At 31.7% G+C, this 144179-nt stretch overlaps 13 protein-coding genes and 2 pseudogenes across 26 annotated transcripts; 8 read left to right on the plus strand and 7 right to left on the minus strand.

Annotated features, from left to right (window-relative positions):
* The first annotated feature begins 4665 nt into the window (after positions 1 to 4665).
* LOC110643691 (vestitone reductase-like) lies at positions 4666 to 8540 on the plus strand (annotated as a pseudogene).
* A 4586-nt stretch (positions 8541 to 13126) lies between these two features.
* LOC110643683 (beta-amyrin 28-monooxygenase) lies at positions 13127 to 15185 on the plus strand. The gene is made up of 3 exons (XM_021796142.2): positions 13127 to 14157; positions 14386 to 14573; positions 14696 to 15185. Exons 1-3 carry the CDS (start codon positions 13215 to 13217, stop codon positions 14996 to 14998), a joined length of 1434 nt encoding a protein of 477 aa, XP_021651834.2. The 5' UTR covers positions 13127 to 13214; the 3' UTR covers positions 14999 to 15185.
* Positions 15186 to 18555: 3370 nt separating this feature from the next.
* On the minus strand, positions 18556 to 21250 carry LOC110653130 (ras-related protein RGP1-like; annotated as a pseudogene).
* Positions 21251 to 22701: 1451 nt separating this feature from the next.
* Positions 22702 to 26224, minus strand: LOC110643693 (transcription factor bHLH130). 6 transcript variants are annotated; one of them, XM_058134981.1, is made up of 8 exons: positions 25892 to 26224; positions 25460 to 25559; positions 24684 to 25293; positions 23735 to 24039; positions 23475 to 23645; positions 23311 to 23376; positions 23137 to 23205; positions 22702 to 23033 (listed from the first exon to the last, which is right to left on the minus strand). In XM_058134981.1, exons 3-8 carry the CDS (start codon positions 25270 to 25272, stop codon positions 22962 to 22964), a joined length of 1272 nt encoding a protein of 423 aa, XP_057990964.1. In that variant the 5' UTR covers positions 25273 to 25293; positions 25460 to 25559; positions 25892 to 26224; the 3' UTR covers positions 22702 to 22961. The 6 variants fall into 6 exon arrangements, with proteins under 6 accessions (XP_057990964.1, XP_057990965.1, XP_057990963.1 ...); XM_058134982.1 differs by having other exon boundaries at positions 25460 to 25573; XM_058134980.1 differs by having other exon boundaries at positions 25393 to 25491; positions 25892 to 26223.
* Positions 26225 to 31273: 5049 nt separating this feature from the next.
* On the minus strand, positions 31274 to 37025 carry LOC110643685 (SURP and G-patch domain-containing protein 1-like protein). Of its 3 annotated transcripts, none has more exons than XM_021796146.2 (9): positions 36812 to 37025; positions 35421 to 35867; positions 34475 to 34601; positions 34219 to 34325; positions 33589 to 33723; positions 32745 to 32903; positions 32467 to 32649; positions 31612 to 31790; positions 31274 to 31466 (listed from the first exon to the last, which is right to left on the minus strand). In XM_021796146.2, exons 2-9 carry the CDS (start codon positions 35836 to 35838, stop codon positions 31440 to 31442), a joined length of 1335 nt encoding a protein of 444 aa, XP_021651838.1. In that variant the 5' UTR covers positions 35839 to 35867; positions 36812 to 37025; the 3' UTR covers positions 31274 to 31439. The 3 variants fall into 3 exon arrangements, with proteins under 3 accessions (XP_021651838.1, XP_021651836.1, XP_021651837.1); XM_021796144.2 differs by having other exon boundaries at positions 35421 to 35880; XM_021796145.2 differs by having other exon boundaries at positions 35421 to 35902.
* A 755-nt stretch (positions 37026 to 37780) lies between these two features.
* On the plus strand, positions 37781 to 40985 carry LOC110643682 (uncharacterized). Of its 7 annotated transcripts, none has more exons than XR_009143580.1 (5): positions 37781 to 38028; positions 38119 to 38219; positions 40125 to 40185; positions 40264 to 40317; positions 40525 to 40985. XR_009143580.1 is itself a non-coding variant. In XM_058135490.1 (5 exons), exons 1-5 carry the CDS (start codon positions 38031 to 38033, stop codon positions 40540 to 40542), a joined length of 444 nt encoding a protein of 147 aa, XP_057991473.1. In that variant the 5' UTR covers positions 37781 to 38030; the 3' UTR covers positions 40543 to 40985. The 7 variants fall into 7 exon arrangements, 5 of the variants coding, with proteins under 5 accessions (XP_057991473.1, XP_057991476.1, XP_057991475.1 ...); XM_058135490.1 differs by adding an exon at positions 39347 to 39468 and having other exon boundaries at positions 37781 to 38219; XM_058135493.1 differs by adding an exon at positions 39400 to 39468 and having other exon boundaries at positions 37781 to 38219.
* A 10858-nt stretch (positions 40986 to 51843) lies between these two features.
* On the plus strand, positions 51844 to 53278 carry LOC110643680 (DNA damage-repair/toleration protein DRT100-like). The gene has a single exon (XM_058135366.1). The coding sequence runs from the start codon at positions 51996 to 51998 to the stop codon at positions 53091 to 53093; it is 1098 nt and encodes a 365-aa protein (XP_057991349.1). The 5' UTR covers positions 51844 to 51995; the 3' UTR covers positions 53094 to 53278.
* Positions 53279 to 55313: 2035 nt separating this feature from the next.
* LOC110643681 (protein gamma response 1) lies at positions 55314 to 58295 on the minus strand. Its single transcript, XM_021796139.2, has 3 exons — positions 58082 to 58295; positions 56479 to 57732; positions 55314 to 56062 (listed from the first exon to the last, which is right to left on the minus strand). The coding sequence occupies exons 1-3, from the start codon at positions 58191 to 58193 to the stop codon at positions 55362 to 55364; spliced, it is 2067 nt and encodes a 688-aa protein (XP_021651831.2). The 5' UTR covers positions 58194 to 58295; the 3' UTR covers positions 55314 to 55361.
* Positions 58296 to 58930: 635 nt separating this feature from the next.
* LOC110643698 (60S ribosomal protein L31) lies at positions 58931 to 60777 on the minus strand. The gene is made up of 2 exons (XM_021796158.2): positions 60612 to 60777; positions 58931 to 59381 (listed from the first exon to the last, which is right to left on the minus strand). The coding sequence occupies exons 1-2, from the start codon at positions 60695 to 60697 to the stop codon at positions 59102 to 59104; spliced, it is 366 nt and encodes a 121-aa protein (XP_021651850.2). The 5' UTR covers positions 60698 to 60777; the 3' UTR covers positions 58931 to 59101.
* A 145-nt stretch (positions 60778 to 60922) lies between these two features.
* LOC110643702 (sm-like protein LSM7) lies at positions 60923 to 66569 on the plus strand. The gene is made up of 6 exons (XM_021796161.2): positions 60923 to 61065; positions 61165 to 61190; positions 61301 to 61382; positions 64794 to 64865; positions 65868 to 65920; positions 66188 to 66569. The coding sequence occupies exons 2-6, from the start codon at positions 61188 to 61190 to the stop codon at positions 66275 to 66277; spliced, it is 300 nt and encodes a 99-aa protein (XP_021651853.1). The 5' UTR covers positions 60923 to 61065; positions 61165 to 61187; the 3' UTR covers positions 66278 to 66569.
* A 5716-nt stretch (positions 66570 to 72285) lies between these two features.
* LOC131173146 (zinc finger A20 and AN1 domain-containing stress-associated protein 5-like) lies at positions 72286 to 73430 on the minus strand. Its single transcript, XM_058135028.1, has one exon. It carries the CDS (start codon positions 73233 to 73235, stop codon positions 72699 to 72701), a length of 537 nt encoding a protein of 178 aa, XP_057991011.1. The 5' UTR covers positions 73236 to 73430; the 3' UTR covers positions 72286 to 72698.
* A 4263-nt stretch (positions 73431 to 77693) lies between these two features.
* Positions 77694 to 81224, minus strand: LOC110643696 (zinc finger A20 and AN1 domain-containing stress-associated protein 8). The gene is made up of 3 exons (XM_021796157.2): positions 81076 to 81224; positions 80855 to 80949; positions 77694 to 78515 (listed from the first exon to the last, which is right to left on the minus strand). The coding sequence occupies exon 3, from the start codon at positions 78492 to 78494 to the stop codon at positions 77991 to 77993; it is 504 nt and encodes a 167-aa protein (XP_021651849.2). The 5' UTR covers positions 78495 to 78515; positions 80855 to 80949; positions 81076 to 81224; the 3' UTR covers positions 77694 to 77990.
* A 2958-nt stretch (positions 81225 to 84182) lies between these two features.
* Positions 84183 to 92626, plus strand: LOC110643686 (nucleolin 1). The gene is made up of 9 exons (XM_058133984.1): positions 84183 to 84568; positions 86426 to 86526; positions 86640 to 87003; positions 89379 to 90218; positions 90341 to 90398; positions 90641 to 90702; positions 90786 to 90892; positions 90971 to 91058; positions 91917 to 92626. The coding sequence occupies exons 1-9, from the start codon at positions 84434 to 84436 to the stop codon at positions 92205 to 92207; spliced, it is 2046 nt and encodes a 681-aa protein (XP_057989967.1). The 5' UTR covers positions 84183 to 84433; the 3' UTR covers positions 92208 to 92626.
* Positions 92627 to 106033: 13407 nt separating this feature from the next.
* Positions 106034 to 108499, plus strand: LOC131172506 (uncharacterized). Its single transcript, XM_058133397.1, has 3 exons — positions 106034 to 106893; positions 107014 to 107320; positions 107432 to 108499. The coding sequence occupies exons 1-3, from the start codon at positions 106034 to 106036 to the stop codon at positions 108497 to 108499; spliced, it is 2235 nt and encodes a 744-aa protein (XP_057989380.1).
* Positions 108500 to 123954: 15455 nt separating this feature from the next.
* On the plus strand, positions 123955 to 125147 carry LOC110643703 (uncharacterized). The gene is made up of 3 exons (XM_021796163.2): positions 123955 to 124408; positions 124578 to 124655; positions 124979 to 125147. Coding segments are annotated over exons 1-3 (462 nt in total). The 5' UTR covers positions 123955 to 124025; the 3' UTR covers positions 124980 to 125147.
* The last annotated feature ends 19032 nt before the right edge of the window (positions 125148 to 144179 follow it).

A 144179-nucleotide genomic window follows, 5' to 3' on the forward strand; every position in this document is an offset into this window, starting at 1 on the left:
AGAAAAAATAACATTTAGTCCTTTTTTACACAACTGACCAATAGAAATAAGATTGAGTGCCAAATTAGGGATATAATAGGTGTCAAGGAGATGAAGATTTGAGGTAGACACATGACCAGTATGTGTGATGTTCATTTTAGTACCATTTGCAGTATAGATTGGTGGTAAGGAAGATACAGGTTTTGCATAAGACAAGAATTTAAGATTGGTGGTCATATGATTACAACATGCAGAGTCAAAAAGCCAATAAGAATTACCCAGAGTAGCAGACATGGCAGCAGGAGAATTAGAAGAGATAACCTGTTTGAATAGTGCCTCAAGATCACTCATGGTGATGGCAGTAGAACCCTCAGTAGCAGTAACAGCAGTGACAGAGGAAGATCTAGGCTTTGAAACATTCTTGAATTTAAAATGCCCTCCTTTTGGTATTGAAGGGCGTGTGGGACAATGTTCAAGAATATGACCGTAACCATGACAATATTTGCATTCTATAGTAGGACAATATGCAAAAGCATGACCAATTTGATTACAATTCTTACAGAGTTGATTGCCAAATTTCTGATGTGAGGATCGAGTAGTTGCAACAGCAGTTTCAAATTGAGAAGTTTTATCCAAACTGAGATGAGTCTCTTCAAAAATAATCTCTTGAATAGCAGTATCCAATTATGGGAGTGGATTTCGATGTAGCAGGGACGCTCGAACGGCCTCATATTCTGATTGAAGAGCCATTAGAACTTGAATGAGAAGAAGATGATCATCACTGATTTTGGCCTGAGATATTTGATTCTAAATGGGTTAGACCTGGGCAAGACAATCATTCACAGATTGACCTGCTTCTTGTTTCAGATTATGAAGAGTAGTCCACAACTGATAATAGTGGGCAAGTCCAGTGGTCTGATATCGATTAGCTAAAAAATCACAGATTTATTTTGCAAAGTCATAATTAGCACATTGGATGTGGATGGATGAGACAGAGGTATTGCGAAACCAAGTGATGATCTGATGATTTTTACTATCCCAATCCTTAAGACGGTCAGCAAATTTTGCATCAGTTTCATCATTCTCTCTTGTCGGCGTAGTGATATCTCTGGTAACAATACGCCAAAGCTTGTGACCTATCAAAAAACTTTTCATTCCTTGAATCCAAAGATTATAGTTGGAACCAGTCAGAACTGTTGCAATAGGTTTTGAAATATCAGATTTCTCCATTGATAACAAGATGAGGAGAAAAAAAAATGGTATAATAATAGGAATGAAAGAATGAACCAGAACAGGTTGTAAAGAGAGAAGAGAGATCCTAGAAACTAAAAATAAAATCTTTACGGCTCTGATACCATGTTAGAAGAAAGAATACAAGTAATGAAGAAAATGATTATATATTTATCTGTGTCTTATTTACAGAGATATTACATCTATTTATACATGAGAATATTAGCTAATTTTGACAAGAATAATAATTGTTGTAATTATGCTACATAAATCTCCTATAATCATCCTAATTACTGTAATTATGCTAACAACATGCAATACAGAAATCTTAGATCAAGATCAAAGACTAAAAACCGAAAACATTTTTGGAATCAGATTCTATGATTAAACCATAAATATTGCGAAGGGATGGTAACAGAAACAATTGATCAGAACAAATCTAAAGAAGGCTATAAAATCTGCAGATCGAAAATGTCCCTGCTTGGCAAAAAAATCAGCAATCGTATTTGCTTCTCTCTAAACGTGAACAAAGACACGAAGGTAGCGTGTAATGGAATTGATTAAAGAACAGAATCTCCAACAACATTGATTTCGATTCGATAAGGATAGCAACAACATTGCCAAAAGTAGAGAGGTGATGAGCAAAGTAACTCCAAAGCTTTGCTAATAGCAACAAGTTAGAGTGAACTTATTTAAATGCATATATGCGTACCATATGTTTGTATGACACCTCATAATTGTCTATATTATTTTTTTATAAGCAACATTTTATTAATAAATAAAATCTAGGAAAAATTTAGCATGAACATCACCAATTAAACAAGTTAAAATGCTTCCGCTAAGTGAAAAACTATAAAAAGAAAAGTACAAAACACACTAATAAGATAGCACCAAAGTTACATTACAAAAGCTAGCAAAAAAAATTTCAGAAAATACACCCAAAAAATGCCAGAAGAACAATACCAAAGGTTTAGGCAGCCGCAAAACCAAGGCAAAAGCTATAGCTGCAACGAAATCTGCAGAAAATTTACACATAAAAGCCCCCAAAGCTGAAATAGGCCCACTACAAACCAAAAATTGTCTATATTATTTAAATGCCAATTCCCTAATTAATTATTTTGGATATTGGATTCGAGTTATCTTAATATTAAGCATTGACTTAACAATTAAAAACCAGAAATTGTTGTTCAAAATTCAAATAGGCTATATATATAATTAATTGAAGGAGTACGCTACGCATGTGTATACCTACCTTAGGGTTCTTATTTTTTAATGCATATAAACTCGCTTTCTTTTTGTTGTGACTTAAATGTGATTAAGGCCTTATTTGGCAATATTAACTATTCTAATAGATGTTAGCTATTTTAGTAACCGTTAGCTGTTTTACTAATCGTCAACTGTTAGTAGTTACCTATTTATATAACTGTTAAAATATAAATATTTGGTTAAAATAGTTATTAGATTAATTATTAAATGTAAAAATAATAATAAAATCTTCTTTAACGCTCCCTCAAATTCTAAAAGTTAGGAGGATTAACTTTTTATAAATTATTCTCTCAACCTCTAGAAGCTAGTATAAAAACTATGTCACTGAACAATATAAATAAGAGAATTAATGTTTTAACTCTGGTCAAAATGCTAAATGCTATCTTAAAAGTTGTTGTCGAACAGGATCTAAATATAAATAGCCCTCTGAATCATATAACGACATGAACTTCACATCAAGGATCAATATATTTGATACAATATAATATAATTAACTTTCATTAAAACTCAAATTTAAAATTTTACAGTCTTAAAGATAACTCTAATTTTACTAAATTCAAATTCATTGATTATATATACATTAAAATATTAGCTCAACAGCAAACATCGATTTAATTAATTTGCTTTCACTGAAAATGTTGATAGACTTCATGTTTAATAAATTAATTTTCTGCAATTGAGGAAGTTGAACCATATAACAAAAGTATCCCTAAGATTTTTTTTTTTTTTTTCCAGTTTCGTAACAAACAAATGATTTATTCAATTATTCTACCTCCTAATTAAACATACCTGATGCTTAAAATTGAATAGCTTAATCATTGAAAGGCTGACACCAAACATACTTATATGTGAACATGAAACATCAAATATTTTTTTTAAATAGGGGTTCGAGGAGTGGGATTTGAACACAAATTTATCATGTGAATAATATATATTTAGTTAGTAGACCAAGTCAGATTAGGCGAAATATCAAATATTTTAATTTTTTACTTCTCATGATTTATGATTTGAAAAATTGAAAATTCCTGTATGAAGCTAATTCATTAAGAATACTATTTACGATAACACTTATACAAAAAAAAAAATAAATTATTCATATATTTATACCTTGAATATAATTAAGTTTAAATAAAAAAATTTTAAATAAAAAATTTAAATTCTAAAAATATTTTATATATATATATAATAATTGGTTTCAATTGAAACTCGAACTCAAAATTTTACAGAAATAATTCTAGTATCACTCTCTTTGTGTTTGGTTGTTTTTCTTTTTTTAAAAAAAAAAATCTTAAATCTCTTGAATTATACTACATGCCAATTTATTTTGTATATGAAAATTGATAATTGCATAATTATGATTACACTCCTAGATAGATATTGGTGTAATTTCTCTTTTAACAATGCAAATTTAATATTGCATCAAGATTCATTTCTTTGCTGAAATCCTAATTTTTCTTTCATAGCTACTGTCAATCAAGATTCTACGCAGAATCCTTCTATATAGTGGCCTCATAAAAAAACTCAAAAAAATCTTACTTTAAAAAATCACATATTATCTCAAACAAAAATTCAAAGCTTTTTACATCTTAAAAAACTTTCCATTGCTTTAAAAAGTTTACTTCCAAACCAAACAAAAGGTAAAGGTCTATTTCCAGGAACATAACTAAACTTAAAATTTAAGAAATTAAAGTATAATTAAAACTATTACATTCAATTAAAAAATATGCATATAATTATAAGAATGATCTCATATCATTAATAAATTTTCACATATTTTTTTAAAATAATAATATATGCTTAATAATTGATAATAGAAAGGCAAATTGAAAACTTAAAAAAAATTCACTTATTCAATACCTCACTTATATTGGACACTATAATGTTAAAATAAATTCATTAATTTGGAAGGCTAGTCTTCAAAAATAATTAGCCACTTTCAATTTTTGTTATTTTTGTTTGATAATATATATATATATATATATATATATATATATATATATAATCTTGGAACGACGCCCATGAGAGTATAAAATGAAAGATTTGCTTTAGATTTCGTAAATATTTAAAGAAAAAAGTTGAAATGGATGGAATACGATGATAAATGGTATAAGTATGGGAGACTCGGCAAGCAAATTATTAAAAGGATCATAGAGAGCATTTGGTAAGCTTTATCTTCCTCGAGTGCTTGTGATGGAAGCAAATAAGGGTAAGGTATGTGTTACAGGAGGTACTGGATTCTTAGCTTCATGGTTGATCATGAGGCTTCTTCAACATGGATAATCCGTCCACACCACAATTAGACCAGACCCAGGTAAGGTTTATCTCTTACAGAGTTTTTTTTTTTTTTTTTTCATTTATATATAAAAATTTTTATGTTTTGATATTATGATCAGAACACAAGAGGGACGTTAGCTTCTTGACAAGCCTACCAGGAGCGTCCGAGAAACTCCAAATCTTCCAAGCTGATCTTAGTGTCCCAGAAAGTTTTGAAGCGGCTATTAAAGGGTGCATTGGTGTGTTTCATGTAGCTACTCCTGTTGATTATGAAAGGAAAGAACCTGAGGAAGTGATTACAAGAAGAACAATTGATGGAACACTGGGGATCTTAAAGGAATGCTTGAAGGCCAAGACAGTAAAGCGAGTTGTGTACACTTCCAGTGAATCAGCTGTTAAGTTCAACGACAAGATTGATGTTGTGGACACAATGGATGAGAGCTTTTGGAGTGATGTAGATTACATAAAGTCCATGAACAAATCTACTTTGGGTTCTTACTTGATCTCCAAGACATTGACGGAGAAGATGGCTCTTGAATTTGGAGAAGAGCATGGATTGGACATTGTGACAGTAATTCCTTTGTTTTAATATAAATATTATTTTAATAAATAATATTATAATAATTAATATTATATATTATAATATTTTTATTATAAAAAATTATTTTTTAATTTAAAATTAAATTAAATTTTAATTAAATAAAAAAATAAAATATTATTATAATAAAAAAAATTAAAAAAATTAAATGAAAATCTGGACGCTACTGTAAGTACCGTCCAGTTTCTTATTTAATTTTTAATTATTTTATTTTTATATTTTAAATAAAAATATAAATATTATTTTAATAAATAATAGTATAATAATTAAAATCATATATTATAATTTTTTATTATAAAAAATTATTTTTCAATTTAAAATTAAATTAAAAAAATATAAAAAATTTGTAATGTAATTTAATTTTAATTTTTAATTTAATTTAATGTTTAATTGAAAAATAATTTTAATTTTTTATTTAATTAAAAATATTATTTTAATAAATAAAATCATAATATTTAATATTATACGTTATAATATTTTTATTATTATAAAATATTATTTTTTAATTTAAAATTAAATTAAAATTTAATAAAATAAAAAATAAAAAATAAATAAATAAATAAATAAAAAATTTAAGAAAAATTAGACCAATTTTTTTTTTAATTTTTAATTATTTTATTTTATATTTTAAATAAAATATAAATATTATTTTAATAAATAAAATTATAATATTTAATAATATATATTATAATATTTTTATTATAAATATTATTTTTTAATTTAAAATTAAATTAAAATTTAATAAAATAAAAAATAAAAAAAATAAATAAAAGGTTTAAGAAAAATTGGACGCTATAGGTAGTATTCAATTTTTTTTAAAATTTTTAATTATTTTACTTTATATTTTAAATAAAATATAAATATTATTTTAATAAATAAAATTATAATATTTAATAATATATATTATTATATTTTTATTATAAATATTATTTTTAATTTAAAATTAAATTAAAATTTAATAAAATAAAAAATAAAAAAAATAAAATAATTAAAAATTTAAAGAAAAAATGGGACGCTACTTACAGTAGCGTCCGATTTTTCTTAAATTTTTTAATTATTTTTTTATTTTTTATTATTATAATAATATTTTATATTGTTTATTAAAAAATAATATTTTATAATAATAAAAATATTATAACGTATAATATTAAATATTATGATTTTATTTATTAAAATAATATTTTTAATTTTAAATTAATAAATAATTTTAATTTTAAATTAAATTTTAATATTTTATAATAATAAAAATATTATAACGTATAATATTAAATATTATAATTTTATTTATTAAAATAATATTTTTAATTAAATAAAAAATTAAAATTATTTTTTAATTAAAAATTAAATTAAATTAAAAATTAAAATTAAATTACATTACAAATTTTTTATATTTTTTTAATTTAATTTTAAATTGAAAAATAATTTTTTATAATAAAAAATTATAATATATGATTTTAATTATTATACTATTATTTATTAAAATAATATTTATATTTTTATTTAAAATATAAAAATAAAATAATTAAAAATTAAATAAGAAACTGGAAGCGTCCAGGTTTTCATTTAATTTTTTTATTTTTTTTTATTATAATAATATTTTTATATTTTTATATTTAATTAAAATTTAATTTAATTTTAAATTAAAAAATAATTTTTTATAATAAAAATATTATAATATATAATATTAATTTTTTATTAAAATAATATTTATATTTTATTTAAAATATTAAAAAAATTAAAACAAAGCTGGACGCTACTTAGCGTCCAGCTTTTTTTTTTTTTTTTTTTTTTTAATTTGCACAAAACGCTATCAATGATAGCGTTTTGAGCATTAAAACGCTACTGACACTAGCGTTTTTAGGACTCTTGACTTTTCTTATCCTGATCTCATAAATTTTTCATACCGCACTCATTTTTTATAATTTTTATTTTTAACTTACCTTTATACGGTAAAAAGCCCTAGATTACATAAAGTCCATGAACAAATCTACTTTGGGTTCTTACTTGATCTCCAAGACATTGACGGAGAAGATAGCTCTTGAATTTGGAGAAGAGCATGGATTGGACATTGTGACAGTAATTCCTTCTCTTATTGTCAGTCCCTTTATTTGTCCTAAGTTTCATGTCTCAGTGCGCAGACCAATGGCTATGATAAAGGGTAAATTCCAAAATTAAGGATTTAACATTTTACGTGGTCGAGAAAAATATTCTTTTAAATATGTTAATTAAAAAAATTAAAAATTAAATTAAATTTTTTCATACTTTTTTATTAATATTTACAATAATATTTTTCTAAAAAGTGTTCTTACCTCTCAACTTCAACACCAGGCAAAACCTAATTATGTTGAATTTTGTGAATGGTTAAAGAATGCCTTGAATTAAGAAAAAAAAATAGTACAAGATAAAAATTTTTTCCTGCTAAAAGTATAAAATTTGTTGCTATAAGTGTTTATGGTAGAAATATTTAAATTGTTATATGTTATTATTACAAAATTATGGCCATGTGTATTTTACAATAAAATTATAATTGCTATAAATTAAATAGTCATTGGCAGCAACAATAATTATTGCTAAAAATTTTCAATAACAATAATTATTGCCAAAAATTTTCAATGATAACAATAATTATTGTATTTTTTTAATGTACCATTAGCAATAATTATTTATATTATTGTTATTGTCGTATGTTAATTTTAGAGGCTGTAAAATTAACGTTACTGTCAAATTTTTACTGTTAATTCTATAGGTGAGAGGGAGTTATATGGTTTTATTCTCAAAATGGCAATGGTTCACACAGATGATGTGGCTAGAGCACACATATTTCTATTTGAAAATCCTGAAGCAAAAGGGAGGTACATTTGTTCTTCACACACCATAACCATTGAAGAGCTGTCTAAATTTCTTTCTGCCAAGTATCCTGAATTCCCAATACCAACAGTGGAGTGAGTAATATTTTTTTTTTTTTCTTCCCCATATTCTTCCTTCAATACTGAGTGAAATTTTATAATAAGAATGCTAATTTTGCTTTTTTCTTTTTTTTTTTTTAAACAGATCTCTTAAGGATATTGAAGGCTATAAACCCCCAGGATTGTCTTCAAAGAAACTGTTGGACTCTGGTTTTGAATTCAAGTATGGGCTAGATGAGATTTTTGATGGAGCTATCCAGTGCTGCAAAGAGAAGGGCTATATATAATTCATTTTACGAATACAGTAGCCTTTATATATTTGCTTTCTTCAATTTGATGTGTTTGATTTGAATGCTTATATAATAATGACAAGTGGTAGTGAACCGATGCAAGAGCTTGCCCTTGGAATCACATTGACATCTAATTAAGGGATGCAGACTGCAGAGGATGTTGCTTCCATCAATCCAATAAATCTGTGTCTAGAATCTACAAGTTATTGTATAATACAATGTTGCTTTAATCACAATTTCAAGATTTAAGGACAATTGCATGAGTTGTTCCAAGTGCAAACCAATTTTAAATGATGATTAGAGCTCAAACGACCAATAATTAACTCAATTTAGATTAAATTGTTAAAAGCAAAAAGTAGTTATGTTTAGGATAAAAATATTCACCGTTTGAAGAAAAAAAATTTAAATTCTTTTATTCAAAATATGGGAGTTAATAAAAATAAATAAATAAATTAATTGAATTAAATTATTATAAAATTCTAATTTTCAAATATGAGGTTAACGAAAATTAAAATCGAATGGAAAATATAAGTCTGCCTTCTCCTTATGAGAGTTAGGTTTCCACTTTATAGCTAGGGTTTCTTCTGTGAGAGAGCATTGTCCTCTATTGCGTTAGAGATTAGGTACGTGTTCTTGTTGTTTCGTTTGTTTCCTGTCATATATGTTTTCTTTGTTGTCTTTCTTCCGCATAATTGTGTTTTGTAGTTTTCGTTTGCTTCTTCTGCATGCTTCTCTATTGTTTCCATTTTCTGTATTTTGCTATTGTTTTTCCACTTCTGCAGGAGTTGTTTTTTTGGATTCTGGTGTTCGATTCAGTCTCCATTGATCCCTAGTTTCTGAAGCAACCATGGACCAGTGACGAATGGATATGAGAAAGCTTGGAGAAGGGGCTTCAAAACCTCCCAAAGGAGGAAACTGATAGTGTCGTTCTTAAAACGATATATGGGCTTAGGGCCAATGTGTTACTCCTGTGCCCTCACATGGGCTCTGCAATTTCCGTGGGCCTCATGTGCAGCTCAAATCTTTTTAATATTGCACTGCAACTCAAAATTTTATTTTCAAAAATCTTAAATAAAGGGGATTATTTTTTAACAATATAAATTTTTTATTAATCTCCTAAATATTTTAAGGTTAGCTTCATTTTTCTACAGCTCAATGCAATTGTTGGAGTAAAAATATTTATTTTTTATAATGTATATCAACTCTCCACATATATCATTTATTTACATTTTTAATTTTTTAGAATTTAATTTTATTTGATATTGAAAATTGTTATTTGATACTGTTATAATTGATATTAAGATATTTATCATCTTATTTTTTTTGTTAATTTTAGGTTTTAAAAAAAAAGTGAGGTTGATCTTAAACTCTTTTTATTTCATAGAAAATAATTTATATATGAAAAATATTTTTTATAAAAATTATTTTTTAAGAAAATATTTTCTATAAAATATTTTTTATTATTTAATTATAATATTAAATTAATGATATATGTTTTATATATATATATATATATATGTGAATTTATATTTTAATAAAATTGTTAAAAAAAGGATGTAACTTTTTAAAAAAATAACTTAATTTTCCTTTTGACTAGGAAAATATTTTTGTCAACATTTTTTTAGTGCCCAAAAGTTAGAAAATATGAAAAATATTTCTACAAAACAAATATAATCTTAGTTTATATTGTTTTACTTGGATGCTAAAAAAATTCAAATTTTGATAATAATTATATAGAAAATGAACTGAATTTAACTTAACTTTTAAGGTTAGCTCTATAGCAGGAGGTTTGCCTTAGTTTTATCTTTAGCATAAATTCTTTATCCTGAATTAATGTGAAACAGCACACTCTCTTATATATGAATATATGAAGCGTGAAATTTACAAGCAAATATTACAATCACATTTTAAAAAATATTTAAAAAGTTAAAGTGTAATCACATTATATAAAAATATAAACATTATAATTAATTATAAATTTACATACCTAAGATAAGTAAAATTTAGTTCAAATAAAAAAATCAAGCCAAACAATTTAATTCGGCTTTCTTGGTAAATCAATGAATTAGTTTGGTTTTTTTCATTTTAAGGAATTCAATCTATTTAATTTAATTTTTAAGACAAAATAATAGAATTAAACTGAATAATTTATTTTTAATTAATTATTATTGGATCTTAAATTCAAGTTAAAAGCTCAAACCAAAATGCCGAATAGATCGATTTGATTTTTTTTTTTTCTAATTCAATTTAATCTAATACAAATTTTAATATTTTAGACCGAACCAATCCTACCTATTCTTAACCCTATTCATCCCGTCCCAGCACCATATATTTTCTCCATCTTTTATATTTTTTAAGAAAAAAAAATTATATATATATATATATATATATATATATGCTAATTTGCTCATTCAAAAATTTATCTGTATATCTATTATTTATTTTATTTTTCTATGAAGAATTTCAAAGAATTAAAAATGCAGTAACTTTCCCCTTCCCATAAATCTCCTGTCTCGTTCAATGAAATTTCATGTCAAGATTTCTTCATGGAAATTCCAAACCTTCTGCTTCTCTCTCTCTCTCTCTCTCTCTCTCTCTCTCTCTCTCTCTATATATATATATATATATATATATATATATATATATATTGCTTGTGCAAGTTGCTTGAATACAATAAAGAGAAGTTCTTAAATAAATTTGGTGAATCACGTCATCTATAAATTAATTAATAGAATTCTTTCTTTCATGTTACTATTATAATTATAGATGATATATTTTAGAAAATTTTATATCATTATATATGAGATGATACAATCATTAATTATCTGACTCATTAGTTTATGAATAACATAATAAACTAATCGCATGCTAAACCTTACATATATATATATATATATATATGTACACCTGCTTTACCAGGTCTTAATCCAAATTGCAATTGATAGTACGCTACTCTAATTGTTTTAAGTTTACCCGAGAACTCAACTTCTACAAAATGATGGGTTGTTGTTGATGAATTCTTTATTTTTGAGTTGGTCTTTTATAGCTTACTGCAGCAATTGGGTTTATTTTAGTGCAATTCCTTTGATCATTTCTCCAAAGAGACCTTGATCACTTCCAAGACTTTAATTAACTTTTCTTTTCACACCAATTATTACCAGAATATATATATATATATATATATATATATATATATATATATAGTAATCTTATTATATGTTGAGGAGTTGAGCATTTGAGAGTTAGTGTATGGTAACCTAATCCATATTCAATGCTACAATTTAGTGGTGATATATATGTGATGAAATATGAAATCATGCATACTGGAAGATGAAGTTAATCTCAATTATGAACAATTCTTAGCATTAATTATATTATATTTTATGAATTTTGATTAGACATGATCATCCGCCTGGACCATTTTAAAGTTATTTTTTAATATATAAAATTATTTTTATACATAAATATACTTAACAATTTTTATAAGTTTTTGCCTGAATTGTACTTGAGCAAGGTCATTTTAGCCCACCCTGAACTCACCCCTCCCACTGGACATCTAATTTTGATGTGGGTTTTTTTTTTTAGTAAATAAAACATTATTTCAAATTATCATTATTATTATAAATTTTCTAAACTCTATACTCTTCTTAGAATTCATTCAAATTCTATTGATTTTGACAGAATTTAGCTGAAGTAATATATATATATATATATATATATATATATATATATATATATATATATATATATATAATTTTTGAGATGCAAAACATGTTGAGTACATATAAATTTGATGATATATATTTATTTTAAGGTTAATATTTGTGCTGATTGGTTGGCTAATTATACTGTTCACTTGCCTTTAGGAATGCACTTCTTCTCAGAATCACCAATCCTTGCAGGTGTCCTATGTAGTTTTGGACATTACCCCTGTAATTGAGAGAGAGAGAGAGAGAGAGAGAGAGAGAGAGAGAAAAAAAAAAGTGTTTGTAATCAAGGTGCTTGGAAAATATCCAATTCCAGGAATCAGCTCCATCTTCAACCCTTCACATTCAGAAGCTACCTTGGGGAGATTCCTTGGAGGAAAATTTTGAAGAGAATAATTTTTATTCACTACTTGTCATTTTGTATGAAAATATTTTTCTTTTATGTCAGTAATGTTAGTATCCCATCACATCAACGTTAGTTTGACCCTAATAACGTTTTATTTTTCTGCAATTCATATTATATATTAGCACTTGAATTTACAACTAGGAATTGGTCTGATCAAAAGAGCAAATCTCACACATAAAATGTCACAAGATGCATGAGTCCAGATGTGTAACCTATAAGCTAATGGCATAACGTGCAAGAATCATATGATATGGCTTGCACAGGCCATGTCACATCTCACACGTATGTACCAAAAAACCCATTTCTAGTTGAGTATGGAACAATTTCTTTTATATAAAATTAAATCGAATCCAAGTTAATCTTGACTTTGTCACGGGTCACCTATTTCTCACTACCAAACTCAAGATGAAAAATTATAAGCAAAACCCATAATTTGCTTTGACTCCATATAGCCTTAATTTTACCTCAATTCTTCCTTCTATAAAAAACCCACCATCTATTGCCTTTGCCTCAGAAAAATTGCTTCCCCTTGTGAAGCTTCTGACCAGAAGGCCAAAAATGGAGTTGTTCTTTCTTATTGCCTTAACCATTTTCATTATCATTGTTACTTTCCCAATTGTTGCTCTCTTGCACAGGCCAAGTTTCACTAACCTCCCACCAGGCAAGATGGGCTTGCCATACATAGGAGAGAGCCTGGAATTCCTTTCCACAGGAAGAAAAGGTCATCCTGAAAAGTTTATATCAGATAGAATGGCCAGATACTCTCCTCAACTTTTCAGGACTTCAATTCTCGGTGAACAAACCGCAGTCGTCTGTGGTGCTCAAGGCAATAAGTTCTTGTTCTCTAATGAGAACAAGCTTGTCACTGCTTGGTGGCCTAATTCAATATTGAAACTCTTCCCTTCCTCTGCTCATAGCTCTATCCAAGCAGAAGGTATGAGAATGAGAAAGATGTTACCTAACTTTCTCAAACCTGAGGCCTTGCAGAGATACATAAGTGTAATGGATTCGATGGCACAAAGACATTTTGAGGACTTCTGGGAAGGGAAGGAACAAGTGACTGTATATCCACTTGCAAAGTTTTATACTTTCACAGTTGCTTGTAAAGTGTTCCTGAGCATGGATGATTCAAAACATGTCACCAAGTTTGCTACTCCTTTCAATGATATGGCCTCAGGAATCATTTCCATTCCCATTGATTTGCCTGGAACATCTTTCCATCGCGGAATCAAAGCCTCAAAGATTATCAGGAACGAGATGTTGGCAATGATCAAGCAAAGGAGGAAGGATCTTGCTGAGAATAAAGCTTCTCCAATGCAAGATATACTTTTACATATGTTGGTAGCAACTGATGAAGATGGGCAGCGCTTGGGGGATGTTGGGATAGCTGATAAGATCATCTCTCTGCTCATTGGAGGCCATGACACAGCAAGTGCTACCATCACTTTCGTGGTCAAGTTTCTTTCTGAGCTCCCTGAGATCTACAACAATGTTCTGAAAGGTAACTGAAATTATCTCTCTCCCACTTCCATATTGCATACACATAGAAATAGAAATATTATTACCAATGAGCTTTTTAGCTCAAAAATACGGAAGTCGTCTCCAAGTTTGATAGGCCTCGAGTTGGATCCAAGCCAAATGAACCAATAAAGAAATAGAAATATTAATTCCTGAGGAAAATCTTGTGCTTAATACTTATATATATGTATGTATCTATCATGAATTACAGAGCAATTGGAGATTTTAAAATCAAAAGCACCAGGGGAGTTATTGAACTGGGAAGACATCCAGAAGATGAAATACTCATGGAATGTGGCCTGTGAGGTGATGAGATTAGCCCCACCTCTACAAGGTTCCTTCAGAGAAGCCTTACATGACGTCAACTATGCTGGCTTCTCCATTCCAAAGGGATGGAAAGTAAGCTCATCACAAGTTTTCAAGCAGTTCGTTTTTCTTTAAAAAAAAAAATAATTAACCTTTTCTCTTAATTATTTAACCCTTTCTCTTAATTTATTTTATTTTTTTCTCCGCTTTTGTAGTTATATTGGAGCACACATACAACACACAAGAATCCTCAATACTTTCCACAACCTGAAAAATTCGACCCTTCAAGATTTGAAGGATCAGGACCGGCACCTTACACATTTGTTCCATTTGGAGGAGGGCCAAGAATGTGCCCTGGAAAAGAGTACGCAAGATTGGAAATACTAGTTTTCATGCATAATATAGTGAGGAGGTTCAAGTGGGAGAAAGCGATTCCTGATGAAAAAATTGTTGTAGACCCCATGCCAATACCTGCTAAAGGGCTTCCAGTTCATCTCTATCCTCAAAAACACGAGTAATTTGTCCAAAAAGAATGGCTTCTGTCTTGTAACTCCTGCAAACAGCAATCCCTTCTGTATAAGCATGATCCTAATAATTCCTATTGGCTTGAAACTCTATTCATATGGTTAAATTTACTTGCATTTTCTCCTTCCCCTTTAATGAATTCCATTGTACAAGTGAATGAAAGTTAATATTTTCTAAGAACATCCCGAATGATTCTAGAAACTAAGTTATAACTTTACTCATCCAAAAAAAAAATTAAAAAGAAAAAACACTAAGTTATAACTGGCACCCTATAATTTTTTTTTTTCTAAATTAATATTTTACATTTTCGAGTGGATGTTTCTATATATTTCTTTAGCACTTCTATATTATATTTTTTCTTATTGATGTAAGATGGTAATAAATTAATAATGGCCAGCTTTTGTTCACGGATAGTCTTTTTGATTCGATTGAAGACAGACCATCCACGTCGAGATTAGATAATCTTTGAAAAAAAAAAAAACAACTCCCACTTCTATGCTATCTTATTACCATGTTGTTGGGAATTTGTTATTTCCTTTTGTCACAAAGTACATTTTTATTCTGGATTAAAGAGAAGAACTACGTAATGAAATATCTTTCATCATTTCAGAAAACTCCTCCCCTAAAAATTGTATCCTTAAGTCCATCAACTTACAACAATTTTTCCATAATCATTTCATATGACTGGCCATCAAATAAACCAAAAGCCGAACGAGGAAGAACCGAGAGAAATGGCACCTGGTTTTTTTTTTTTTTTTCAAAGAAAAGCAAATGGCACCTGGCTGACCGACTAAATCACCAACTGATTAAATAATACAAGCCAAAAAGGAAATATTACAACTAAGACAAGTTAATAATTTTAGTGGCTCACCAGATTTAAATTTAACTTGAGGATAATTAAGTAGAAGACAAGCTAACAAGAAAAAGGGCAAAATCTACACCAAAAATTTTGCAAAGAATGATATTAATTAAAGGTTTAAAATAGACTTATAAAAGACAAATAATCGTGAAGAAAAAGGTATGCATTCTGATAATCAGAACTCCATTATTCTCAAATAAGCTCTAAAACACGATCACCGACTTAGGCGTTGGAGTGGTTGCCAAAAGGCAACCATCCTCACCCATTCTTTCTTTTTGCAGGATCTACATATTTTGACGATTGCCGTCCCTGGAAGCCACAGCAGCAACACTATTGAAATTGATGCACATATAATGATTTCTCCATAATTGTTCGGTTACAATTATGAAAAATCATTATATATGCATCAATTTCATCAAATAAAAATTTTATTTCATGCAATTCAAATATAATATATATTTTTAATAATAATTTTAAGGTAAAAGACTTATTTTGACTCTTAAAATATAGATTAATATTCATACTTTTTAATAATTAGCTTTTTATTGAGTACTTACTATAATATTTTTTTCATCATTTTTGCCATCATTCTTTTTTGCTACTTAGGTAGTAGGTAGTAGTGTTAAATGAGTGATATAGATTACAAAATTGACCTTTTGAGATGTGAAAAAAAAAAAAAATTGACCTTTTGAGTGTGAAGGTGAGTAAGTGACTAAACTCACAAACATCCTCAAATGAAATTAGTCATAAAGAGGTGAGGTAGAATATGAAAAAAAGATATAAATTGGAAATAAGGCTTATTTGATATATTTTTGAATTTGAAGAGCTTATTGTCCATTAAAGGCTATTTGATTTGTTTTTAAAATTTGAAGGATTTATTTTATGTTTTTTAAAAATTTGAAGGGTTTATTTAGGTGCCGAAAAAGTTTAAGGGTATATGTGATTATGGACCAAAATTTAAGGGTAAAAATAAATTTTTTTACTAATTTTAATCATTTATCCCTAAAAACAAATGATTCTTGAGATGCTGAATTATATTAAAAATATGACAAAATATTTATTTTAACCCTTAAAGTATGGGTAAATAATCACATAAATTTTTAAACCTTTTCTAGATCCAACAAGCCACTCAAAATTTAAAGATAAATCAAATAAATTCTTTAACTTATAAAAAAAATTAAAAGAAACTAGATTATAATTTACCTCAAATATAAATCAAAATATTTATGAAAATATTTCTTTTAAAAATATTTTCTTTCCAGAAAGATTTTTTCCTTTATATAACATTTTTTTCCTTATAAATAATTTTTAGAGAAAATTCCTTCAGATTTTTTAAATACTAAAAAAAGGTTTTTGTTACATTTCAAATAGTTTTAAATATTTGACTGCTTTTTTTGAATCAGTGGCTAATGAAAAGATAAATAAAAACATTAAAGGGTTAATAAAATTAAATATTATAAATCAATTAATTTAATTTAAAAAATACAGAAAAACTCATTAATTTTATTAATCCTCAACTATTAAATAATAACTTACACTATAATAAAATTTTATTAAACCTCAATTATTAAATAACCCTTATTTTGAGTAAAGATAATAATATAACCGATCTTATGATCAATTCATTAATTCAATATTTAAAGACTAATTCATTAGATTTTAAAATATGTAAATAATATAGGGATTTTTTTTAAAAAAAAAAAATTGAAATAAAAATTACTCGATAACAACCTTATAATGAACCTTTAATGTACTCAATTAGAAAGTTAAATAAATTAGATGGACGACGTAGCTCTATGCTTCTATGCTTTTTGTGGAGAAAAAAATTCAACACAAAAACTCCATTTTTCGCCATTAAAAGTTTACTGGCAAAAATTATAATCGTCACTTCTTCGTCACAAATACTGCATCGCAAAAAATTTTACTAGCAAAATTTAATTTCACCAAAAAAAAAAAAGTTTTTTAATGAAATTTTATTCCCCACTAATTATTAAAATTTTTCTAATAAAATAATATAAATAAAAAATAATTTTTCTGCAATTATCTTTGCACCACAAAATAGTGTAATTTTATGAAAAAAAAAAACCATCTTCCATGACGGAATGAAATCGCCACAAATTTTTAACCTTTTGTGGAAAAATTTTCCCATAAAAATTTAAATTTTTTACTACAAAAATGGTTTGATGAACTTTCTTTTTACATGGATTAGCATTTAAAGTTAATATTAGACATTCCTATAAATTAATATAAAAAAGAAATTTCATTCACTAAAGCCATATTCTTATGAAAAAATAAATTTGCAATTTTAATAATATAAATTAAGATATATTTAATAAAATAAAATTACAAATAAAAATATTATTGTCGAAAGAATATTACATTTAAATTATTCTAAAAAATAATACATTTCAATTATTTTTTTAAAAAAAAAATTACAAGTTGTACTCTATAATAGCTTGATCTAAATCCTCATGCTCTGTGATAGATTCACATAAATAAATTGTCTTACTTCATGCATCATACTAAATAATTACCTTCACCAGAATTGGGTAGATGAGAAGAGTCAAATAATTACCTTCACAAGAGTTTACTGTGATATAATAAGAACCCTGATATAATAGCTCATACGAACAAAAATAAAAGCAACTCACTACACCACAAAGAAATTGGACAGTTACCAGATTTTAAAAGTGATCCTAAATTGAACAGTATAATCCATATCCCATTCAAAGTCATCTAGAAATAATCAAATATGATATCCTCTAATGTCAACACTTTCCTTGCCAAAATTCATATAAGGCTGTATGTTGTAAAATATAATGGCATATGTTCATGTATGTTGTAAAATATAAGAGAAACATTTCTGTTTCAGCTGCCAACCACAGCTAACTAATTATAATGTGATGTGCAAATTTTGGTTCACAACCATGTAATCTTGTGTATATCACAACATTTCAAGTTTGAACTACAAGCTCTATATGCAAGTGTGCCAGTACGTTCTTGAGAAAGTGTAGAAACTCGACACCTGATATACAGAATACAATGATCTATCGTCACATAAAGAACTGTAGTCATGTTAAGCATGAAAAAGCATGAACTTCTACTATAAATTACGAAACCATGTTGATTCTGAAGCTATAAAACAGCAGGTTACCTGAAATTATATAAACAGTAGAAAAGTGTGAGGTGCAGCATGGAAGGAAATTAATCCTATGATCGACAACAATCTGAACTCCTTGCTCCCAATTCTGGCTCTCTTCCAGGGACAACAATCTTGGTTCCCTTGAGAAGTGAAGCATTTCCTCCATATTCATGTTCATCATTTGCAACAAGGCTCTTCTTGCTGACAATTCGATAAATCTCTGTACGGACAGAAAAGAAAGCTGATTCAACATTAGTTGATTCAAGGGCTGATGTCTCCATAGAAAACAGGTTTTCCTTTTGGGCAAATTTTTTGGCATCCTTAGATGACACAGCTCGAAGGGTCCCCAGGTCAGACTTGTTACCTACAAGCATGATGACAATGTTACTATCAGCATGCTCCCGCAATTCCTCTAACCACTTGGCTATATGATCAAATGACTGACGCTTGGTTATGTCATAGACCAGCATTGCCCCACTGCGCCTCTGTAGTATGCACTTGTCACTGCCCGATAACTAAGATTACCACAACTATTTACACAATCAATAAATGCATCCATTATCAGGACTTAATTGTAGAAGCAGCCATGTAAGTATCCTGTTCAGCATAACAGAAGATTAATGCAGATATATCATATAAACACACGTCATGGGTAACAGAAATTAGAAGGTGACTTTTTCTCACTCACCCATGTATGTGCCTATCCAACTTTCTGAAGGAACAGAAATTCTGTCTAGTTCAACCTAATTAAACCATTTTCAACTAATCACAAATTCACAACATCGTTTTATTATCTTCACTCTCTTCAGTTTGTACTAGGTTACTGATCCTCAAGGGTTTCCTCACAGTTCTTCTATCAAATGTTAGCAACCACTTCAATTTTGTGATGTTTGCAGGTCCTCTTATGTGCTGATTACTAGAATCATAGATAATCTTCCGATCCATCACACAACATACTCACATAACTGAACTTATCATATTAAGCATTTGTCTCTTTCTATCCCAGTATTTTACTTCAGAAATATATGGTTTCAAACCAACAAATGACAAAATGGTAATGCAAAACATCCCAAAGATGCATGATACTTGCAGGGCAAAAAATATCAATGCCTTTTCCCATCTTCATTTCAACCATTACGGCACCTTATTTTCTACTCTGCCTAGTTCCAACCACAACTCATTAAATTCCGAGACAATTCTGTGGCATCAAAAAGAAAATTTTTCAGGTAGATTCACTCATCACCCATCCACCATTGCTTCACCTGTGAATTACATACATTAAGGAATTATGTCGATAATTTCTGCGCAGGCATTACAAAAGAAACAAGTATTCAAGAGACCAGCACCTGTTGTAATGCACTAGCATGTGGATACAAACTCCGCTGCTAATCACATACTTCCCTAATAGAAAATCACAGTGACAGAATCTTTCATTTATTTTTTATATCACGCATTTACTGGACAGCATAAAACTATCATTTAGAAGAGTAATATTTCAAGAGAATCATTCAAGCACATACAGGTAAAGAGTTAGCTTCTTCTTGTGTTCATTATGATGCATGCAAATAAACTAAATCACAGCTCAATATCCAAAAATTTTTGTTCTTTTTCTCTCTTTAATCAAAACTATTCACCTAAACTCCAAGTGGGAGAGAAAGAAAGAGTACCGTTCTTGACCTGCGGTGTCCCAACTCTGAGCTTTGATGGTTTTGTAATCAATAACGAATGTTTTAGTCTGGAACTCAACTCCGATCGTAGCTTTCGAATCCAAACTAAACTCGTTCCTTGAAAATCGAGCCAAGAGCTGTGATTTTCCGACCGCAGAGTCTCCGATCAGTACGATTTTAAACACGTAGTCTATCTTCTGATTGAAATTCACTTGCAAATTCGACATCCCACTTTCTCTTTCTCACTTATATCACTTTCGAGCTAATTTCTTTATATTTTTACATAAAATTCAGAGCTTCTTACAGTAGAGAGAGAAAGAGAAAGGGAAGAAATGTATATCTAATTTCTGGGAGTTGAAGCATGAGGGAAGAAAGATCAAAAGCTGTAACTAGGTGAGGTTTAAGCGAAGTCTGAGACTGGATTTGATGGGGAAATTGAAAGGAAAAGAGCACTGCACAAGAGGAAAAAAAATTGTGCTTTTGACAGAGGAAAAAATCTAACAGAAGCAGAGAGAGGAGTCAACGGGAAGATACTAAAATATTTGAATTTATAACTCGTTTTTTTCTGAGTATTTAAAAAAAATTATAAATCCATCAACTGTTAATAATTATATATTGTTATGAAATTTTTAGATGAATTTGATTTATCATACAATATCAATATATTTGTGAAATTTATTATTTATTTTATAATTATAACTGAATTTAATATTAATGGAGTTTTGATCAATAGTGTTTAATGTCAAAACTTTGATGAAAAATTGATGGAGAAAAGAAGGAAATATGCCCTCTAGTGTAGCTGGAACAAGAACAGGAATTGCATTTCTTCATGTTTTTACAGGATATCTCATTGGAATGGGGCAGGACAAGGTGGATATCGCTCCTCCCACCCCTACCTCACAAGATTTTGAGGTTGGAGTGGGCATTTTCCCTCGGGATGCGGAGCAAAACGAGTTTCTCCTTGAAATTTTTTTTTTATTTTAATTTATTAGTATATAATATAAATTTATTTATTAAAAAATAAAATATAATTAAAAATATAAATTTTATATATTATTTTAATAATATATTTATATATTTTATTAAAATTATAATATTTAAATATATAAATATATAAAAATAAATTATTTTTTAATAAAAAATAAAAATAATATATTACTAAGGCGAGTTACAGGATTTCAAAAATAAGGTCTCGCCGTCCCCAATTCACACAAATTGAAATCCCACTTCACACAAATTGAAATTGATGAGAGATCAGAGAAAATTAATTAGATTTGGGACGAGATGTGTCCAAAAACTTTTGCCATTCCTGATATCTTAACTCTAAAAATTGATAATTTATGAAAAAAAAAATCTTATATCCTAGGCCTACTTATATATTTAATTTTATATATATTAATTGTTTATACTTGGCAATAACTTTTTAAGGAAGCATTTTTATATTTGACCATAGTCAAAACACTGTCTTTCTTATCTCTTATCTATATTGTTCAATGATATAATATTTATAGTATATTTAGAGATTGAGAGAGTAATTAATGAAAAACTACTAAGTTTTAGAAGTTAACATTTTAATGATATCATTATTTTTATATTTAACAGCTAATCCAACAATTATTTTTACTAAACATTTCTGCTTTAAATCACTATATAAACAGCTAACCAATACCGCTAATATCTAATAGTTAACGGCCACTACAACAATTAATAGTACTAAAACAGTCAATAACTATTAAAATAATTAATATTATCGAACAAACTCTTAGACTCAATCTGATTTTAATAGAAAATTATTTTAATTCAACCATTATAGATATATCGATTATATTCTAACAATTTATTTGGTATGTTCCAGCGTGAATCTTATCTAAATTAATTATAAAAATGTATTTATTTTACATTCAATGAGTGCATCAAATAATATGACAATTTCATGAACACAGCTCATGCAAGATCCCAATTCTATATCTTCAAGTTTTATCCTCTTATCAGATTGTTGGATCAATTCACAACTAGAACATTTAAAGGTTACAAAACACAACTGACATTTACATCCAAGAAATTACAACATAAATATTTGCTAAGCAACCTATCTTCTTGAAGAATCCTACAGTACAGGAGGATCTGATTTAATTTTTTTTCAGAAAGAGATTCATCGATAAGACGAGTTAAAGTGAACAATGCAGCATCACAATCTCCTATTCTTCTACATTAAATTAACAATTAAGTAGCTAGTTACTCTTCTCAGTCTTTCCCATTTTCCTAGCTGCTATACGTACAGAAACAAATCAAGCAGAAGAATTTGAATACTGTTTCTGTTTACTAGAACACATGCACTTTGCTCTAGTATCTTTGAGGGTCTGCAAAAGAAAGAAGAAAGATAGGTAAGAGAAGGTAAATGTAGTTGAAACTTGAAAGATCATGTGACCCATTGATTCATGATTGGTATCTTTTATATATTACCTCGACCTGTTTTTGAAGTTCTTTAATGTACTCAACTGCTAAATCTAACTTATCAGCTGTGCTAGTTTGCTGCCAAGAAGAAAGATATTAAAAATACTTAGCAACTAATAATCACCAAGTTTGAGTCACAATTTGAGAATGAAAAATTAATCTAGACCATGAAGTTTGAATTACCTTGTCCATGTTTGGGAAAAGATCTTGCAGTTTTCTCATTCTTTCACTAATTCGTGTTCTTCTTACCTGCAACAGATACATATATCAAATGGTTAATTCATTGTTCTTGTAAATAAAAAGGAAGGATTATTATTGGATGAGTCAGTAGGTTAATTGGGATGTACCCTCTCTGCGATGCTTCGAGGGTGAGTAGCGCAGCCCCTTTTCGCTCGAATCTTGCAGGGAATAGAACCTTGAAATTGCAGAAACTTCTCTACGGTAGCCATCTCTGCAGCTGTCTTAGGCAAGCTCAGGTGGTGAGTCAAACCCGTCACGCGATTTCCAGAATTCTCACTCTGATAAAAGAATGATGATAGTATTAGCATTTCTACAAAGAATTTAGCAGAATGAAACAAAAAAGCTACATAATTTCCACAAATTCTACCTGATTGCCCATCATGTATAGGCCAGAAAACACATTCTCATCATTACTTCTAAACCGCTTAAAGTCATTCGATGAAGAATCATCCCATGTGTCATTTGCAAAATTCATGTACTGTCTCTTTCTAGTGTTCCCTTCAGGACTACTTGTACCAGGGTTTTCATCTCCAATTTCAGCAATCTGAGGCAACAGCCTCTGCCCTGAAGGGAAATTTAGATGATTGCTTAACCTACTATTTGATGGATTAGCTTCTCCATTCAAGCCATTGCAAGCTCGAAAACCACCCACATCTTCTGTTACAGTGAAGCCTGTTAACCATTTAGAATTATTCATCAATGAATTAATCTTTAAACAATGAACAATAAAGAATTAATTAGTCATAATGGTTAAACTAAATATTTCATGGGAACATAATTAGGATCTAATTAAAACTAAAAAAAGCTCAATTTCACAATCAGGATTAAGATTTTAAAAACTGAATGAACATAACTCAGCTGCATTGACTAATTTTATTCCATGATTCTGGACTATACTCTGTTTCTTTCTCTGACAATTCAAGTAATTCAATGGGAATAGAAGAAAAAGGAGAAATTCGAAAAGTCAACTTTCTTTGCATAAAGAAAAACCTTTAGCTCAGATGCCTCCAAGCCAATCCAGGAACAAGAAGTCAAAATGTTCCATTGCAAAAAAAGTGAAAGAAATGTAAAGAGCATTTTCCTTTATTCTCAATTTAACCTTTTTTTTTTTAATTTGACAAACCAAATGCCACCATATCTTCCAGTCAAGAATTCAAAGGAATCTTTAAAAAATATATAAATATAAAAAAAAATCCTTCTACATTTCCTCTATTTATTGTCAACTTTCTTGGAATATATATATATATATATATATATTATTACCTATTAAAATTTTTATGTGAATTCAAGTAAGAGCAAGAAACAAAGAACAATACCATTGTCAACGCCTAGGTTGTAGAAAAATCCAGCTGGAGAGCTGTTTTGCCTAACAAGATTGGATCCATTCACAGTACTCATCTTTGAAGCCTGCATAGATTTCTCCAGAGCCATTGAATTCATAACACCGAAAGTGCTATCCAGAGAATTGCTGACATCCACAGAATTTCCATTATTAGCCAAATTATTGACTGGTGAACTTTGATAAACCATTTGTGAATCATCCATTTCTTGCTTCATTGCTGGTCTTTCTCCATATTCTTTCAAATTCTGAGAATTGGAATCCCCTGAACCATTATATGTTGACATAAATCTTGCCAACATTGCATCCATCTCAGGGCTCGAAGGTCGGAAATACTGAGAATCTTCGACTTCAATGCCACCGCCGCCACCATTACCCCCATGGCCACTGGTGCCATTGACAAGGCTCTCAATAAATGAGCTTGGTGCTGACCGATAACGCATTAGGCCTGAATTATGCTGGTGTTGCTCTTGATGATAATTATGGTGATTCAAATCCATGAGTTCTTGATTCCTTCTCAATTCTCCATCTTGGTAGTTGAAACTAGGACTATACAAAAGACTCATGTCTTCTTGTTCTGAGGGTCCCTGAAAACCACCAAGAATACCATACATCATTCAATCTCCTTTTCTAATCTTTTCTTGCTAAGACCAAATTGCAGATAATTCAATGGGAAAAATATGTACCTGAACAGCTATTAGCAATTCCAAATGTAAATAATGCTTTGGTATGCTTGAGCACCAGACCTCTAACCTTTGCTTAATCTTCAAAGTTGCTTGCTTGTTCTTCAATAGAATAAAATGCCCAAGAATGATCAACTTTTCCTTCAAAGTAAATCCAACCCAAAAAAAGGCTGCAAAAAACCAACTAAATTGCTATATTTCAATGTAAACTAAAGTCAAATAGATCAAGCCTTAACAAAGAACAATTCATAGAACAAAAATTAGAATACAACTCTAAACCAATACCCAATACATGTAAATAAGAATGCACTTAAATTATTTGTTTTAATGTGCAAGAGAAGGAAAACAGCTTTGCTTGTGCTCAGAATCTTTGTTGATTTATGTCTATTAGCATTGGCAGCAGCTTAAAGACAAAAGAATCCACAAGAAAAGAAAAGGGCACAGGTACAAACAGAACAAGTCTCAACTCAAATTAACACCATCTGAGCTATCAATAAAGTACCTTAGCCTTCTTGGGTCTTAGCTTTTCTCACTCTTTTACCTCTGCAAAACACTGAAATCAAGAAAAAAAACCAGGAAGAAAGCAAGAAAGAAAGAGTCCGGGACCTGAACAATCTTGTTCTTGTCTCTCCACATATGTACATATATGTACAAGTATCGTCACATAAAAACACTCAAGATTGAACATAATTACAGAAGGATGCCATTGATGATGTGGTGATGCAAGGTGGTCCATGAAAATTAAGCTTGTAACTTGACCAAACTACCCTGGAAAGATTATAGGAATTTTCTATTATTTTAGGTTCTTGGTTTCAGGACATGGGGAGTGTCTGTTTGTGCCAACATGGTATTGTTTATGGGTTTGCTTTAGTTCCGAAAAGATAACAGATTTAATAAAGAACGCGAATGCGATGCTTTGCTTATGGGTCAAGCGACTGTCTCTAGTGTGACATTGAGAGTTACTGTTCATATAAAAGTGAAGGGGAAAATGGGAAAATTACAAGAACCTATCGTATCAGATGGTTCGGTTGATCTTTTGGATAAGGTACAGAGCCAAGGTGGTGGGTGGCTTGTTTAATTAGATGGCTGCATCACTTGTTTCTTGGAATACTCAAATGCGATATTTTTTTCCCCATTTTTAAGGGAAAAAAAAAAAGCTAATCTTATAATGAAATATCCACCTTAACCAATAAAAATTTAATCTAGTGATACGAAAGTTATTTTTAAAAATTATTAAATTTTAAATTTAAATCTGTAAAGAAATTATTTTTTAAAAATATATAATTAATAAAATATTTATTTTAATTAATAAATTTTAATTTAATAATATTAAAATTATTTTCAAAAATTTTTATTTTGAATTTTAATTAAATTAAATTATAAAAAAATATTGTCTTTTCTTGCGTTAATAAAATAGTGTAGAAAGGTAAAAATTACCTTTCATAAATTATTTTAAATTATTTACTATCTTCCAATAATTAAAATTTTATTTAAAAAAATAATATAAGATTAAATAATATATAAAAGATATACAAGTTTTAATTAGTGATATTAAAATCAGTTTTAGAATTAGTAATTAAAATTCAAAATATATAACAAAAATATATATGTTTTAAAATATTTATATTTAATATAAATAATTTAATTTTACTTAGACTATAAAATTTACTAAAATAAGAAACACTAAAAAATAATATATCCATTTTAGAAATAAAATAATAATTAACTCTAGGACACTTTTGCCCTCAAAAGATGTTGATTTTCTTAAGCTTTAATTTTTCAAAATTTTGTTTTATATGGCACATGAGATTAATCAAAATGAAAGGGCTAAGAGGGGCTTAGGAAACACTTGGTCACTTTCCTTTTCCTTTGAATGATAAACAATGACTTCATTAATGGCAACCAAACCATGGGATTAAAACAGTGTCTGGTATTGCACAGTAACCCCACATGTCCATATTTCATTATAATGATAACAACCTTTTAAATAAAAAACTAATCTTGATTAATTAACCACACACATATATAAATTATTATTTAAATTTTTTATTTTAAAAAAATAAATTAATTAATTTCATATTTAAAAAAATATTTAATTTCTCTATTCTAATAAAATTAATTAGTTAATTTTTATTAAAAAATGAAAAAAATTATCTTTTTTTTAATTATCTTTTTTAATTGAAAATAAATTTATTTTAATATAATTAATTGACCCAAACCAGGGACCAAAACAAGGTCCGGTTTTCAAAGATCCATACAGCTAATTATATTTCAAATCAAAACTCTTGAGCAAAAGATTCATAGAAGAAAGGAGAAGAAGACAAAATTAGGAAAGAAAATAATAAACCCTAATTATTTCAACCACACAGACATGTGTAGCTGTTCAATGAATCAAAACCATTGACCCGAAAGGTCATATGATAAGCATTCACACGTGGGTTTTTCTTTTTTATTTATTTTTTTTATTTTATTTCAACTTTTAATGATTATCGGCTCAGTGCAAGCTAATTGTTGGATTAAACTCTTGAATTAAATTAATACCACGTTAATCTCATGTTGCTTGTCTAATTATCAACACAATTTAAGACAAAATTACAAATAGACATCACTTTTTTTATTAAAGTATAAAAATAAATAAATAAATTACTATTTTTTTTAAACAAAAAATTCATAAAAATATTCTTTTTAACAGAAATTTAATTTTTTTTTTTATAATTACATTTTTTTTTTCTTAAAGAACAGACTGGTCAATAGCAAAAACTCAAACTGTGAAGAACTTGAAATTGAATGAGTCTTCTCCAACCACCAGAACCGGCGTTATGAATATTGTTTATTAGTTGACTTTTCTGGTTTTCGCCTTTTCTATTTTAGTGGCTTTGTTGCCATTCATGAAATGTCGACCTTTACTCATGAGAAGAAGAAAGTCATGAAATATAGATATTTATTTGTCACCCAATTAGTTTTATTTCCGACATTTTGCAGGTGAAAATCATAAATTTGATGTGAAGTTTATATATATATTTTTCATAAAAATCCTTAATTTTTAAAATTTCATATTTTTACATATTTTATTACTTTATTATTTGGTTGATGTTATAGAAGGACTGACAATTAGATTGAAAAAACAATTAATTCATTTATTTTATAAAAAAATAATTTATATTTGTAAAGTATTTTTATGAAAATTATTTTTTTAAATATTTTTTATAATTTTTTTATTATTTAATTATAATATTAAATTAATAATAAATATTTATATTATGTATGTATAAATATTTTTTATATTTTAATGAAATTATTAAAATTTAAAAAAATAATATTTTTAATAGTAAATGAATATTCGTTAACCCATTTTCTCGAACTATTCATATGATGGCTTTTGGAGCTTATGTTGAATTTATGTAACAGGCAATTTAATATTGCAAGAAGGTCATATATATATTTATGATTTTATCCCAATTTTACAAATTAAGCTTTTTTTTTTTTTTTTTTTTTTTTTTTTTTTTTACTAATTGGGATTGAAGAGAACCATTCCTTTAGATAAGGACAGAAATAATTGGACCAAATGGCTGTGATGATCATCATGAACTTCCTATTGTTGATAGTCAAATTTCAAAGCGTGGAGTCCAAGGTCTTCCCTAAGGTCACCATCCTTTATCACTCCACCATCTTCTTCTGTAAATTCTTGTAATACTAATTAATTGCTTGTTAAATTTCTTATTTCTAGGTACTTTCATTTTAAAAAAAATTAACTTTCTTTGTGTGATTTCAGGGCTCGAATTGATATGAAAATATACCCATTCACAGGTAAATTAAATTTTTATATTTAAATTTATTAATTTTTTATATACATTTTAATTAATTTTACACATATTTTAATATAAATATCTTATATAACTATTATGAAAATATACCCACTAAGCCACAACACCCTGCCTGCCTCTTTGATTTTGGATATTAATATTTTAAACAATTGAACAAAACTTGAGTAGGCAATTGAAATAATGGGAGTCACCAACACTGCCTAATAGTGGCATTTTCAGCCTTATTGATTGGAGCACATTAGTTATTCACTTTTCATATGACTCATATCCTCTCATTAGATGAGGTTGGTGAAAAGGTTGGATTTTGTTTATTGGAAAAATGGAATCTCTCCCTCCCAAAAATGCATAATCAAATCAAATTTAAAACACTTCCTTTTTTTTATTATTTAAAACAAAATCATCAATGATCATAAAAGGACAAGTTTTTGATATCAATTAAAAATAAAAAGTGATTATGAATTAATCTTAAGTGCCTTTGTTTAGATGAGGTGTACCCTAAAAGGTGAGGGAAATAGAGTAGCATGGATTTAAAGAAGCATTTTATGATTTTTTTTTTAATGGAAAAATGGAAGGAAAAGTGAATCCATGACACAATGGCCATATGTAAAATTGGATCATAGCGAATATTTTTTATTTTTTTCATTTTTTTCATAGGAGACTCCTCAATTTAAAATCAGGATATGACACTAATTTTATTATGGAATTATAGTATAATTTATATATAAGTCACTAAAATGGATGGCTAATAAGGTTCAAACTCTTAATTTAATAAGAACATTAATAAAGTCTTATCAACTGAACAAACTTTTATTGATAGTTTTATATTAATTTTAGATTGATAGGCTTCCATGAAACATGCCTCAAAAAGCATAATGAAGCATTACATATGGAGGTACTTTGAAGCTAGTATAGCTTAATTGTTATTACATTAAAAAAAAAAAAAGGAATCTCAACATCACCTTCCACTCCTTTTTACTTCTTTTTCATTTTTCTCTAACAGCAACTCTTTGCAAAGAAATTTGATGGTTAGAGTGATTTAGTAAAATGTGATTTTGAGGTATATATATTAATCACAGTCACTAATGATGTAATTATATAATTTAGATTATTGATTGATGTGAATTTTATCCGATGATAAAGTTTATTATGCTTTTAAGATAATTTAATTTTTAAAGAATATATTATCAAAAAAGATAATCATAAAGTAGATTAAAAAAAAAGTAAAATATATATTCATAACTAGATTTAGTTTTCTTTATAATTTTTATCAATTAAAATCATTTTTAAATAAAAATGATAAATAATAATTAAACTTAAGTTTAATTTTAATAATATTAAAATTATTTTTAAAATTATAAAATTTTTAATTTAAATTTCAATCAAATAAATAAATAATTGAAAGTTTATTAAAATTTTTTTACAAAATCCGACGACCTCGAGGCAATGAACATAGTAGTGGACAGGGAAGAATTTTTCAATACATGGTCAAATGATGAGCATTGACCATTTGAAAAGTCGAAAACTTGCTATAAATAAAGAAAAAAAAAAGGAATTATAAGTCGGCCAGTAAAGAACAAATACCTCGCTTTCCGACACTTAAGAAAATTGCTCCTCTAATAATGAGTTGTATCTATCGCCTCTTTCATCATGCTTATCCAAAGTATATGTCCTCTACATATTCTTTCTTTTTACAATAATAATAATAATAATAATAATAATAATAATACATTATATTATATCATTAGAATTGTTATAAAATTATAAATTTTTTTGTTAACACATAATTTGTAAATATTATCCCATTAATTAACAACAGGATTAAATTTCATTTCGCTCCTTAAATTTATTATGCATGGTCTTTTTTACCCAATTTAATATGTTAATTCATAATTTACAATTAATTAAACTCAATTCATTCAAAATTTAACATATGTTTTTCTGTTATAATATTTTTTTTTTATTATTTGACCAATTGACATTAATTGGAATTAATTTACTTGAAAGGCATATCAAGAGGATCACATTTATGGCATGTCCACTCTAGTGAAATGAAACCCATATGAAAAACAAATAAATAAATTTGTCATTGAACACCAATTTCACAAATAGCATCATCCTGTCTTACGATATAATTTAATATTCCTTTGTAAAGTATAATAAGTAGTTCAATCCCTATTTATTTTCCAAAGATAGGTCTTGACAAACAACTAGCTTCAGTGAGGTTGCTCAGTAATATGCTTTTCGAGGGTTGTTCTGCAGAGAAGAAACAAGAGAGCACTATTAAACTTTGCAATTTTAAGGCGGATGTTATCAATAATTTACTGAATACGATCAAAGGAAAATGACAAGAAAAGACTTTTGACACAGAATAACAAGTAAAAATAATAAGATGTAATACCAAAGGATTTGGTCTGTAGCGGTAACCAAGCATCATCCGCTTCTTATACTGCTCATATATATCATCGTCGGCAGTCACCTCTCCAGGACGTTGAGCACCAACACCCAAGTTGTCCTTCTTTACATTACCAGCCATGATGGGGTCTGCAATACCGTTTCTCGAGCTCCCCAGTCCCTCACCTGAAAGCCACAGCTCCCTTTAACAGGTCTTTTCCTCGTATAACAAAGCACTAGGAAATTATTTCACACACACAGACAAGTCCGAGAAAAATTTCAGAAACATTACACTTCAGGCAACAATAAAAATTGCTGCCTAATTGAAGCTGCAAAAACAGTTTGCTCCTCACATCACAGACAAAAATAGTCAGTCTTCTTAACTCAAATCCCAAATAAAAAAATATATAGCCATTTTAATTTTACAACAATTTCTTCAGTGGTCGCTCAGAATCTATACACATAGATTGCAATTTGTCTAATAAAATTGTGAAACCTACTTTTAATCCTCTATCAGGCTCACACTAACTCATTATACTAATTACCTTTTTATGCCTCCATTCAGTTTGCACCAAACAAAATAAGCAAACCGGAATGAAGCCAATACTCGCCAAATTTACAAGAGTATTCTACATTAAGTATTATAAGTAAATAACAACACAAAGTATGGAATTCTGCCAGGAATACAGAACCAAAATCATAGCTAAGAAAATTAATTTAGTGCATGTGTACCTGTGGGAACATGTCTGCACAGGATGTGAAGAAGTAAGCATGCAAATGGGGAGGGGGGAAAGAGAAAGAGTCATATCCGCATATGAGAGAGAGAGAGAGAAAGAGAGAGAGAGAGAGAGAGAGAGAAAACCTTCTTTCCAACCCATTTTGGACAACAACTTATGCCCAACATTATTAGCTTGGATTTTGGACCTTTCTATAGTTTCTCTAGCAGCTTTTTGTGCAGTTACATCATTACAGCTAGCCAAAAACTTCTCAAGCTCTTCTGGTGGAATGTAGTCACCCATGTGATGACCTCTTTTTCCTGGAGGTCCTGTGCCAAGAAAATATAGAAGTGAGTCCATTATTGAAGACATCATACAGACACCAGAGTTGTTCGAGTCAAAAAAACAAGAAGCATATGTTAACCTTGAAGGGAAGGAGGCGGGGGCATTTCATCCTTTGACTGTTTAGGCTGCCTCCTCCTCTCTTCTTGAGCAGCCTTCTTCATGTAGAATTCCATCATTGCTATGGGATCAGTACCTTCTGGAGCACTAGATTCACCTGCAGCTGCAATATCCAAAGTAACTGCAATACACAGCAGTTTATACTGATTAATATTCCATAATAAACATGTCCCACCCTGAGATGAAAGCCAACAAGCAAACAATTCTATCATCACTACACATAAAACAAATAAGGTGGTGACATACCAACTCACAAAAACCTCTCAACGAGGTAAAGTAAACCCTTGAGTAAACACAATGATGTGACTACAAGTAAGTCAGTAAACCTGAGGCCTCCATATTGAACCTCATTCATATGGCAATAATAAATGCAGTATAAGATCAAAAGCTCTTTTTTAAACTACATTCAAAACTAGAAGTTGATTCATAATATCTAAAGAAGTTTCAGGCTTGGCACATCCAAGAAGAGAAATATCTTTTGAGTAAAAAATGAGAAACGAACAATCATTGGGACCCATTACACATAGGAAACACAGAAAAGAATAGAACGGAAAATTGGTGCAAGAAACTAAAGTATCATAACACTGAAGGGTGAGCAGAAACACTAACAAAAAAGGATCTGAATGGACCCGAGACTGAAAGTTTCATGCACGATTGCAGCACTGCAAATTTGTATTATTTAACCTCCCAGCATGTTAGCATGTAACATTTCTATTGGAAAAGTAACATAAATTTTTTGTCCATTGGAAAGAAATTAAACATAACTCTCATGCAAACCCCATAAACAGAGGAATATATGCTGTTACCAGTTCTTCCTGCTGATGTTGTTTGTGCTGAAGTCACCGATACAGGCTCATCAGTGGCTTCATATAGAGCTGAGGCAGGGATTTGGTAATTTGGTTGCTGCTGAGGCAGTTTAGAAGCTGAAGAACTTGTAGCACCTACATAGAAATTCAAATTTCACTCTTGAGATGGATAAAATTCAAAGGAGAAAACTTACAAACCAAATGATTTCAGAATCTTTAAAAAAAAAAAAAAGTGCATAACATCCCTGATACCAAACTAGTTAGGGTCAGTTCAATGATCTTTTTTCACTCGAATCCATTCTGTTTAGGGCCATATTTATTTGCATTGCCATTTTAAGATGTTAAACATTAAGAAGCCGAGACAAACATGTTCAGAATGGCACTACTAGATTCAGAGAAAGAAGGGAAAATAATAATAATAATAATAATAATAATAATAATAATAATAATAATATGTACACAATACGCATCATACTTGAAACTTCAGCAATCCTATCATACATACATACAAATAAAAGCAACCAATTGAAAACAGAAAAGGAACATCCCCTCTACTTTCCATGAAAATGAACCAACAAAAATTCAGCAGGCAATATTATTATATACAAAGACAGTGATCCAACTACACACCACTAGGAGGGATTTCAGAATCCCTAGCCTGTGAAAGAGCCCTCTCCTCTTCAGCAAGCCGAAACTCATAGTACTTGTAGTCTGAGCAAGTCTTGTCAAATAGAAATCTGAAAATAATATGACACACAACAACAAGTAAGCCTTAATCCCAAACTAGTTGGAAATAAATAAAATATGAAGTTTTGAGGGCACAACTTGAAAGAACATATAAGCATTGAAAAAAATAATGCATAAAGTGATATTATACATAACATACTTAAATGGTGTGTCTCCAGGGTTCTTCTGGCGTGTGATATGCTCAAATTGCCTTCCATTTTTTGCAACAAAACTTGCTAGTTTGTCTGCAACTTTCTTCACTGTAGGATCACTCGGGGAAGGTGGTGCTGCACATCACTTATAAAACTGATTAATACCAAGAGCATGAACAAGGGAATTCAAATTACTCTGTAGCAGGCGTGCCACATATGCCAAATCTTTCATTGAACATCTCTTTCCACCAATGTTGATTGGTACTTAAGGTATAAGCTGCATTCATCAGACAAGAAATATTCAAGAATGTTTTGCCCTCTTCATTTGCCCGTTCAAGATCATAGTAGACATGTCCAAATGATTCTTTGATCGCACTTACTTAATGAAGGGGACAAATTTTAATTTTTTTAAAGCTGAAAAGAGTTTTTTTTTTTTTTTTTTTTTGGGGGGGGGGGGGGGCGGGGTGCGGGGGGTTTAAGAGATGCACACATCTCAAGCCAAAGGACAACAGAAACTATTAAAACTGGTTAGAATCAAATAATCAGGTATTCCATCTGTTTCAGGGAAAGGGATACTTAGGCACAATCATTTCATTTAGTCTAATCATATGCTTCACAAGAGAGGAGATGAAAAGAGTAATGGGAAGAACCATGAATGTACAACACAAACACCAGAACACAATAATTCAGGACAAATTCACGCATTTCTAGAATGAATACAGGAATGAACATGTGCATTCTAAATTTCTAACTAATTATGAATGATAGCTAGAGTCCTATTTGGCATTAACAGCAGAGGGAGAAGTTATCAAACATCAAACTAAGTGCAACAATTAGAAGTAACTTTAGTGTAATCCCTTCTCAAGAAGTCCAAATAAAAAAAATCAACAACCTTCAATTGCAACTACAATCAAAAGAGGGGGAAAAAAGGATATCTATATAAGCAGTAATTACCAACATCCACTTGTTTTGATTGTTCAGAGGCATCTGGTTGACCCAACTTCTGCCTTTTTGCTGATGTATCACCTGAAACATTCCCAGCATCTGCTTCATCTTCATCCTCCTCATCTTCGCCCAACTTAACTGGAGGAGCGACAATTTTTGACTTCTGTTTCAAACTGAAAGCAAGTTTGCCCCCTGAAGGAGGCTGTGGGGTCTTGCTTGCACTATTAGCCTTAAATTGCATAGTTATTTTACCAGAAGAAGGTTTAGGATTCAGTGTCCCTGAAACAATTGTTTTGGGTTTAGATTCCTTTTCTGCGGCACCTATATCCTTCTCCTGGTCCTTTCCCTTGTCTTGCTGAAGTTGTTTGAACCTCTCCATGAAAGAACCATCATTAACAAAAAGACTAGAAGGTGCTTTTTTATCCATTTCCAAAGGGCCAACTATACTCAGGCTGTCTACAGGAGGCCACTGTCACAAATAAGCTTTCAAGCTATTTAGACATAAATGTTAATCTTTAGGACTGATCTTTATGACTATGAGCTTCTACATTAATTAGTACAACAATGACCATAATTTCCATAGAAAACATAAATAATACATAAAAAGAAAATAACTGATTATTCTACTAATGAGCAACTACAAAATTAACATCATCACCAACCAAACACTGAAAGCCTACACTCAGAATAGCAACACCTTCTGCCGCACAATACTCAACTCAACTCAACTAAGCCTTTATCACGAGAAAGATTCAAATTTCACTTGCAGAAGGAATAAAGTAACTTAAACCTTTATAGCTGCACATCTCCATTAATTTTCAAGAGAATAAACAACATTTTTTTTTAAAAAAAAAAAGGAAAGTTGAATGCTAGACTTGAGAACATCAAAAAGATTCAAGCAGCCAGAACATCAAATTAATCACTCCCACTAATTTTCATATAAAGGAGAATAGCATATCGAATGTTAAAATCGCTCTCTACCCTAAACAACCCATTATTAGCTATATAACTCTCATCCTTGCCATCTCGAATTTCCTTTCTCCTAGCCACAAAAAAAAAAAAGACGAATGTGGAGGGCTCATCATATTCTTCAATCAAGGAGGTCAACAACAAAAACATCACCTTTGCAAACCTCGTATAGCTATAGAAATAAAAATAAAAATAAAATTAAAAAAACCCTAACACTAACTAAAAAACCTCAATCTCCTTTCCTTGGTTACATAATTTCAATCAATTCTTCTCAAAATTAGAGTAGATCCACGAAACAAAACCAATACAAACCCCAAAAAAATTGCACCTAATAAACACACATCAAAACAAAAAGCCAAAAAAATTAACTTTCAACTAAAAGGAAAAAAACCTAGAAATCACATACAATCAGGAATTCCAAAAAAGCGTACCTGAAACGCGTTCGATGAAGTGAAAAATATGACCTAGACCAGTAATTCGTGGGTTTTTAATTGTCGATCGCAAGATTATTACTCGGGATAGGTATTGAAAGAAGATATTGAGCTAATCTCTGACCTCTTATCTTCTAACCGTCTCCGTCGAGGTAGAAGAGATGGAGAGAGAGAGAGAGCGAGAGAGGGATGAGGGCTCTGATTAGAGGTTGCTTTCTCATATATGTTATATAATTTGCCTTCATGCCTTGTGGAAAATAAAAAAAAAAAAATTAAAAAATTAAAAATTAAAAAAATATATATATATATATAAAGGCATAATTGTTGGGAAAATATTTTTTAAAATTAACTACTATTTAATTATTTTCTGATTTATTGTTAATTTTTTGTAACATGTTAATTTATGAGTTTTTGTAAATAAACAATAATTATTAAAATTTATCTTATTTATTATTATAAAATTTTAGAAATTATCTATTTTTATCACTATAGGATTCTATAAAGGCATAACTGCATGAGTATGGTCTAATTCCAAGTTGGGATGGGAATCAGACTAACAGTTTAATCCCAAGAGGCTGGGATTGTTTTATCTGATTTCAATTTTAATTTAATTTGTTTTAATTAAATTTAATAATTAAAAATTTTTTATTTTAAAAATTTAAAATTTTAAATTTTAATTCAAAATTAAATTAAACCAATTAAAATCTATTTATCCTATTTTAATTAAATTTAAAATAATTTTAGTTAAATTTAAATTTAATTAATTTTAATTTAAATTTATGTCAAGCACATATGTATAAAAACTTAGTATCACTAAAGCACTTCTCCTCAACTAGCTTTTGGACATCATTTTCTCAAGAGAAATCTATATAATAATAATAATAATAATAATAATAATAATAATAATAATATTCTTATGAAAAATAGTGAGGAATAAGATGAAACAAACAAATTGAAAATGGTTCGTTATTCAATTGTGGACATAAAGAATGGGCAAATGGCAGCAACTTCGATAGAAGAACGAAGCCTGCCAACCCAACTGCAACGCACAATGGACACTAGCGGTAGCTTAAACCCATAGCCATAAGCCCTTAACCCTTCCATTTCAGTTCAAGAACCCTTCTTTTGCGTCCTCTCTACTTAACCCAATTCAAGAAGAGGCATTTCCATTCTGCTCTTCCTTCTACCAACGCGTCTCTCCTCTCAATGTTCTTTATGTATGACTCCATCTTTACATCTGAATATGTATATTTGTATGTTTGGTATTTTTGTGGGTTTTTTTTTCTTGTTTTTTCTTGTGGTTGTAGCTGAAAGAGGAGATGGAAATTCTTTGCCACATGGAATGGATGAGGCTGTTATTGAAGTCCCGCGAAATAAGCTTCTTCGAGTGGTATTAGTGTCTCCTCAGGTACCATACATAGTTTAAGCTTCAAATGGTTCAGAATTTTGTATTTCAATTGCAAATTCAGTATTGATTGTGTCTCAATGATGTAAGTATTTTGGTTTTGAAACTTGTCTTGGTATTTTATTGTTCAGGGTTGAATGATTTGAGCTTTTTTTTTTTTTTTTTTTAAATGTGAATTTAAGCTTGTTTACAATTAGATAAATGTCAATGAATGAGCAAAGAATGGGGGAAAATATTGAACCTTTGTGTTCTGTATTTAGTGGAACTAATGTCTACACTTTTGGAGCCAATTGATCCAAGATTGATGCGATACTGATTTCAGGATATTGTCATTTTCCCAAGAGGCATAAATATCAAAGCCTGTGTTTTATTTATATACCATAGCGTGACACAAGATTCTGCTAGCCTGCTTGGGTCTCTTCAGGAAGCCAGTTAAATGACGGTGTCTGGGTGGAGTTAGGGTAGAAAAGCCATCGGAGTTCATGTTGATTCTTCTGTGTCCAAAAGTACTGTTGCATGTATGATGTGCTGAATGTAACATTTAGGTGGTTCCTGCGACATGTGTGCCTTAATTGAATGTCTATACTTGTAAGAATGGGAGTTAAAAAAAAAAAAAAGAAAGAAAGAAAGAAAGAAAGAAAGAAGAAGAAATCTAAGCAGAATGCATAGCTTTCCATCAGTAATGTGTTTAAGCCAATCTTAATCAGAATTGATTTGTTAACCAGCAAAACATTGGTACCGTAGCATCGAGTCTTCATGCTCTACAAGAGTACAAAATAGAAGGTTGGTTGGTTGAATCACATTCCAGCATATCATTTGCTATGTGTTTCTGCAGTGTGAACCACGCCTATATTTCTTACTAGTTGGTAGAAACTGGTTATAGAAGTTGCTTGCAATGATAGGTAGGTTAATGTGGAGTAAATTGTCACTGGTTACTTTCTACCAATCTAGTGTTTGTGCAGAAAAAGAGGGAAATTTAAACTATTTTAAATCATTTATGGGATAAATTAAATAGTCGTCCACGATATTGACACTTTTTTACTACTCCCTTTATATACATCAGTAATTTTGCACCCTGAAGTTTGGTGGCAATGAAAATACACTTCCCTTCTTGTTTCTTGGGCTTGCAGACTACCTCAATATGTCACCTTGCTCCGAGAAATATTTATTTTGTCCTTGGCAGATACCAGGAATCCCAGGTTGCATTGACAGAACACGTGCAGCATCGGCTGTTGCGCTATGCCTACTTGGGGTGAATATTGCAGACTGGAAAATTCAGTTCCTTTCTCTTTAATTTATTTATCTTTAATTTTGTATTGGCAGAAAGATAAATAATTTTCCTATCCTTGAAATTCATCATCTTATTTGGTATAAATTCTTTTTTGACATTCAATGAGCATCTCTTCCTCTTTTAGCCCCTAGGATTCCGAGTTGATGTGAGAAAACTAAAGTGTGCTGGACTGGATTACCGGCCGCATCCTTGCATATCTTCTATATGGGATCATTTCCCATTAGATTCCTCTGCAAAATTTTCTGTTTGCTACATTTAGATGTGTGCCGGGGTTTTGAAGAACTTGTTGCTTGATATAACAATCAAAAATGCAAAGACAATAGACTTTTTTTTTTTTTAATCCTTAAAAGTTGAATTCATAGCATTTTCTGCTTCCTTTAACACATGGAGAAAAATACTGTTTTTCTTTCTTGTTGCGGTCTTTGAAACTACTTGATGATGTACAAGCTTACCTCTCCTGCTTCACACAATTGCCAGCATGTTAAACTGAACTGTGTTTCGATTTTGAGATGTCATATTTCCATTCTGCACTTGAAATTTTTTGTTTAGTTGTCTGATATCCAACTCCTATTACAATTATAGCTAATTGCCCGTCTTCTATTAACTCGCTGTCTTAGATACGTGGTTGTGAAAGTTCAAGACTCTTGGGCAGAGTTACTAGACTACTTCAGGCAACAGGTTACTTCTTGAACTGATAATGGAATTTTAAAACAGTCATTTTCTCTGATTCTTAATGGCTTTATTCCTTTGATGCAGGAAGGTGATAAGCGTTTGTTAGCATTTACTAAAAGAGGAACAACAACTCATTCGGTATTGTTTTCCATGCTTTTGATCTCTTCCTGGTGTTAGAGATTCCATCCTCATGAAATTGTTTGTGTTGCTGATTACCAATGAATCTCATTGTATCACAATCTGTGATACTCCCACAATTTTATATCTTGTTGGATTTAAACCAGCAAATTAACCTACATCTCTTGAAGTAAACATTCTACAACTTGTGTCCGATCGAATTTGCAGGGATTCTCCTATATATAGAAGAGGTTATTACCTCATTTTTCCTCAGAAACAAGTGGCCTACCACCTGAAGCCTTGCCTGATTGTAAAAGCGAAACCTTTGGCAGTCGAAACATTTGGATTCCAATGGTTGAAAATGTCTGGATCTCTCTGTTAGTGTTGGAATTGCTTTGTATGAGGCTTCAATACAACTAGCTATAAACCACCTTAAGTTCCCTTCTGAAATCATGTTCATTAACAAGTAATCATTTATAACTGAGGATATATTTGCTTGATTCTATTGTATAATTGTTTTGTGCTCAAACCTGTAACTGCAGGAATAGAATTTTTTTTGGGGTGATGTAAGAGGCATTTTTTTTTAATGTACACAATTTGTCCTGCCGAGGACTCAAACTAAAGATCTCACACCTGTAGAGACAAATTCAGTACCACTAAGTTAAGGTTTATTGCCTGTTGATATAAAAGAGGCATTATTTGTCATGCTATAATTTCAATTTTGTATGATATATATATATATATATATATAATATATATATAATTAGTAGTCTTTCAGTATGCCATTTTTGTTATTGTAAAGTTCTAATTACAAATTTTCTTTCACGAATTTGCATTTTAATTCAATGGTTTCTATTTTGATCAATTTCAGTTTGTTGCAGTTTTATCTAGTTGACATAAAATGAGTGAAATGAAAGGATGAATAGTGATAGCAACGGATGAATAGTGATACCAACAGGTAAAGTGTTGATCTCAAATCTAATTAAAATTTATTCTTAACCGCTTGAAATAGTTCCAAAGTAATTATTATTAATTTTATATATTTTAATTGATAATCTACATAAAAAATTATTTTTATTAATAATTTATGTTTTAAAACTTTAATAATTTCATAAAATATATAATTTTATTTTATTTAAAATAAAATATATAAAATTTATAAACATTATTATAAAAAACATATATTTTATATTTAGTTAAGTATTTATATAAATGAATCTGAGTAATTGATACCCAGCATATAAAATATAAACTCGATTGAACCCGTCACAGATATTATTCTTTAAATCCGAATCCATTTTAAATCAATTACATAATACTGAAATATTTTATTAGGATTTTACCGGATTGTGTATTAATAAAAATCTGACCATTGCCATCTCTAAAGAGAAAACCTAAAATGGCATAGAGAGAATAATACGGAATTAGTTTCAAATAGATCTAAATGACAAAAAAAAATTTATATAATCAATCATAATTAGTTTGGAATTAAGGTTTAATTATTATTATCGTGACTAAATTTAGGCTTTCAATTTTAACAATCAACGAATTTGAATTAAATTATCAAAATTAAAATGATTAAATTAAATTATAATTTCATTAAAAGGCTTAATTTTTTTTTATTAGGAGTGATAAAAGAAAGAATTTTGTATTTCTAAATCTGTGTATTACAAGATTTACAGGATTCTATATATACAATTATAATTGAGCTAAGAAAAGAAAGAAGATTGGTAGCAAAAATAAAGCCTAAATTAAAGCCTAAATCAAGGTCCGTAATATTAGGTTAATGACAAAATATTGGGTCAATAACAGCTTAATACAAATATGGCAGTTGTATTCTAACATCCCCCCTCAAACTCAAGTAGGCAAAGTATTTGCTAACTTGAGTTTGCAAGATAAGTTGTGAAATCGCCCAGGCGGATGAGCTTTGTGTAGACCCTTATTTTGTGATTAGTATGTGCATTGAGGCCGTAGGAAACCCGATGATGAAAAAATTATATGACTGTAAGATGTAATTGGAGGCATGAAGCTGAATTATTAATTTCGTGGTATGATCTTAAAAATAATAATAATAATAATAAAGTTTTGGGGAAATTAATTTAATTAAATTTAAATAAAATTTTATTTTGTTTAAATTTAATATGGGTAGTTCTTAAATGGATCTAATTAAGTTTAATTGGACTCCATAGGCCTAAGAAAGCCTAGTTAGAAATTTTAAATGGGACCCATTTAATTATTTTCTGAAAATTAAAATAACAAAATATCTCTCTCCCCATTGACCCCACTCTCTTCCTCACTCCCTATTGGTGCCACCCCCTTTCCCTCTCTTCCTATTGGTTGGAACACCTCACCCATATCCCAGTCTCACTCAAATTCTTCAATCTAAGTTGTTTAAGTTATCTGAACCTTATCACCCTAGGACTCCAAACCCTACCACACCTCTTCCTCGCTCCCTATTGGTGCCTTCCATTTTTTCCTGTCTTCCTATTAGTTGAAACACCTCACCCATATCCCAGTCTTATTTGAATTCTACAATCGTAGTTGTTTAAGTCATCTAAACTTTATCACCTTAAGACTCAAAACCCTATCACACCTCTCTCCCAAAACCCTATAAATACCCTACTAGAGAAGGGAAGAAGAGGAGAGGGGAGAAAAGAGGAAGAGAAAATTTAAAGCTATAAGAAATTTAAAGACATTCAAGACTCTTTGAGTTCTTCCTTATTTTTTCTTTTTTTCAAGAAGATTTTCATACAAGATTTCTGGAATGTCAGTTTTTATTGTTTTCTTTTCAAGATCTAGGCCACACAATATTTTAATTCTATGCTCTTTGTCTTCAATTTATTTTATATGTTTATATAGATCATGTAATCATGTTTAATTTGAGGGGATACACAACTCTGCACATGTTTAGTTTTTGTCTCTCTTATTTTTATTATTTTTCTTTGTTTTCTGAATTTGTAAAAAATTTGTAAAAATTATATTCATATTCTACACGAAATTCCATTAATTTTAAGCTCAAAAATCACTAAAAAAGCTTTAATATTTTGTAAGTTATGGCTATTTGAAGTTAGGGTTCCTGTAAAATCTGATTTGTAGGATATTCGACTTGTGGAGCCCATATCTCCCTTGTTCCTTAATATTTTTGTGTAAATCTAGTGTCTAAAATTAACTTTAAAATCTTATGAATCTTTTCCAATTGGTTTTGCATTCATATCTGTTGTGGTTAATGAGTTATGAATTTTACAAAAACGTAGTACGATTCTATCACTTAGAAAAGTTAAAATTTATGTAGACCATTCGGCTAGGGTTTTATTTGATTTATAAATTTTATGATCTTGTATGATATGTAGGTTGTCTTCTGTAATTTTTTTATGATTTTTAGGCATGTATAACTATTTTTAAAAAATCGGATTTCTTGCTACCGTTAATCAGCTAGAATTTAGAAATTGTATATTTATGTATGTTCTTGTATTTTCTTGGGTTTTAATTGATATTTGATCTATTTTTCTGTGTTCTTTTAATTCAAGAAGTGTTATGAAGTGTTTGGATCATGTTAAAAGACTTAGACTATTAGGTAGTTGTAACTAATTAGGAATCTTAACTCTTTAGGAGACTAGAGTTAGAATCCAATGTAAATTGTTATTGATATTTTCTTTATTTCTTTTATTTTCTTTAGTTTCTTTATTTTTTATTACAAACAAAATTGGTAAATAGCCCTAAGGTAAGTACCAAAGAGGGCAGCTTATATGGAGCTAAACGGGAGTAAGCTAGGGATATCATTGCCATACTAGAAGAGAAACTCTTTTTTAAGGGTAGCTTGCCCCAATGGCAACTACATTTACCAATAGGTAAGTAGTTCTAAACTTCTCGAATAACCATTGGCATGAAATTGTAGTAATAATAGAACTTTTATTTGGTAAATTAAAATTAACTTTGTTTTTAATTTAACTGACCTTTGCATGTAATTAATTTAAATAAATACTTTGTAAATTAAAATTAATCTTGTTTGTAAATTAAACTAACATTGGCATGTAAATAAATTTAATTTAATACTTGGTAATTGTAAAATAAATTTGCATGTTAGAAATCTTTATTAGGTTGTGATTGTTTGGGCCTTATGTGATATTAGAATAAATTACACATGTACATAATTAACTTAGTTCAATTATCCTTAGGATAACTTGGTGAAAATTAATTAATTAGATTAAATAGAAACGTAGGGTTATTTAAAATTGAATTTGTTTGTAAATTAAATTCTCAATAATAAATTAATTTTAGTTATCTGGTAAATATCATTTAAATAATTAGCAATCTCATAGATAGGAATTACTTGTGCATGAAATTGTGTGTAAACAACGACCCTTTTGTGAATTACTTGCATGTGTAGGATTAAAATTGCATTTTTTAGGATAAAGTTTAATAAAGGAATAATAAATAAGACTTCTAGAAACATCAGTAGAGGACTGGCACTCGAATCAACGAGGTTAGACCACGCGTAAGGGGTGCCTAACACCTTCCCCTTACGTACCCACTATCCCGAACCTAGACATTGGGCTATGGCAATGACGGTTGTGGAAACTCTGCAAGGAGTAAGTTACCATCCATGACCCTCGGAAGAAACACTGAATATGTCCCGGTTATTACCCAGGTGGCGACTCCTGTTTATCTATGCCTTCGTGGCATAAATCCTTAGTACCGTGGTAGTATTATAGGAAGACGGTACTTACCAGTGGTTTGATTCTATTAGGATTGTATAAAGTGCATGTCTAGCAAATGTTGTCTAAGGAGGTGGTACTTAAGTGAGACCATTGTGACTCCACCATCTTTCTGGGCATTACCTGGTGTATTTTATATAATTCCAATGGATGATATTTCTCCTCACGCCCCCCTCCCCTACACTTTGGTGAAGATATCTGCCGTCTAATCAGCAGAAGGAACTAAAATGAGACAAAGCTTGCCACTCATAAGGTGATGACGAAAAAAATGACAATCAATCTCAATGTGTTTAGTTCGTTCATGAAAAACATCAATGTGGGCAATTTGGATGGCACTTTGATTGTCACAATAGATGTTTGTTGCAGCATTAGATTGAGAGACACCCATATCCTGTAATAACCATCTTAACCAGAGAAGTTCAGAAGTAATGTCAGCTAGTGCCCTATACTATGCTTCCGTACTAGATTGAGAAACTATTGTTTGCTTCTTACTACGCCAAGATATAAGAGAATCTCCTAGAAAGAAACAATAGCCAGTTGTAGATCTTCTATCGGTAGGATCTCCAGCCCAGTCAGCATCAGAATATGCTTTTAGTTCAAGTGATGATTGAGCAGAAAAATGAAGACCATGGAACAATGTACCTTTGATGTATCGAAGGATACGAAGAACAACAGTAAAGTGAGAAGTGCGAGGAGCAGCCATGAATTGGCTAACAATATGAACTGCATATGCTATATCTGGTCGAGTGGCAGTGAGATAAATAAAACTCCCAACCAACTGCCTGTAGAGCGTTGGATCCTCCAAAATTGTTCCATCCGTAGGAGAAAGTTTCACATTTGTCTCAAGAGGAGTATTAGCAGTTTTATTACCTGTCAAACCTGCTCGACATAGAAGATCAGTGGCATATTTAGCCTGAGACAAATAATAGCCTTTACTGTCAGAAGAGACTTCTAACCCAAGAAAATAACTCAAACGACGAAGGTCTTCCATTTTAAACTGAGTACAAAGAAAATTTTGCACCTCTTTAATACCATGCAAATCATCACCTGTGATAATCATATCATCCACATATAATAACAAAAATATATATCCCTTACGAGTCTTGCGAATAAAAAGAGCATTATCAAAAGAGCTAGAAGAGAAACCCAATTTGCTGATTGTAGAGCTAAATTTTGCAAACCATGCTCTGGGGGCTTGTTTAAGTCCATATAAAGCCTTTTGAAATTGGCAAACTTTCCTAGGTGGATGATCATAACCAGGAGGAGGTTGCATGTAAACTTCCTCAGAAAGATCCCCATTGAGAAAGGCATTTTTCACGTCCATCTGAAAGAGTGTCCATTTACGCACAGCTACAATAGCGATGAGGCTATGAACAGATGTGAGACGAGCTACTGGAGTAAAAGTCTCTTCGTAGTCAATACCATACTCCTGAGTGAAGCCTTTTGCTACTAATCGTGCTTTGTAACATTCTACTAAACCATCTACTCAGGTTTTGATTTTATAAATCCATTTACATCCTATAGCAATTTTACCAAGCGGTAAATCAACCAAGTTCCAAGTGGAAGTCTTTGGTAAGGCCTGCAATTCTTCTTGCATTGCTTGTTGCCAAAGAGGATTAGTACTGGCTTCCTTATAAGAAGAAGGTTCATGCAAAGAAACTATAGCAGAATAACAGTGATAATCATGAAGATAAGATGGTGGGCGACGTACTCTAAAAGGTACAATATCAGAAGGAGTAGAAATAGTGGGTAGGGAGACAGAATCCGCAGATGTACTAGATCTCTCAGACGTCACCATAGGTTGATCATCTATTTGTCCTGCATTAAAAATGTTAGGAGAAGGAGTTGCATTGTCATTAAGAGGAGAAGATGTATCAGGAAATAACTCCACAGACAAATTAGTGAAGAAAGGGGAACTATTGTCTAGACACTGAAACTCAGACAATGTGGAAAACATTTTATGTTCTCAAAAGGTAACATGACGAGAGATACGAAGACATTTAGAAATAGGATCCCAACATCGATAACCTTTATGCTCAATGCCATAACCCAAAAAACAACATAACCGTGCACGAGGTTCTAATTTTGAACGTTCATGTGGTTGAAGAAAAACAAAGCAAGCACACCCAAAAACACGAAGAAGACTGTAATTAGGAGAGATACCATACAAACGTTCATAAGGTGTTTGATTACCAATTATTGCAGAAGGAACGCGATTAATGGTGTAGACAGCTGTAAGAGCAGCTTCTCCCTAAAACCATTCAGGACAAAAGGAAAAAATTAAAAGGGTACGTACAGTGTCAAGAATGTGTCTATATTTTCGTTCTGCACGATCATTTTGTTGAGAGGTACCTGGACAAGATCGATGAACAGTAGTGCCATGTTGAGAGAGAAGATTGAGAAAGCCAGTATCTTTATATTCCATGGCATTATCTGTTCGAAGAGTTTTAATGGTACAAGAGAATTGAGTTTGAACATGAGCAGTAAAATTAGAATAAATTTGAGACAATTGAGAATGATTTTTCATAAAGTAAATCCAAGTAAATCTAGAGTAATCATCCACAAATATCACAAAGTAAGTGGCACCACCCATGGTGGCAACTGGAGATGGACCCCAGATATTAGTATGCACAAGATCAAAGATTAAAGAGGAAATAAAATCACTATTGTTAAAGGGTTATTGTTAAAGGGTAAAGCATGATGCTTACCAAGTTCACATGAAGAGCAATCAAAATTCTCATACTTAATATTTCCTAAAAGAAAACTAGAACATAAAGATTTTAGTCTAGAAGGAGAAATATGCCCAAGTCGATAATGCAAAGTAGAAGAAGACACGAAGGCAGCACATTGAGATAAAGAGATAGGTATAGATGTGGTTTGTGAAGGAAGGTGAAGTTATGACAATTCAAACAAACAATCAACTTTACGGCCGGTCCTAAGGATCTGTCCTGTCTACGGATCTGCACATAACAACCGTGATGAGAAAAATGTAAATCAAGACCAAGATTACATAATTGTCCAACAGAAATAAGATTGAGTGAAGGTTTAGGAACAAGAAAGGTATTAGGTAAGGACAAAGTTGATGTAGAAATATTTCCAACATGACTAACAGACAAGCATGAGTTATCGGCAGTATGAATAACAGGAGAATGAGATATTGAATTTTTGGTTTTGAAAATATGTAAGTCAGCAGTCATATGGTTATAATAAGCAGAGTCAAAGAACCAAGAAGAATATGTACATGGGGTGACTGATAATGCAGAAGAGGTGGAAACACCAGTGATGGAATGGGCTAGAGCTTGTTTTAAAGTATTAATATTTATCTGGTTAAGAAGCTCATCTAAGGTAGATGTGTCACTAGAAGACCAACTTTTAGTGGCTGCAGCAGTAGTATGGGTAAGAGCCTTACCAGAGTTAAATTTGGATTAATTGTTTCGTCCAATTCCCTACTTGGATTGCAACCTGAAGCAATTAGAAATGTGATGTCCTGGTTTGTGACAATACCTGCAAGTCACTTTATTTTGCGATTGAGAAGATGCTGGAGTGGCTAACACTGTGTCAGTAGCGATGATAGACTGCTGAGATTTCAAGGTAGCAAGACGAGCTTTTTCAGATAATAATTATGTAACCACAATCTCAAGTTTGGGAAAAGGATCCCTATGGAGCAGAGAGGATCTGACTAACTCAAATTCATCATTTAAAGCCAAGGTAAATTGATAAACCCGAAATTCATCTCTTTCTTTAGCATAAAGTTCAGCATAACAAATGTCATGCCAGAGTGGTTTAGAAAATGACAATTGGTCCCATAAAGCAGTCATTTCAGACAAAAAATCATTAATGGACTGACTTGGTTTTTGATACATGCGATTGAGAGTACCATAAATTTGAAATCGATGAATAGCATTCGAAGTGGAATATCGCTTGACTAACAAGTCCCAAACTTCTTTGGCAGTATCAAATCGGCCAAATTGGAGTTTGATGGATGGAGCACAGGTGTTGCGTAGCCAAATAAGAATTTGATGATTTTTACAATCACATTCCTCAAGACGTTCAGCATATTAGTGGGTTTAGTGACATTACCGGTGATATAACGCCATAATTTTCTGCCTTTGAGAAAGCTAGACATTTTTTGGGATCAAAGGACATAATTGGATCCATTTAAAATGTTGCCAATAGGCTATGATACATCGAACTTCTCCATTAAAAAAAAAAAATTGTCTACACACAGAAATTGTGATAGACTAAATGAAGCCAAAATGAGAAAAGGCCAAAGTGAAATGAGTTTTGTGAATGAAGACTATTGAATTAGGGATGGAATAACAAGACAAAAATCCATCAAGTCAACACAGCTCTGATACCATGAGAAAATAAAGAATTTTGTATTTCTGAATCTGTGTATTACAAGATTTATAGGATTTTATATATACAAGTATAATTGAGCTAAGAAAAGAAAGAATGTTGGTAGTAAAAATAAAGTCTAGATTAAAACCTAAATCAAGGTCCATAATATTTGGTTAATAATAGAATATTGGGTTAATGATAACTTAATATAAATATGGCAGTTGTATTCTAACAAGTAGTATTGTAAAGTTAATCTAGGTTCCTATGAAATATCAAACCTGGAATTTAGAAGAATATCATATACTCAAGTCGGCTGAAACTAAATGCACCCATCAGACAAGAAGATTAATTCCATATTATTGCACATCCAACGCTATTTGATTCAAAGGAATAGAAATATCAGTTCCCAAATAAAAGCAGCTTGAATATGTTGTTGAAGGGAATTAATTTAAAAAAAAAAATTCCTTAATTTAGTGTTTAACAATATCAATTGAATGAAGCTATCAATAGAAGTTCATGGAAAATATTGTCAAAAATAATTATTATTGTATACATTAAAAATATTAGAAAATAATATTTTTTAAACAAAAAAATTAGTTATTACTTACTTTTAGAAAGATACATTCTTTAATTTTACATATATATATATATATGCATTGAGAGGTCTTACTAGAGTTGACAACATCACGTGACACGCTTTGAATGATGTCTTAATGAAGACAACAGAGCTGACAGCGTCATGTTCTCCCATTACATTGCAAAGCTTTATTTCATTCTACCTTGTCACCATCCTTGATCTCTCCTCAATCCAAACAAAGATTTATTACCTCTAACCCTAATTATTATTATAATAATATAAAAAAATTAATCCATCAAGCACTTTAATTTTTTTTAGTAGAGTCATGATTCTATGTTATGAATGATATATTTTAATTGTTGAATTAAATTAAATTAAATTAAATTAAACTATATTAAAAACTTGTAAGATGGAATTCATTATTTTGAATTAAAGATATAAATACATTAATCTGTCAAATGCCACATGTTACGTGTGAGTCTCTCTACCTATAGAAAAATATATATATATCAAATTGTGTTTGTGTGCATAGAAAATGAGGGGATAAGATAAGAAAATGTATTGCTAAAGAATTTCTTTTTTTTTTTTGAAGAAAATGAATAATATATTTATATAGCACACAATTATACCATGAAAGGAATCTTTGAAATAAATAATTATATATATTTAAAAAATGGATTTGAATAATTAATCATGCTTAAACCCATTAAAGATCAATAAGAGAGGGAAGGCTAAGATCTTTGGAATTTGCAAGAAATGATTGTGACTTCCTTCTGGTCCTTATGCACTCACTTTACACTTTTCAAGTGTTGTGAGTAAAAGTGGGCAAATATATACACATATGTATATATCAATGTCTTCTCTTTTTGCTTCTCTCACATGACTCTCATGCAAATTGCATATGGTGGGTCACAATCCTATATGGTGGATCACATGGATGCATATTTGTATATACTTTGGCACTAGTCACTTTTTCTTTAATAGGATCAAAAGAATGCAGACTCAAACTTGAATTATAGGGATGAAAACCAAACAGAGAAAGCATGCCCTGATTGGCTCCGACTCGCTTTCTTTGAAAAAGCTGCACCACAACTGAAGCTAGGCATACTGCTTATCATGCGAAAGGCAAAAACATCCATCACAGTTCGACTTTCCACCTAACAATATCGAACCCCATTATCTTTATAAAAAGAGCACGTCAACTCTACACCACTAAGAACGCTACCGCAGAGCTCATTAACCATCATTTGCTCTTTGGGATGACCTTCCCAATTGTATAAAAACATATTCCAAAGTTACAAATAGCCAAGTACAAAAGTTGTACTCAACTGCATAGAGCAGATCTAAGACCCAAATCGAGCTCCACAACCAAATGATGTCAAGCAAAGCACGAAAAAGCCAAATATCATGATCATAATGCAGACCGAACACAGGAACCCTTTACTTTTCGCCCAAGGTTGCTAAACTAAATAAAAAGCTACTATTTTACTCTCACCCAAACCAGGGAGGATTGACCTCATCGCTTCCAATAAAAATAATTAATGAAATTAATCAAATTTATCTAATTCACAATTATATTTATTGTTATAAAATCTCAAATTCAAACTTACTAAATTCAAATGAATTAAATCAATAAACTATTAAAAGAATTAGAGAAAAATTAATAAAATAAAGAGAGGAATAATTTAAAAGTATATTTATTATGTATTAATCGTAAGATAACCAAAATAAATTTTCAACATATTTTTTAATTTTTCAAATTAAAAATACTTTTTAAAATAATTTTTTTTAAACAAATACCTTTTTCACCTCTCCATGGTAAGCGGCCTATACAGACACAGGTAATCAAGGGCAGATTGGTCCAAAAAGAACTATATAACAAGCCCCAACTCCCTGCATCCTAATCCTACCCCCACCCCTTCTCTCTCTCTCTCTCTCTCTCTCTCTCTGCACTCGCTGCTCATAAAACCCATTATTACTCCATCACAGACCACGCACATCCTCTTCTCAGACGCACTCCTCCTACATTTTTAATTTATAGTTTGTACAAAGGAAAAAAGAGACACATGGGTGTGTTCTTTCTTTCGCTCTGTCTCCTTCTCGTCATTTCCTCCACCGTCGTCAACTCCTGCCCGGCGTCTGACCTGCAGGCCTTATTAGCCTTCAAGTCCTCATTAAAAGAACCATACTTGGGCATCTTCACTACATGGGAAGGGACCAATTGCTGCTCCAACTGGTACGGCATTAGCTGCGACCCTACCACCGGCAGAGTTGCCGACATCAACCTCCGCGGTGAATCCGAAGACCCCATCTTCGAAAAGGCCGGCCGTTCTGGTTACATGACCGGTTCCATCAACCCTTCAATATGTAAACTCGATCGTCTCACCACTTTAATCATCGCAGACTGGAAAGGTATATCCGGTGAGATCCCGGAATGCGTAGTTTCTTTGAAGTCACTTCGAATTCTTGATCTTGTTGGGAATAAAATCTTCGGCGGGATCCCCACGGAGATCGGAAACCTCCAGAGACTCACCGTCATAAACCTAGCTGACAATGAGATCTCTGGAAAGATTCCAGCTTCCATAACCAAGTTGGGGAATCTCAAGCATTTGGATTTAAGAAACAACCAAGTTTCCGGTGAGTTACCAGCCGATTTCGGTAGCTTAAAAATGCTGAGTCGAGCTTTACTGAGTCGAAACCAACTCACTGGCTCAATACCCAGCTCCATATCCAACATGCATCGCCTTGCAGACCTGGATTTATCCATGAACCAGATTTCGGGTTGGCTACCTTCCTGGTTAGGGAACATGCCGGTTCTCTCTACACTCAACTTGGATAGTAACATGATATCGGGCGAAATACCGTCTTCTTTATTGAGCTGTACCGGTTTGGGTATCTTGAATCTTAGCCGAAACTCTCTAGAGGGAAAAATACCAGATGTTTTCGGTGCAAAATCTTATTTCATGGCACTTGATTTATCATACAACAATTTGAAGGGTCCGATACCCGGTTCTTTATCTTCAGCAAAATATATCGGGCATTTGGATTTGAGCCATAACCATTTATGTGGGCCCATTCCGGCGGGATCACCGTTCGATCAGCAAGAATCGTCCTCCTTTTCTAACAATGATTGTCTTTGTGGAAACCCGTTGAGGACTTGCTAATGCGTATCGGCCGACAACAGCAAATAACGGTTTGATTAAGAAGTGTCAAGTGTTTTTAAGGTGACAGTGATTGAGTGATTTGTGGGATTTATAGATTTGATTAATGTTAATTTAATGTAATAGTATGAATAGACTTGTGAGTTAATTACAAGTCGAAATGGACAAAGATTAGGCTGTTGCATGCATGTGGAAACTTGTATAAGCTATGATACAGATTACGAGATTAGAAGATAAGGTTGCCTATGCATATAATGCAATGGGCAATTGGGTATTGTTGCAATAATTATAAAAATGAAAAAAAAATAAAATAAAATTACATATTATATAATCGATTTTTTTAAAGCGTATAATATTGTACTTATTATTAATTTTATATTAATAATATAAAAATTTAATATATATATATATATATATGATGATTGAATTCTATTATAATTATAATAAACTCATCGCATATAGACCGATTTTAACAAATAAAATTTCATGCATAGCACCCATACATTTATTAAGGACAGCACACAAATTCCTATCTATTCAGATCATTATTGCTTGGAACAGTAGTGAATAAATAGCCGTAGGAAAATGGTCAGTATCTCACACAGCAATGCATGTTCCTAAAGACCAATAAGAGCTGGCTGCTTTTCCTTGCTGCCACCCGCATTAACTCTTTAAGAGGGTCGTCCTTTCACTCATACCCACATGCCCCCATTAACTTATGGTGGCGAAGTAGCATAGGGCAAACCAGAATAGAAAAACCAAAACGGACATTTAACTCCAAAGATAATGCTCTGTCAAATTGTTAATGAACCCTTCTGAGATAGTAATAAATACAACTCCCAACCAGACATGCCTAGACCTGGTCACAGTTCAGTTGGACTTAAAATCCATCTGATTAAATTTGAAACTAAAATTGAACAATGACTCAAGGGTCTAATCTGCACTGAAATCACATGGGCGGTTAACAAACTATATATATATATATATATATATGCAAAAGCGGTGCTTAATAACGGTCCCATATCATTGAAACAACATGAAGCCCCAGCAGGAGTCCGATAATGCCCACTATCAATGACAAGGAATGAAGGAGCACTATGGTTAATCCACTATTTTCCCATCTAATATTTTGCTGTGTATTCCTTCTTCATATGTAGATAAGGCATCTACAGGATTTCACACCCTAATTTTGCTACCCTAACCATTTTAACCTGCTAATTCAATGGTTTCCTCACGAATAAATCATATGGAAAAAAATTGCATTGAATTCTTGCACAATCATACAACTTTTGGTCTATTTTTATTTTTTTTAAAATGAATTTTTTTTTAGTTAAAAAAATTGAATTATTTCACTTATTATATTTTTAAACATAAGAATTGACAAAAAAAAATTAATTAAATTGAATTTTTACAAAGGCAGAAACAACAGCAAAACAAAAGAGGATCTGCTACTAGCAGCATAAATTACCAAAAAACTTACCACACTATATTAGTAAAGGAAAATAAACATGAAATAAGCTAAAACTGTAACAGAAAGAGAACTGCAAATAAGTTCAGAGATCATAGATATGAAGGTAATGTTGCGTGTAAAATGTTTGAATTACAACATAGGCATTAGCAGTATAGCAAAGGGATAGATACGTAGAACTCACATCACAAAATTCAGATGACAAAATTAATGATGGAAGAGAATATAAAATAAAATCTCTAACAATTCTAATTTAATTTATTGCAAAATTCACATGTCTGAACTTTGAAACCACGAAATTTCTGAAGAAAGGAATCTTTGTTTTAAGTTCGATATAATAATATGGCATCTAAAGATCCCCAGTTTCTTGGTAACCTATTAGAGTACATTCCAAAGCTTGGAGGAATGACTTATCTTAATTTTTATTTAAAACGTAAGGAAATTACTCCATTTACATAGGATCTTTCTTAATTTTAAAGTATTACACGTGAATTCAAAATCCTAGTGACAAGTCTGAACTGAAATAACAGACATCAAAATGGAGGTGGATTTCTCATTCAAAATCAAAAGCATACTTGAGACCAGGAAACAAGCTTTTCATGGGCAACTCTTAGTGCAGTTCTAGCAAGCCTATCAAGGGAAGATTAATTTAATATATGTTTGAAGGATTATCACAAGTGACTAAGCATTATCTTCGTTACAATTCTCAGTTACTTACCCTGTTTTGGTTAACTTGAAACATCAAAATCTCATAATGGAAAAAAAACGTTAGTGCATTCTGTAAAGAGGTTTCAAAGTCAAGTTCACATTTCAGATTCAAATCCAATATTCCAAAATCCTTCAGGAGTCAAAGGGGGAACGTACTTATACCTATGCCTGGAAACACCATCATGATGCTCACAGCGGAAATTTTGTATATTACCGTCAGCATCCTTTCCTCCATTAGGAAGAACTGCATCATAGAATTTCTTGCACTGCTTGCATTCAACTCCTTTCAAATTATCCCGCTCAGCTTTCTTTCTAACAGGTTCAACATACTTGAACCCTTTTTGGCCAGCCATTGGAAGTGGCATCTGCTGCTTTTCTGGGCCAGGATCAACATTCATATCCTGCGTTTCATCATCTGAACTATCAGAGTGCATATCTTTCTGAACTGGGATTTGAAGATCATGATCATCCTTCATGGTTTTATTCAAGGTCCTTCTAAGGTTCTCAAGGGGGGTATCAAGGAAATCATCATGAGGGTCAGGCCCATCTCTGTTTTGACGAGACCTAGTACCTACCCAACGAGATGCAGGCCGCTTTGTACCAACAACAGGAGCAGATTTTGCAGCAGGAATGCATTTTGGTGCAATATAACCGGAAGTAGGAGAATGGAAGCTTGGCATCGGAATTGATTTGACTACTTTATCTTCCTCCAACAGATCACTGGCGTCATTTTCAATCTTCACTTTCTTGATCTCACAAGCAGCTGTAGCAGTATCTGGATGTCTGCTCACAAAATCTACAATTCCAAGCAACAAAAGATTGTTTAGACTCTAGAACCAAACCAAGGACAGAACACAGAAGGAGAGGTGATTTATATACAAAAACCAGGCAGACAATTAGGAGTTAGGATTGTGTTTTTGTGCAAGTTTCTAAATTAATTGTAGAACATTAGTCATGAGTTCAGCAAAATCCAAGACAAACTCAAACAAAATCAGATTTCAATTTGAAGTGTGAAATAAACAAATTCACCCTTTTGTATTTACCTACTAGATCATGATTACTAGCAAACCATAACTCAATTTAATCATTTAATTCATTTCTTTTTTAGGATGTGAAGCTTAGGTATTGAACAAATAACTCCCCCGAAAATTTTCCTAGATCTATTCCTCTTCCTCTATAAATGCGTAGAATAAAAGATCAATAAGATCTTACCAGGTGAAGTTGTTGGATTTTGTTGATGCATTAGTGAGGCACTTTCATCTTCTAATTTGATTTGAGGAAGCATATTCTCCTCAGTAAGGCCAGCCTTCGCGCATAGAAATTTGTACTGAGACTTCAACCTTTTGTAGGCATCAAAGACATTCTTTGTCTTCTTCTTCTCAGCCAGCAACTGAGTCTCTTTCAATTCAATTTGCTGAAGCAGCTTTTCATATGAATCCTTTCCTTCATCAACCTTGCTGCAACTACTGAGATTTTCCTTGAGCTCATTGATCTTCTCCTCAAAAACATTTACTTTCTCCAGAAGCAGTTTTTTATCGTTCTCAGACTCCTCCAACTGTTGTTTTTGCTTCAAGATTTCCAATTTATCCGCATCAATCTGTTGAAGCAGTTGTGCCTGTGACACTCTTCCCTCTTCAAGTTCTTCTGTCTTTTTCTTGAGCTTCTTTTGGAGTTCACTAACATCCTTCTCCAACCATTCCAATTTTTCCACAAGTTCTTTCTTCTCTTTTTCATGCTTAGTCAACAACTCATGATTATCTGATATAAGTGATATTAGGGAGTTGATTCTTTTGAGTAAGTCTGCCTCCATCTCTTCCTTTTCCGCTATCTTTAAAGCCTTTCGTTTAAGCTCATCTTCAAGCACTTCAACCTTTTTCTCTAAGCTCTTCACTTTGTCAAGCAACCCATTATTCTTTTCTTTATACTCATTCAGTTGTTTTCCCTTCTCCAATATCATAGTTGATTTCGTTTGGACCAATTGAAGTAATTTATTATGCAATTCCATTCCCTCATCAACTTCCTTGGACTTCTTCCTAACCTCCTGTTCTAGTTCATCAATTCTAACTTGTAGAATTCTTTCTTTGAGAACTAGTGAGTCTGTCTTGTCATCCAACTCCCCTAAAGACTTTTCCTTCTCAAGCTTCAGACACCGGTTTTCTTCAAGCAATTCTTGCTTTTCAAGTAGAAGTCTTTCATTCTGGAGCTGAAGATTTTTCTCCTTCTCTTTCCATGAATCTTCCGCTTCCTTTTTAGCCTCCAAATAAAGTTTCTGCAAGCTCTTAGTTTTCATTTGGAAATTAGAGTAGAGCTGACTGCAAAATATATACTCTATCTGAGAAATCCTGTCCTTTGCTTCCTGAATTGTTGCAACCAGTATAGTGCTAAGCTTAGACACATACTTTAAATCATCATCATTCTCCGCTGGACACACTGGTTTCGGAAAGTATTGAAGCCCCCCCTCCATTTCTAACAAGATAAGCAACAGCAAAGTAAGATCTACTAGCAAATTAAAATTTTAAACGACCTTAATGTCAAACTTTAAATAGGAAAAAAAAAACCACAGCAATTTGATTCCAATTGAGATGGGGCATGACGATGATATATCACAAACACACACAGCGCAAGGAAATAGAAGACTAGGAGTAATATTAAGCATTTGCAATGAAAATAAAGACGATTAAAAGCAATGAGTCAATCTGAAGCTGTGAAATATGGAAATTGAGCTCCTATAATCAACAGTTTTTTACTTTTCTCCCACATTTTTCACCTAGAAACAAACAGAAAATGCAGGAAATGGCAGGATTAGGAAATTTACCTGAGGCAATTGAATTTGCCGGAATGAAATGTTCAGAGAAGAGATGAAATCTGTTTGTCTCTATCTCGATTCTTCGTGTGTCGTGGCGTTGGCGGGTTCTGAAAATTTTCATATAAGCGGAAGTGAAAAGCTTGGTGGGGAAGCTTTAAGGGAGTGTGAGATTGGGCCTGTTTTCATCATTCTAGCCCAAAGATCTCCATCTTGATGAAACGGCCCGTCCTTCTCAAGGGCATGCCTTTCCAAGAAAAAAAAGAAAGTTAATAAATTAAGTTATAATATATAATTGAATTTAAAATAAATTTTAATTTAATAAATAATATTCATATTAAACTTAAAATTTTTATCTTAAATATTTATTATTTAAATTATTTTTATAAATAATTAATTAAATATCAACGTATACTATTTTATTTTTAATTTTTTTATATATATTGATGATAAAATTTTAATTAAATTTAAGATATTCTATTATTGTCATCCCTTACTTCTATCCATATCAACCACAACAATACCATTTAATATCGCTAACCATTAATTAAATCTAATAAAATTAATTTTTTAATTTATTTTAAAAAAATAGTTCTAACCCAAAACCGGACCCGGTCTGATTTAAAGCTGATTTCTATCAAGCCAACCTAGATAAATTTCAATTCAATTTTGATTTAAAATTGAGTCAATCAAGCTCAGAACCAAAACCGGACTCAATCTGATTCAAAGCCGTTTTCTATCCAGCCGTTATAAATCAATTTCAATCTAATTTTGATATCAAATTAAATCAGACCATTTCCATGTCTAGACATATAGCTACCGCAGAAGTAACTTTTCAAAAAATGACTATTCAAGAGCCCATTGAATGAAACAATAGACATTAAGATAAAATCACAAAAAAGTCTTTCAAGTGTATATTCTCTGCCAAAGATTTTCAAAGAAATCCAAAACAAAAACCAAAATCACAAGATTAATTAAAGATAAAAACCAAAACTGGAGTTTCTTGACTAAGAACTAAGGAAACAGGCTACTTTAGTCCTCTTCGTCGATGACCTTGGTGCCCAGATCCTTGAATCCCTCTGGAGGAACCTCAGTAACAGTGACAAGTGAGTAAAACTCCTCCTTTGCGTCCTCTTCATCATTTCTCTTCCTTGCAATTCTAACACGAACTCTCCTTGGCACGCTCCTGATTCCACGGCTCCACACATGCTTGTTTAGCTTGACATCCACTCTAACATCAGTTGTCCCCATGGCCTTCTGAGCGAACTTTCTGATTTCCTTTATAGCCTTAGGAGCCTTCTTCTTGAAAGTGCTACACATAGAATTTAAACAAAGTTTAAGGTGTTTGAATTCTCAAAACACATTATATTAGCAAACAGAATAACTCAGGTCCTGAAGCCAAAAGCAGTCAACAATTCTCAAAAACAAATTAGCTAGAGTCAGCTAAATGACTCACTAATTAGCAAACATGAAGCAAAATAAAAATTGAAAAAAAAAAGTTTTTTTTTCTAACATAACAAATCAATCTATAAAGTTAGAAGAGAAATAAAGCTTCAGAATTTTGCAGCTTTTACAGAAATCAATTGCATCAGTTAGAATCCTACAATGGTTCTATTATGAATGCTATGCAAAATTGCCAAACTTAAATCTCAATTGGTATCTAAACAAGAGAAGTGCGTTTCCACATTGATGTTACCGAATTATATTAAGATTATTTTCAAGCATCTTCACCATTAAGTTAAGATAAAGAATGCAGAAGGGGTAAAAACATTCATAATAAAAGCCTATTATGAACAAATTGTTAAAGTGTAAAGACCAGAAGTAATTACACTTGCCTCAGATTAACATGACCTATTTTAAGTTTAAACACTAAACCATAATAATGACATTTCAGCTGGTGCTAAAAGGAAAACCAATATAATGAAATAAAAGAAGATGGGATGCAGATATAAAAATGAATCAAAAGAAGCATTAATGTGACTAATCCAGGAAAAAAATGTTTAATGATTATATGTGCGCAATCCGAAACAAGGATCATACATATAGCAGCACCACTTAACAAATGAACTCACAGATAAACAAGTACAAATATACAAAGAACAAAATCTCAATAGCTCTATCAATGCATTGCGCTCAACCAACCAAATCACATATTCAACTATTTCAAATTACACATACACATCTAAAATTATACATTGAGCTTCCAGAGCTCCTAAAGATGAAAACAAGAAACAAGCAACAATTAAAAGATAAACAAGATTTTGCAATAAAAGCTAAAATCATGGACAGCATAATTCCCAAATGACAATTCATACACGTTCTTAGCCCTTTACTTTCACCTCCTGTTCATATACTACGTACACTGATATGCCAAGCTCTGTACTAAGTTTCATAAATACGCGCATGAAGCTATTCATAATACAGCACAGAAAGTAACCAAAACCCACAAAATTTAAGCTCCTATATATCAGATCTAGACCATTTTCAATCAAAACAGGCACATTAAATCAACCATAACTTCAAACAAGTGGAGAGAGAGTACCATCGATGCAAGCGTTTATGAAGGTTAATGGTGTACTCTCTAGTAACAACGTCCTCTTTTCTTCCTTTGCCTGCTCTATCCGCCATGGCTGCGGCCCTGTAACAATCCTAAAACTTCGAAGGTAGGGTTCTATTCTCGGCCAGCTACACAAACCCTAAATTGATCACTGCGTTAATATAGTAGCTTGCTTCACTTAAGCGAAATGTCCTCCATTTTTCTTATAACTACGAAAATGTCCTTCAAGTTAAGGGTATTTTTGTCATATGGTTACTAGTTTTGGGCCTTGTGTTTTCATGGCTTGCTTCTCCCTTGGGCCGACGCATGATAAAGAAAAAAAGGAGTCCAAATAACAACTGTTAAGTGTTGAGCGCAAGCGGGAAAAAGCAAAGCAGACGCTGGAAGGAGGAAGGAGAGGACAATCTAGGGCACACTGCACTGCACTGCTAAAACGAAAGTCAGTTTTTTCTATTCTATTTGTTTGTTTCTTGTTGATTTCACCGTTAAAATCAGTTATTGCAAATATATTTATGCTTTTTAGATAATTCTGATTCAGGGTTCTCAGATATTCGTGTGAAGATGGTAACTTTCTTCTTTTTTTCTGTCTTTTGATAGAAGGATTATGTGGGTTCTTCCATTTTGTTTTTCCCTCTTTTTTTGGTTCATTTTAACGTGTAACATTTGTGCTTCAGTCAGGGAGGAAAGAAACGGTGTTGGATTTGGCAAAATTTGTGGACAAGGGTGTCCAAGTCAAGCTCACGGGTGGTAGACAAGGTAACTATTTGTACCCTACATCAGGAGCTTCTTCCCTCTCCCAGTTCAGGGTTATTGGTTTGCTTGTAGTTAAATGAAGTTCAAGCCACCAATAGCAGAAATTGAATGATGAATAAATGGGTGTGACTTGCACTATTTTCATTGGATTTTTTTAGTCTTGAATTGGGCATAAAGTCGTTCCCAAAGAGTGTTCAAACTTTGAGCTTCCAGTTTATTCTTTTTAATTACTTGTAGGGTGGTTGACTTACACAATGATGGGCAAAATTGGGTGCTGAAATCCCTTTAGGTCAAAGAACATTTAGATCAAATAACATGATATGTAATTACTTTAATCTGATAAGTAACAGTAATTCTGTAGCTATAGATATTTGGTAGCTTAGATTTGCTGTCACTATGTTGTGAATACGTTAGATTGTTTATAAGATTTGGGATGTGGAGATAATTACTTAAATATAGTGCAGCAGAATATGTGCTTAGAATTATGTATGGGAGATTCAGAACTGTTAAGTCAAGATGAATATAACCATAAGAGTGTAGTTACTAACCTAGCACTCTCCTGTCCCCTACTGCTAGGAAACAACCACTGCACAAACACACCTACTATAGGAGAAGGTGAATTGATAGCTTAAAGTTATTAATGTTTTAGGATATTTTCTTGGATTGTTAAAAGTTGAGAGGATACAGATGGCATCAAAGATTAGAGAAGTAGCTAGAAAAGTACTTGGAGAGTCTAAAGGACATGGACCACCCTCAAAAGAGAGATGGTGGTGGAATGAGGAAGTACAAAAGGCAGTGAAGAGAAAAAGGGAATGGTATAAGAAATTACCTAAATGTGATAATAATGAGGCATATGAACAGTACAAGATAGCAAAGAAAGAGGCAAAAAAGGCAGTTAGTCAAGCAAGAGCACAGGCCTTTGAAAAGTTATATGAGAAACTTGGAACTAAAGAAGGGGAGAAAGATATTTATAGATTAGCAAGGAGTAGAGAAAGGAAATGTCAAGATCTCAATCAAGTTAGGTGCATTAAGGATAAAGAAGGAAAAGTGTTGGTGAAAGATGAGGACATTAAAGAAAGATGGAGAAATTATTTTAATGATCTCTTTAATAATAGTCAAAATGGTAATAGCGTGAATATAGATTATAGAACAATAGAAAAGAATGTAAATTATACTAGAAGGATTCGATCTTTAGAAGTAAAGGAAGCACTTAAGAGAATGAAAGTGGGTAAAGCCTGTGGACCCGATGAAATACCAATTGAAGTGTGGAAGTATTTGGGAGATATGGGAGTGGCATGGTTAACTAAATTATTTAATAAGATTCTAAACTCAAAGAAAATGCCTAATGAATGGAGGAAGAGTATTTTAGTACCTATTTTTAAAAATAAGGGAGACATACTGAGTTGCTCAAACTATAGGGGAATTAAACTCATGAGCCATACTATGAAGTTGTGGGAGAGAGTTGTGGAGCATCGACTACGTCATGATACTTCTATCTCTCTCAATCAATTTGGTTTCATGCCTGGTCGTTCAACTATGGAAGCGATCTTTCTCATTAGAAGCTTGATGGAGAAATATAGAGATGGGAAGAAAGATCTACACATGGTTTTTATTGATTTGGAGAAGGCTTATGATAGTGTTCCAAGAGAGATCTTATGGAATGTGTTAGAACAAAAGAGGGTATCTATTAGGTACATACAAGTATTGAAAGATATGTACGAAGGAGCAACTACTATTGTGCGCACAGTGGGAGGGGACACAAGTGATTTTCCGATCTCAATTGGATTACACCAAGGATCAGCCATAAGCCCTTACCTTTTTACATTAGTTTTAGATGAACTGACGAAACATATACAAGAGAGTATTCCTTGGTGCATGATGTTTGCGGATGATATTGTTCTGATAGATGAGACACGAGAAGGAGTCAATAGGAAGCTAGAACTTTGGAGAAGTGCTTAGAGTCAAAGGGTTTTAAGTTAAGTAGAACGAAGACAGAATACATGCATTGCAAGTTCAGTGAAGGCCAAACTGGTGATAGGGAAGGAGTTAGTTTGAATGGGGTGGTACTGTCCCAAAGTAATCACTTTAAATATCTAGGCTCAGTCCTTCAAGTAGATGGGGGATGTGAGGAGGATGTTAGTTATAGGATTAAAGCCGGATGGTTGAAGTGGAGACGTGCCACGGAAGTTTTATGTGATCGTAAGATTCCCAATAAATTAAAAGGAAAATTTTACCGTACTGCCATACGACCGGCTATGTTATATGGTAGTGAGTGTTGGGCACTGAAAGAGTCGTATGCATCTAAGATAAGAGTTGCAGAGATGAGAATGTTAAGGTGGATGAGTGGCCATACTAGACTAGATAAAGTCCGTAATGAGAGTATCAGAGAAAAGGTAGGAGTGATGCCAATTGAAGATAAGTTGAGAGAAGGGAGATTGAGGTGGTTTGGTCATGTGAAGCGTAGACATACGGAGGCTCCAGTTAGACAAGTAGAGCACATTAGGTTAGAGGATAGAAAGAAAAAAAGGGGTAGACCTAAATTAACTTGGAGGAGAGTAGTACAACATGACTTAGAAGCATTACACATTTCTGAGGATTTAACCCAAAATCGTTCAGAGTGGAAAAAGCGAATCCATATAGCCGACCCCAAATTTTTGGGATAAAGGCTTAGTTGAGTTGAGTTGAGTTAAAAGTTGAGAGGAAGGTCATGCAATTGTATATATGTTGTTGATAAGATTGACGTCATATATGCTTGCCTAGGATTGTAATGTATAGTCTTAATCGCTTCAATAGTACATTCAAAAGGGAGAGTTAGAACTTTGTTAGTATGGGTAAAAAATCTTATCCTTTTGAAGACTACTTGTTGGGATGGAAATAGTTGTTTCTCAAATGGCAAATATTTGTATTTTCTGAAGAATATAAATATAATGGAGAAGCATTAGCATATTGATACCTAGCCATAAAATTTGTCTTTGCTAAACTGGTTATATGATTGAAATTTGAATCATATTACATGATGTGAATGAGATCAAGTCATGAACATACTCAACATAGTAGAGAAACTTAATTTAAAAGGTGTATTAAATGGCTCAAAATGCAAGATTCCATTGCTTTTCTCCTGCTGAAATGTTGACATGACATTTTCTTTTTCTTTATTTTGTTTTATTTTGCTTATTATTCTGTTGCTATCTAAATTCCCCCTCCATTTCGCTCTTTCTCTTTTCAAACAAGTAATTTGGACAATGGCTATTTGAAGATAATGTCTAGTAATTTTGTTTCACAGGCTTTTTGAGAGAGAGGGAGAGAGAGAGAGAGTATGGTATAAGAGGAAATTTCTAGCCTTTAATGACATGAAATATTCCCATTATCGATATGTTTTATCTAAATAATGGCCATTGGCTCTTCTTGGTTCAGTGACAGGGACTCTGAAAGGGTATGATCAATTGTTAAACCTTGTCCTGGATGAAGCTATAGAATACCTGAGAGGTATTACCTTTATGACTTTGATGATAGATTTTGGGAATGTTTGTATGATGTATATGTGATTTTATGCATATTTTTTAACTGTTATTTCTAGTCAAGGCTATATTGACCTTCCCTAGTGGGAATTCATTGTTAAAGTGTTATTTGTTTTATAAGATGTGTGTGTATGTGTTGCTCAGCTGGGGCCAAAACTTTCAGCCAGCCATACTCTTCATGAATTGGAATGGCTTCCATTTTTTTTTTTTTTTTGTATGTTTCTCTTTCACATCTGTGGTTCCGTAACTTTGAAATGTATTGCTAATGAGACAAAGAAATGAGTCCTAGATAGCAAGGAGAAAAGGAGAGACATGCCTGGTTTTGTTTAATGTGCTGTATCACTTCCCTTTCCCGAGAAATTTATGTTCAATTTTTGCAGTGCTAAGGGTGTAGCAAACATGTAAAAGGGCCTAAAATGGGACCAACTAGGCTTGTTTTTAAACAATTTATCATTGTCTAGCATTTCTTTAGCAATTTCTTCTTCCTCCCTTTTTGTTTTCTTTGCCCCCTCTTATTTTCTCAGTGATATTGTAATGATAGTCTTAGAGGGCAAGTCTTAGCACATTGTTAAGGATGACCGTCCCCTCACCCTTGCAAAGTGATGAAAAGAAAGGGGTATCATGCATTACAAAAGCCCATTATTTTAATGATAGTCTTTTACTCTGAAATTGAGTATCTAATTGCTGGGAGGTTAAGGCACCTTAGACAAGAGAGAAACACATGACTTATTTCTCCTTTCAGGGATCATCATTTTGAAGTATCTATTAGTCTTCTATCAATTTCCAGAGCGCCATTATAAATTTGACCTGAATCCACTGCATATGAGAATATGTTCTCATATTTTCCACGTATTATTCAACTGTGTAACTGAACTCACAATCTCAAGTGTTGAATCCTTTTTGATAATATTTTGTGCATGCTTATTTTGTAATGATGTATTTATTTTGATTTCTTCTCATTGGGTTACAGATCCTGATGATCCTCTGAAGACTACTGATCAGACCAGGCGTCTTGGCCTAATAGTATGTTACTTTTAGTTTATATATTCTATTTTTGCTTCGCTGTGCATAGGGTTGAAAATGTATTTTGGTCAAATGTGTTTCATGGATTTAGTGGTTAATTATCCTTGAGCTTGTATTTCTTTGTCACAATGCATAAGAGTTGCCCTTTTTTTCCCATCAGCTCGCGCGGTTGTCACAACAATGCATCATTCTCATTTGATAAATTCTTGGCGTGTTATTTCTAATGAAAACTTGTTCAAATTGAACTTATTTTTTGTTGTGTTGCAGGTATGCAGGGGAACTGCTGTGATGCTTGTCTCACCAACTGATGGTACAGATGAAATTGCCAACCCTTTCCTGCAGCCGGATGGGGCCTAGACATATCTTTTGTTTATATTCAAAGCCTCTAACTTTGAATCTGTATGCTCTTTCAGCTTGTCCTCATTTTAATTTGGACAACTCTCGTTACAGAATAGGAAATTTGTGATGAGCTTTGACTTAGTCTACTTTTTTTTATACTATAAGCGAACTGCAATTGTAAAATTGTTAATCATACCCTCTCTCTTCTTGGAAGTCTCAGACGAATCATGTGTGATACTGATATGCATCATCTAGTTGTGTCATTGTCAATGGATTACAATGAAAACACATATATTAGATTATTATCAAACTCCTTTGCAATATTGTAGTTAGAGCGCAAATCATCAAATTTAGATGGTAAAGCCATCTGATTCATTTCAAGAAACGAGGGATTAAATTTCAATCCCATTTACATCTACTGTGGGAAGGATGAAAGCCGATCGGCTTGTGTGCCGTACAATCACGGGCTGATTCTATTAGCTTGTGTTTGGTACGCCATTGGAAAGAAAATTTCTATCATCTTCACCAACTGGAGAAGAAAATGCAAGTTTTCTGGTTTATTATATGCGGCAAGGTAACAGGGATGAGATTGATTGACTAAAAGAGAAACTTTTGCCAACAATTTTATCTGCCATGGCATGGAAACGGCTGCAGATTTCAACTTATGCCTAACTCAAGTTCAGTTTTCTTCTGTGATAAAAATGAGCTAAGCATCCAAAACAAAAGGTAGAATTTTGAGTTGATAATTATCATCTCGTGATGCTTTTATTGTCCAATGCAGCCATATGTTAGAGGGTTCACATGTGGCTTGTGGTGGGGTTTACTCACAAGTCACGTTGCACTTCTGGTCTTTCCACAGCTATTTTTGAAATTTAGGGGTTTTTGGTTAGATGTATTCTGATTATTGATATGCATCCAAATAGCTGAACAGTTAGCTGATAGGTAATAGAACACTTATAAACATAATTCTTTCTTTTTTGTCTCTCGGAAACAATAATATTATAAGAATATTAACAACCACGTTCTTTGAATAACTCATATATATATATATATATCTTTCATTTATTAATTTTTATGAAATTTTTATATTGTAAAAAAATAAAATAATTTATTTAATATTGTTAGAATTCATTTTTTCTATTTTTAATTTATCACTCTAATTTAACTTTCCTTTTAACATTTATTTCTTTTAATTTTTTTCTTAAATTATTAAATTACATTTTTTTAGATATTTTTTATTTTTTTAATAATAAAATAATATAATATAATATATTAAATTAACAATTATATATTTATTTCAATAATAAAATAAATTATAAAATATATCATTATCAGTCATTTTATATATCAATAATAGCAGTTATACATAGTTTGTCAAACACTTACTGTCTATTTGGTATTGAGTTTGGAAAACCTAAATTGTTTTTTTCTGAATAAAAGTACCATTTTAAATGTTATTGAAAAAATCAGTTTGAAAAAAAATTATTTTGTTATTTTAGTATTTTTATGACTAAAATTTATCAAATTTAATTTTAAATTATTTTTTTAATACTCTCTAACTAGTATATTTAAAAAAGTAATTTTCTTAACAGTAATACCAAACAAGCCCTTAACATATGTCACGACCCAACCTATGGGCCGGACCGGCACTAGGACCTGGGCCAGCCTAAAGCCCCCGAGGCCCGTAGTAAGCCTTAACTATTCATTAACCCAACTCTAAGGCCCATTTGGGCCCAATATCAAGAAAACAAACGGACAGAGTCCGGCCATAAAATGGACTTTCCAACGGGGAGTTTTCGACTCACCCGACCTGTAAACACAATAAACAATCCATTGGGGAGCTCAGCTCACCCTCCACATACTCATCAACATAATAATAAATGGGAGCTCAGCTCCCTCATCCAATCCATCAAACAGACTTAAAATATTAAGTTTACAGGTCCAACATGAATACAATATTACAGACCAATTTCAAATAATTACTGCTAACACATGCGAAAATTCTAGGAGTAATTAAAATTACACAATATTGATAAACAACCTGCGAGGTAAAAAGGCGAGTTAACCTGAACAAAATATCCTCCTGTGGCTGTAAAAATTTTTGAACAGAGTGAGCGTTCGACTCGAGAGTAAAATATCAATCTTAACTATAATCTCTATAACTATCTCAAACTAATGCAACTTTGTAGAGTGAAATGCAACATACACAACATTTTCACATCATAACATCAAAAGGTAATTTGGAGCACTCACACACCTGTAGTATCAATCATAACATATGGGAGCCGATCCCTATACGACTCTCTTAAATCCAACACGTGCCGTAATTACTCAAGCTCGGACTTCCACTTAATAACCAAATCGAGGGTCCCAGCGAATTACTCAAGCCGTGACTACCCCTCGAAGGAACGGGTCCCAGCGAATTACTCAAGCCGTGACTACCCCGTCCTATCCATAGTCCACACCACATCACACGCACGCCAACGCACGCACACTGCTCCAAATTACCACAACAACATCCATGGTACATCAACAGTTATGAATGCAACATAAATCGTGCCTAGAGTTTAACTACATAAATATATGCATATAAGTGATGCATGGGCATGCTGAACATATAATAATATCGAAATTATAATTAAAATTAATATTTTACTCACAGACTTGACGACAATCACTGTGGCGGCTGGGCGGAGGAAGAAGGCTGTCCCGGCTCACCTGACAATTATATTACAATTATTTAATACAAATGACCCAATACAAATCAAGAAAAGACCCAATACGTCCTAAGTCGTGCCGAAAATCCGGCAGAGTCTCCCCTATACCTAGGACTTACCCAATCTGCAAAAGGGCTCAAAACACACTTCTATATCCACAATCCATATATCCACAACTCAATCACATCACACAGCCCCTCCTGGGCCCATCAAATCAATCATAACATATGTAAAATTTCAATTTAGTCCTTATAATTGATCATTTTTGCAAAAACTGCTCAAATAAGCTCTAAAAATTATAAAACTCTGCCCCGTGGTCCTTAGAAATATTACTAAGCTATTGCAAAAAGAATCGTAATTTTCTAAGCTACCACGAATATTTTATGAATTTTTAATCCTATTTAAGCACTAGAAAATTACAAAAAAGCAAGGTTCGGGTTTACCTTTGCCGATTCCGACTTCGGGAACGCGCTCGGGATGCCTGACAATGGTGGGGTAGCCAAAACCTCGATCCAATTCGGAGACTTTTCCTAGGTTCTGTTCGCTGCGGAAATTCATGATCCGATACAACCGCCGAATTTCCGCGAATTGAAGATACCTACACAAAGCCCAATAATAATATATAAAAATCAGGGGTGTTACAACATAAATCAACTACAAATCAATTATCAGTTATCAATTATCTGCTAACAATAATAATTATTAACTATCAATTATCAGTTACATATAATAGCTAAACTAAATAGATGCTCACGTGTTTATAGTTTGGTTTAGAGGAGTATTATTTGGGAATAATTTAATCAGATTTTTATAATATTTTATTAATTATAACATAAATTTTATATTTAATCCTTTAATTAATTCAATTATAATCGATAATTGATGAATTTTCATTTGATTAACCGAATACTCCTAATTTTACTACCTTGTAATACTTTTTATTTTTCTTTAAATATCTTTTTCAATTATCTGAAATAATCTTGCAGGCAGAGGGTTTGGTTGCCAAAGTTGAAAATAACCATCCAATGAAGAGAATATAGAACAGGTTTATCAAATAATTGACAATAATAATAATAATGATAATAATCCATACAAATCCATACAAAGTTTCATTCCTCAAACTTCAATACCAAACAAACACTAAATCTTTAAAAAAAAAATTATTTTTTAAAATTTAATAATTTTATTAAATATATAAATATTTATATATATATATAAAATAAATAGATATTATTAATTTTATATTATAATTAAATAATAAAAAATGCTTCCACAGAAAAGTTATTTCCATGAAAAATCTACAAAATAAATGAAACCTTTCACAAAAATATTTTTAAAATATTTTTCTAAAACAATATTTTTAATATTTTTAATTTTTTTAAATAATTTAAAAATATATATAATTTATTTTTATCGATTCGGTTCTGTTAGGGTACAGTATTATAGTATCACTTTATTGATTAGACTTTTATACACTCAAATTAACAATGCTAAACTCTCTCAATATTTTCCCAAAATTTCAATTAGATATTTTATTAAGAAACTATCAAAAGAAGATTAATGGATCCAAAACCCAATCTCGTTGATAGCGACTTTATTTTTATCACCCACATCAGCTCTTTAAAAGATTTTGCTTATATGGTCCACTAATATTTGAGCAGGTGGCTTCACTAGGGCAGAACCACGTGTAATATTATTTATGGGCCTACCTGTCAATATAAATGGTCCCCTTAGTCTGATTATCAACCATATTCCGTAATTAAATAAGCAAAATTATAATTTTCTCATTTAAATTAAGATTTTTTAATTCTTAATAACTAATTAATGAGTTAAATTAAATAGTCCAAAGTATTATTACTGCCTTTAATTCAATTAATTAATAATAACAATAAAATTTTAATTTTTATTGATTTTCAATTTTTTTTTAAAGAAAAAAATATTTTAATTTTAGGTTGCTCCACATCTGATCATCAATCATGGAAATGGGTAGATTCCCCATCATTTGGCAACTAAGTTGCAACTTTTATTAGAAAAAGATAAAACCCTTTAATGGGTATGCGTGGCATGCCAATAATTTTTTAATTATAAAATAATAACAAAAATTTAAAATAAAATAATTATAAAAAATCAATATTTTAATCAAAATCAAATCATATGAGGTTTTTTTGGTTAAAATTTTTTAATTATGAAATTAATATTCTATTTTTAATAGAATATGAGAGAAATATTCAGTAGTCATTATATAAATATTGAAACTTGACGTGTAATAATTGTCTTTGAATTCAAAGGGAAAAAAAAATAACCCACATATTTGGACTCCATCAATGGAATATTATGAATTAAAAACCTTTGCACAACATAACATTAATGCCTATATATAGGACAAAGTATTAAAAAAAATGTGATTTAAATTGTTATTTTTTAAAAGAATATTAAAAATAACCTCCCAGTGATTTTTGTTTTAGGAACTCAATGAAAATTTATTATAAATTTTTTTTTACCATAACAGCTGACAATTAATTATCGCAAGAGAGCAAAGCCAACTCAGTTCCCCATAAGAGAGCAACAAATGTACACCTCTCGTTGGTTTATATTTATATCCTCCAAACAGCTTTTCATGCCCCTACAGGGACACCCCCAACAATCTCTTTCAAAGATGGTCCCTACCCTCCAATTCCCATTCTCAATGCTTCCCAATACAAGCGAAACTGCACCTAATATAAACTCCACTTTATATAAAAATAAATTTAATAATATTAAATATTTATTTTTAAATTTATATAAAATTAATTAAAAAATATATATGATAAATAAATTATATTTAATAACACATTTTTATATGAAATTAAACTTTCTGTAGTCACACAGTGCTCAATTATAGAAGCCCTTTGCACCACACCTAATCACAGCCGTCCGATCATCACACCATCCTCGAGATCTCACCTCACCACTTCTTCCAATACCACTATTATATTACAACAAACCCAAAACCCGAAAAACAATAAACCAATTTCCTCACGCAAATGTTCCCGTCATGACCAACTTTACAGCCTTTTACTTTCCTTTTATGCCTGCAGACGTGGCAGTGTTTAATTGGACGATGATATAATGCCAATCATGTCAAGGGAAAAGTAAATTTATCCCGATATTTTGCCCTCGCTAAATCAGGTTAAAAAACCAAGACAAATGTCAGAAGAAAACAAAACATCACATGTCATTTCCCTTCCCCACATATGGACCCCACAACTTTTCTTAACCTTCCAACTGAAATTTCCAGTTGCAAGCCAAATAAATAAATAATGAGCGAAATGACACAAAAACCATAAAGATTTCTTCTAATTTACATTCACATGCCATTGCCATATCTAAACCTCTCTCTCTCTCCAACACACTGAAGAAAAAACATCAAACAGCAAACACGATTCCACAATAATAACGTTAATAATCATATTAATAATAATAATAATGATTTTTCATTTCAAGAAAAAGACAAATAAAGAGAAGATTTATAGAAGAATTTTGATCTGGATGGTCTTCGAAACCATGATTGATTGGATTCAGGTTCATCGATCGATCTCCTTTCCTCTCCCTAAAATCTCTCACTAGCCGAAGACATCTCTATCTCTTCGTAGAGGAAAAAAGAGAAATGATCAGATCGAGAGTATCGATCATCGTGAAATTTTGGAAGTTTTCTGTTCAAATTTGACTTTTTTCTTTCTTTATCAAACTCTAACGATCTTCGCCGCCTTGACCACGGGGTTTTCTCTAGCGATCGCCTCCCGGCCGGCGGCTTTGTAGTCGTAGCTGCAATCGTGTCGATCAGAATACCGGTGTTCCCAGCAGAACAGCTCTCCACAACGGCATCTAAATCCGGTCAACCCAACCTTCTTCCTGCATCCTGAGCACGAGCACCGATTCACCTCCCTCTTAGCCAGCGCTACGTCGGATTTTTCCCGATCTATTGATGTCTCCGCCTTTTGACTCGTCTCCGAAAGCGGATCTCTCACAGGAGATCGAGATGTGCTAGATCTAGGTGATTTACTCGAGATCTCGCTCCCGGATGAGACACCAAGGGCTGATGATGCTGTAGTTGCAGGTGCCGCCGTCGTGGAATTAGAGGTGCTAGTGGTAGCGTTAAAACATTTCTGACACATATTATTAGTGGCAGGATTACCAGTAAATCCACAATTATTAACACACAAGGCAAGAGTTTCTGGCACCTTGAATTCAGTCTCTTCCTTCTCCGTCTTTTGAGCCATTTCTGGATCGATTCTTCTGATTCAAATCACCTCTCGTCCAAGATTTCAGAAACGAAATTGAAGATTCTTTAGCTAGAGAAAGAGGGAAGAGGAAGAGGAAGAGGACAGGTGAATTTTGGGGGTGGAGAGAGCGGAGGTGAAAGGGGATATGAAGAGAAGGAGAGGTCGGCAATGGCGATGGAATATGGGCCTCACAGAGACGCGTATCAAACATTTCTTTTCTGACTATGAGTGGAATTACGGAAATATCCTTGGGATTTAGGTGGAATTAATTAATTACCTGGGATTTTGGCTTGTTTTGTTAAGCGATTTGCGTTCTGACGTGTTACTCGTCATTATTGAGAAAATTATATAATGTGGTTTGCTTATTTTATGGAACTGTGGGACCGGTATTTTAAACCACTTGATTCTCTCTTAATTGCTTCTCCTATGCTTAATAAAAGCTTTGCTAATTGCTAATGTCATAGTTTTGATATTTTTTCAAAGGAATTTACTATTAATATTTTTCTGATAAATTGAACTTTAAATTAGACTCAAAATTAAAATTTTATGATTTTAAAAATAATTTAATTTTATTAAATTAAAACTCAATAATTATTTATTTGTAATATTAAAATTTCTCTTTTCAATATTTAAAAAATGGTATAATTATATTTTGCTTGTATATGTATTAATCACAGAAATTACATTTAAAATAATAAATTAAAGAATAAATTACATTTTTTTATTATTCACATTTTATTGAAGAATATATTATTTATATTTTATTTTTTAATAAAATTTGAGCTCACATGAAAATAAAATTAATTATTTATATAAATATATTTTTGTATTATTCACATTTTATTGAAGAATATATTATTTATATTTTATTTTTTAATAAAATAGGTGAGACTAACTCTCTAAAAAAAAAGCATATCATGAAATGGGCATTATTCAAACCATATATAAAATATTTTTATCCAGCACTAAATAAATTTTTTAGAAATGGGAAAATGACAATTTTCAAATATTAGAGTTGCGTGTGGATTTTTTTTTTATTTTTATTTTATTAATTAAATTATTTATTTGAAAGGTAAGGAAAGGAAAATAGGCAGCTTTCAGCTGGGGAAAGTGGAAATCTAGATAGCTTAAAATTCAAGCGATATTGTCTCTGTTATACAATTGTTTTGTACTTTGACGGCAAATCCCAAAAGTCCAATCATTATTATAAATTGTTATTCTTAACAAAATATCCTAAAATTAAAGTCTTTAGTTGGTAGTAGGAATCAATACACATAATTTAATTTTATTTTAATCAATTTAAATATATTATCATTAGCCATGCTTATTAAATTAATTAAGTTTTGATAAAATTTAAATTCAAAATCTCACAATTTTAAAATATAATTTTAGTTGAAAATATATTTTATTCAATATAATCAAATACTACACTGAATTGATGAAATTTAAATATTTAAATAAATAAATCTTTAATTTTAGAATCAAACTAATTTGATTAATAATTTTTAAAATTTTTAATTTTCTATTGGTAATTTGATTACTTTTAATTTAATAAAATTTTTATTTATTAATTAATATATTTTTTATAATTTTATAATAATATAAATTAAATACTATTTTTTATTAATGGACAAAATTTTGACTTCAATTATGTTCAATTTTCTTTAAATTTTAGTTCAATTAACATTTTAGAGATACCAATAGTTTTTGGTTAATTAATTGAAAATATATCATTAATTAATTTTAATATTGTAAAATAAAAGTTTATTCATAATTTAATAGTTTATTCTTTTCAATTTCTTATCCTTTTTCAAACTTTAACTAGATGAAAGGTAATTGAAATTATTCTAGAAGAAATCTATGAACATATTTTTGTTTTTTTTTTTTCTATTTATGGTTGAGAATTGAGGATTAAGGAAACACACAAAGTTTTAAGCAAGATTTTCCTCCTTCATATGATTAGGATTTGTGATTTTTAAGCAATCATTTTATGACAATAAGGTTTAATTCTTCTGTATCTTTTTTTTTTTTAATTATAACAAAATTAAAATTATTTTTAAGCTTTTATAGTCACAACAGACATACGGAGGCTCCAGTTAGACAAGTAGACATACGGAGACTCAAATTTGATAAATATAGCATATTAGGTTAGAGGATAGAAAGAAAAAAAAGAGGTAGACCTAAATTGACTTGGAGGAGAGTAGTACAACATGACCTATAAGCATTACACATTTTTTAGGATTTAACACAAAATCGTTCAGAGTGGAGAAAGCGAATCCATATAGCAGACCCCAAATTTTTGAGATAAAGGCTTAGTTGAGTTGAGTTGAGTTGTATCGTCACAATATTAAAATGTATTTTATAAAATTTTCATATTATTACTATATTTAAAATTCAATTAAATACCATCTCTTATTAATGGCATTAAAATTTTCTTTATATTTTCTCTGTTTATTTTTATTTATTATTGGAAAAAATTGAGACTATAGTAATATTTCTCTGTGTGCATGGTGTTTGTTAGAGTAATATTTATGACAAAAAATTTTAATAATTATATGTTTAATAAAAAAATTAAGACAATTATTATATATATATATAATAAATATACTTTAACAGTTAATTATAATGAAATTTATATAAAATTTATTAAAATAATTAATAGTTATAATATTTAATTTTTAATAATATAATAATTATAATTATTAAATAAAAAAGTCTACATAAGAAATTAAAAAATTAAAAAATAGATTTAAGACTATAGTAAGTTGGGGCACAAAAATCCGCCGACATGCACCAACAGTCTCTGGAATTAGCCAATAAGGAATCGGTCCATCAAACCAATGGCTCCGCTACACATACAATAATAAGTACAGGGGCAAATAAGTCATTTTACAGAACAACCGCAACCCACTTGCTGGTTGATGGTGACAAGGAAGCAGGAAGCTTTGAGCCGCCCAATCTGACCGCCCACTCCACTACCCTTCCTCAGTTTTCTCGTCCTCCCTCGCCTGGCCATCACGTGTGCTTTACACGCGTACGTGCTTCGTTCGCCCCTGTCTCTCCCAGCGCGTGGCTTGCTTGCTCTCTCAACGTGCAAAACATGTGATTACCACTAGTTGATTAATGCTTAATTACTTAAACAAATTATGTGTTTTGAATTTGTTCAATTCAAGTCGTTTTTTATAATAACTGACTAAGAAATAAAAAATTATTAAATTTTTATTTATTTAATAATATTAAAATCACTCAAAATTTTAAATTATAATTAAAAAATAAAAAATAATAATTAAAATTTAAATAACTATGATGATTGCTTTATTATTTTTTATTTAATTTTTATTAAATAATCTTTGCTTTTCTTTTATACAATTTGAAAGCTGGTCTGGAAAATTAGCGGAATCTACGCGGCTAACCAACGCCATATGGAAAAAAAAAAAAAATAATAAAAAAAGGTTTGGGCGGTTATTGGTGGGTCCACCACTTGACCTGGTCTCCTTGATGTGACCTAGTATAAAGTCAAACAGAGTTCAGGGTAAGCTTGAACGGCTCTGATTCATCCACAATGCCTGCGTTCACCACTTGCCGTTTTCTCAATGAAGCAGCGAAACTGGGGCTTTGTGCTCGGCCACACGTGACCATGCCACTAGATAAAATCGCTTTCATCGGATAAGGAGCGGTTCTGTAGGTCCCATTCACGATTGGTCCCACCTACCTACAAATTTTCAGTTTTCATGGATAGTAATTTAATTATCTCCTCATTCGACTTTCACCCATATTAATGTCTTCTTTCAGCAGTTTGAGTGGTGATAGTTCAGTAGATATCTTAATTTTTTAATTTTTTCAAATTTTTATTAAAATAAAATTTATTTATTATTTAATTTTTAAAAATTAAAAAATAAAAAATTAAATTTAAGTCTATTAAAATAAATAATTCGCTTTTAAATTCAATATTCTTGTATAGTGACCAAAGAAGATGAGCCTAGTGCGGGTTGCCAGCCCAACCTCACAGCCTTTTTGTAGTTCGCACGAACAGGATCAAATTAGAACGCCCCACAATCTTTTTTAGTTTGCACAAGCAGAACCAAATTAGAATGGCGTAATTAAAAAAAAAATTTTTTTTTTCCTTTATGACAATCTAATCCAAACATTTAAATTTTAATAAAAGTAATCAAATTTTTGAAAGTTAAAATCTTATCCAATTTTCAGAATTTAATAAAAAAAAAAAAATCATTTCTAGACATTGTCAGAATTTTATCCTTTATCTACTACAAGATTGATAAATGATACAAATTTGGTGAAGATTTAAGAACTAAAGAGAAACACAAGGTTAGAGATTTAACTTCATAGTATTTGAGTCATCTTGGGGACTGAAAGCTCTCCAATTAGAGTTGGAGGTGAATTAAAGAAAGAAAAAAAGCAGCACAAGGTAAGCTATCCTACAAAAGGAGCATAGAATGTGAAAATTTGACATCAAATACCACAAATGTCCGAGACTGTCTAGACAATGATGACCAAGAGAAGTTCAACAGTGAAATAAAATAGCAAACCACAAGTGAAACATTACATGCACCATTTCACTTAGCCTAACAAGCACTACCTTCTAGGGTATAGAAAGCTAATAATTTGGAAAGATGTCAGGTCATGTGTTATTCAACCTTTGACATCTTGATGTAAGATGAGCAATGGGGTAGAAGACTCGTGCATGGCATCCAAAGCTTAATGTAATACCTTCCACATGCAGGAATCTCTATCTCAGATTTTATCGAGCTTTTCAGCCTTGACAATGGGGTTGGCCTTGGCAATAGCATCTCGAGAAGCAGTTTGATAATCATAGGTGCAACCATGCTTGTCTGAGTAGCGATGAATTGAACAGAAAATATTTCCACATCGACAATTGAAGCCAGTTAAACCAACACGTTTCCTGCAAGTGCTGCACCTATTTGGACCTGTTTTCACCATTGTATCACCATCAGTATTCAGAGCTGAGTTCGAGGATGACAGTCTAGAGGTGACCGGAGTCTCTGCTGAACTAGGTTGCAGATCCATTGCACCAACAGTCGTGTTGCTAGAGCTTCCATTCTCAGCAAACCTAGGGTATGATGAAGCAAGTTTAGCGTGTTCTTGCTTCAGTATGAAGTCTTTGTGGCACTTAGAACACATGTTCATTGTTGCTGCACTACCAAAGAATCCACAACCATTGACACAAAGCTTGGGAGCCCCAGGAGGAACTTGGCATCCTGTCTCATTGTGCTCCATCACGTAAAAAAGACAACTTTCCTGCACCAGACTTGACTTGTTAAAAATAGAAAAGAATGAAGATAGAAGGAAAAGGACCAGAACAATGAATCCGGAAATGATTATTGCCCCCAACCTCACATCCTCAAATTCACATAGGCAAATACACCAGTATTCTGTTGTGCCCCTCCTGGGCCTCTCTCAATATCCCAATGGAAACACACACATAAATGGCAATTATCAACAAATTAAAATTACCATAGGTCTCAGCATGAACTACACCAAAATTAATTCAGGAACCAAATAAAAAGAGATTCACATGAGAAGTTTAAGAAGAATAAAGAAAACTATAATTCACTAAAAATAGGAAAGGTGCCTCCTTTTGGAGTAAGACAGGTTAATCTAATTGGAATCTTTCCAAAATAGCAATTCATTTAGCATAAAGGAGCATTGAAGACAGGCAGAAATGCCAACCTTTGATCTAATAGCAATGAATTCTATCGATCACGGTAGCCTCCACAGCCTAATACTACTGTCCTAAGAAGCCATGGCAACAATTTTTTTAACATTGCCACCTGAACAAATGTACTTCTATTTACACATTTCAATAAAACAAGTAAACGCCTTTAACAGGTCTCAACCAAATTCACAATAAATGGTGATGGATTCAACCCTACTAAACACAATTAATGTTCATTTCAAAACCTTCACTCTGAAAAATACATTAACAATCCAAAAAATTCACAACATCAAAAGAAAATAGAAAGAGACATTACATTTTCTTATACAAGCTTCATTGAGTCAAACAAATATCACAAATGCAAAAATGCAAAAAAAATAAAAATAAAAAATAAAAAGAATAATAAAAGGAGCAGAGAGTCTCACCCAAAAAAAAAAGAGAGAGAGAGGAGGGAGAGTAGGAAAATAAGAAAGCAATTCATTGTTTGAAAGAACTTCATTATATGTGAAAAGGAACCAGAATGTGCAAAGAAAACCAATTAAACAACAAAAACAATTTTTGTGGTGAACCACAAATCTATTAGCTGTTAACTATAGACTTTAGGCCAATACCTTCACAACTTTGTTGTTCTAAAGTTTGCTACCTGAGTAAATTTAAGATATTTGCACCTAACATTCTAACTTTATAAGTTGAGCTCTCTTCAAAATTTTATGCATGATCAAATTTGCACACTCTTCGCTACAGGCCAATAAAAATGCATGTAGCCACGTTGAATGGTCTTGCTTTCCATAATTTGCTTCAACTTCTAAAATAAAGATAATCTTTCATTAGAGTTTCTCATTCCAGCATCCATTACATGCCCCATCCAATCCAATGTAAAGGACATGGCACATAGAACATTTCAAGGCCAACTAGTTGGCAAACAGAATGATCATAGCTCTTCGGCATGTGGAAAATTTTCTCTTTTTCTTTTTTAATTCCCAGTGATTTTATGGTTATTGTCATGTTCCTCGTATGAGACATATAGACATGTTGAAATTTTTTTACACTGCAAAGCTAAGTGTGTATGGGTCTGGCAACAACTCAAGGAAAACAAAACATTAAAAAAAAAAAACTGACAAGTTTAATTAAAAGGCAGAACATAGACATAGACGACATACATGGCACACATTCTTTCATTCAAATGGCCTTTTTTTAGCACTTGAGGTCCCCATTGTTCCCTGTCTATTTTGGATAGAACATGGTAAAAAAATCCAAATGTGCATTTCCTCTGCCTGCACGGCAGCAACGGCAAACAAAAAGAACAACAAACTACAATTTGTTTCCCTCAGCTATGTTTTTCACCTAAAATTTCCACCCAAATCCCAAATTGGAGTGAAAACTGTAGTAAAAGAAGGTGAAAAACTTTTCCCGTGCATTCCATATTTTCCCTTTTCTCATTTACAAACCAGAAAATTACAAAAAAATCCCAATATTTACTGTTGTCTAGCAATATGAACAACATCAAGTGCAATTGAGGTCCTAAATAACAAATAAAACATGTTACTTTTAGCATAACCTTCAAACCATATCTTTCAAACAACTATTACAATGTCAGGCAATAACCGAATGGAAGAACAAATTCAATCCAAGTACAAGGTACAAAGCAATCAAAACATCTTCCACAAAAAATTCCCTGGCTTCAATCCAGCACGCAAAGTTCTCAATAGCTGTACTACAGTATACACACACACAAATATGTGGTTGTGTGTGTATGGTACACACCATTACAAGTGCAAATTACATCAACCACTCTCCAAATATCAATCAAAAGATACGAAACCACAGTTTAAGAAAAAAAGATTGTAAATTGAAGCCGAGTTCCACTAGATATAACTCTAAATCGTATTGTGGGTAACTGGAACAAAACTTTTACCGTTACCTGTTTGCAGGGAATATAGTCTTTTAAAACCCGCAACCTCTGGTGAATCCAAGGTCCTAAAAAATCCGCCAATCAGAGATTAGTCTTGAACTCCCCTGAACAAAACCCAACAAGGCAAAATCATTAAATGATACACTAGAATTGAACCCGTCTCAAATATCAGAGGAAAAAACCATCTATACAAACATGGACGAAAAGAAAACAGAAAGGGAGAGAGAGACCTATGGAGTAAGCAAGAAGTGAGGGGAGTGGCAGAGAGGAGAAAGACAGAGAGCATCGAGATGGGGGTTATCACCCCTGGTGATGACGGATTGATCCGGTGTGGTAGGTTCTAGAGAGTAAGTATACGTGATTGGTCTTATTGGAACAAATTTGGAGATAAATAACACAATTCATTACCTAATACCTATACTTAATTCCTTTATGTTTTTATGTTAATTAATTAAAAATAATTTTCATTTTCCATAAACATTAAAAAATGAAAAATACTTTTACTTATCAATAATTGAAAATAATGTTTTAAATTAAAAAATAAAAAATTGTTGATATCTTTTATAATTAAAAATTATTATAAAATACGTTTAATACTTTTTTTACTATTAAAAATTTTATAATACGTGTTATTAATTTATTTATAATAATATAATTATTTTTTATTATAAATAAATATTTTAAAATTATTGTTTAATGTTAAAAATTTTAAAATTAAAAAATTAATTTGTAATTCTTCACTTCAAAATTGGCATGTTTAAATAAAAAATAAATTTTCAGTTTTTTTGAATAATTTTCATAAAATAACTTCAGTTTTTCACAATTTAACGAATTTTTTTTATTTTTTATAAAATAATTATTTTCAATAAATTTTAAATAAAATAATTTTTAACAATACTTACTAAATACAATTATTCAATTAATTCTTAAAAATTATTAATTTAAAAAAATACTTTAACTATTGAACGTTAGTATTAATTATTAATTAATTGAAATAATAAAAAGTAAAAGAAAAAGAGAGAGACAGACCATGTGAATAGGGTGGGATTGGGAGCGTGTGATTGGTTCTTAAAGGAAAGGGGTGGCGAGATTACGTGTAGTATTTGGTTTGTTTGGGTATTGTGAGCGAGTCAGAAAGAATACGTGGCAACTGCTTGTGGCTTCCATGTCCTCTTCTGATTTCTCTTCCACCTCCACGAATCTTATATTTCTTTATCATGTGATTAAACAAATAAATAAATAAATACAGTTTAGAGATAATAATAGATAGCAAAAATTAATTTACTAGAATCTGATTTATATTTTTAAAATTTAAATTTATCTTAAATATAATTAAAATTTATTTTTAATTATTTAAATTTATCTTAAATTTAATTATTATTATTTAAAAAATATTTAAATCTATTTAATTTTATATATTTAATTAATAATCTATATAAAAAATTATTTTTATTAATAATTTATATTTTAAAAATTTAATAATTTCAAAAAAAAAATTCTATTTTATTTATATAAAATAAAATATATAAAAATTTATAAATATTATTAAAAAATATATATATATTTATATTTAATTAAATATTTATATAAAACGAGTTCGGATAATGGATACCCAACATATAAAACCCAAAACCGTTACGGATATTAAATTTTAAACTCAAATCCATCATAAACCCGATTATGTATTATCCAAATCTGTTTTATTAGGGTTCGATCGGATCGAATACCGACAAAAACTTGACCCGTTGTCATCCCTATACACTTTCAATATAATGGTAAAATTTGGATGCTATAAAAATATATTGTAATTTAAAAAAAAATAAAAATTATACTTCTAGCATGAATATTCCGAGTAAGGGATTTAAAAGTTAAATAAATAAAAATATTATTTTCATTATAAATTAGTTAATGGATTATGGTAAATGGGAAGTGCAATTTGTAGCATGGATAAATTCAATAATCAAGATAAAATAAAATATATGAATAATGAAGCAAAAATTAACTAATCATTGAAGAGGTTTCATAATCACTCTAAGATGAAGGAATTTGCACATAGAGGCGATCATTATTAAGGACTCATTTGATTGTTTCATCGTAAGAGCTATCACTTTTTGATAGTTAAGTTTTGAGTTTCTCATGCTAATAAATATATATAAACATGGTATTTTTTTTATAATATTTTAAATATAATTAATATATGATATTTTTTTATAATATTAATATATAATATTTTTTATTATATGTAAGTTATAAATTATTTAATAATTACTTTATTAATACTATAATAAATAATTATTATTATAAAATAACTTATAATATATTAACATATATTAATTATATATATTTATATCTATATTATATATTAATAGATATTAATTATTTTTATTATTAAAATTTTATTAAAAAATAGAGATAAGAGTAATATATATAAAATTTAAAATAATTAATAAAAATTTAAAATATTATATTATTTTTATATATTAAAATTATAAAAAATATATAAATTAAAATTATTAATAGTCGTGTGCATTAATACGGACAATTTATCTAATGGAGTGAATAAAGATAACGCAATTACTAATTCTATCTTCAAAACTAAAGTTTAAGTTTACATAATCTATTTTTTTTTCCTTAACCAAATTTATTAAAACTTAAATTTAATACCTCACAATTGACTATAATATAAACACATTCTTTTTTCATATGGAGAAAAGTGGCGACTATATATTCATTTAGGAATTGATCCAAAACTAAAATTGGATTAATTGAAATTATTTAAAATTCACATTAGATAAAAATAAAATTGAATAATTTAATTTAAATTAAATTAAATTTAAAAAAATTCAATCATTTAATATACATACATGTTAGTATATTTTCATATTTACTATAATTTTATTAAGAAATGTGTATTTTTTTAATAATATAATCATGAATATTTTATTAAAAATTAAAATTCTATAAAATTTATTTTTAATTAATTTTTATATTTAAATTAAAATAATTAAATTATTTTTTAACTTAAAAAATAATTTCATTTTTAAAGAAATATAAATAGGCTTCAATTAAATTCTTTTGATTTATTAAAAATAAACGAATTGTGTCCCTCTACGAATTCCCTCACCATTCTATTTGGACCTTCTATCCCTATATATATGTTTATAATTATTATTTTTATTTATTTAATTTATATTTTATAATTGAATTAAATTTATAAATTTTACCATATAAAAATAATTTTTTTTATAATTTTAATATATGTTTAGGTTTGCTTTATTTTATTTTTTTTGGCGAATAAAGTTTTGGTTTTATTTAATCCATTCTGATTTCCTTTACTCTACTGAATTAAAATCCCGGGGTGTGAAACCCCCAAACCAAAACTCCCTCTCTCAACCCTCTTTCCATCACTTTCTCAAGAAAACACAATCCTAAACTTCTCACATTCTTCCACTTGCGTTATCGCCGCCCTTTCCAAATCTATCTCGTCCCTGTTGCCTTTTAATTTTGGGGATCGTGGATTGGAAAGGCGTTTAAAGAGAGTAATTTATTAGGGTTTTTGTTTGATAGAAAAGCCAGAGAGAGAGAAAGATGGGGAGCGTGGATCGACTTGAGGATCGGACGTTTAAGGTTAATTTCACCGGAGATGGAGCGGATAAGTTGAGAGAGAGCGTTAAGGATAAGCTCAAGGAGTTCATGGGCGATTATACTGACGATACGCTTGTGGTAATGCATATGTATATACATATGTGGAAATCTTTGTTTGTATGTTGGGACTTTGATGCCTTTGCGTGCTGTGTAATTTCTTTGAACTATCGAATACAATTTCTCAATTGGTTTGGTTTGTTGGGAAATTTTATACGTCCCTGTCATTGTTAGGTTTTGGAATGAAATTCTTTTCAGAGCTTAGTTTGAACGTGCCAGGAGGATAACATTCATGCCTAAATGCCCTATCCCTGTATTTATTTAATTATTTATATTTTTTTGAAATGATTGATGTTTATTTTCGAAGTGATTTTAGATAAGAATTTGGGAGTGCTTTAGAGATCTGAGTTTATGTATTTGGCTATCAGCAAGAAGAAGTGCAGTTGTGCGCTCAAGATAGCGGATTTGTTGAGGTTTATCTAGTTAGGATTTCAGTTGCGAAGTGGCTTCCTTATTGTCTAATCACCTCAATATTTTTTTTCAAGGGTTTTCATGTGGAAAGCTTGTTTGAGAATAAGGCTGTTATAATTTAATAATAGCAGAAATCTCTTTCATTGGAGAGGAGTTTAATTATTGATAGCTTGTTGATGCATTTTAATGCTATTTGGTTCTTGGGTTTGGATTGATGGATCTCAATAGAGGACAAGGCAACAGTAACCTGATGGACCATATCCATAGGGCACTGATGCTTAACATTTTGAAGGTTTTGCTGAAAATACAATTGAAATGATGGGCTTGGTACCTCCTGTTGTTTTATCTCATGGCAGTTGAACATGAATTTTAAGATATGGGAACATGTTGCTGACAGTAGTTGTAGATGAAATGTTGCTATTTAGGAAAAACCAAAAGTTCTGTTTATTGGGGGCAGTCTTGGTGCAATGTTAAGATTGAATTTTTGTTACTGTAAAGTTATGGGTTCAAGTTATGGAAATACTCTCTACCAAAGGCAGGGTAAGGGGAACCCTAAGCGCTAGGCACGCCTTAATTGAGCTGATGAGCCTTTTCCTTCTGTGTTGATTGGTTAATTTAAAATGGGCTTAATTAGCTGGAATATTTAGGGTTTATTTGGCATTGCTGTTAGAGCTGTTGTTGGGAAAAAAACATTCTTAGATATGTTAGTTAGAAAGTATTAAAAATTGATTTAAAATTAAAAGTCACATTTTTTAGCCTTAAAAAACACTGCAATACTATTTTAAACTAATCTATTCAACAGAATATAAAATAATATATATTTTTTAAAAATTGCTTTTTCCTTTTTGTACCATGAACCTCAATGCCAAATGGGGCTTTAATCTAGCAGTTTGTTTTGTCTATTAAGTGGACTATTCAGGACGTCGTGTTTCTTAATATGGGTAATGCTTACTGCGGTTCCATAAAAGAAACAAAATTTGCTCTTGTTCTTTTGTTGGTTGAAGTATGTTTATTTGAGAGCTATAGAGGTACATTAACTTACAATTTGTTTCTATTGTTCATAAGGATATTTTGTGGTTGCTGGTGCTTGGTCACATAAACTGAAGGCCCCATTTTGCTTCATTTGATGTAAAGATAAAATTTAGGTGATTAAGTGCATTTGATATCATGCAGTCTTTTAATCTGAAAAATTCTTCTTTGTCAGTTCTATTAACCAACTCCAGGCTCTCAATGATGCATTGTACTGTCCTTCTATTGTGTATATTTCATTTCGGTTGTTGTAATTCTGTTTGAGTATTAATGGGTGTCAAGAATGATTGTTGATGTATATGCCTCTATATTTCTGTTGTGATGTTTTCTGTAATTCAGCGGAGGATTTTATGAATATCTCTTTTATCTTTGAAATGAAAATGTTTTTAGTTTTTAAGTGATGTGGAATCATAATATTTCAAGTTCTGGCATTGGCAGGAATACGTGATTGTCTTACTGAGAAATGGCAGGCGTAAAGAAGAAGCTAGGCATGAATTGCATGTTTTTCTGGGGGATGATAGTGATTCTTTTGTATCTTGGTAATTTGATTCTTATTCCATTTTATGAGAAATTTGAGGTTGTAAAAATATATGGCTGGCAACTTTGGTTTACATTATCCTCATCAATGATGACAATATTTATATTTGAACAGGTTGTGGGATCACCTGGCTTCAAATTTGGACTTATATGTACAGCCTCAGGAGACTTATGTAAGTGATGTAGTCCAAACAAAACCCACACTGGGAGACCATGCTGGGAGCGATGAATCTCATCATATTGATTCCGAATCTGGGAAAGGGAAGTCTGATAACTTATCCGTAAGTCGACACAAAAGAGAATGGAAAGGCTTAATGAGGGATGCAACTGAACCACCTCCTCTTCGAAGCTCTGAGGTTGATATTGGACATTTGGATGAAAGAAGTCATCACAAATCAAGTCATGCAAGAAGATCTCCATCTCCTTGCCCTCCACAACAGAAGAAGAGGAGTCGGCAGGATGAGCGACAGCATATGAAGGTTTATTTTCTTTTCCTCTCCGTGTTTCACTAAGAATCAGGGCGTGGAAATTGAACTACTTTGTTATTATCTTAGTTGGGTGGTGCATATTTTAGAGCAACTTCAAACTTTAGTTGAATTCTTTAGTGAAATATGTAATGAGATGGTAAAACTGTTCACCTACTTTTTTTTTGTTTGTCTCTCAAAATAAGGATTTGAATTTTTAGAAGTGAAAAATTATATGCAACTGTAATAGCTGACTGCAAAGGAGAACTCTCTATTTTGTTCTTTTCCAATGACCCTGTAAGTTGTCAACATTTGTGAATAATAGAGACCTTGTGCTATAAGTTGGATGTATATGATGAAGTTGAGTTTGTCATTTTTTACTTCTCCATAGTTCCCTTAATGTAAGCTCTTACCTTTTTACATTAGTTTTAGATGAATTGACGAAACATAAACAAGAGAGTATCCCTTGGCGCATGATGTTTGTGGATGATATAGTTCTGATAGATGAGACGCGAAAAGGAGTCAATAGAAAGCTAGAGCTTTGGAGAAATACTCTAGAGTCAAAGGGCTTTAAGTTAAGTAGAACGAAGACAGAATACATGCATTGCAAATTCAGTGAAGGTTGAACTGGTGATAGAGAAGGAGTTAGTTTGGATGGAGTGATACTGTCCCAAAGTAATCACTTTAAATATCTCGGCTCAGTCTTTCAAGTAGATGGGGGAAGTGAGGAGTATGTTAGTCATAGGATTAAAGCCGTATAGTTGAAGTGTAGACGTGTAACAGAATTTTTATGTAATCGCAAGATTCCCAATAAGTTGAAAGAAAAATTTTACCGTACAGCCATACGATCGGCCATGTTATATGATAGTGAGTGTTGGGCACTGAAGGAGTCGTATGTGTCTAAGATAAGAGTTGCGGAGATGAGAATGTTAAGGTGGATGAGTGGCCATATTAGATTAGATAAAATCCGTAACGAGATTATTAGAGAAAAGGTAGGAGCGGTGTTAATTAAGAATAAGTTGAGAGAAGGGAGATTGAAATGGTTTGGTCATGTGAAGCATAGACGTACGGAGTCTCCAGTTAGATAAGTAGAGCACATTAGGTTAGATGATAGAAAGAAAAGAAGGGGTAGACCTAAACTGACTTGGAGGAGAGTAGTACAACATGACCCAGAAGCATTACACATTTCCAAGAATTTTATCCAAAATCGTTTAGAGTGGAGAAAGAGAATCCATATAGCCGACCCCAAATTTTTGAGATAAAGGCTTAGTTGAGTTGAGTTGTATAGTTCTCTTAATGTATTTGATTTTATCTTTTGCAGGTTTGTGATTATTGTAGATTGGGATCAAAGTCTGTGTAGTCATAAAGAACTTTCTTATTAATCCAGTTGTAACTCTTCCTGCTTTCTCATTTTAATCTGCAATTTATTGATATTTTGAGTACCAAAGCCCTTGACTTAGTGGGACGTTGTGTGACTGTTGTGTAGCTACCAGTAGATGGCTCGAGTCAACAGGTTCTCATTATTATGCTAAGATAAATCTAACTCAGATTCAGAAATTTAGGCATCATAATTTAAAGCATTATCAGCTTTCTTTATGTCCTTTTAAATAGAGCTTCTGTTTCAACTTATGTGAAATGAGATGCTTGTGAGTCGTGAGCATTAAACTGGCCTTAACATGTTTCTGGTATAAGAAAGCTACTTGGCAGTCATGCTAGAAGGAATATTTGCTTAACAATTATGTATCACACTTGAAATGCATGTCTGAGCTTGAAAATGACACAACACTATTGGAATTGGTAACTTTTATCTGTCTTGAGTATGGTGATATTTTCCCATTGATGTTGTTTCAGTCTTGCTTGATTTTATGCCTTAAATCATCATCTTTTGAAGCATGATCATGGTACTGAATAATAGGACTTGAAAATCTCAGGTTTAGTAATTTAGCTGCTAGCTTTTTTTAAAAATTTTTCAGTTCAAAATTTGACGCCTAGGTTTTTCTTTCCCCAATTTATCATTGATAAGATCAGGAGCCTATTTCCTGTTGAGTTAAAGAATTGATAGTCTCAAGAGTAATAGTTCTCTCCTGAAATTGTGTAAATGTTCTATATGCCTATACTACAGTAAAGTACTTTGATGAGGGATTTTAACTTTTGATGTCTTTTCTAAGTTGGTTGCAGTTGTTTCACCATGCATATGGTACTGTTTTCTGTTTTTCGGAGACATGGTTTATAACCCTTCTAATGCCCTTTATTGGTAGGCTTTTGTCCTGTAGTGTTGCAAGTGATGTTGCAAATTAGGTCCTCATTTCTCTTCTTTCTTTCCATGATTTGCACCTGGTCCATTACTTGCCAAATTTCTTACATGTTGACAAACACAAACTTCTTGGCAGAGGGAGGCAGTTTCTCAAGCAACCATTGATGCTCCTCGACGACTTCTTCAATTTGCAGTGCGAGATGCTGTGGGAAATTTGAGGCCATCTGGTCTGGTAAAAGAACCCTCACTAAAGCGGCTTCGTTCTGTGGTGTCTACATCCACTGGGGAATCATCATTAATTGATCGTCCTAGGAGGATTCAGTCAATTGCTAGAGTTCCAAATCCTATGGCTACTGTAATTAAAGCTGTTCAAGAAGCTGCTAAAGATGTAAAAGTTAAATCTTCAAAAAGTGTGTTTGACCGACTTGGTCGTGAAATGGATATATCAGATACTACTGAACTAGTCAGAGACATTAGAGATGTTGCTGTTGATGATGAAGAATTTAACCAAATTCCTGAGCAGACTGTCCCGATCTATAATCAAAGACGTAGAGCAAATATTGGAATTATGGAGAGTGAAACCAGGTTGGCTGGTCACTCGTTGTATGACAATGAAGGTTATGACAATGATAATGTTTTAGGCCATAGCGTTATGGATGTTTCTGAGACTGGCACATCTGGTGGAGATATGAGGGAGGATTCACTCATGGTACAATACAGTGTAGCTAAGAAAGCTGATGATATAATGCAAATAACTCGAAATAAGGATCAAGACCAACCTGTTTCATCTGCAAAAGCTTCAGCAAACATTTCTGTGAATCTAAATATCTGGAAACCCCCTCATTATCAGGAATCAAGAGAGGTTGCAGAAATGGGTAACTGGAAATCTGTTGGGGAGAATGAGGAAGATGCTGAGAAATCTGGTATGCGAGTAATGAAGGAGAATGGCTACCCTGTTATGGTTGGTAATGGAAATGTAAGATGGTCTTTATTGCATGTCTACAGATTTTATTCTTTCGATTTTCTTATGGTGTCATTTAGCACTTCATTCTTTCTACTGGTTTCTGATGTTTCTTTTATTGGGATGATGTTAAACAGGCGAAACCTGTTGCTGATATGCAGAAAGAATTTCAGAAGACACTGCAAACTGTACCTGGTGAGTTCTGAAGATGCTTCCAAGTGGCTCTGGTGGTTTAAAAAAAAAAAAACTGAAAATAGCACCAGTAATTCATTGCAACTTCTTTAGTTATTTGCTTCCATCTTTTGCTTGTCTTGTTGATGATTTATTTTCAATTCTTTAATGGTGTGATAATTTCTGTTCTTTTTTGCATTTGCCACCCTTTTCTATGCCTCTGATATCTTGAAACTTAGCAGGGTTTGTTTTGGATTATGTTGCAGGTTCATATGCTATTAGTCGTCCATTAGAGGATGCTGATTCTCGAACCATTTTTGTTAGCAATGTAATGTCCTATACATGTTTACCTATATTTTTGCAATGGTTGTTCTCCTTTCTCAACATTATTTTCATCATCATTTCAAACAGGTTCACTTTGCTGCTACTAAGGACAGCCTTTCTCGGCATTTTAATAAGTTTGGTGAAGTGCTCAAAGTGGTTATAGTCACTGATGCAGCAACAGGGCAGCCAAAGGGGTAAGTTGTTCAGATACTATTATGCTCTGCTTTTTCATGTATTTTGCCATTTTTTTTTCACTATCTATTGTTGCACAGGTCAGCTTATGTAGAATTTATGCGAAAAGAGGCGGCAGACAATGCATTATCTCTTGATGGTACTTCCTTTATGTCACGGATTCTCAAGGTAGGAAACATATATTCTGGTGGCTTAATTAGCTAATAGTAATGGTATCCCCCCCTCCCCCTCTCTCTCTACTGCTTCTCTTAGTTGTACTCGATTATTGTGCTTGTTGCATGTATGGATTTGTCTTTCAGTTGAGGGAGGGTGTTGTGCCTTTTTTTTTTTTGTAATAAAATATCTTAAATGGTTAGGTAGATAGCTGAAGTTGCTAAAAACTGGTAATAATTAATTGATTGCTTGCATTTTGGCTGTAAGATAGTTTAATAGGCTGTGACTGAATAGTTTATTACTGTGTTGTCATAAAAGTTTTTTACTTTTTTTTTCCTTGTCTCTCTCTCCCTGTATATGTAGGTGTGTTATGTGCGGTTACTTTCAGGGGCATGACATGAAAAAAATTAGTTTGATAATGATTTTATGGACCACTGCTAGAAGTGTAGTGGCTGTCCTTGGTTTATGCTAAAACTTGAGTAGTTTCTTGGGAGTCTTGAAATATTGGTGTAATTCTTAAAATCACTATGTCAACTATCAAGGGAAGTTGCAGGTTCTATATATTTTAGCTTGTTTGACCTTAAATATTGATATAATTGGTTGAGATGTAATTATATCATGTACATCTTGTGTCCTGTTACGGACATATATAACAAGCTGGATAATAGAATACAAGATCAGTTTAAAGTTTACATGGATAACAAGGGTTTGTGTATTTTGCATTGTGTTGACACTCTCTGTAATTTGAAGATTACAAGTTAGGGTGTTAAAATGGCAGATATATTTATACATATATGGATCGTGAAATGCTGCTTGATGATTCATTGCTTCTAAGATATGTCATGGATTCTCTAAGCTTTTTCGCTCTTGCAGGTTGTTAAGAGAAGCTCTGCTCACCAAGAAGCAACTCCCATCATGACATGGCCCCGTATTTTCCGTGGCTCTCAATATGCTACTACTAGGTTTACCAGAGTTCCTTTTGCTAGAGGTATTCCTGGTGCATTTAGGCCTCGAGTTCCCATGAAACTTGGTGCCAGAAGTTTGCAGTGGAAGCGAGATGCTCAAGGCACCCCAGCTGAGAGTGGGGCTCCAGTCTCAGCGAACAGTCTTGTGTCCCCTACTGCCAGGAGTCTCACCTATGTCCGAACAGAGCCTAAAACCTGATGGGAATTCGGGTACCACTTATTCGAACGATGCATATTTTCCTTTGTTCAAATGTTCGGAATATAAGTGTGTCGAATTCCATTGAAATGTCTGAATCCTGACTGCATGGAATGTTTTCACGCTGCGGCTGTTACAAATCCAGTAAATTCTCTTGCTCATTAGATTATCGATCTTCTGTATATGGTGAACGACATATGCTAGAATTAGGTGGAAATCTAAAGGAGTTGAGTGATATGGAAGAGTTTATCATTGGCAAATATTTTTGGGTTCTTTTCTGGGGCTGGTGGTTTTTACAAGTTCAATTGGGAAGAGTCGAAGTGACAAGGGACCCTGGCTGCCAAGTTGTCTGGCCCCTGAGGTATCTATAGACTATACCATTAATGGAAATTTGTGAATAGGATGGATGGGTATTTGGTTTCTTTTGTTTGAGGGATTTTGTTTTATTTCCAGTTCTTTTTTATTAAAATGAGAAATTAGGAAATGGAAAAAAAAAAAAAAAGAGAACTTGTAAGTTGGGTAACATCTAAATCTGCATCAGCTAGCATTATTTTAGTTTCCAAATGCTTTTACCTATATGAGAAATGAACCTTGTTTTGAAATTTAAATAGAAGCTAGTTATTTCCTGGAATTTGATCTTCCAATTTCCAATGTGCACAGTTCAAGAAATCCATTTTCCTACAAATTTCAGAACAAACAATTTCAGATTTTGATTTCATTTGCTGACAAATAAACATCTAGAAATCTCCCATTTCATGTGGCAATGTCTTTGTTCATCTAAATTTGCATCCTCTGATTTCATTGCATATGAATAATATTGGGATGATGAGTTTGTTATAGAATCTTTAGGCTAAAAAAACATTTGATTTGAGGTCAGAGTGAAGAGTTGTAGGAGAGCAACTTAAACTGTGTAGTTCATTTGTTGCACATGAGAGGGAGAGAAATTGAACACTTGCATAATCTACCAAGTTGATGGCACTCTTACAAATAACAGCACTGAAGGCGGTAAAATCATATTAAAAAATTTATAATTGTATGTTCCGAGAATCTGTTTGGTGGTAATTATTGGAATTAAATTTAAAAATATATTCAATTATTTTTAATTTGTCATTATATATGTATCATATTGTTATGATCGACCTTTTACAAGTAGTGGCCTGGATAGAAAAAGATGTTATTGTAATCATTATAATTAATTAATATTATTATTACATTTTATATATATTTTGCCCGACATGGTGGGGTTTATCATAACTTATTTAAATTAATTTATAAACTTTAAAAATAAGTTTGCTTATTTATAAATAATATTTTTAGACTTCTTTTTGAACTCATCCTAAACAGTATCTTTATTTACGTCGACGGTATCTTTCTTTTTTTCAGAAGATATTCAGAGTCACAAATAGTTATTAGTTTAATTCCATTTTATTGTCCAAACTCATGGACTAATACTCTCTGAAAGAATATTTTAGATGCTACTTTTATTTAATTTTTAAAATTTTTTTATATTTTATTTTTTAATATATTTTAAATACGTTTATAAATAATTTTTTTTAAACATGATAGTAATTTATTAATTACTTATAAATTAATTATTTTTTTTTATGATAACGACAAAGAATAACTTTGAAATATGTTAAAATAATAACCACCAATCTGTACACTTTCGTACATTTAAATGTTTATTCTACATGCTTTTTTCCACCTGTATAAAATTTAGATCACTCTGACAAATACCACATGGAGAGCATTTTGTGAAATTACGTACTCATTTGGGAATTCACAGTTCAGCAAGACTCGGTTTATCAGGAAAAATAAAAGATGATAATTTGATCATTGAAATCATAGCCAACTTAAAAATCATCGAAATCATCAAAGTTACATTACTTTGAAATTCTATGCGCCACATTTTTTATTCTGGTCTAAAGAAATCCTTTCAAATCGTCAAATCCCGGCGTTGTGTTCTAGGGAAAACTAGTTGCATTCCTACGTGTTCGGGCTTTCACTAAAAATCAAAATCCTGCTTGTTTTTTCTTTGGTTACCACGAACAGCAAACCTGAAAACTACAGCAGGGTAGTTGCTAGAAGTTGCTGTATGCTTAGTATTTAAATGCTGAATCTGCTTCAAGATTTCTCTCTCTCTCAGGTTAACTTAGAGCCTTTAGATGACTTGGTCTTCTCATGCAAGATTTTCTTCGTCCTTTTTACCCTAAAATCTTATCCATAGAACCAATTTGGTGCACAAGTTCTGGGAGCAGGTTTAGCGTAGCTATATTTGCGTCTGGTAAGTAATATGGTGATTCTGATTTCGACTAAGGAATCAAACATTTACCAAACCAGCTTTCTTTGAGAATTTTATTCAGTGTAACTTTATAAGTACAATCAATATAATTCTATTGTTAATCATGATAAATATCACGTGAAACCCATCATGATCAACATTCTGAACATTGTGTTGAATAATTTTTTTTATCCTTTATTTTATTTGATTTTTACATCAATACACAAAAGATAGATTATTTTGAAATGTGCTTATATTTAGGTCTAATTGCATTAATTGGAAAAAAAATTTTTTTCTTATAATTATTCTTCAAATATATTTTGAATTTTAATTCATAGTGGTGTGATATTAGTGGTATGACTCTTCTGCCTATTTTGGGGCTATATATGGGTTATAGCTCATGACGCCATGATCCCATTCTTTTTCTTAAATCTGTCTTGGCTTTTATTACAGAAGCTACCGGGAACTTTTAGGACTCACCACTTTGCTTATTTACGCTAGTACACACACATATTTGTCTTCTATTTAAATTGTTTTATTTAAAGTAGCTCTTAGTTATTATCTTCAAGATTTTGTTTCGAGCTAAACAAATCGAAGTGATATATATATATAAGTTTCTTTATCTTATATTTTCTTTGTCTCTTTTGTCTCACACAAAGAAAATATGAAGAATCCATGAGTGTTTTTTATTGAATAAATTCATAAGTATTGTTTTACAAGTTCCATCAAGAAAAATTCTCTTTAAGTGTTTTGAGTTCAATGGATCTCTAATAAGTAGTACCGGAAAATTCGATAAGGGTAAGTTTAGAGACAATGGTCAGTGATTTTCGTAGTTCCCTTTTATGTGAATGAAGTAGCAAGAAGACTCTTAGTAGGCTAGTAAGTGGTAGACTGCCATAAATACTTAGTTAAGAAAAAGGCTTTCATTCTAAGAGAGCAATTCGCAATGTGAAAAAGACTTACACCCGTGAGAGATTATTAGAAATATGTAAGTAAGAAATTTTTATATTAAAAAGAGATTATCTAAGTGATAAATATATAAGTAAAAAGTACCCATAAATTATTTTGGGTTCGATATAAAATCAACCCATTTGTGTATTCTTTTATAAGTTATGTGAACAAGTTTCTAAACATTTTGGGCCTTATGGATCTCTAACATTTGATAAATTATTAAGATGAGTGAGACTAAAACATTCTTCTATCCCTTAAAAGCTTTTCCATAAAAATTATTTATGAAAAAAATGGAAAGAATCTCAATAATTCAATAGAAATATGTTTGAATTTACTCTTTAAATTTGCGGCACTTATCGAATGGATCTCTATTTTTTAAAAATGTGCAATCAAAATTTCCATTAAATGCTTTGTTAAATAAAAAATCTTTTGTTCATTTTTTTTTTCCTGACGAGACAAAATTCGAAAGTATCACTCTAATTAATTTAGTTTTATTAATAACTATTTAAATAACAACAGAAATGGTTCATCGATGATGATTTGGTCTAATGACATTTTTAATATTTAAGGTTTAGTTGTAATGTAATTATATATCAAAATTTTGATAGAAAAACAAAGAGGAGTCGAGTTTTAGAATCGTGAAATTTTAAGTTTTAATTGGAGTCAAATAAATAAAACTATACTGGGGAAGAAAAATGAATTAATTTAGATGCATATAAAATTAATTTGGACATTATCGATTAAAAAAAATATATAAAAATATGTTAAGGATTTAATTGAAAAAAAATAAAGATTCGAGTCTCATACTAATTTTTTTTTTCTTTTAAATCTTGACTAATTTTCTTTAATAAAATATCGTTGCTAATTAAAAGTAAAAAACAAGTCTTGATCTTAGGAAACCAATGTTTGATCGGAAAAACCAAGGTTTTTGGTTAATCATGGTTTTTGGTTGGTAGGAAACGAGGGTTAAAGGGCAGCAAATGTACGTAAGAACCGAGATAGGATTTAAACCTAAATCCTAATTTAAAGAGAAGTGCATGGTTCTTCAATTCAAAGAACTCATTTCTATAAAAACTATACTCAACCCTCTATAGAGAAACCAGAGGAAAAGAAAGTAAATGAAGAGTAAATAGAAACCAGAGATCTCAACATGAACCGACCTCTACTAGCTGAGCAGCAGTTACTCCCACAAGTGGAGCAGCAGCAGCAGGCATTCATGGCAGGTGCTTTCGCGTACCTGATGATGGGCAGGAAAAGACAGCAACAGATGATGATATATCGACAGTGAGTATTTAAATATTAATCAAATTCTTAATTAAATCTAAGTGTTTCAAAAACTTCCTTTTTCTATAAAGAACTCACCAACAGCTGAACTAGCCCCCAATACTTTTATGCTATAATAAGAAAACCTAAATGCAAGGAATAATCACAGCCTCAGCACCTACATTAAAAGGAAGGAGAAAGGAAAGAAGTGACGTTAAATGTATCTGAATAATAATCCAGACATAGGCTCTTAACTTTGTGTTAGCCGCACCTCCCGACCCCCGCCCCCGAGGCGGCAACACCCCCGGCCCCTTTTTTTTTTTCTTTGTGCTGTAAAAGTTTAGGTGAAAGATGACTCTCTCAGTCCAAGACCAGCGTATACCACTAACTTCATTAAAGTATTATAGAGGAGTTTACAAATCATTCACTAAGAGATGGACTCTCAACTTAATGGCAAGCTCCCAGCCCTAATTAATTAGCTGCTATATACAAGCCTCACTTGTAATGTTTGATAAACATAATCTTAACTGGTCTTAATTGAATAATTATTAACTCTAATAATTGGATAATGAATGCATTTTCGATAAGATATACATAAAATCTATTATAATCAATAGATAGAAAAAAACTATGATACATACAATAATTATATTGAATTATGTCTCGTAATTCTTTGCCTGCAACATGAATTTATTTCTAATAAAAGTAGTGATATCTCATCGAGTGCACAAGCAGCTTTCATAATCTGCTAGACCTTAATTCAGTAAAAGTTGGCTGAAATTTATTAAATTAAATTTCATTATAATTTAATTGCTTGGTAAGTAATTAAATGAGCTAATATTTATCGGAAGCGATTTCATTTTGACAGGGAAAACGATCAATTAGTCATTTTAAGTCTGATTGCTACACTATCTTCCTGTGTCCAAGTGAAATATCAATCCTCAGAAGAATCTCCATTCGAAATACATAGCATCATCATACCCACATTGATGGTTGATCTTACAATCTATTGCACAGCCTGGTCAAGCGAAATTAAACTCAGGGCTCGTGGCTTTGTGCACCATAGAATAATTGCCCATATTCGTCTGTTATCTAGCACTCTTTCCATCGTTTTACTCATGTTGATGCTCGTCTCCAACATTGGAAGGTTGCTTTTGTGCTTATGGTTCTTTACGTTTATGGAGATAGCTGGAAACTCGTACCAAGAGTTTTATCACTTGCTACTTGAAGCTTTTGAGGAACTGAAGAAAATATTTGGGGATACATTTCTTGCATTGAAAAGGGTAACCAAAGATTTATTCTACAGATTAAAGAGGCTGTGTGGAGATGTATATGAGACGTTCAAAAGGGTTTGTGTGGATGCGTTCGACAAATTGAAGAGACCAATTGGAGATATTAGAAATAGCGAGATGCAGGAACAAAATCGTCAAATGCCTGTTTAAGTCTATTTTCCTTTTTTTTTTTTTGGTTGATTCTTGTTTCAATAAATATTTCTTGTATGTACTTAATGATTAGTGTTGTACATTAATCAACATTGGTTGATAAATGTGAAGGAGTACAGCAGTATAGTCTCTCCCTCCCTCTTTCCATTTGTAACAGAAATTATTGGATGGTTAAGGGCTAAATTCAACTTTTAATATATATTTTTCTTGTTTGGATCGATTTATTATAAATTTAAGATATAAGATATATGATGGAATCTACCTAATAAATACATATATAAGTCTCACATATTTATAACTTAAATTCATAATGGACAAGCAAAAATTTTCCAACATGTATGCATATAACAGTAGGTCCAAAGACTCACTTCTTATATGTTTCCAGGTTTGGACAGAAAATTTTCAACGATGGCTGAGTGCAGCATGCCTGCAGCAAGCTTCCAACAAGGGGGCAAGAATTTCTCTCCAACAATAATTACAATTTCAAAAAATAATTAATATTAAGTGGTGATTGGGCCATATACAGATTTCCTGGGCTTCCAATTAATAAAACTGCTCTGCTTATCAAAAAAAAAAAAAAAAAAAAAGAAAAGAGAAATCAACCTTGTTTTGACGTTTAAATAGAACAGCTTGCGTGCGTTTCTGCATTTAGAATTGGGAACGTGGAGTTATTTCCAGGAATTTGATCTTCCAATGTGCACAGTTCAACAAATCCATTTTCCTACAATATATATCATTGCATATGAACAATCTTGGAAGCATGAGTTTGTAATAGAATGTTCAGAGTGAATGGAGGAGAGAGCAACTTAAATTGTGTAGGTCATTTGATGGCACGTAAAGGGGAGAGAAAGTGAACACTTGTGTAATCTACCAAGTTTATGGATCTCTTACAAATGTTTAGGTGAGTCCAAGTTGACTGTATCATTTGCAATTTCAAAATTTGGGTAGAAGAGAGTGAGTAAAACTGGTTAAATGGTTTGGTTTGATTCGTTTTTTGGGAAAAAAATTGGTAGAACTTATACTTATTTCAGTTAATCTAACAATTTATTTCCTGTTGCCAATTCAATTTGGAATCATGATATTCCCCCACCCAAACTGAAGATAAATAGGTTAATTAAAAAACGTAGAAAGACCAGAATGACTAAGGATCTTTAGGGGTTTTATCCTAAATTAGCCACTAATGGAAGAAGAAATCAGAAAAGTGTGGACCCAAGAGTGTTTTTCGTGCATCTGATAGCGATATCAAACATGCCAACTATCAAATTCATGGAGCGTCTGATCAATTGCGTTTATCTCCTTATGGAGAGGCAGAAAGGATATTGGGGAGGTTGTTGACTGGGATCTATGGCGTATGGCTAAGTTTTTCCTAAATTACTTATTAATAATTAATAAAATATTATTTATTATGCTAAGAACTGTCCTAAGAATCCTAACAAGGTAGTTAAGCTTCTGCAACACATTCAACAAGCATCTCATGTCTCTCTGGAAAATAATGATGTTGAATCCCTTTTCTCTGAGCAAGAAGAACCAGATGAAGATACAGTCTTTGCCCTTGGAGCAGACACTGGTTCAGAGCAAGACCACTCTTTCTCATCAGGAGAATCAAGCTCAGACACTGAGGCCCATTACCCGTCTTACCTAGCCCAACATATCCAATCCTCCCAACCAACTTATGGCCCAGACACTATTCCAATTCCTCTAGTCCCGCTCCATATTCTTCCCAGCAAATATGAGCGGCCCATTAGTGTCATTGGCTTCTTGGATACCGGGGCTCACAAAAGTATGATGAACCCGGCCATTCTGCCTTCAGAGTACTGGGTTCCCCATGAAGAATACTTCAAAGCAGCAGATGGGAATATTTTCAAGACTAGCCTCATTACCAAACATCCCATTGGGATTCAGTTTTTCCCTACCTACATCTTGTGGACAAGAGTCATCGGGTCGGATCTTCTTAACAAGGATTTGCTAATAGGCTTTGACTTGTATCAACAAGCAAAGCATTTAAAGATTCTACCCACAGGATTAAAATATAAAAGGAACTTTCAGCCATTCACCTCTGTCCCGCGGCTATATTCCTTAGCTGATGCCTCAGCTGAGTTTCAAGAGCACAAGGAGCTCCTCTTAAGATCCTGTGCTGATTCCCATGCACATTTTCATCATCGCCACCCCCTGTGGCAGAATCCGGATTTCTTTGTCAATCTTCCGTTCAAACTTAATGAGGATATCAACCCGACGAAGGCATCACACCCGGGTATGAATCCTACAGATTTGGCTTTAGCCCAAGAGGAATGCAAGCAGCTCCTCCAGCAAGGTCTCATAGAACCCACTTCTTCTCAGTGGGCTTGCCAGGCCTTTTATGTTGAGAAAAGGTCTGAAAGACTAAGGGGAAAGAAAAGGCTTGTCATTGATTACAAGCCCCTCAACCACTTCCTTCAAGATGACAAATTCCCATTACCAAAACCAGAAGCCTTGTTCACTCAACTTCACGAGGCCCATGTCTTCTCCAAGTTTGATCTAAAAGCTGGATTTTGGCAATTGGGTATTAACCCCGCCGATAGGCCCAAGACTGCTTTCTGTATCCCTACGGCCCAATATCAGTGGACAGTCCTTCCATTCGGCCTTAAGACGGCCCCATCAGTTTTCCAAAAGGCCATGACAAGAATATTCGAGCCCATCCTCCACAGTGCTCTCATTTACATAGACGATATTCTTCTTTTCTCTAAAGATGTTACGGCCCATAGGACACTTCTCTCAACTTTTCAACAATTGGTGGACTCCTATGGAATTATGCTTTCAGAAAAGAAGAGTTCATTGGCCCAAACTGACATCGACTTCCTTGGAATGAAGTTCAAGGATGGAAAATACCAACCGGGACCCCACATTGCAGAAGAATTACTGAAGTTCCCTGACAAGAACTTGACAGTAAAACAAATACAGTAGTTTCTCGGTATTATCAATTACATAAGGAAGTTTATCCCGCATGTGGCTACCCACACCTGTCAGCTGTCAAAGATGCTTAAAAAGAATGCTCCACCATGGAAAGAAGAACAAACCCATGCGGTAAAAGCATTAAAAGAAGTGGCTCTAAATCCGCCACCTCTGAAGATTCCCAGCATCGGGCACCGAGTCCTTCAGACTGATGCAAGTGATACCCACTGGGGTGCAGTCCTCATCGAGGAGATATAAGGGGAAAAGCATATTTGCGGACATGCTAGTGGAGAATTTCCTGAGCCTCAAAAATATTATCATTTGGTCTACAAGGAAATATTAGCTGTCAAAAATGGGATAAAGAGATTCGAATTCCATCTTATTGGTCACCACTTTACTGTGGTTATGGACAGCTCATCCTTCCCAAAGGTCCTAGACTTCAAAAACAAGTCTCTTCCTGAACCACAATTACTGAGGCTAAAGGACTGGTTCGCCAAGTATAAATTCACAGTTCAGCATATCAAAGGGAAACATAACTTGGTTCCTGATCTTCTATCCAGGCCCAATAATCTCCACCTTATTCAGTCTTTCTCTACACTCCCTTTGATCCTTATGGCATCATCATCGTCCTCTCCACAAACTCCTCCTCCAATGCACAATCTCCTGGTTCCAACTCCAGACAGTTTTCCCTCAGGCTGCTCACCTAACCAACCTATCCCAAAAATAGCCAAGTTTGCAAGGGATCATCTGTTTCACTATCTGAGTGCCAGAAACACTCTCAGGGGGTTGCTCCCGTCCTCCTCTGTCTTCATCCCTGACAACCCTTTCCTCACCTGCTTCAGTATCCACCCTGACAAAGATCTCATCCTAGAAGAATTATGGCTCCTCTGGTGTATGGTTACTCTCTACTCCACAGGGATAGAATTCCCGCTCATGGCCCTGTACCAGTATGTTATGTGTAACACCAACAGGACTCTCCTGTCCAGGTTCCTGGAATGGTTCAAGCCCATTTCAGCATGGCGATATGGACTAAAGCGAATCATAGACACACATGGAATTGAAGACAGGCCCATCAGTGCTCAGCCCAACATCAGGACCATGTTCATTTTCCACAGGCCCTTCTCTAGAAGGCCCGATGGACTTCTCTGGTCCCAGAACACTGAGTACGAGTGGAGGACTTATGTGGGATCAATTACTGAAAAGGACGCCATGGGGCCCATAAGGAAACAGCTAGCTGAATATCTCTGTGAAATTAACAGCTATCATTGCCTGGTGCCTCCCCATGTGAATTGCACATCACTTGGCCCCATCCGGTCTCTCACTGACGAGCCTATTGATTGGAGCCATCCCATGTGGCAAGATTCTCAGGATCCGATGGACACTGAGTCACGAGATGCTATCCAGAACGCTGACCCACCATCACCTGTACACCGACAGTGGCCAAAGGACTTCTTTGGCATCGATTCTGATGACTCAGATTTTGATACTCTTAACCTGTCCACCACTCCGTAAAAGTTAAAGTCTGTCGGTCAATAATGTAATAAAGTGTCCTTGTTTGTCTCTTGCTTTATTTACTTTAAGAGTGTCGGTAGCCAGTTTCCAACCGGTTGCCTGTAATCTTAAGAGCCTCCAAGTCTATATAAGGAGTTGCTCTCTTCAGTTGTAAGCAGACCAGAAATCACTCTGAAATAATATTTTGAGATTTCCTTCTCACATGGCTTTCTAAACTTCTCTCTTTCTCCTCGAAAACCTTTGAACGTGTATCATACTCTTATAATCAGAGATACGTATGCTCTACACTTGCCTCGTTAGAGGATCCTGTGTATCAGAAATATCTTTGTTTTGATGTTAGGGTGCGACGGTCCCGTTATCATGCGTATGGTGTACAAAAGGGCACAGCCAGAGAGTACCTATGGAGAGGGAAGAGGCATAGCATGAGTACATTATACGTATGGTAAGGGCTCCCGGCTTATCCTGGTATTAGAGCCTGGTTATGTTTGTATTATATATACTTCACTGGTGAGTAGGGGGCAATATTCAACCATTGTTATCTTTTTAATCACATACTACTGTTTTCTGCCATCTTCTTCATCTACTGGTATATAGGCTGGAAACTAGTAACTGCTTGAATCCTTCCTGGAAGGTAGAGCGACCTCTAGACACAACGCCACGTACCAAGCATGGCTTGTCAAACACCCAACCCTGTTTCTGAAACTACTTTACAGTCTCCTTTACCCTCTGAAATTGTAAATCTCACCTCCTCTCTTTCTTTCTCTTCACCTTTACAAAGGACTCTGTCTTCTCGAATAGATAACCTCATAGAAATATCTACTCTCCCTGAAGATGTACAGGTCGGAGAATCTCTCTTACCTCTTCTAAGTCCTTACAACATCTATCGAAGATCTGGATCCTTAACCAGATCTATTAGATCTCTCATCTCTTCGAGGAGATCTCTATCTAAAGAATATGTTCAAGCTTCCAGAATGGATCAGTGCTCTCTTCAGAGCTCAACTGCTGAACAGTACATGACTCTTAAGATTCCACCTCAGCTAATCCCCAGATGGCGACAAGAAGGATTTTCTCATCTCCACTTTGGAGCCGTCAGACTTATCCTCAGTCTACACGGGAGACGAGGACTTCCAGTTACAGCTAGAGTGTCTCTCCTTGATACACGGTTCTTGCAGTATGAACATGCGATTACACGAACCGGCCTCACCACCTTGCATGCTGGGAGTGTAGTGTTGACGTTCTTCCCAAACTACAATCTCTCGCTAAGAGATCCACATCTTAGCACTGCCCTTAAAGTTCAGGTTCAACTCACTGGAGCCGCTCAGGTGACCTCTTCGATGATGGCCACCTTGCACCATCAAATCATCTACAGATTGCAGGATCATGCTGTAGATCTTTCTCAGCCATCTGTCTCCAATGATGCTCTGCTTGTATTGGCTGATACTGAGACCACCCCAACAATAGTCCAGATACCTTGGCAGTTGCCTAGAAATGAGCTTGAACAGCTCATCCCCAAGGATTGGTTAACTAACTATGAGAGGCTTCATTCAACCTCTCAGCCAATCCAGATCACTGAGTCTTCTTTCAGAAGGAATCCTGATGGAACGGTGCAGACCACGTTTCAACCTCCTCGGCATTCTACAGGATCTCTGCCTGTATTCCAAACCATGATGATCCAGCCATTGGAAAAGGAGCAAGATGATTTTCCCATTGGAGCAGTAACCCCAGACAACCATTACGTCTATCCCAAGAAGATTGATGGTCACTGTCCCTGGGATCTCCCAGGAACTGGGGAATGTGATGAGGATTGTGATTGTTGTGACAATTACTGGAAAAATGAATATGACCATCCCCTGTCTGATAAGAACTGGAAGAAGCTTACAAAGAAGACAAAGAAGGCTTCTTGCAGACCGCAGCAAGTTCTCAGAAGGGATTATCCAGATAATAGTCCGTGGATTGGTATCCATGAGGAAACCAAACAAAAGAAACCCCTTCCCATTTATGAGCTTGCCCTTGAGATCATCAGAAAAGAGGGAAGGAGCCTACCTCCTCCTAAACCAGTTCCTTCCATTCCTCCTGCCCTTCCTTTGGTACAACCTTGCATGATGTTCTCACCTGCCTCATATGAAGCAGATTTTCCTCCATTGGCTCAACAAACTGACCAACAGACTAAAATCTCCACAAGGCCTTTTATCCACTCAACTAAGGTTGACTCAGATGGTCAGATAACTCCTATCACTCAAGCTGAAGAAGTTCTGAATTGGCAGACGAAGAACGCTGCTGTCCAAAATAAAACACTGCAACGGATTGACTCCAAAATTGACCAGGTCCTTAACAAGACTCAGCACGTTGAACAGAAGGTCGATTCCTTCACTGCCTTTGCTCAGAATATGCGCAAAGAGTTATTAAGCAAAATCACCCAGCTTGATAGAGATTTAAAGGCTTCAATCCAACAACGGAGATTTGGTGCAGAGTTCAATCAGAAGGAACAGGAAATTAGAAGGCTGAAGAAACAACTGGCTCAAGTTGAAGCAGACCTGCATAAGCCAACAGAGGCTCTTGTCTCTTACAGCCCATTCAGCCCTTTCTCTACACAAACGACTCATAACCCTTTCCTTCCCACTCCTGAGCCTGCTTATTCTCCTTTCGGGCCTTTTAACTATTCATATGAGCCATCTCCAACTATATACCATCCATCTCCCTTAACTAGACCAACTCCACCTTCCAGATACGAACCAAAGAGCCCATCTTCTTCAGAAGAATCCCATCCTATCAAAAGGAAGGTTGATAAAGGCAAGGACAAGATGTATCCTGATCCTCCTCCACAACACATGGTGTCCATACCTTCTGAACCAGAAGATAGTTCTTCAGATCGTTCATCTGATGACAGCGAGGACGGACAAATGGATATCACCAGCTTGCTCATGGCTGATCCACAGCCAACGACCTCTCAAACAGGTCCTTCACCAATCACAGACTCCACCAGCGGCACTACAGGCCCTACAGGGCCTCCTCAAGCCCAAGATCCCCATGTTGAGATCCCTGACGATGAACCAATCTTGGATTTCGGCCTACCTGGAGCCCCACAACAGGCCAGGACCAGCTCAGGCCCATGGTTCACATTAGATGATGTTCCACCATCTAAATGGAGGGATCGCATTGCAGAATTTAAGGCTTGGCTTGACGTCCAAATGCTTCGAGAAGGTGCTGACTCCCATTCTACCCTTAGAGAATTCATCTCTCGGACTGTTGGCACACTACAGGACTGGTTTGCTTCTATTGGAGAATATCAGAAAGCCCAGTTCTGCCACTTGACTATCTTATAGGCTGTCAATGCTCTCTTCATTGAATTCCTCGGAGATGCATCCTTATACAGTAAGCAGTTAAGGCAAGAGTTCTTTGATATGCGCTGCTGTTCTCTAAAGAGATCAGACATTGAAAAGCACTACTAGCGCATGACTCAGCGTTATTACCTGCTTAATGGTTATAATGATGTCAATCTCAGGCATACCTACATTGCCTCCCTGCCAGAAGCATTGCAACAAGAACTCCACAGAAGCATTGCTGCTACCAGAAGAGCAATGAATGCTATCACTATCGGAGAAATCCATCAAATGACTTTGGCCTGTCTAGACAAGATGTGTGAACAACAGAAGCTGTTCAAAGACATCATTGACAATAGCAAAGCTCTGAAAAATGTTTTTCAGAAGTCCCACCTTGCTATTAAATGCAAGGAGAAGAACTGTGAATGCAGACAAGAAAAAAAGGGACACTATAAGAAATACTCCTCTAGATTCAAACCCCCCGATAAGCAGAAGAAGGGGAGAAGGACAGTCAGATATTTTCGAAGGAAAAGAACGGGTACACAGAAGTCTGATCGTTGTTACGTCTGTGGAAATCGTGGTCACTATGCTAAGAACTGCCCTAAGAATCCTAATAAGGCAGTTAAGCTTTTGCAACACATTCAACAAGCATCTCATGTCTCTCTGGAAAATGATGATGTTGAATCCCTTTTCTCTGAGCAAGAAGAACCAGATGAAGATACAGTATTTGCCCTTGGAGCGGACACTGGTTCAGAGCAAGACCACTCTTTCTCATCAGGAGAATCAAGCTCAAACACTGAAGCCCATTACCCGTCTTACCTAGCCCAACATATCCAATCCTCCGAACCAATTTATGGCCCAGACACTATTCTAATTCCTCTAGTCCCGCTCCATATTCTTCCCAGTAAATATGAGCGGCCCATTAGTGTCATTGGCTTCTTGGATACCGAGGCTCACAAAAGTATGATGAACCTGGCCATTTTGCCTTCAGAGTACTGGGTCCCCTATGAAAAATACTTCAAAGCAGCAGATGGGAATATTTTCAAGACTAGCCTCATTACCAAACATCCCATTGGGATTTAGTTTTTCCCTACCTGCATCTTGTGGACAAGAGTCATCGGGTCGGATCTTCCTGATAAGGATTTGCTAATAGGCTTTGACTTGTATCAACAAGCAAAACATTTAAAGATCCTACCCACAGGATTGAAATATAAAAGGAACTTTCAGCCATTCACCTCTGTCCCGCGGCTATATTCCTTAGCTGATGCCTCAGCTGAGTTTCAAGAGCACAAGGAGCTCCTCTTAAGATCCTGTGTTGATTCCCATGCACATTTTCATCATCGCCACCCCCTGTGGCAGAATCCGGATTTCTTTGTCAATCTTCCGTTCAAACTTAATGAGGATATCAACCCGATGAAGGCATCACACCCGAGTATGAATCCTACAGACTTGGCTTTAGCCCAAGAGGAATGCAAGTAGCTCCTCCAGCAAGGTCTCATAGAACCCACTTCTTCTCAGTGGGCTTTCTAGGCCTTTTATGTTGAGAAAAGGTCTGAAAGACTAAGGGGAAAGAAACGGCTTGTCATTGATTACAAGCCCCTCAACCACTTCCTTCAAGATGACAAATTCCCATTACCAAAACCAGAAGCCTTGTTCACTCAACTTCATGAGGCCCATGTCTTCTCCAAGTTTGATCTAAAAGCTGGATTTTGGCAATTGGGTATTAACCCTGCCAATAGGCTCAAGACTGCTTTCTGTATTCCTACGGCCCAATATCAGTGGACAGTCCTTCCATTCGGCCTTAAGACGGCCCCATCAGTTTTCCAAAAGGCCATGACAAGAATATTCGAGCCCTTCCTCCACAGTGCTCTCATTTACATAGACGATATCCTTCTTTTCTCTAAAGATGTTACGGCCCATAGGACACTTCTCTTAACTTTTCAACAATTGGTGGACTCCTATGGAATTATGCTTTCAGAAAAGAAGAGTTCATTGGCCCAAACTGACATCGACTTCCTTGGAATGAAGCTCAAGGATGGAAAATACCAACCGGGACCCCACATTGCAGAAGAATTACTGAAGTTCCCTGACAAGAACTTGATAGTAAAACAAATACAGCAGTTCCTTGGTATTATCAATTACATAAGGAAGTTTATCCCGCATGTGGCTACCCACACCTGTCAGCTGTCAAAGATGCTTAAGAAGAATGCTCCACCATGGAAAGAAGAACAAACCCATGCAGTAAAAGCATTAAAAGAAGTGGCTCTAAATCCGCCACCTCTGAAGATTCCCAGCATCGGGCATCGAGTCCTTCAGACTGATGCAAGTGACACCCACTGGGGTATAGTCCTCATCGAAGAGATACAAGGGGAAAAGCATATCTGCGAACATGCTAGTGGAGAATTTCCTGAGCCTCAAAAACATTATCATTCGGTCTACAAAGAGATATTAGCTGTAAAAAATGGGATAAAGAGATTCGAATTCCATCTTATTGGTCACCACTTTACTGTGGTTATGGACAGCTCATCCTTCCCAAAGGTCCTAGACTTCAAAAACAAGTCTCTTCCTGAACCACAATTACTGAGGCTAAAGTACTAGTTCGCCAAGTATAAATTCACAGTTCAGCATATCAAAGAGAAACATAACTTGGTTCCTGATCTTCTATCCAGGCCCAATAACCTCCAACTTATTCAGTCTTTCTCTATACTCCCTTTGATCCTTATGGCATCATCATCGTCCTCTCCACAAACTCCTCCTCCAATGCACAATTTCCTGGTTCTAACTCCAGACAGTTTCCCCCCAGGCTGCTCACCTAACCAACCTATCCCAAAAATAGCCAAGTTTGCAAGGGATCATCTGTTTCACTATCTGAGTGCCAGAAACACTCTCAGGGGGTTGCTCCCATCCTCCTCTGTCTTCATCCTTGACAACCCTTTCCTCACCTGCTTCAGTATCCACCCTGATAGAGAACTCATCTTAGAAGAATTATGGCTCCTCTGGTGTATGGTTACTCTCTACTCCACAGGGATAGAATTCCCGCTCATGGCCCTGTACCAGTATGTTATGTGTAACACCAACAGGACTCTCCTGTCCAGGTTCCTGGAATGGTTCAAGCCCATTTTAACATGGCGATATGGACTAAAGCGAATCATAGACACACATGGAATTGAAGACAGGCCCATCAGTGCTCAGCCCAACATCAGGACCATGTTCATTTTCCACAGGCCCTTCTCTAGAAGGCCCGATGGACTTCTCTGGTCCCAGAACACTGAGTATGAGTGGAGGACTTATGTGGGATCAATTACTGAAAAGGACGCCATGGGGCCCATGAGGAAACAGCTAGCTGAATATCTCTGTGAAATTAACAGCTATCATTGCCTGGTGCCTCCCCATGTGAATTGCACATCACTTGGCCCCATCCGGTCTCTCACTGACGAGCCTATTGATTGGACCCATCCCATGTGGCAAGATTCTCAGGATCCAATGGACACTGAATCACGAGATGCTATCTAGAACGCTAACCCACCATCACCTGTACTCCGACAGTGGCCAAAGGACTTCTTTGGCATTGATTCTGACGACTCAGATTTTGATACTCTTAACCTGTCCACCACTCCGTAAAAGTTAAAGTCTGTCGGTCAATAATGTAATAAAGTGTCCTTGTTTGTCTTTTGCTTTGTTTACTTTAAGAGTGTCGGTAGCCAGTTTCCAACCGGTTGCCTGTAATCTTAAGAGCCTCCAAGTCTATATAAGGAGTTGCTCTCTTCAGTTGTAAACAGACTAAAAATCACTTTGAAATAATATTTTGAGATTTCCTTCTCACATGGCTTTCTAAACTTCTCTCTTTCTCTTCGAAAACCTTTGAACGTGTATCATACTCTTATAATCAGAGATACGTATGCTCTACACTTGCCTCGTTAGAGGATCCTGTGTATCATAAATATCTTTGTTTTGATGTTAGAGTGCGAGGGTCCCGTTATCATGCGTATGGTGGACAAAAGGGCACAGCCAGAGAGTACCTATGGAGAGGGAAGAGGCATAGCATGAGTACATTATACGTATAGTAAGGGCTCCCGGCTTATCCTGGTTGATTGAATTAATTTAAATTAGATTTCAAAATTAAATAATTAATAAGTTTTTTATAAATTTTTTTTCTTATAATATTAATATTTTAGTCAAACTAACTCAAAATCTATACTTTTTTAGGTACATGGATGCTTTGATATATATATATATATATATATATATATATATATATATATATATATATATGTCCAACTTTGAGACTAGCTATAATGTTTGAGTGTGTAAATTCATGGTCTTCGATATCTCTGAATTTTCTTAATTTAATTTTCTTTATACCATTCCAAAGCTTAAAAAAATTAAAAAATCTAAATTAAACAGCAATTAGCATGGGCTGCTACGTTCTTCGGCCAGTTCTTCTCCGTGGGTGGGAGAGGTTTTATGAAACTAGTCAAGAAAAATCCAAACATTAAAGATGATATTTAAGCCTTGTTATCATCTTATACTTAAAGAGACGTTATCGTAATGAACGTAATTATGAAAGAATTGTCACCACATTTGATCAGGACATCTGAAAACTACAGCAGAGTATTTGCATTTAAATGTTCATATCATCATAAGGCAGCTTACTTTTAATCAGAGTAAAATTTTCTTTGTCCATTTTCTATTCTAGTCCTCACGAAATCCTTGGGATTTTCGTTCCCTAATTTGTTTTTTCCTATAAATCTGAGAACTATATATGTGATTGTTGAATGTAGCAAGAATTGTAGAACCCCTGTCTATGCCTTCTGGTTGTCCATATTACTTCAAAATCTAGTCCATGGATGTGAAGGCCAATGTGGCAACCAAATTGGTGCACAACCAAATTGGCGAGAACCGAGATAAGATTTAAACCTAAATCCTAATTTAAAGAGAAGTGCATGGTTCTTCAATTCAAAGAACTCATTTCTATATAAACTATACTCAACCCTCTATAGAGAAACCAGAGGAAAAGAAAGTAAATGAAGAGTAGATAGAAACCAGAGATCTCAACATGAACCGACCTCCCCTAGCTGAGCAGCAGTTACTCCCACAAGTGGAGCAGCAGCAGCAGGCATTCATGGCCGGTGCTTTCGCGTACCTGATGATAGGCAGGAAAAGACAGCAACAGATGATGATATATCGACAGTGAGTCTTTAAATATTAATCAAATTCTTAATTAAATCTAAGTGTTTCAAAAACTTCCTTTTTCTATAAAGAACTCACCAACAGCTGAACTAGCCCCCAATACTTTTATGCTATAATAAGAAAACCTAAATGCAAGGAATAATCCCAGCCTCAGCACCTACATTACAAGGAAGGAGAAAGGAAAGAAGTGACGTTAAATGTATCTGAATAATAATCCAGACATAGGCTCTTAACTTTGTGTTAGCCGCACCTCCCCGACCCCCCGCCCCCCGCCCGCCGCCTCCCCCTCTCCCCCCCCCCCCCCCGGCCGGGCGGCCCCGGCCCCTTTTTTTTTGTGCTGTGAAAGTTTAGGTGAAAGATGACTCTCTCAGTCCAAGACCAGCGTATACCACTAACTTCATTAAAGTATTATAGAGGAGTTTACAAATCATTCACTAAGAGATGGACTCTCAACTTAATGGCAAGCTCCCAGCCCTAATTAATTAGCTGCTATATACAAGCCTCACTTGTAATGTTTGATAAACATAATCTTAACTGGTCTTAATTGAATAATTATTAATTCTAATAATTGGATAATGAATGCATTTTCGATAAGATATACATAAAATCTATTATAATTAATAGTTAGAATAAAATTATGATAGATACAATCATTGGATTGAATTATGTCTCGTAATTCTTTACCTGCAATATGAATTTATTTATAATAAAAGTAGTGATATCTCATCGCGTGCACAAGCAGCTTTCATAATCTGCTAGACCTTAATTCAGTAAAAGTTGGCTGAAATTTATTAAATTAAATTTCATTATAATTTAATTGCTTGGTAAGTAATTAAATGAGCTAATATTTATCCGAAGCGATTTCATTTTGACAGGGAAAACGATCAATTAGTCATTTTAAGTCTGATTGCTGCACTATCATCCTGTGTCCAAGTGAAATATCAATCCTCAGAAGAATCTCCATTCGAAATACATAGTATCATCATACCCACATTGATGGTTGATCTTATTATCTACTGCACAGCCTGGTCAAGCGAAATTAAACTCAGGGCTCGTGGCTTTGTGCACCATAGAATAGTTGCCCATATCCGTCTGTTATCTAGCACTCTTTCCATCGTTTTACTCATGTTGATGCTCGTCTCCAACATTGGAAGGTTGCTTTTGTGCTTATGGTTCTTTACGTTTGTGAAGATAGCTAGAAACTCGTACCAAGAGTTTTATCACTTGCTACTTGAAGATTTTGAGAAACTGAAGAAAATATTTGGAGATACATGTCTTGCATTGAAAAGGGTAGCCAAAGATTTATTCCATAGATTGAAGAGGCTGTGTGGAGATGTATTTGAGACCTTCAAAAGGGTTTGTGTGGATGCGTTCGACAAATTAAAGAGACCAATTGGAGATATTGGAAATAGCGAGATGCAGGAACAAAATCATCAAATGCCTGCTCAAGTCTATTTTCTTTTTTTTTTTTTTGGTTGATTCTTGTTTCAATAAATATTTCTTGTATGTACTTAATGATTAGTGTTGTACATTAATCAACATTGGTTGATAAATGTGAAGGAGTACAGCAGTATAGTCTCTCCCTCCCTCTTTCCATTTGTAACAGAAATTAATGGATGGTTAAGGGCTAAATTCAACTTTTGATATATATTTTTTTGGGTCTACACCCGTTCTATTATGAATTTAAAATACAATATATATAGTGAAACCTATCTAATAAATACATATACAAGTCTTACATGTTTATAACTTAAATTCATAATGGACAAGCAAAAATTTTCCAACATTTATACTTATAAAAGTAGGTCCAAAGACTCACTTCTTATATTTTTCCAGGTTTGGACGGAAAATTTTCAACGATGGCTGAGTGCAGTTTGCTTGCAGCAAGCTTCCAACAAGGGGGCAAGAATATCTCTCCAACAATAATTACAGATTTCAAAAAATAATTAATATTAAGTGGTGATTGGGCCATATACAGATTTCCTGGGCTTCCAATTAATAAAACTTCTCAGCTTATATAAAAAAAAAAAAAAGAGAAATCAATCTTGTTTTGACATTTAAATAGAACAGCTTGCGTGCGTTTCTGCATTTAGAATTGGGAATGTGGAGTTATTTCCAGGAATTTGATCTTCCAATGTGCACAGTTCAACAAATCCATTTTCCTACAATGTATATCATTGCATATGAACAATCTTGGAAGTATGAGTTTGTAATAGAATGTTCAGAGTGAATGGAGGAGAGAGCAACTTAAATTGTGTAGGTCATTTGATGGCACGTAAAGGGGAGAGAAAGTGAACACTTGTGTAATCTACCAAGTTTATGAATCTCTTACAAATGTTTAGGTGAGTCCAAGTTGACTGTATCATTTGCAATTTCACAATTTGGGTAGAAGAGGGTAAGAAAAACTGGTTAAATGGTTTGGTTTAGTTTGGTTTGATTCGTTTTTTGAGAAAAAAAAAATGGTAGAACTTACTTATTTCAGTTAATCTAACAATTTATTTCCTGTTGCCAATTCAATTTGGGATATTGATATTCCCCCACCCAAACTGAAGATAAACAGGTTAATTAAAAAACGTAGAAAGACCAGAATGATTAAGGATCTTTAGGGTTTTATCCTAAATTAGCCGCTAATGGAAGAAGAAATCAGAAAAGTGTGGACCCATGGGTGTTTTTCGTGCATCTGATAGCGATATCAAACATGATAACTATCAAATTCATGGAGCGTGTCTGATCAATTGCGTTTACCTCCTCATCGAGAGGCAGAAAGGATATTGGGGAGGTTTTTGACATGGGATCTATGGCGTATGGCTAAGTTTTTCCTAAATTACTTATTAATAAAATATTATTTATAAAAAAAGTCAAATAACCTAATATGATCTGTCCAAATTGATGGAATTAATTAAATTAGATTTAAAAATTAAATAATTAATAAGTTTTTTTTTTATAAATTATTGTTTCTGGTAATATTAATATTTTAGTCAATCTAACTCAAAATCTAAACTTTTTTAGGTAAATGGATGCCCTGATATATATATATATATATATATATATATATATATCCAACTTTGAGACTAGCTATAATGTTTGAATTTGTAAATTCACGGTCTTCGATATCTCTGAATTTTCTTAATTTAATTTTCTTTATACCATTCCAAAGCTTAAAAAAATTAAAAAATCTAAATTAAACAGCAATTAGCATGGGCTACTACGTTCTTCGGCCAGTTCTTCTCCGTGGGTGGGAGAGGTTTTATGAAACTAGTCAAGAAAAATCCAAACATTAAAGATGATATTTAAGCCTTGTTATTATCTTATACTTAAAGAGACGTTATCGTAATGAACGTAATTATGAAAGAATTGTCACCACATTTGATCAGGACATCTGAAAACTACAGCAGAGTATTTGCATTTAAATGTTCAATCATCATAAGGCAGCTTAATTTTAATCAGAGTAAAATTTTCTTTGCCCATTTTTTATTCTAGTCCTCACGAAATCCTTGGGATTTTCGTTCCCTAATTTGTTTTTTCCTATAAATCTGAGAACTATATATGTGATTGTTGAATGTAGCAAGAATTGTAGAACCCCTGTCTATGCCTTCTGGTTGTCCATATTACTTTAAAATCTAGTCCATAGATGTGGAGGCCAATGTGGCAACCAAATTGGTGCACAAGTTCTGGGAGCTTCTTTAGCATGGGTATGCGTCTGACAAGTAATATGGTGATTCTCATTTCCAGCTTTCAAGGGAGAATGCATACATATATTGATTATATTGAATAATTTTTTGCTTTAAAAAATTCCTGTGGTGCTTAAGTTTACTCTTTTAATTTATTTTATTTATACTCCTAAAGTAGGTAATTTCTAAGGTTCTGTTTGAAATTGTAATTGAAAGGTTGAAAAAATTAATTTTTTTTAAGTATTATTTTAAGAATTGTTAAAAAATATTTAGTTACGATTCTGAGTTGAGTGTGTACAGGTGGGATACACATAATTAATAAAAAAAGCCTTTAGTTATTTTAAAATTTTAATTGTTTATAATTAAACTATACAAATTTAATTTTAAACTAAATTTTAACACACTTAACTAATATATTTAAACGGATCAATATCAAATATAACTCATGAACTTATCTGAAAGGATGAATCAATTAGGATGCTCATAAAATTGGGTCTAACTGTATTAAATGAAAAAAAAAAAAAACTTTTAGCTAATTATTTACAAATTTTCGGTCTTCAAGTATCTTTTTGAATTTTGATTCATAGGTGCGTGATATTGGTTAGTGGTGTAATCAAACTATCAGCCTGTTTACTATTATCGTTGAAATTGTTGTTAGAGAAAATCACTTTTCTAAGTATACTAGTTAGAGAGTATTAAAAATAATTTAAAATTAAATTTGATAAGTTTTAATCATAAAAGTAAAAAATACTAAAGTAATAAAATAATTTTTTTAAATTACTCTTTTTAATAGCATTTAAAATAGTATTTTTATTCAAAAAATAATTTTATTCTCTTAAATTCGATGCTAAATAGACACTATATATAACTGATAAAAAATGAGATTTGATTTAAATTTAACATGTTTTAATCATAAAAAAATTCAAAATAATTAAATAAATTTTTTTAATTTTTTTTCTTCTATTGGAATAGAATATCTACAAAACTTGAGGATTTATAAAACATTATTAAAAAAAGTTTCTATCTAAAATGCTTGATAATTAATTTTTATCCATTTAATTACTGGACTTGTGGGACTAAGACATTCTCGTATGCATAAAAGATTATTCGATAAAAATTATTTGTGATAAATCATGACAAGAATAATTCTATAGAAATATGTTTGAATTCAGACTTCAAATTTGTGGCCCTTAGCGAATGGTTCTCTAATTTTAAAAAATTGCAATCCAAATTTCCATTAAATAGCTTGTTAAATCAAAATCTTTTGTTCAATTTTCATTCACAAGAAAAAATCCAAAAGTATCACACTATAGCTTGTTCTCTAATTAATTTAGTTTTAGAATAACTAATTAAATAACAACAAAAATGGTCGGATCGATGATGGTTTGGTGTAATGACACATTTCTACGTTTAAGATTTAGGATGTGTTTGGTAGAAGTCTAAAAAATCAATGGATAAATGTTACCCTTATAAATTTTAATTTTTAAGGAGGATAATTATTCATTTAGGCCCTCTAAGTTAATATTTAATTTTCCAAAAAAGTACATTAATAAGATGAAAAATTTACATATTTTTTTAAGTATTCAAATAATAATATTAACGAGAGTTAAAAGTTATAAGGTTAATAATTAATCATTGTTAACCTCGCACCAAACACCCCCTTAATGGTGATATAATTATATATCAAAATTTTGATAGAAAAACAATGAGGTCTAGTTTTAGAATGGTGAAGTTTTAAATTAAGTCTTATTTCACTTCAAATGAATAAAAAAAATTAAAATATTTCAATGAATAAAACTATACTCGTCAAGAAAAATAATTTATTTAGATGCATATAAAATTAATAAGGACATTGATCAGCGATCAAAACTATATATATAAAAAAATGAATATGTTAAGGATTTAATCGAAAATAAAAACAAGATCGGATTTGATTGGAAAAACCAAGGTTTTTGGTTGAGCATGAAATGATCGTAGGAAACGAGTGTTACAGGGGCAGCAAATATACGTGAGAACCGAGATGGGAGTTAAACCTACATCTTCATTTAAAGACGAGCATACCGCTTCAAAGAATGCATTTCTATACAAACTACTCAACCCTCTGCAGAGAAACCAGGGAAAAACAAAGCAAATAAAAACCAGAGATCAGGGCGCAAGAAACGGTGATCCCATTCTCAAAATGAACCGACCTCCCTTAGTTGAGCAGCAGGCATTCATGGCAGGTGCCTTTGTGTACCTGTTGATAGGCAGGGAACGACAGCAACAGATGATGATATACCGGCAGTGAGTATTTAAATATTAATTAAATTCTTAATTAAATCTCTGAGTTTCAAAAACAATCCACTTTCTATAAAGAATTCACCAACAGCTACCCCTGTATGCTATATATAAAGAGACAGCTTACAAACAATGATTGCATGGAATAATTTTTCTTACAGGTAAAGAAAAAGAAAGGAAAGCAGTGACGTTAATTGTATCCAAATGATTATCCAGACTAAGGCTCTTTTAAGCCTATGTGTTAGCCTTTTAATTAAAGACTACCAATCCCATTTCATGTGAATTCCAAATTAAAATATATACATGGATCTCAGTTTCCTACAGATTTAGTTTCAGCTTTTAATTTTTTAACTAACCGTTAATTAAACATAACTTTTGTCGTTAATAAATTTTTAAGTATTCACTTGCAATGTTTCACACAAACTTAATAGGCCTTAAGTGAATAATTATTAATTGTAATTATGGTATTTACAATGAATACATTTTTACTTTTAATTATGATGGGATACATTATCAAATCCACCATGATCAATAATCAGAATGAAGTTATTATACATATAATAATTGTATTGAATAATTTTCCGTCTATGTCACATAATTCATTGGCCTGTAATATAAATTTCTTTTATAATAAAAGTAGTGATGTATATCTCATCGAGTGCACAAGCAGCTTTCTTAATCTGCTATTTTTTTTTTCCTGTTTTAAGTCAAACCACTTGCAAATTTCTTTATAATTTGACCTTAAATCAGTAGAAGTTGGCTGAAATTTCTTAATTTAAAATTTCATTATAATTAAAGGAGCTAATATTTATCTGAAGCGATTTCATTTTGACAGGGAAAACGATCAATTAGTCATTTTAAGTCTGATTGCTATACTATCTTCCTGTGTCCAAGTGAAATACCAATCCTCAGAAGAATCTCCATTCAAAATACACAGCATCATCATACCCTCATTGACGGTTGATCTTGTTATCTATTGCACAGCCTGGTCAAGCGAAATTAAACTCAGGGCTCGTGGCTCTGTGCACCATAGAATTGTTGCCCATATCCGTCTTTTATCTAGCACACTTTCCATTGTTTTACTTCTGTTGATGCTTGTCTCCAACATTGGAAGGATGCTTTTGTGCTTATGGTTCTTTATGTTTGAGAGGATAGCTGTAAAATCATACCAAGCGTCGTACGACTTGCTACTTGAAGCTTTTGAGGTATTGAAGAAGATACTTTACGATGCATTTCTTGCATTAAAAAGGGTAGCTAAAAATTCATTCCACAGATTAAAGAGGCTATGTGGAGATGTATTTGAGACTTTGAAAAGGTTTTGTGTGGATGCATTCGACAAACTAAAGAGAAAAATTGGAGATATTGGAAATAACAAGATACAAGAACAAAATCATCAAATGCCCGTGTAAGTGTATTTTCTTTTTTTTTTTTTTTCCTTGATTCTTGTTTCAATAAACGTTTCTTGTATGTACTTAATGGTTAGAGTTGTAAATTAATCAACATTGGTTGATAATACGAAGGAGTACAAAAGTGTAGTCTCTTCCTCCCTCTTTCCATTTGTAACAGAAATTACATGATAGTTAAGGGCTATATATATTTTTCTTATTTAGATCTAATTTATTGTGAATTCAAAAAATAAGATATATGATAGAATATATCTGTTAAATATATATAGATCTCATATATTTGTATCTTAGATTTAGAGTAAATCAGATCTATATGAGAAGTTTCCCGTATATATTTTCCTTGTCTAGATCCTGTCAAGAACCTCCCTTCTTATATGTTTTCAGGTTTGGACCAGAAATTTTCAACAATGGCTAACTGCAGTTTGCTTGCAGCAAGCTTCCGGCAAACGGGCAAGAATTTCCCTCCAACAATAATTACAGATTTCAAAAATGTAATAATTCAACAGTTTGCCCGCATTGCATTCACAATTGGAAGCTTCTTTCATTGTGCAGGAAGTTAAGGATTCAAATTCTAACAGCTCCAAGCACAAAAATATTAACTTTTTTTTTTTTTTTTGATAAACTGTTGGATTATAGTCAACGAAAAATGAGTAACTATATATGGACCAAAATTATTATCGAGTTCTATATTGTTTTGGCTCTCTTATGTTAAGATTTTATTGCTATGCATGTGATCGGTTTAGACTTTAGATTTTTTTGGTACTTGTCCTAGACTTTAGATGTTCTATGCAAAGATAGTGAGAAAAATAGTTTGAATGATCATCTTTTGATTCGTTTTGGTATATTACTCATTTGGTATAGTCAGGTTTAAGTTTACACTTCTCCAATAACATATTTAAAAGATAAAAAATTTCTTAAAAATATTAATTTATGAGTAGGTTTACTCATTTGGTAGGTTAATTTATGAGTTATAGTTTGTTTTAAATCAAAATATTAATTTTCTTTTTGGAAATTGATTTTATGCATTTATTTTAAAATTAACTATTTTATCCATTTATTTTTTATTAAAATTTGAATTGATATGATTATCTCAAATGAATCATTTTCAGGTTAGATATAGGTTATTGAGTTGACCTTTACTTTCAATGGTTATTTGGGTTCGAGTTCTTTAAAATTTTGTGTGGATTGAACCAGATAACAAATTGCTTTAGAATGAACAAATTCAAATTGAATTGGCAAATTGAAAATTTTACCACCGCTAACGAAAATGCTGAGGAAACAATTGAAAGGATGCCTAGCATGTAAGGCAATTAATTTGAAAGTAGATGAAGCTATTTTCTTTTATGGAAAAATATTAAATAAGTTTTTGTAATTCTGTCAAATAAGTTCAAAATTAATTTTTGAATCAAATAAGTTCATATACTTTTTAATTAAGGTCAAATAAGTTATTATTTAATAAAATATTATTTTTTTATTAATTTTAAATATTAAAAATTATTTATCATTTTTAATTAAAATAAAATTTTTAAAAAAAGAAATTAAACAACATGATAAACAAAAGTTATTTAATGTTAAAATGATTATCTTTAATATTTTATTATTAAAAAATTGAGAAAATAATATTTTATAAGTGATAACTTATTTGGCCTTAATTAAAAAACATATTTTGCACTCAACTAAAATTATAGAAGCTTTTTTGAATTTTTTTTCTCTTTTTATGTTAATTTCTGCACGCTAAATTAAATTAAATCTCATTTCTTAATCGATTTTAAAGTATGTTTCTTCGTATTGGCATGTATTCAAGATAAATAATACTGGAATGCTTTCAGTGGAATTAAATCATGATTGATAAGAACAGGAAAAATTTCAAAGACATTGTAGAATTAAAATCTAATTATAATGTTTTTTATTTATTGGGTTATAGAGAAATGCTGCGCTTGTTTGGTTATGCTTAATTTGTTCTGCTTAGATGGTCAGCAAAATCTAAAAAGAGTCTACTTATATCTCAGATTCTCGGTTCATTTTACTCATATCTCTCCTAGATCTTTGCAAGAATGCTGCAGTTTTGTAATTTAGTATCTGGATAGATTTGCAGACATCATTTTCATTGAAATTTTCTCTTCGGCCTCATTTTCATTGAAATTTTCTCTTCGGCCTTGTAGAGATGGTGGCAACTTAAATGCAGCAAGAATCTACTTACCTTAAGAACTACGACGACATGTCACTTGACTTGCTTTAGTATAAATACACCTTGACATAATCGGAGGTTGTGTGCCACTGCTTTGAAATGAACACTTAATCAGCAAAATTGTCCTCTTTTTTTGTTAGAATATTACTGAACTATGATACCTGCATATGTCCCTGGGAATGTCGTCTGGTTCGTGTGTCTAGGGAAAGCAGCCTTGTAGCTAGAGATAACAAATTTTGATCCATTTTGCCCAGTCCAAATTACATAATTTGAAATAATCTAAATTTGAATAATCCATAAAATAGACGTTTAATTTGGCTCAAAATTTGAAATTGATTTATTAATATGAACTCAACCAATTAGAATTTTGATTCAGGAAATTAATTTAATAAAATTATATTTTCAATAAAAGCTAATATTTTGGCCTAAAATGATATGTAAATTGCAAATAAACTTAAAATAGATGCATATTCACTTATAAATAATTTGAATTAATCATGCAATTTGATCCAAATCTTCTTAAAAATAATGCAAGACATGAAATGATCCATAACTTAAATCCGATCCGTTTGCTAAATTACTTGTGAGTGATGATTCTTTAGCTAAAAATGTCATTTCCTTCCTTTGTGTATTTCCTTTTGGATGCTCCACCACAAGGGGAAATCGAAGACTAGAATTGCAATTGTAATGCCATAGTGGAGAGCTAATACCTAGGAAAAGCAAATAGCAAAAAGCATACCTACTTCCACTGCACCAGTACAATTGCTCAAAGGTAATTGCCTCTCGTGTGTACCGTCAAGTTTAATATGAGTCCAGATTGAATCGTAAAAATAAAAGCAAGGAAAGATCCACTAAAGCTCAGCATATCATTGGCCTCCTACACAAAGACACTACTAATTAAATAAGAAGGATCTTCAACAATCGGTTAGAGACAGAGAAGATGATACAAAGAAGGAAACCTAGGCAATGTCAAAAGCTGACTATAACCAAATATATCCAAATTCAAAAGACAAGCAGTAACTTACAAATGCCACCTTCTGTATAAATAGCTATAACAACATTACATAAATTTAAGTACCCTATTTAAAGAAAGATTCAGCAAAGAAAGGAAGAAGCTAAAATGCATAACAATCTCTTGGCAAATCATCCCTCTGAAAGGTTTGTTAAACTCTATTCTATTCGATTTCTTTGTCTTGGTTTTGGCTAAATATAACATTTTAGGTCCTTCTTTTTCTGCTCCCTTTCTTCAGATCAGATGCATTGCTACTTCTACTCATTCAGTTCGAGATTACTAGGTGTATCAAGCAATTTTTCCCATTTTAAAGTAGCAAGTTTTGTTAGGAAATATATATATATATATAACAATGCTAACTAAGTTACCTAAAATATATCACAAATGAATTGATTAAGAAAACTTAGGACATTTTGTCCTAGCTATCACTTTTCCCCTATTTGAAAATTAGAATTTTATAAAAGTTTAATTTTTTTTTATCAATTCTCATATTTAAAAATTTAATAGTTGAAAATTTTTAATTTTTCAATTTAAAAAAAAAATATTTTATAAAAAAATAGATTTCATACTAAAAATAATACGATTGTATGAGAATTAAATTGAATTCTTACAAATGAATTTTTCTAAACTAAGCACTCATAGTTGAAACTTATGTTTAATGATAAATCAGATTTTTTTTTTATAAAAAAAATAAACTTATCATTAAATATTGCTATGTCAATGGAGAAAAAAAAGGAGTTTTCATAATTTATTTAACTTTTTTAAATATAGTATGATGGAATGGATGAATGAGTAGGTAGGGCATATATTACTCATTCGAATTTTCATATGGTGCAACGTTTGTGCATACAATGATTAATTATAATGATTGATTATAGTGAAATTCATACCCAAAATCGTTTAAAATGGAGAAAGTGAATTCATATAGTCGACTTCAAATTTTTAGAATAAAAGTTTAGTTGAGTTGAGTTGAGTGAAATTCATGTGAAATTTATTATCATTAACTATTACAATATGATTGTGTATATATAAATTTTATTGTATAATTTTTCCACTCATTTGCTCTTCATTGTTGGAGGAAGAAAAATCTTAGCAATAGCTTTAGTTTAATAATATTAACTTTAATCATTAGGATTGTGAATTTTTGAGTTCGGACAGACTCTAATGGTAGAAAAAATAAAAAAGCCCTCAACAGATATGGAGCAGATAACACAAGACAAGTTGGCCGAGGTATATTGAGGTCTTGGATTTTGATGACAAATCGAATACAGCAAAATCGGACAAGTAATTTGTCAAATACCTAAGTTGAAGACAACTAGTTTGTTTGTCCAATCCCTCAATAAAAGTCAATATTGAATTAATTAATAGTTATATCTATTATTTAGTTTTTTAAGGCTAATTTATTATTATTACAAGTACAAATATTTCAAAATTTATTTATTTATTATTTAAATTTTTTCTCTTTTATGATTTATATTAAAATTCAAATTTGAGATCTTATAGCACTGAAGATAACTCTAATACTATTAAATTAAAAAACTTATTGATATTTACTCAAATATTTAAATTTTATTTATTTCATAAAAAATAACTTATATATAAAAAATATTTTTTATAAAAATTATTTTTTAAAAAAATATTTTCTATAAAATAATTTTTATTATATAGTTATCATATTCAACTAATTGCATATATTTATATTATACATGTAAGCATTTTCTTTAAAAATTATTTAATTTTCTTTAAAAATTATTTAATTTTCTTTTTAATTATTTTTCTATAAACCTGTTTTCTAAGCGTTCTAAACACTAAAAAAAATAAAAAAAATATTTAAAGCCTAAATTTAACAATAAACTTGCCATAATTAAAAAAAAAAAACCTATAAATTTACCTTTTAAAACAACTTTAATTATTTCACATCAATCAATAAATAATCCTCTAAGTGTGTTTTACTTGGAAAATAAATAATTGCCTTATACCCTAAGTTTATTTTAATGTAATATACTCAAGTTTCGCACAAGCAACTTATTTTTTAAAAAATATTTTTTGAGAAAATAACTTTTATTATTTTTGTTTGGTTATAATATTAAAAAATAAAGGGAAATTACTTTCTCCTAAAAAAAGTTAATGTTCTTTTAATTTATAATGCTAATGTTTAGAACGTAAAAACTATTTTTTTTGATATTTTATTGTTTAACGTAGAAAAAACATAAAAATAATAAATTTTGACGGTCATGACATTGATCATCAGTGAATATATGTGTGTGTGTGTCCTGCCCTTCTTTTTAATTTCTTTATGTTAAAGCAATTCCATTTTTCTTGTGTTGGCAGGGCCATTGATCAACAGGTTTTCTTTCTGATTACAACTCTTACTTCGTTGATGCAAGTGAAGTACTCATTTGCAGACGTGTCTGCATTTGAGAAACACAAGGTCATCATCCCCATCTTGATGGTTGCTCTAGTCATATATGGCATATCATGGGCCATTGAAGTTAAACTCAGAGCTAATGAGTCAAATTACCAAACAATTGCGGGCAATATCCGTCTATTATCCAGCTCCCTTGTGATAGTGTTGTTAATATTGATGCTTGTTCCTTATTTTGGATGGATGCTTTTGACCTCATGGGCTCTTCTTTTTATCTGGGTAGCATGGAAGTCATATAAAGAGATGTATCAATTGCTGCTTCAAGCATTCAATGGATTGAAGAAGCTAACTTGGGATATGAGACATCGCATGCTTAAAAAATCAAATCAATTACCTGTGTAAGTCTTCTTCTTCTATATTGATTAGGTTTTGACTGGTGTTTGAACTTGTAATTCCATAGCCAGGAACATGATTTCAATACAAAAATCTAAAACAAAACTATTGTCTAACTCTTTCGTTTGAAAAGACTTGGTATTTATTTATTGATGTATGATTGGTTATTTTCAGGGTTGTAAAAGAATTAGCACACAACTCCACTGTAGATGAAGGCAAGGGTTTAGAAGTTGCAGCTCTTCCTTCACCATGGTAAGATCTCTCTTTCTCCTTTATCTACTTTAGCATCTGCATATTATAGGATGGCCAGTAATGGCTTGTACTAGTCTTTTTTTTCGCTTTAAGAAATTCTAGTATATTAAAAGTAAACAATAATTATCTGTATATAATATTTTTTAGATTAGCCCACCTATTATAGGCCAAAGCCCAAACAGGGATTTGGTTAAGGCTAAAACTCTAGCCCCAATTCCCAGATTTTCCAGACAATCGTCATACTAGTTGTTGCTGCTGGCCTTGTTTTCTATAATTTCTGTTGCTGCAGAATTGAATTATTCTGTGCTTGTTTACTTTTCCAGATTTTTATCGCCAGAGGCAATTTTGTGTGGTTTGAAGCAGGATTTCAATAATGATGGACTTGAATTTTTGAGATTTTTGTAAGATTAATAAGTGAAAACTGATGATGAGATGTGCATCTTTTACCCTATTTGTTTTTGAATGAACTTCTATTAATATATTTTCATCATTATATATATATACACACACATTTACACAGAGTGACTGATATTTCAACTCCTTAATTTTTTTAGAGCGATCTATTTCAATTTTGAATTTCTTTGTTAGCTGGAGTTAACTTGTCTAAACCTGTCAAGTTTTCAGTTACCTGGTGAACCAATTAATCTGGCTGATTCAAACACAGGTTGCATCCACAGGGTTACATATAAAAATAAAACTACATTTATATATAAGTTCATTGTAATCACTTATTTTTATTTTTTTTTATAATAAAAAAATTATTTGTTGATAAAATTAGGAAAAACTTATTAAGGATATTTTCAGCTAAACCCCAGCTAGTAGGCTGCCCTCATGTATCCAACTTAAGAAATAAAATGTTAATATAAAAATATAAAACTTATTTTTCATGAGTGATGGTGTACATGGACCAATAGTACTGTATAATTTGTCATAAGAGTTGAGTGATGGATCACTTCCTTGAATCTCCATTGATTGCTGGAATTAAGATGTGGTGTTGTTGGAATTGACTTGTAGATGTATATGAGTAACGTGTCCCTTGATCAAAATAAAATTTTGATTGTTAAACAAATATAAAAAAATATAAGATGTTGAATTACTTCACATAAAAAATGCATAAAAAAATACCAACAAAAGTTGTCATGGGAAGGAATGTTATCGCATTATTTTGCTGGCTAAATAAGAATCATAAGAATTTCTTTTAGGTCTAATATTAAGAACCTACCTAGGTTAAATAGAAATTAATTAACAACTCATTTAATTTTAATTTTGAATATAAAACACCAAAAAATAATTTAAAAAGCATATGTATTTACTTTAAACTACACATAAGATTATTTAATTTTTTTATGACTTAAAAAGAAATTTTAAAAATATGAATTACTGATTTTTTTTTTAATTTAATTAGGTCAAAAAAATAATGTTTTAAATTATGAAAAAATTAATTCATTAATATTTTTATTTAATTGAGTCAATAAAAAATAATTCAATTTTTTAAACTTTATTATAAATTTTTTGAACTAAATGTGACAATTTATTAAATAAATGTTTACATTTAAACACTTCCAAATTAAAAACTAAAATTTTAGGGGTGGCCCCTATCATGCACCTAATTTTTTTTTTTAATCTCTTTACAATTGCAAGAATTTGTAAAAACACAACATCAATTGTTATAAAACCAAATAAAAGTTTTATTTATTCTTTTCAAAAATTAAATAAATTTATCAAGACAAAAAATTCATTAATAAATTTATTGTTCCTTTTTAATAAAATTTTTTCTTGTTAACTAGTGTTAATTATATAATAAACGGATTGAGAGTCAAATTCATTAATCTGTAAGTACCTTAAACTTAGATGTCCCTGTGAGAAATAGATAACAATTCAGCATATATTTGTCATCAAGTCATTTCTTAAGAATATAATATTAAACCAAAATCTTTTAAATTTTCAAATTATGAAAATCATCCAAATTGTACATGATCAAATTTTCTAAATTCATAAATTAAGAGAATTAAAACAATGCTTCAAAAACAATTGATAACACCAATTTATGTTATGTAATTTTTTTTTTTACAAATATGCTAATTATAAATTTTATTAATGAAAAAATATGTAAGTGGTTTTAAATTTTATTATAAATATAAACATGGGAGGGTGGACAAATGCTTGAATAAGGGTGGTGTTTATTGCTGGCTGTGAATGCTGACTTAATATTTATTTTACATTATTATTTGAAAATAAAATTATTTTACAAATATTTATTCGAAATCATTAAAATTTATTTTAAATTTTAATTTAATATATTTTAATTATAAAAATTTTAAAACAATAAAATAATTATTTCAAATTATTTTTGTAACAATATTTACAATGACATTTTTTTTCTTAAAAAAATCAATCTAATCCATTCCAAAACAATTTTTATTTTTTATTTAGTTTATCGATTAACATTTTGTAAAAAGTTTAATTTTTTATTTGTTATTTCCTTAAAAAAACCAATATATGGAGACTTTTTTTTTTTTTTTTTTATAAACGTGCTACAATATATGTGTTTGGGGCTGTTTTATTAGAGCTGGTGGTGGTTTTTGTTTTTTAATTGAAGGTAGATACGCACGCATACATTGGTTTAGAAAAGGTAAACACTCTTTAACTAGTAAAATTATGGCAATTTTATTAAGGTGTGCTAACTTTTATAAGTTTATACATACACCTATTCACAGTTGATGTGGGATCCAAAAAAAAAATAGACACGCTTCGAGGTTTTCACCATAGATACATGCACACCAGTTCACTTCTCTGCTTTTTTACTTTTTTTTTAATTGAAAGTAGATACACGCACACACGGGTTGAGAAAGGAACATGCTACTTAATAAAATCATAATAATTTTACCAAAACATGCTAGCTGATGATGAGATGTGCATCTTTTTATCTTAGTTGTTTCTTAATGAACTCTAATTATATTTAGTGTTATAATATGTATAGGTTATATATATTAGTTTCATTCTAGGTATCCAATTTTCAGACCAGTTCAATTTAGTGCTAATTAATTTGATTGATAATTAAAGTGATCATCTGTTTCAATTTTGGATTTCTTCGGCCTTTAAGTATTAATTAATTCTAATTAAAATTAAGGATTGTGATTTAGTTCAAAGCATCGTGTTCTTGAAGACCTTTGAATTTTGCATAAGTTCCATTTTCAACAATATATAGAAATAGAGGTCACTATCAGCGTGTCAATTTGAACTACTTCACCGCAGATAAATTATTATTATTATTATATTTTGTATAAGTAATTTATTTTAATTTTTTTTATCTAAAAATATAATATATAAAATGAAATTTTATATTTTTAATGAAAACTTTTTATTTAAAAAAAAAACTTAAAATACTCTGTCTAATATAATACTGATCAATATAATATATTTTTATATAATTTAATATATTTAAACAAATATTAATAAAAATTAATAATAAATATACAAATTGATTAACCAAAAGAGATAGAGCTTGAGAAAATCATGCATTTTCCCATTTTGTATGAAGTTAATACTTTGATATCTCAATCCTCACATCTTCAATTTAATTTTTATAAATTATTTTTACTAGGAAATTTGTTACAAAAGCATTAAAAGGAGATTTCAATTATATATTAAAGTTAATTTAGGATAAAAATAAAACTAAATTAATTTAATGTTCATTTTAATGATTAATTAAGGTTTTATTTGATATGGGGCACATTTACACTAAGATACTATATATATATATATATATATATATATATATATATATATATATATATATATATTTGAAAAAGAAAAACTTTGGCGGCCATGGCCCTCTAGTCAACCTTGAGCTACGCCTCTAGTGAGGAAAGAAAATATTTTAAGAATTTACAATTATATTCTCCATATATATTTTTAAATGAAATTTAAAATATATAAAATTATAAAAAAATTTCGAAATCTACAAGCAGTTAATGTTGAATAAGAGTCTAAGACTAATTTGTTCTATAATCACATTCCTCATTGCTGCCGGCAATATTTTCTGTAATTTTCTATTGCCGCAGAACTGAAACAAAATCTATTTTAGAGAATCTAAAGATTAATTTACGTATAACTTCTTTTTTGTGCATGTGAACTTTTCCCAATTTTTATCACTAAAGCCAGTTTTGCTGTGGTTTGCATCGTGCTTTCAATTAATAATAATGGACTTGAATTTTTGAGGTTTTTGTATAAGATTAATCAGTGAAAACTAATGATGAGATGTGCATCTAATTTCCAAACACGGGAATATGATTCAGAATATGAATTACATGAGAAATTAACTTGCATAATTTTCTTTTATATAACATTTTCTAGGGTGCTATTTTTGCTTGAAATAAAGTGAAATCTATACTAGTTTAATATTATGATTTTCACGTATATCATTTCAATTGGTGAGTCCCTAACTAGAAATCTACAGCATGACCTCTAACTTTTGGTGGGGCATGAACGAATGAGAAGAGAATGTATTGGGTTTCTTAGAAATCTATGTGCGATGCAAAAACTCAAGGAGGATTGGATTTTAGAGATTTGGAAGCCTTTGATACATCTTTATTCGCAAAGCAGGGTTGGGGAATCCTATCCAATTCAAATTCTCCTCAAAGGTAGATACTTTCCCTATTCTAGTTTTTTGGAGGCTAATAGCGACAGTAGTCCTTCTTGGGATTAGTGTAGTGTTTTACGAGAGAGAGAAGTGCTCTATAAGGGAATTTGTTGGCACATCAATGACGGTAAATCTGTTCTTTATAAATTGGAGAGATGGATTCCAAACTCTTTCATAAATTTTCCCCAAGTAAAGAACGATCATAATGTCAACATTAATTGGGTTTTCCAGCTTTTTCATGATAATGGGCACACTTTGAATATTAAAGCTAAGAGAAAATTTCCAGGATGAGAGGTTGCCAATATTCTCGCAATTCCGGTGGCCATCTTTAGAGGTCCTAATAGATGGTATAGCACTACACTAATCAAGAGATTATCAAGTCAAATCAAGATATTATATTGCCAGGAAATTATTATGCAACCCTCCAGACCCTATGCAAACAGGTCCAGGACCATCGACCTTAGAAGCTCAGGTATCTTTTTGGAAAAATTTATGGCAGCTTCATCTCCCAAAGAAATTAGAGACCTTCTCTGGAATCTAGTGAAAGAAAAAGCTTATTGCAACCAACAGGTCATTAATGCTCTCCAAGGGGGGGAGATTCCTCTATCGATTCAGAGTATCATTATAAATATTAAGATCTTGGTTGACAACATCGATTCAATTTCTTTCTTCTTTGTCAAGCGAAATTGCAACCAAGTAACTCATGCATCAACTTCCCGAACGCCTAACGACTACCCTTTTATTGTTAATCTATTGGAGCAAGTACTGTTTGTTTCAGCTTTTTTGTAAGTTTGTGATTCTTGTTATTTTAGATAAAAAAAGGAAAAAAAATCTCTTACTTTTTTTTTATTGTCATTTTTATCACTTGGGTTCTTGTCCTTTATCTTTTTATCACGTGGGTTTTTTTTTTTTCACGTGGCTCTTTTACAAACCTAACGGGTGATAATATTTTCGAAACTCGTCAATCACGGTTTGGGGAAATCATGTCCGTTAACAGATCGCCCATTTCTATGAAAGTGCTAAATAATATTTATTTTAAATTTTCAAATTTACAATTAAATACAAGAATCTATAAAATTTTTAAAAATAATTTAAAAATATATTTTCAATTATTTAAAATTAATAAATTATTTTTTTAATATAATTAATTTTGACTAGTACTCAAACTCATAATCTTATATTTATGTAAACAGCTCAAATATCATAGAGTTAAATATCTAATAAATCACTTTTAACAAAATTAGTTCGAAAATCTAGATATATTCATTTCTTACATAATAAATTTCTTCTAATCAAGCCTCATTGGGTGCATTTTTTTAAAAAAGTATTTAGTACAATTAATATTTGTTACATCTATCAATTTTGGATGTGTAAGTCTCTCTAAATTTTAATTTTTCTTTTATAAAAGTTGAAACTATTACATCCTTAATGTATAAGGAAACTTTTTTTAGTGAAACAGGAGGGAAAAATTAAAAGAGAGAGACTTAAAGTTTAAAAATAGCTGATCTGGTTTTATTTTTTATTTTGACCATATTATCCTTTTTTTATTTAACTTGAAAATTAATATTATTAATATTTTTATTTGTAATTTTAATATTTTAATTAACGTATTTCAATTTTGTTAAAATATTTTTATTAATAACATAAAATATAAAATATTTATTTATATCCAAAAACTTAAAATTAATTATAAATTTTTTTATTAACAATAATAATTATTTTATTATTTTATCTATATTTTTAAAATTATTTAATTATCTTAAAAAATAATTATTTTCTTATTTCAATAATAAAATAAATGATATAATATAAAAGATTAATAATTATATATTTATTTAAATAATATAATATATTAATTTAATAATTATATATTTAATTTAATAATAAAATAAATAATATAATGTAATAAATTTATAATTTTATATTTATTTAAATAATAAAATAAATTATATAATATATATCCTTATTGGTCATTTCACATCTTAACAGCAAGAGTTAAATATAATTTTACCAAACACTTAATATAAAACAGCTATCATCAGCTATCAGTTGTATTCAACAGTTAATCCAAACAGGCCCTTAATTAGGAAACTAATTGGGTAGGTCGCTACTTCCACATCTAAAAATTGCAGTTAACCCTTCAATTTATGAATTGCATCTTCAGCTAGCTTCTTTAGTTGCTGCAATGCTTCTCGTAGCAATATATATAACTCTTGATATGAGTTGCATGCTACCCATATAAACAGGCACACCCATGAACTTAGAAGTAATAGACCATATTCAGGAACAAGAATCCAAGTAAATTGCACAATAGCCAGAAAGCCCATCAAGAGACGAGTACTGCTAACGATTGTTTTGTAATTTGACTCGGGATGAGTTTGGAACTTATCTTCAATTGTCAAAGCTATTGCATAGAGGACTAGAGTGATCACACATATCTTCATCTCACAAGATAGTTGTTTTCCTGAACTGAGGGAACTCAATATTTGAAGAATTGATAATATCTCATTACGTGTCCTGTTTTATATGTTTATCAAAAGAAGAAAGAGACATAGAAAACTGTCTCAGTCCTTACTTTTTTTTTTTTATAAGCAATAAAATTTTATTGAATAAGATGAAATTAAAGAAAAACTTAACATAAAGCACCGTCTTGATCCCAAGTCAATAAGCTTACCCCAAGTCAACAAGCTTACCCCAGTACACCAAACCTAAGCACGTCATGTTAAGTGAAATAGAGAATACAAAAAAAGCAACAGACACTGAAGACCATAGAAACAAATACAAAAAGCTGACCTGACCCATAATGTAAAAACAAACAAGCAAACTGATACAAAGTTAGACCAGCCAACCATAACAAAAATAAGAAAACCATGACAAACAATCAAAAAACTGCTACGAAAATCAGAGGAGCAGTTCAAGCCTTGCATCACCAGATCATCAACAACAAATAGGACTCGCAAGGAGAGGGATCGAAGATAACGCAAGGGAAAGAAGACAAGCAGTCTATTCTGTTTGCTTGCTTGTCTATTCTGTTTATATCTATGTAATAGAAGAAATAAAGCAGAACGAAAACGCCGGGAAAAGTTATTAATTTGCATGAGAACATAAAGAAATTAAACAGGAAAGAGAATTTACATACATTGACGTTTGGCTTAGGAAGGAAATGCGCTGAACCAGAATTCTGAGTGAAAACTCTTGCTAAATCAGTGCAAAAATAGAACAAAGTGGATATTTCGGTTCTTGATCTTGTCTACAGAATCGTAAATGGCTCTATAATTACTCCCTGGAAATTAAAGGAATGGTCTATTATATACCTAGGAGTTGAGTGGAAGAAGAAAATAGTAGAACCAATAGAAGGTATGCGGTTGCTTGGACGTGAAGTTTGGTTATGACAATGTATATACGGTTGCATTTAGGTTATATTTTAGGAAGGCTAAAAGCTTAAGAAAAAATTTTTGCAGAAGGAATGTAGGCCATGGGGCTATTACTACCACTTGCTGCTTCATTACTTCTCGGACGTAGTAATTTGAAATATGCTAAATAATAATTTAAAATTTATTAAAAATGATTTATAAGAAGGCTTATATCTCAAAATGAAGCTGAGATCACTCATACTCAATGTTAAGGTTGTTTAAATCCTTTATTCTTAGGCAGTAGCGGAGCTAAGTATTTAATTTTGGAGGGTCCAATTAAAAATTAAAATAGAATGAATTGATTAATTTTTAATTTATGAATCACTTAATTTAATTAAAAAGAACTTTTGTTTTCATTTTCTCATTTTCTTTATTAATATGTAAGTTAAATTTTTATTTTTATTAATAAAACAAAAATATTTTCAATGTTTATTAATCATAAAATAAAAAATATTCCATAATCAAAATCTTATAATTTATTAAATATTTACTTGACAATCAATTTTTTAATTTAAATTATTTTGATTAAAATATCAATGATAGTATATTATCAATGAAATTAATTTTTATAAAATTTAACTTATTAAAATAAATGAAAAATAAGAAATTAATAACAAATATATAAATAAATTAAGAAAAAAAAAAGATAGAGTCAGAAAAAATCATACATTTTCTATCTGTTTAAGTTAAAATATTAAGTTTGGGATATATTTAGTATTTTAATATTTTAGTCCTCACTTTCTCAATTTATTTTTATTATTATTATGAAATTTGTAACGAAAGCATTAAAGGGAAGTTTCAATTATATGTGAGAGTTACTTATTATTTATTTTCTTACATTTTAAAGGAATTTATAGAAATTTTAATTTGAGATGAAGTTAAAATTAAATTTAGAAAATGTTAAATTTAATAATTAATTAAAGTTTTACATGAAGGTGTAAATTTACATTCTTAGACTTATTATTATTTTTTTATTAACAAAGCTCATAAAAAAATTTTTAAAATAGAAAATCTTGGGGGACCATGGCCCCCTAAGTCTACCTTATCTTCTGCCCCCGTTCTTAACAACTTTGAACTCAAATTTTGATTTGTAAACAACAATAATTGCAGCGAAAACAATATAAAAGCACGAGGCAGAAATCATAATATAATAAAAAAAATTTGTTACAGTAGGTACAAAAATTTAAGGCGTATACATAATTATACAATATAGAAAAAAAAACATATAATTTACGTGGTTCATTCGTAGGATTTACATCTACAAGTAAACTAAAAGAAAAAAATTTCACTATAATGAAAAATTTATAATTCTCAAACCATAACTAGTATATTTCCTAAATATTTCATAAATCTACTGTAAAAAGTAGAATATTATAATATTTATACTATTTCATACTTCGTGCCCTCTGCTATTATCACAAATCTCATTTTTCATTTTAATCAGGTCACAATGCAAAATTTTTGAATCGGATCACAATTTGAATTTATGAAAGATATATCTAAAATTCAAGTCACACTAAAATAGCAAAATTTAAATTTTAATTCGATTATTTTCATATATATATATGTGTGTGTATGTGTGTGTTTGTGTGGGGCGACAGTTGCTTGTTCTTGATTTTGTGTAGAAAGTAGCAGACACCAATAGCTCCGTGTTTAGGGCTGTTAAATTTCTTGCTTGAGTTATTACCACGCGGTGGTGGTGTGGTCCTTAACTCTATTGAATAAGATTTCTTTATTGACTTTTAGATATTAGGTACGTAGGACACAAGGGACATCAGTCTTCTAACTCGCATGTTTTATATAAAGTTTGTGGTTTTTTCGCACGATGGCATGTAGAAAATATTTATTTATAGTTCATTTGGATCAGTTGTGATTATTTGGTCAATATGTAAATGTTTTTAGGATGATTTTAACATATAATTTGCTTCAGATAAATTTCTAAATAATTGTGGTTTTTTGAGAAGGGAAGATGACAAATACTTGCTCTTTTTATTTTGGAATGTAATATTGAAATGACTTATTTGGCATTTAGATTTTAGAGAGGGGAAATAAAGAGAGAGACAAGGGAGTAATCTAATTGAAATTATTTTAATTTAAATAAAAAAAAACATTGATGTACAAATTTATTTATTTTAAATTAAAAGTAAAGATTTAATTTATAACTTTTGATAAATTTAAAAAATTAGTTTATTATTTATATACCACACAAATATGATTTAGAATATGAATTACATGAGAAAATTAACTTCCATAATTCTAATCTATATAAAATTAACTTGCATGGCATGGTGTCTCCCTCAACCTTACAAGCAACAGAATTGTAAACATGGGCTCAAACGTGCTTCCCTATGCCCAACTCCCTCAACCAATAATTGAGACTCTCTCTCTCTCTCTCTCTCTCTCTCTCTCTCTCTCTCTCTCTCTGATTGCGATGCTCATCTGTGTATGCATTTGTTCCAGCAGCAGAACCTCTTTCATCTCAGGGATACTGTAATCCTTTATTTAGCTGCAGTGGCAATAAAATTTTCGTTTCTTGTTTTCTTCTATCTCCTTGCAACTGATATTTATTTTTTTCTCCTATAGCATCTCCCTTTCTTCTCCTTCTATGATCTTTCTTACAGGAAGGAAATCGATGAGAGAACAAAGAAACTTTAAAATATAATAGCACAAAATATATTGAACGAACCAAAAGGGAAAAAAAATGCTATATGGGAAAATAATAATTTACATCAAAGAACAAACTAAAAGGGGAAAAATACAAAAGAAAAAAAAAACAAAATAAATAACATACCAAAACCCAGCTAAACCCAAGCAAACACAAACCAAGCAGAAACATACAATGAGAAAGACTCTTATATATACATTGAAGAACCCTACAAATGCCTGAAAAATAAAATAAAAGCTTGGCAAAAGAAAAGTGAGTAGATGCTTTAATAGAAATTATGCAAGTAAGACTTTGGAAAAGAATTCAATAACCTTACAAAAGCTTGAGTGAAACTTGTAAGGAATATAACAAAGTTTAAACAGGAACACAACATGGAGAAGGAGTGGAAGCATGAAGAAATAATTTAATAACCTTACAAAAGCATGGGTGAATCTTGTTGGGAATATACCAAAGTTTAAACAAGAACACCATATGGAGTAGGAGTGGAACTGTGGAAGCATGAAGAACACCTACCATCAACATCTTTTATACCAAGATGCTTTAAGTGTAAAAGAAGCCCAAACTCCACGCCAATAAGCAACATTGTACTGAAAGTATGGCTTACACATAGCCATTACGGAAACATGCAAGATAACAGTAGGAAGCATGAAGGAAAATTATGAAAGTATGCACGATAAAAATAGAGATGACTATTCAATATCGAATCAAAAAGACTTTGCAAGGAAGCACGAAGGAATATTAGGTGAGAAAAAGGGAAAAAAACAAACAGAAAAGCAAGCATGAAAACGGTAAGAATAGGAATCGTACGACATCGTTTAGTAAATCAGCGTCGGTGATATGCTAGGTGAGAAAATCACCTAACCCATACATAAACCCAGGCCATAATTCCCCAACCCATAACTTATCTATAAACCAGCCCAAACATAAAAAATGAAAGAAAGGTAACTATATATATATATATATATATATATATATATATATATATATATATATATATATATATATATATATATATACACACACACACACGCGGTTGTAGAAATTTTTAAGTCAATTTTTGCACACTGAAATTAAATTTCAGTTTCAAGTGATTTTAAAAGCATACTCCATATTGACATACATTCAAGATAAATAATATTGGGGTAGCTCTTAGTGGAATTGAATAATGATTGATAATTATAACCCTTGACAATTGGATTAATTCTGTTAGGTAATCTCAAAGACATTGAAGAATTAAAATCTAATTACATATTTCCTGTTTTTAACTACTTAGTGGGCTATAGAGAAATGCTGCGCCTTGTTTGGTTTTTCTTAATTGTTTTGCTTACATGGTCAACAAAAGTACAAAAAAGAGTATACTTATATCTCAGATTCTTTGTTCATTTTGCTCATATCTCTCTTAGATCTTTGCAAACATGCTACAGTTTTGTAATTTTGCATTTGGGTAGATCTGGATAGATTTGCAGACTTCATTTTCTTTGAAATTTTCTCTTCGGCCTTGTAGTGATGGTGGTAACTTTAATGCAGCAAGAATCTACTAACCTTAAGAACTACGACGACATGTCACTTGACTTGTTTTAGTTTAATTACACCTTGACATAATCGGAGGTTAAGTGCCGCTGCTCTGAAATCAACACATAACTAATCATTTTGCTTGTCTAAGTTGTGTTGATTATTTATTATTTTATTTTAATAATATAATTTAATATTTCTTGTGTCTTACATAAATAAATTCACTTTTATTTTCATATAAATTAAGATTGTAACTAATATAGTTAAAATAATAATTTTTGTTTAGTCTTTCTTAATATACCCTCTATTTATATTGCACAATTAAAAATTAAATAGCTCATATTATTAAATTATTTTTGAAATTAATATATTTTATTTTTTAAATGCATATTAAATAGAAGCATCTTGGTAAGTTAATAAATAAATTATTATTTCAAAAGGAAATTAGTCTATAATTTGGACAAACTAAAAAGGAAAGTAAACTCATCTTCGTGAGATAAAGACGAAAATGTATTTTTTCATATTTTATATTTTCACAATCATATTATAAAATTTTACTAATGATAAATTCTTAATTAATTATAATTTTATTTCAAATCTTAATAAATAAATAAGTTTATTAATAAATTATTTTTAATTATTTTTAAAGTGCTTGATATATACCAATAAAAGTATAGATAAAGTAAAAAAAAAAAAATCTACATGTGGAATTTTGAAAGTATCATTATTAAAATTATTAATTTTTAAATATAAGGAATCTTGTTAAAAATAAATATTTAAATTTTATAAATAATATTTTCCTAAATAATTATTTATATATTAATTTTTTTATAAAAGATCTGTAAAAAAAACTATTTTTTTATATAAGAGTTTAGTACGTAATTAAAATTTAAAAATATTTAGAAAAAAATTGATATTCAATATGATAAATTAATTTTTTATTTAAAAATAAAGCTATAAAAATGGTAAATTATTTTACAAAAATTATATTGATATATAAAAATTGTCTTTTTGGATGCTCCACCGGAAGAGCCAAATGCCTAGTTGATCGCTATTTCCTTGGAAAAGCAAGTAGCAAAAAGCACACTTGCTACTACTGCACCAACACAAAGGTATTGGCTCTTGTGTGTGCCGTCATGTTTAATTTGTACAAATTGAATCGTTAAATTTAAGCAAGGAAAGATCCACCAAAGCTCAGGACATCACTGGGTTCCACGCATAATACACTACTAAATAGGATAAATTTCAATAATCATCTATAAGTTTAAATGATTATAACAATACAATCTTTAACTTTAAAATATAATATAAAACTCACTCAACTTTTAAATTTTGTATAATGAAATTCATATAATTTTCAATTACTAATTTTATAGTTAGAAGCTGATGTCCTCTCTTATGCACAGTAAAAAATTATTTTCTTTATATGTGAAAAATTATTTTCTCTATAAAGAGGAAAAATATTCAGCTTACACATATTGAGAGAGGAAAGAAAAATGTTGGTTAAGCGTCGCACCAAAACCGTCCAAATTAGCTTCTAACAGAAAAATCGGTTATTAAAAGTTAAAAGAATTTTACTATATAAAATTTGAAAATTGAAGAGGGTTTTATATTATATTTTTAAATTAATATATTGTGATATTACAACTATATAAATTCAAAGATAATTATTAAAATTTACCTCTACTAAATAACATAGATATTTAACAATCCTCTACCATTTAGGGAGACAGAATATGACACAAGGAGGCAAACCTAGGCAATGTCAACAACTGACCATAACCAAATATTTCCAAATACCAAATGACAACCAATAACTTACAAATGCCACTTTCTATATAAATAGCTATAGCAACATTATATAAACTCAAGTACCCTAATTAAAGGAGGATTCAGCAAAGAAAGAAGGAAGCAACAATGCATAACAATCTCTTGGCAAATTTCCCCTCTGAAAGGTTTGTTTAACTCTATTCTATTCGATCTCTTTGTCGTATCTAGGTTTGCCATAACTAGGTCAAAATCTCCTAAAATTTTTTACATAACTAGGTTTGTTTAAATCCAGAATGAATTGATTGAGAAAATTTAGGAGATTTTGACCTAGTTATCATTTTAGGAATGGCAGTTGAAAATAAAATTCTTTTGAAACAAGTGTTCTGTGAATTTATCGTGTAAATTAAAAAAAAAAAAAAGTTATCATTAAATATTGCTATGTCAAAAGAGTAAAAAGGGGAAAAAAAAATTTTTTTTTCAACTTTTAAAAAATTAAATTGTAGTTGAATATCTAAAACAAAAAAGGAAAAAAAAAACCTTAATTGTTGGACTAAGCAGATAACACAAGACAAGGAATGGTATACTCAGCAAAATAGGATAATTAATTTGTCAAATACTTGAGTAGAAGACAACTACTTTGTTTGTGGAATCCCTCGATGAATGACTGACGTCTCTCTTGTTTTGCCTCAACATATATAAAAGTTAATATTGATTTAATTAATAGTTATATCTATTATCATTTATTTTTTTAGGCTAATTTATTATTATTGCAAGTACAGGTAATGTTTCAAAATTGACTTTTTTTTTGGGACAACAATTTTTTTTTTTAAATAAGAATTTTTTTTTTTTGTTAATGGCATAAAAAAATTGTTGCTCTTCAACATAGAACCAAGGACACCCATTCCCCTTCCCTCCATTTTTATTTCCTTTATGTTCAAACAATTCCACTTTTCTTGTGTTGGCAGGGCCATTCATCAACAAGTTTTCTTTTTTATTACAACGCTCACTGCGTTGATGCAAGCGAAGTACTCATTTGCAGACGTGTCTGCATTTGAGAAACACAAGGTCATCATACCCATCTTGATGGTTGCTCTAGTCATATATGGCATATCATGGGCCATTAAAGTTAAACTCAGAGCTAATGAGTCAAATTACCAAACAATTGTGGGCAATATCCGTCTATTATCTAGCTTCCTTGTGATAGTATTACTTATGTTGATGCTTGTTCCTTATTTTCAATGGATGCTTTTGGCCTTATGCGCTCTTCTGTTTATCTGGGTAGCATGGAAGTCATATAAAGATATGTGCCAATTGCTACTTCAAGCATTCAATGAATTGAAGAAGCTAATTTAGGATATGAGACGCCGCATGCTGAAAAAATCAAATCAATGACCTGTGTAAGTCTTCTTCTTCTTCTTCTATATTGATTAGGTTTTGACTGGTATTTGAACTTGTAATTCCATAGCCAAGAAGATATTTCAGTACAAAAACCTAAAAGAAAACTATTTTCTAACTTTTTCGTTTGGAAAGACTTAGTATTTATTTATTGATGTATGATTGATTATTTTTAGTGTTGTAAAAGAATTAGCACGCAGCTCCATTGTGGATGAAGGCAAGGGTTTAGAATTTGCAGCTCTTCCTTCACCATGGTAAGATCTCTCTTTCTCCTTTATCTGCATTAGCATCTGCATAATATAGTAGGATGGCCAATAATGGATTATACTAATCTTTTTTGTCTTTAAGAAATTTTAGTATATTAAAAGTAAACAATAATTATCTGTATATAATATTTTTTAGATTAGCCCACCTGTTTCATGCCAAAGCCCCAAACAGAGATTTGGTAAAGGCTAAAGCTCTAGCCCCAATTCCCAGATTTTCCAGATGATCGTCATACTAGTTGTTGCTGCTGGCCTTGTTTTCTATAATTTTTTGCTGCTGCAGAATTGATTTATTCTTTGTGTAACAATCCACCTCTTTGGGATGGCAGTGGCCACGTAGAGAACGCTAGGTAAAGGGCTGGGTGTTGCTTGAACTCCAGGGTAGAGGGCAGGAATGAAGTGAGTCCCACGTCGAAAAGGGAGGGAAAAGTGATTGACTATAAAAATGGCAAGCCTTCTAACCTGTCTAGCGCACTTTTGAGCCTCAAAGAAGTGGTCCAAGAGACAAAACTGTGAGACCCAGTGAGCCAAAGTGGATAATACTATCCAGTGGGCCGAAAGGGGGGTTACATATGGTATCCGAGTCGACCTCTCTGTGACGCTCCTTACCCGTCTACTGTATAGCCGAGCAAGAAGTGCCACATTCGGTGCCGAAGCACCCTATCTTGTCTTGTCATATCTATTGTAAATTTTAATATCATTTAAGTCAGGTAATTTATGGGTAGAAATTTCTTTTTTTTTTTTATATCTTATTTCTATGGAGACCTGGACAGATCCTCCTCTGTTTTATTAGCATCTGGCGGGTTCCACTATCACCTGTTAATATATTCATAGTCATCTCACATATTTCCATATCATATTCTCTTCTATCATATCATTCACAACTATTTATGAGATCTCAAAATGAAGTGTCATCTATTGCATTCATATGGAAATTCATAGATAATAAATTATAAGTTTTCATTTCAAGTCCAAAATGAAATACATCATAAACTAGTAATTACATCATGACTAAATATAATAAACCAAAATACTAGTCTATACATAGGCCCTACCAAAATACAAAAGACCGGTGAGGTGACTCTAGACAATGGCAGATCTGATCAGAGCTCTATCAGTACACTACTGGTGCTGCTGCTGCGGCTGATCTCCAGTACCTACGCGATGAAAAATTAACGCGCTAAGCATAACGCTTAGTGGTGTATAATTTATAATAACAATAATTTAACATATGAAATAATATCTGGAACTCATAATTTCTGGGTCTTTTATATTTTTATTGCTCTTTGAAAATAATTAACATTATCGGAATCTTTTATGATTACTTATTATATTTTAAGTCTTAATTATTTTTTTTTTCAGTGCCCAAGAAACCTATAACAAATTATAAAAGCTAGATGCATGGGTGTATACTGGTTAGACAGCCATATGTCTATCTAGTATACATTTATCAGGCACGAGGCCAGCTGTCGGGCATGAGACCCACTGTCAGACTTGTAAAGCCAGAAATAAAGTAGGCACAATGGCCAGTAAGTAGGCATATAGCCTGTAGAACAATCATACCAGACATATATTGTCAGTTCATGATTTTCTCGGTAGGCAGTACTGCTATCTGTAGTCCCTAATTGGTATACTAATTTATCCAAACTAAATAAATAAGTCTAAGTATACTATGGACAATTAAATATTTTTAATTAATTTAGCACTATTCACTATTACTATTTTCTAGTACTGTTCATTGGTACCATTAATTTCATATTAATAGGACATTAGTCCTTATTTACATATTCATATCATTTTTAATATTTAATTTTCCTTATGAGTATTTTAATTATCCAATATAGCATTTTTCCCATTAATCTTTCTTTAGGTTCATGTTGATGTGTTATCTTTATCTAGAAATTTGACTAGGTTAGGATGTCTATTTAGTCACACTTTCTTCATAATAATTGCTCCTCTATGTTTAAACTTGAATTTTAGTTTTTGAATAACTGAATATGGGGTTATAGAACTCAAGTTATGATCAAAATACCAAAGGAATAGTATTTTGGGATAATTTCTGGGTTGGCAGTTTTAGTGACTAAATTTGTGCTAACAATTTGATTTGGTTAAAGACAAAAATGGGTCAAGTGGTCTTCATGAAAAGTGTAGCCCTATGTCTAAGCTTTCCATTGATGAAATTTTAGGTCATTTGGACCAGTATAGAGAGAGTTATGACCAAATGAACACGTACTATTCATTTGGTCATGTTCTAGGTTTGGTGCAGGGTAATCCGGATTTGGGCAATATTTAGGTCAAGTTTTGGACAAAATTTGGTTATGATTTCTTCATGGAAAATGGGCTATGTTGAGTCTAATTTCACCTCCAATTGGCCTCATACCAATTGGAGTCACACATTTTTAGTTATGGGTCAATAAACCCACTAGACTCATTGAGTCCAAACCTGTAGAAAATTGAACACTCCCAATATCTCAATTCCTCCAACTTTCTTACTTCAATTTGCATGCAATACACTTCTATAAGCAACAATCTCAACTCAATAGGTCAATTTTAACATTTTACACAAAGTCCTCAACATTTACACAAACCCTAGTTTTCAAAGTTTCAAATTTACACAAACACTACACAATCAAACTCCCAACCATTTCAACTCATCACACATTCTCATGGAACCATTTTTCATCACTTAAAAGCAACAAACCTCAAGTTCCATGGCTGCCAAAAATTCAAGGGTTCTTTGCTCAAGATTTTCTTTTTATTTCCATGGTATTTGTACTTGGCTAAACATGCGTTTCATGTTTAATAAACAGAAGAAGAGGGATTAGTGCACTAACCTTACTTGAGCTTCCCTAACTTCAAATTTCTTGCTTCCAATGGGTGTCTATAGCTTCCTTAGGGTGTGGGGAGTATTTTTTGTGAAGTGGGCTATGGGTTTTGGTGTGTAGAAGCTTGGGAAATCAAGCTTGAAAGCTTGACAACAATGGAGGAAATGAGGGAAAGAGAGAGAGAAGAAATGGAGGAAGAAGATGGAAGTGGGTGGGAGTTTGTCCTCTAGTACCTATTTATAATTTTTTTTTGAATTTTTCTAAGCTTTTTCTTTTCTTTTCTTTTCCTTTCTTTTCTTTTCTTTTCTTTTCTCTTCTCATTTTCCTAATCTATTTCATAAATTTTAATTAATGTTAATTATTTTATTCTCTAAATTTTTTTTTATTTTGACATTTATGTCAAAATTCACATTTGGGAGTGAAATGACCAAAATGCCCTTAGTAGTGCATATTGGGTTATTTTTATTATTTTTGTATTAATTTATAAATTCTCTAAACTTTAATTTATTTTTTTCTCTACATTTTTCTTATATTTTCTTAACATTTATTTCTTCAATTTATGCCTCCTCACTATAGTCTAGGTATAGTTTTAGACATTTTAACTGTCTGAACAGACATTAGTCATCAGAATAGTAAAATGTACGGACTATCTTTGGTGAGGGTGTTACAATTCTTCCCCTCTAAGTAAAATTTCGTCCTCGAAATTTACACAGTGTAAATAATCGAGAGACTGCTATCTCCTTGTCTTTTTGCCTTTTTGTGTTATAATACTTTGCTTTTTCTTAAGTCTGTCTTATTAATCCTAATTCTACAATCTTATCCTTATCTCGATTTACTATTGGAAATACGTAGCTGTACACAATAGTCCCAAGTCGGTACTGTAATCTGCAGCTTACAGCACAAACATCAAGACGTTGCATAATCACCATGGTATAATCCCAATAGACTAACTCTTTTTTTTTTCCTCAACCAGTTCTGTACTCATCTTCTTTCATCTCATATACAGCCTCCTTCTCATTTCCATCTATTATCTTTGATA

The sequence above is a fragment of the Hevea brasiliensis genome, chromosome 14 (genome assembly GCF_030052815.1).
Source record: "Hevea brasiliensis isolate MT/VB/25A 57/8 chromosome 14, ASM3005281v1, whole genome shotgun sequence".
Lineage (NCBI taxonomy): Eukaryota > Viridiplantae > Streptophyta > Magnoliopsida > Malpighiales > Euphorbiaceae > Hevea > Hevea brasiliensis.

What these genes read in the sequence shown, in the direction of transcription:
- LOC110643683 (XM_021796142.2), top strand. Translation starts at nt 13,215, where the DNA reads ATGGAGTTGTTCTTTCTTATTGCCTTAACCATTTTCATTATCATTGTT. An exon ending in CTACAACAATGTTCTGAAAG is followed by an intron (nt 14,158 to 14,385) that starts GTAACTGAAATT and finishes CATGAATTACAG; the next exon opens with AGCAATTGGAGATTTTAAAA. An exon ending in CCATTCCAAAGGGATGGAAA is followed by an intron (nt 14,574 to 14,695) that starts GTAAGCTCATCA and finishes CCGCTTTTGTAG; the next exon opens with TTATATTGGAGCACACATAC.
- LOC110643693 (XM_058134977.1), bottom strand. Translation starts at nt 25,323, where the DNA reads ATGATGTATGGTATTCTTGGTGGTTTTCAGGGACCCTCAGAACAAGAA. An exon ending in CTCGAAGCATCGCAGAGAGG is followed by an intron (nt 23,377 to 23,474) that starts GTACATCCCAAT and finishes TATCTGTTGCAG; the next exon opens with GTAAGAAGAACACGAATTAG. An exon ending in AACTTCAAAAACAGGTCGAG is followed by an intron (nt 23,034 to 23,136) that starts GTAATATATAAA and finishes TTTCTTTTGCAG; the next exon opens with ACCCTCAAAGATACTAGAGC.
- LOC110643685 (XM_021796146.2), bottom strand. Translation starts at nt 35,838, where the DNA reads ATGGATAAAAAAGCACCTTCTAGTCTTTTTGTTAATGATGGTTCTTTC. An exon ending in TTCTGAAATCCCTCCTAGTG is followed by an intron (nt 33,724 to 34,218) that starts GTGTGTAGTTGG and finishes ATTTCTATGTAG; the next exon opens with GTGCTACAAGTTCTTCAGCT. An exon ending in CCCGCCTCCTTCCCTTCAAG is followed by an intron (nt 32,650 to 32,744) that starts GTTAACATATGC and finishes TTCTTGGCACAG; the next exon opens with GACCTCCAGGAAAAAGAGGT.
- LOC110643682 (XM_058135489.1), top strand. Translation starts at nt 38,031, where the DNA reads ATGACTCCATCTTTACATCTGAATATGTATATTTGTATGTTTGGTATT. An exon ending in TTGCGCTATGCCTACTTGGG is followed by an intron (nt 39,469 to 40,124) that starts GTGAATATTGCA and finishes TCGCTGTCTTAG; the next exon opens with ATACGTGGTTGTGAAAGTTC. An exon ending in TAGACTACTTCAGGCAACAG is followed by an intron (nt 40,186 to 40,263) that starts GTTACTTCTTGA and finishes CCTTTGATGCAG; the next exon opens with GAAGGTGATAAGCGTTTGTT.
- LOC110643680 (XM_058135366.1), top strand. Translation starts at nt 51,996, where the DNA reads ATGGGTGTGTTCTTTCTTTCGCTCTGTCTCCTTCTCGTCATTTCCTCC.
- LOC110643681 (XM_021796139.2), bottom strand. Translation starts at nt 58,193, where the DNA reads ATGAAAATTTTCAGAACCCGCCAACGCCACGACACACGAAGAATCGAG. An exon ending in GGCAAATTCAATTGCCTCAG is followed by an intron (nt 57,733 to 58,081) that starts GTAAATTTCCTA and finishes TTATCTTGTTAG; the next exon opens with AAATGGAGGGGGGGCTTCAA. An exon ending in AAATCCAACAACTTCACCTG is followed by an intron (nt 56,063 to 56,478) that starts GTAAGATCTTAT and finishes TTGGAATTGTAG; the next exon opens with ATTTTGTGAGCAGACATCCA.
- LOC110643698 (XM_021796158.2), bottom strand. Translation starts at nt 60,697, where the DNA reads ATGGCGGATAGAGCAGGCAAAGGAAGAAAAGAGGACGTTGTTACTAGA. An exon ending in CATAAACGCTTGCATCGATG is followed by an intron (nt 59,382 to 60,611) that starts GTACTCTCTCTC and finishes TTCTATGTGTAG; the next exon opens with CACTTTCAAGAAGAAGGCTC.
- LOC110643702 (XM_021796161.2), top strand. An exon ending in AGCTATAGAATACCTGAGAG is followed by an intron (nt 64,866 to 65,867) that starts GTATTACCTTTA and finishes ATTGGGTTACAG; the next exon opens with ATCCTGATGATCCTCTGAAG. An exon ending in CCAGGCGTCTTGGCCTAATA is followed by an intron (nt 65,921 to 66,187) that starts GTATGTTACTTT and finishes GTTGTGTTGCAG; the next exon opens with GTATGCAGGGGAACTGCTGT.
- LOC131173146 (XM_058135028.1), bottom strand. Translation starts at nt 73,235, where the DNA reads ATGGCTCAAAAGACGGAGAAGGAAGAGACTGAATTCAAGGTGCCAGAA.
- LOC110643696 (XM_021796157.2), bottom strand. Translation starts at nt 78,494, where the DNA reads ATGGAGCACAATGAGACAGGATGCCAAGTTCCTCCTGGGGCTCCCAAG.
- LOC110643686 (XM_058133984.1), top strand. Translation starts at nt 84,434, where the DNA reads ATGGGGAGCGTGGATCGACTTGAGGATCGGACGTTTAAGGTTAATTTC. An exon ending in ATGAGCGACAGCATATGAAG is followed by an intron (nt 87,004 to 89,378) that starts GTTTATTTTCTT and finishes ACTTCTTGGCAG; the next exon opens with AGGGAGGCAGTTTCTCAAGC. An exon ending in GAACCATTTTTGTTAGCAAT is followed by an intron (nt 90,703 to 90,785) that starts GTAATGTCCTAT and finishes CATTTCAAACAG; the next exon opens with GTTCACTTTGCTGCTACTAA.
- LOC131172506 (XM_058133397.1), top strand. Translation starts at nt 106,034, where the DNA reads ATGACTCAGCGTTATTACCTGCTTAATGGTTATAATGATGTCAATCTC. An exon ending in CTGGCCATTTTGCCTTCAGA is followed by an intron (nt 106,894 to 107,013) that starts GTACTGGGTCCC and finishes CTTGTGGACAAG; the next exon opens with AGTCATCGGGTCGGATCTTC. An exon ending in AGGATATCAACCCGATGAAG is followed by an intron (nt 107,321 to 107,431) that starts GCATCACACCCG and finishes TGGGCTTTCTAG; the next exon opens with GCCTTTTATGTTGAGAAAAG.
- LOC110643703 (XM_021796163.2), top strand. Translation starts at nt 124,026, where the DNA reads ATGCAAGTGAAGTACTCATTTGCAGACGTGTCTGCATTTGAGAAACAC. An exon ending in AAATCAAATCAATTACCTGT is followed by an intron (nt 124,409 to 124,577) that starts GTAAGTCTTCTT and finishes GGTTATTTTCAG; the next exon opens with GGTTGTAAAAGAATTAGCAC.